Genomic DNA, 144179 nt, shown 5'->3' with positions numbered 1-144179 from the left:
TGGGGATACACTCAAGTGAAGAGGATGGTCATCATAAGCTGATGCTGAATACGTGGAAGGTACTTTGGATGTTCCATAAGGCCGTCACATTGATGGTCTTCAAATTTTACTTTTTTGTTACATCATTACCATGGACACATGTGACATCTCGTTCGGATTAGGTTGTTTAATTATCATGTCGCCTGCCCAGAAGTGGGCAGGATTAATGTCATATGGGCCATGGCCATGATGTTGTATGAACCATGGCTTCTATAGAGTACCACTGAAATGTTGTTATTTCATTGCTGCTAGTTCATGCCACTGTATTTCCTCATTTAAGCCATTCTTACAGGTGCCGAGGAAAAAATCCATTGTTGTTCTCTTCTCAACAGGAGATTAAAAAAATTGCCACCCTTACGAGGAGGGGTCAATCTTTTCCAGAATTGTCCTCTTGAATTCTTTGGCAGAGTGGCTCAGTAGTTTAAAATGGGCCACTAGCGGGACTCTCATTCTCAGAGTTCTAATGCAGGATTTGAGTTTGATCAATCTTTTTTGGATCTGTCTTGCTGTCATCCCAACATTGTGTAATCCACATTGGAAAGTAAGGAGGTAACTACCCCTTTGCTGTTGCAGTTGGTGAGCTTTCTTTGCTGCCATGGGGTTTTCCAGCCTATATCAATGCTAGTGCTCAGAGGTTTATGCACACATCACGCAGCTGCCGCATGTTGTGTGTCCTGATGGTTGGATTGGCCTCTAAATCATGTGTAGATTTTCATCATCATTAGTCTTTTTTAGTGTGTGGACGAGCCGATCCTGCAGATTTTTTCATGCGTTTGATTACGAAGGCCGGTTGTGCCAGACTGCTGGATCCGGTATTAAGTATAGGCCAAAGTTTTTTATCTCTCTTTTGAGTACATAAAACATTGGTGAGTAACTGAATACTGCTGTGATATTGTGCACTGGGCTGGCCTTAGGGTGTTGATGAAGGGTAATATCCTTAGGTATGTTTTTAGCTCACTTCCAGGTACTGTTCATGATTCTTTTGGGATATCCTCTTTGCACAAGTTGTCCCTTCAAACAGCCTGCCTACACTAGGAAGTCCCTTAGATTTGTGCATGTGTGTCTGTATCTCAAAGATTTTCCAAAGGACAAGTTGTCACACAATGCTCGTGGGTGATAAGAGTATGTGAGGAGAGAGTTACGGTCTGTACTTTTTTTGTGCACTTTAGAATTCAGTTCTCCCTCTTGCACTGTTATGTGTGTTTCTTTGTTGCACGATTCAATTATGAACTTCAAATGGATGTTGCATTTGTTAAGCCAGTGGTGGAAGGATGATAGATCTTCTGCTGACCCCTCAAAGATCATCAGGATGTCATCTATATACCTGCACCTCAACACAATCTGTTGTGCATATGGATTAGTGAGTGGGTATACATGTTCAATTTCAAACTGCTCCAAGTAAAAGTTTGCAAGGCTGGGGGCAAACATGGCTCCCATCGTAGTGCCTGAGATTTGTTGGTAGAATCTGTCCTCACATATAAAGTAATTCTGTGTTAAGGCAATCTCTGCTAGTTATGTGATAAATGATGCATGGCCTCTGGTCAGTTTTGTATCTGCCTTGAGGCACCATTGCACCATATCTAATGTTTTCCATTGGGGGAATACTTTTATTAAGTGCCTCCACGACCTTAGTGACTAGCAACTGAGTCTCAATATTAAATGGAATTGTCCCCAGCAGATAGAGAATCGCTGTGGAGTCTTTTACAAAGGATTCCATGTATGGAATCTCATCTTGGATAAAGAAATCCACATACTGCGAGAGTGGTTCCAAGATAGAGTTAATGCCTGATACTATGGTCCTTCTGGAGGTGGGTACCATGCATTTGTGTACTTTTGGAAAGGCATAGAAAGGCAGAAATCTGGAGAAAGGAGGTGTCAGGAATGCAGCTTCCCTCTTGCTGACATATCCCTCCGCCAGTGCATCTTCAATTACGGCGGCTATTGAAGATCTAATGGTTGAAGTAGGGTCTGTGGCTAACAGCCTGTAGCTGTTGACATCATGTATTAGTCGATTGACCATGTTGGTTTAGTCCATCTGATCCATTATGACCGTAGCCCCACCCTTATCTGCTGGTTTTATAACAATTGTTTTATTCTGGGATAGGTTGTTGAGTTCTGCTAATTATTCCTTTATGCAGTTGTTGTGTACCAATGGTAATGTGTCTTCCAAGGCTTCAATATTCTTGGTTAGGTCTTTTTGGAAAGTGACAGATTCCGCTGTGTTGCTATGCAAGGGTGGGAAAAACTGCGACAGAGGTTGTTGGCCTGTTACGTCAGATGCTGTTTCATCTTCTTTTTCTTGAAAGAATTGTGTTAACCTAATCTTACCATTAGTTGTGTAATTTCTATTCTCATTTGAAAAGGGTCATATCTGGCTGTGGGCACAAAAGATAAATCCTTCTGTAGTTTCTGTATTTCTGCTTCTGATAGCTCATATCTTGAAATATTAATTATCCAAGAAAGTTTGGTTGTGGGATGCCCCGGCCCCGGCTGCGTGTTATCCGTGGTGAGTAGGTCTGCCATCTTGGTCTTCCTCTGTTGCTTCTGTGCTGGCCTAAAGAATTAGTGTTGCCACTGGAGCCCAGATTGCCTGGCGGCTGTAAGGAGGTGTTGAACTGTACTTGTCGTGAGGGGCATTGATATAGGCCCGATAGGCCAGCCCTGGCATCGCCATATGAACTATTACTGGAATAGTTTTATGACCCTGATCATGTGTTGGAGAAGCCTCTATTGACTGTTTGCACATTTTGTTGGTAGGCATCCCGTCTTGCCTGTTTGGCTTCAGGGGTTAAGTAATCCTCAGTGGTATATGGGTAGATTTGGTTATGCGTTAATGCAGTCAAACCCTTTTAAAGTTTCAATATCTTTGTAGTCATCTTGCTATCTCTAAATTCCTTCATGGGTGCATCTAAAGCTGCTAGCTTGGTGTTATAAGTATCTAGAATGATCTGATCCTTAATGATCTCTAATTTTGCTTGCAATTCTCGCATTAGATTCTGTGACACAGATTTGGTGATGTTGATGATGAGAATCAGCCAATCACGTGTGCATTTGTTTGCGACGAAGGACCAGTCTTTGCGGAATTGTAGATTCTCCAAGAAGATTCTTGGTTCTATTTGTATAATGAGGCCATTAGGTGCTGCATGTGCTCTCAGATAATCACTCATGAGGGCACCATGTAGTTCAGTTCTTACTAGTTTAATCCTAAGTACCTCAATCTTATTCCAGTCATCAGTATTGGTTAGGGCTTACACTGTGGCATTTGTTCCAAGAAGAGAGGGGTTTGCCAAGATCCCTTCTACCAGTTCTTCTGTGAAGGCTAAATAGTTCTGTTCAGCCATAGTGATGCTCAAACAATGGCAAATGATGCCGGTGCCAAGAGTTAATGGTTGTCTGCAAGAGGTGAACAATCCTGAGGGGGACGGGTGCGTATTGTTAGGGAGATAGGGGCAAGGGAAACCCAACCCTTGGAGAGCATGCCATGTTGTTGGTGGAGCTAAGTTACAGTGGAAGAAGGTCTTCCACTGTCTATACAGAACCTCGATCCCAGCGGCAAATTTCAGCCGCACAAAGTACACACAAAAAACTATCAGGGAAAACTATTGTTGATTAATGACACCTTCAAAGGGTATACACCCTACTGTTAAGTATTCAGTATATTGTATCACACACAAACAGATGTAGAGCATGGATCACTTTAAGCATGACTATTTCACAAAAAAGGAATGAGTCCACTAGCACTATCCCTAGCCAGAAGCACACCCTATCCATGTAGGGTAATGCTGGGGATAGTGCTAGTGGACTCCTTTAGTGTCTTTTTTGAAATAACCATGCTTAAAGTGATGCATGCTCTATATCTGTTTGTGTGTAATACGACATGAAACCCCTAACACCCTTTCATATGCACTGTGTCAACCTGATGCCAGCTTCCGCCCACAATTTTGATTGGCAGGGAAGTATCATTTCTGGGACTTGTCACGGTGTTATTTCACGGCACATTCCAGCCAGGGACCCCTTACCCAACAATTAATGTGGCGTACAATAAAGCACTTTTCATTGTTATAAACCACAGGTTGTTTTCTGTTTGAGTATGCCTCCAACCCGTCTCACACCCAACCTCCACAAACACCCCGTGTCGCAATGGACCAGGAATCAGGCCGGTGTGCATCAAGAAGATATTTATTAATTTATTATCTAATGAAAAGGAAAATCAAACAATTTCACAGCCACCAATGTTATGGCAACACAAAATGCACTAATCCCTACAAAACAATTAGGTTAAGATATCCTATTTCAATTCTCACAAACTTTAATGGCAACACAGAAAAAGACCAGTTTTAGAAAGAGATAACATCAACAGCTTAGCACTGCCCCATGCAATACTCACCCATAAACAATAGCTAACTTGATTCCTTTGAATGGAAGGCAGTGGCAAGGAGCAGGGATAGAGAGAGAAAATCAGATTTGGATTAAAGCCCACCACCCCAAGATGGGAGGCCAGCAAAGAAAGTAAAAACCTGTTTTTGGAGCAAAACGTCAGAATTGGATTTTGATTGTTACTCACATGGGTATGGGATAGAATTAAAGGACATTTGTGTTGCTACACTTGAGGAGGTAGGGAAGCTTAAAGACTACTAATCAGCACACCAGGGAAACGTAGAAATAAATTACGAACATCAGAGTTGGAAGAAAGCAAATGCAAAAAGAAAAATACACTGGCAAATGGAAATTCGTTTTACAGGATTTACAATGACAGGCAGAGCAAGGAAGAAGTGGTTTAGCTCAGAATAGGACAATTGGTTTTCACTGACAAGGACCAAGACACATAACAGATAATCTTGTAGTCAAAAAGGGATTGCTCTCAATGGGACTGGGTTTTTACTTGGACAGATGCAAATAGGAGTTTGTGGGGTGATGCACACAATACACGGACAAACTCAGTTTTCGGTTACAAGGAGACTAATTCTTTTCAAGCAACACTTTAATGACTATAATTATTAAAGAAAGACACCAGGGACAAGGTGGTTGATTTTGAATTTAACTTGTACCATGAATTTCAATGGGGGGAATTCATTGATTTACTTAAAAATATGCTAAGGATTTACACAGACACTAAGAGGTTTACCAAAGGGAATATGTGAACATACACATGCTAAATACAGTTTCTGCTATTGGGAGGTGACTGAATTGCACTAGCAATGCGGGGTTTTTAATGGTGGTTTCAATGGGAGTTTCAATGGGTGCAATGCTACAAGAAGGGAGGGCTTATACAATTTAGGGCTGGGTTATTTGCTACTTACAAAGGAAGCCTTGGTTTGGGATTCTGAAAAGCCAGCTGGACCTCAGGACCCTCTGGACAGATAGGCAAGGGACTGGTTACTTCACTCTCAAAGATGGTATGGTACAGCCGCTTCCTCTCCGTCACCCTTCTCCTGTCTCCCTGGATTTTCTTGTGTCTCCTCTAACCTAGTACAGTCCCCCGTTATATAGCCCAAATGACATCACAAACTTGACAACCTAAGGGGAGTACTCTGTAATTACCCCTACCGCTTGGATAGGACAGTTTACCATTCCTCTCTCTGCCCCGTGGCATGATTGGCTCAAGGGAGGAGAGCACCCTATTTACATTTATTACTATTCTTTGTTCTCCTGTCCACTTTTGACAAAAAACAGTTATTTCCCATAACGTCATACTTATGCTAGCACTGTCCATATGAAATAGATATGCAGTTGTAGTGGGTCAAAGGGATTTAGGTAAGCCGATCGCCAACTACGTATGAGGCAGCATGGCCATTTGGCACATTTTTGTCCTTTTCATAAAATGTATAACAATTATGACTCTACAAATGATCAAGCATGTTCCGAATTTCACCTTCCATCTTTCCATCACATCTCATAATTGTTACATGTTCCAAGCAGCCAGAAACTAGTCTTAACTGGCCATTTCAGTCCCCAAAATCCTAGGAAAATGCACTTAAGCTCTTAAAACCGCCTGGAAATTACATAAAAACATAGCATAAAATGAAATTATTTCTCATTCTAATTGCTGCAAAAATGCCTAAAAATTGAATCAGTCCTTTACTGTCAATTGAGAGGATCTGTCCCCCTCTGTGGGAGGGGCGCTTTATCCCCTCCAGCCGGTGGCCAGAGATTTTTTATGACCCCCTTTGAAGTTGTCAGTGTGTTCTTGGTAGTGGGTGCAGGAAGAAGCTCACACCTCCCAGTCAAGTTTTAGTCACACTTGCTTTCTTTGAAATCCCTGAGCCCTGCCGTTAAGTCTAGCAGAGCAGGGAATGATGACGCCCTCAGTAACATCATATGTCATTGCAGGATGATTCACTAGTAGGTGTGACTTCCTGTGGGAAGCGGGGCTTTTAATTGAGAAGATTCCTGACTTAGCACAAACAGTTTTTCTGGTATTATGAGCCTCTTCAAAGGTGATTTAATTCGTGCGGGTGGAAACATAATGTACATTGCTTAGTCAAGCCCCCCACACAGCATATTTCCTTGACATTTCAACGCGAGAAGTGCTATCTTTTCACAGTGGCTTTTCAAAGTCATTTTTCTTATTCACACGTGTGCAAGCCGTTTTTGTGTCTAATGTTTGAAATCCTGTCTTGTATGTCACAGGAATCTTTCATTTCTCCTTTTTAAGCAAGTTTGCATTTGCTGTTGGTCCATCGACAATGGGGGTAGGCCCCCTTCCACATAGTTCTCTGATTTGACATGAATAAAAGAAAAATCCAAGCCATTTTTCATTTTCAGTGATTCAAGGGCTGCTGTTCAGGTGAAATGGAAAGCAAAATCTTTATCTAGTTGTGGTGTTGACATTTTTGTCCCACTTGTGAATTAAAATTAAATCAATGCCTTTCTTTTGATGCAGTGTGTAACTTCTTGTCTGTCATTCAGATGAAATAAAAGCAACGCAGGGCTGTTGGTGGATGCAGTGCATAAATTCTCATTCAGATGAAATAAAAACAATGCAGTGCTGTTTTTAGATACAGTGCATAACTTCTTGTCATTCAGATGAAATGTAAGCTACACAGGGCCGTTTTTGGATGTGTTGCATAACTTCATGTCATTCAGGTGAAATAAAAGCAATGCAGGGCCGTTTTTGGATGCAGTGCACAACTTCATGTCATTTAGGTGAAACAGAAGCAACGCAGGGCCATTTTTGGATCACAGTGTTCAACTGCTTGCCACTCATGTGATGGGGAAAGCAAAGCACAGCTGTTTTTGGTGGCAGTGTTTAAATGCGGTTTTTCAGGTGAAGGGATTTCTGTTTAGGGCCTTTAAATGCACCCCACAGACCCCCCCTGCTCATCCATGACTTTTTGTTGGGGAAGAGTAGGGCAGATTGGGGTTTCCTTAGGTGTAATTTTCCTTCCTCAGGAAGTTGGCACTCCAGTATCCCCTTCCATCTTTGGGTTGGAGAGTGTGGCACAGCACCCCCTTTCCTCCTTTCCTTCCAGGTCTCCAGGGTTTTCCTCTTTAGGCTGGAATTTAAGGATGTTAGTTCTCTAATAGAAGATAAAAAAAACAAGTTTCAGTACTTTTAATAGACATTTTACCTGTAAGATTTACAAAGAATTAACAACGAAAACAACTTGCAATTTTCATATGACATTTTTTTAGTATCATACACCACTTTTTATTCAATAACACCAAGTAAATTACTCCCTGTTAAATAAGTACACATGCATCTAAATATCTCCATCTGGTTTTTCCTTCTTCGTTTTTAATTCTTCAGATGGTTCCTCTGCTTGACTTTCATCTGGCTCATCAATCAGTTGCAAAGCGTGTCTAGGATGACAGCTTTTCAACTGATTGATATTGACCCATTTTTCTCCTGTCTGTTCTCCTTTGGGGATGCAGATCTTTTAGGCGACAGATGAGATTTTGTCTACAATTTCAAAGGGGCCTCGCCAGGAGGGGAGGAATTTCTGTTCCTTGGTCTGGTTCCTGAAAATTGTACAAGCTGACCCTGTCTCCTACTTGACATTATTTTTAGTAGTCTTTAAATCGTAGTGGGATTTCATCCCCTCTGCCGATTTTTCCAGATTCTGATGAGCGTACGCAAAAGCATGCTGTAGGTGTTTTCTCAGATTCTCAATATATTTGTGTATCCTGGACATGTTAATTAGTGTCTCCTCTTGTGTTCTGTAGAGCAGATGCTGGGGAAGCACAATTTTTCATCCAGTCATTAGCTCAAATGGAGACATTTTGGTCGCAGAAGATTGTGTAGACCTGATGGCCATCTAGACAAGCGGTAGCCGGATGTCCCAACTAGGCCCAGTGTCCGCCACAAACTTCAGAATGCTCACAATAGTTTTATTGTACCTCTCAACTCCCCCACTGGAGGCTAGGCAGTAGGCAATATGGAGTTTTCTCTTCACCCCAAGTATTTCACACATCTTTGTCATCACCTCGCTGGTGAAGTGACTTCCTCGGTCTGACTCAATCCTTTGGGGAAGGCCAAAACGCGAGAAGATGTTGTTGATCATTAGGGTGGCTGCTGTTTCTGCCTTGAATGGATGGGGGGGTGGGGATGGGGGTGGGTGTGTGTGTGTGTGTGTGTGTGTGTGTGTGTGTGTGTGTGTGTGTGTGTGTGTGTGTGTGTGTGTGTGTGTGTGTGTGTGTGTGTGTGTGTGTGTGTGTGTGTGTGTGTGTGTGTGTGTGTGTGTGTGTGTGTGTGTGTGTGTGTGTGTGTGTGTGTGTGTGTGTGTGTGTGTGTGTGTGTGTGTGTGTGTGTGTGTGTGTGAAATTAACAAATTAGCATGTATGAATACGTGTGTGTGTGTGACAGGGACCTAGCCTGCGTCTATATGTGAACGGGCAAGGGAAGGGAAGTGCTGAGGGGGCCGGGGAAGATTAGGCCACCAATTTCATGTCTTGACATAAACCCCATCCTGAAAGTGACGGTCTGGGTTTATGCCAGGACATGACATTGCACATTTGTATGTCCATCAAAGAGTAAAGCAAACATACGTGTAATTAAGTGGTAAGACTGGCCTGCATTGGTGGGCCAGGCTGTATATGTGTTGATGGTACCTGCCCAACTCGTAGGGGCTAACTCATTGAAGCTGTTTTTGGCATATTTTCCTGCTGCATTTTTAAGGGGGGTACAGGTAAGGTGATATTTACATTGAATTTTGGGGGTTCGGAAAGTGTTTAGGGGCATAGAAAGAGTGTGTGGGGTGCTTGCCCGTACCCATTAAAATGTGGGGAAAATGCAGTAAAACAGCTGCAATGAGTTGGCTATCAATGATGTGTATCAGATCCATGTTGACACTGTGGCATGGTATATTTTAGTGTGCATGAAGAGTAAAGCAAACATGAGTCATGAAAGCCATTTTATTATTATGTGTCAAACTGTCCTACATTGGCGGGCCTGCCTGGATATATTTTCTTACAGTGGTGGCATGGCATGTTTTAATAGACATCAAGTGGAAAGCAGACATCATAACTGTTATTAGGTGGCAAGACTGGCCCACTTTGATGAGCCAGTCTGGATATGTTTTTTTACTGTGGCATGCCATGATTTAATAGGCATCAAGACGAAAGTAAGCGTGATAAGTGTTGTTACATGGCAAGATTGGCCTACATTGGTGAGCCGTCTATATATATTTTGGTGCATTTGTGGGCCAGTGTGGTGGTGTGTTTTAATGTGCCTTAAGAGGAAAGCAAACCTGATAAGTGTTATCACTACAATAGTGCACTCACACCCATAACAAAATTTAGAATCCACTGCAGCATATCGAACCCCCGGCTCAAATCGGGGCTAGGAGGAGCATAGTTTTGCCTCTGTCTATTTGTCATGTTTTTGTTTGGGCCTGCATGTTGGAATCCATGGTTTAACCATTTCCTTTCCCCTGTCTTGCAGTGATATTATTCCCATTGGTTGGTTTAATTGCTCATCTGTGTCATCGGGGGTGGGCCTTTCGTTCCTCCAGGACTCCTATCTGAAGTGTAATGGAACCCTAGATGTTTTGAGTGTACTTGCAGGTGTTAGAACCAATGCTTGTAAAGCATGTTGGCAGTTTGCGTGAGAGGAGTATGTTGGCTTGCATGTTTGTGTAGAAAACATGTGAAGGGAGTATCAACAATAGGCATGGAGGAAGGATTTTGTGACATCCCTTTGAGAGCTTTTCTGCCATTCCAGAGGCTCCAAACAAAACGTCTCTAGCTATTGATAAACACCTGTCCAGACAAAAATGGTGTAGGGTATGCCCTTTAGTTTTAACAACTCCTGGTGTTCTTCAGCTAAGTGGGAATGTGCCAGCTCTAGGACAGCTGTACAGAACCAGACTAGGGCCAGTAATTGTTGCAGCATCTGTCTTTCCCACTTGACCTTTTCCCGATTGAAATATGAAAGTCCCCTACATTTTATAAAGTAAGGTCCTGCCTATCGCCTGCCTTCCTCAGTGACTGTAGCATCAAAGGCAGAGCATGGGCGACTTATTCCATCTAAGCAAGGCTAAATCAAAAGGGATTCAGGGAGACCATATGTCTTTCTGGGACCCCCCCACCCCTGGTTCGAGTAGAAATGTATATGGGTTCACTTCAGGATGGTCTGTGCGTGGTTAGGAGGACTTTTCACACTCCCAAATGAATCACACAGCTCTCGCAGACACCACTAACTAGCACAATCTGTGACCCTCTCCCACAACAACAGGAAGGCAGAAGCAGCCCTTTTATTTAAGGACCCTTTGCTGAGAGAAGTTCATAATATGTGTATGGTGCAATGTGAAAGAAACGACATCTATTGAACTGGCTGACACAGTTTTCACTGGAAATCAGCCAATAGAATAGGAGATATATGTACTGCTGTGTAGTAGTAGCTATTAAGTTAAAGCAGGAGACCAACAAAGACAGGAAGAGACAGTTACATAAAGGGAATGTTGAAAAAAAACACTGTCACTTAATTGGAAGGAGGTGTCCGGTTTTAGAATTAGAGGGGCCATTACAAAATTCACAGATTCACCAGCGTAAGGTTTTAGCAGATGCGAATGTGCCAAGAACACATTTCTCCAGGGAAATTGAGCAGGCAAACCATCAAAGGTATAAATGATTTCAAGGAGTTCAAAAGTTGAGCATGTCTGTGGACCCTCCAAGTCGTTTTCAGGTGAAGGATGGCACTGTTAGTAGTGCAGTGTCTTTAGAACTTAGTGTTCTTCAAGGTGTGCCATGTGAACATTTTCTTGTAGTCTATTCCTGGCCCTTGCCGTACTAAGAGTCATGAGTGATGCACAGTGCTTTGAAGTGAATCCTCATTTTCATTGGGAGTCCTAAAAGTGTTTAAAGTGTTGGGGTGATGCATTTGTGTCTTTTAAATTTGAGTAGCAGTATGGCTGCTGCGTTTTTGGACTCTTTTCAGTTTATTGAATGCTTGCTGAACTACCCGGCTTCTCCGGGGATTTCAATTCTCAGATTTTTAAATCTCTGATCGGTAAGTCTCACTTCAGTTTCTTCAGCAGTTTCATTGATTCGTTTTTTAGCAGCACAAATTCTCAGATCAGTAAGTGTCACTTTAGTTTCTTCAGCAGTGTCATAGATAAAGCAAACACAACAGGTTTGAAACACAGTGCTTACACTAACCTGGATCAGAAGATGAAAAGAGCTGCACTTGAGAAGTAACCCCCTGGGCCCTGGACCCCCAATGCGCTGGATGACAGTGAAGGGTAATCCAGTCCCCACAGGGAAACCCTCCTGGGTAAGAAAACCCTGGATGTCGTCCGTCTTCTGTTCAGATGTTCAGGCTATGGCGTCGAACGACCCGCTGGAGTGTCTTCTCTATGTGGAATGCCTATTAGGTATAAATAAAGGAATTAGGATAGCCTTGGGTTCTAGTGTAAGATGGGCCGATATCATTTCCCCCTATTACCTAGACCAAGGCAGTAACTTTGGTATTGTATGTACGGCAGGATTGTGGGCTAAAAGAGAAGGACTGCATAGAGGATGAAAGAAGTTAACTCATGCTGCTCTCTATTCTGAGCGTAAGAGACAAAGAAAAGTTAGTTTCATACCTCTGGGCTACTGCTGATAAGAATTCCATGGGAAGTCTATTGAGAGGGGAGCTGTTTGTGAGGTCTGAAGACTGAAGGAACAAAAGGGAGTCAGGATAGAGTGTCCAGCCTAGGATGGTTATATGAGAGAGAGAACCTGAATACTACTATTGCTAAGCACCAGGAGGCCGTAACCACGAGGGATAGAATGATGTTTGAGGTTGTTCGCCAGGGATTGACACATAGAGTTTCCTGATAAGAACTCTGTTCTTCCTACAGAGTACAAGAATAATAATTGCGTTAGGGAGTGAGAGAGCGTCAAGGAACGGAAACCGCATGAACAGTCTGTGTACGGCTGCAAGATGAATGGCATCCGTACCATTACCTGGCAACGATCTAGCGTTCCAGGAAGTAAAGCTGTCACTGGAGCGTTGATGGGAAGGCAATGTGGATTCAACTGTAGGGACTAGTTAGAGGGAAGGAAGGACAGATTAGACAATGGCTAAGTCGATCAAAGGGTAGAAGTTGTCCTAGGAGCGAACTTACGATGCATCGGCTGTGGGGCGAAGTGACGTGAGGCCCCGCTGGAAACACTGCCTCATCACTGTTCCAGTTCAGAATAGAGGGCGGAGTCCGGTCTGTCTCAGGGACAGAGGCTGCAATTCTGCTCCTGAACCAGGGCGCCATGACGGGAGGTGTACAGAAAACCCCATTGATCCGCCTCCATCATCGCCAGAGGGACCATCAGTGTCTTCCAGCCATAACAAGCAGTTTCATTCCTTCATTGTTCAGCTGCACTAAGTCTCTTCACAGCAAGTCATGTTTCAGTTTCTTCAGCAGTTCCACTGCTCTGTTTTTTAGTAGCACAAATTCTCTTATCAGTAGTCTTGCTTCAGGTTCTTCAGCACTTTCATTGTTCCGTCTCAAAGCATGTTGAATTCTATGAGCTTTATGTTCTTGAGATCTTCCTTCTTCAGAATGTTGATCATGCTTCAGCTTCGATGTGCGATGATGAGCACTTCCTACAAATGACTTGTAGATGGTGGTGTAACACCACAAAATGTAATGCCGAAAAACGAAGTTGAAAAACCAAAAAGATTAAGTATCTTGGGAACTGGATGTCCTATTGAGCCGGAAACAGTTGCATTTATTCGGCAAAGCAATACAGAATATTTCATGCAAAATTCATGACACCAGACCTCACCGTTCATCCCCAAGAACTCCACATACAAACCCACAAACAAACACTATCCAAGGTAGATGCTGTTGGCATAATTGAGTTTTGATAATACTAGTCAGTTATCTGCCGTGATCCTGTGTGTGATGGTCAGGTACGGCATCTTGTGCCGCAGGAGGCAGGGGTGTAGGAAATAACCACATATGGTGATTCTGGCCTATGGTTTAAGTGTGAAGTTGCTGTCCATTGTGACTCATAAAGAGAAACCAGCATTGCTACCAGAAAAGAGAGAGGAAAAGATGAAGTGTGTCTGAGAGCATGATAATCATGGGTTGAAGGATCCTGGATAACATGTACTGATGCGAGTGGAGAGAAGATTTGTGGTTGGTGTAGTTGCATGACTTGGAAGAGTCAAGGGCTTAGAAGAGAATGTCGAGGGATTGCTTGGAGGAATCAATGGGAGAATGGAAATGGGTTTTGCCCAGGTGGCAGCTGTGTACCAGCTTTCAGATGGCAGCAGTGATCCAGTTTTTGTAGAGGGGCAGGTGGGAGGGAAAGAGCATGTCTGTAAGTGGTCATCAAAGGAAGAAACAAGTGTTCGGTTGACGTCTTAGTGGCCTTTCCAAAGGAGTCGGCCATCGGTGGAGAGAACATCTAGAAGGCAGAAGTGGCTTTATTCAGATTGGGAACCATGGAGTCGGGTCATAATTTTCAGTCTGTGATCAAGGTGGGTTGGGAAGGAGACTGTTACTGGACAGAGAAAGGACTTCAAAAAGGAGAGAAAGAAGAGATCCACCAAATTGCCACAAATGTTTGTTGATTGGTTGTAAGAGGGTGGGCACAGAGTGGAAGGAGCATGTGGTATGATGCTGAAAATTGTAACGCTCACCTGGCTCCCACGGAGGCGCTGGTCTGGTCTGGGTTGCTGTGGCCTCTTCAAGCGTGATGCGCAGAATTGGGACCACCGATTGAACTGGACCCCCAAATCTTGCTTGTCTGGCCCGTAGGAATATCCTTCTGCAGGTGAGAAAGGGGATTAACTGTCTGCTGAATAATGTGCTTGCTCCCCCCTTTCCCGCTTCGTTCTCCTCTGACTTCCTCCAAAACCCCAGGTTTAAGCTCACCTTATGGTTTGGAAGGATGAACTCTCCATCCTGCTTCTGGTGCAGGGGCGCGCGTTCGTCCAGTTACTTCACTGGTTTTAGAATGGCGTTGGCAAATCCACTTGACTTTACTGAGCGATACACCGTAAGTATGAAGATGCAAAAGTTTAAGTGTGAGCCTCCTTTCATGTTGTCTTTTTCTGTCCTTTATTTCAGGTGCAGAACAAAGGCGATGCGTTGAGGGGTTAAATTGCCGGGGTAAATCAGGTGAGTCAGTGATGAGGGCGACCCCTCTAAATGTCTTTATAATTCCCCAGTAATGTCTTTTGTCCTTTCCCCTTAGGGGCCGGGGTGCGGTACCTGCCAGAGATGTGGCGCCGACCCGAGATGTGGAATGGCTCACCAAGAATAGCCGGTAAGTAATATGGCTGAAAATCCGGCTTTCCTCTTGTGTTCCCTTGCTCACCTTTTGTCTCTTCTTCTCTCCCTTAGGTGCGGTGCAGGGATGTGGCGACCGGCACTGAGAGCCGCGATGGAGCCGGGCGGCGTCTCGGGAACAGGTGAGTGAAGCGCGGCGCTGCAGCGAGCAACGCAGTGCTTTTAAATGGAAGTCTTCCTTCAGGAATGCTGGTGTGAAGATTCCGGATGCAAGTAAGAAGGTTGAAATAGTTCTTGGTTTTCACCTTTCTCTTCTCTTATTTCCTTACAGGTGTTCCAGGTTCGAGGCGGGCGTGGCTGGAGTCCAGGTGCAGGAGCAGACACGGTGAGCGTTCAGCTGCTGGGATGCAGAACAACGCGAAGCACGTGTGGCTGTCCGGGTGTGGCTTAAATAGCCTTGGAAGAAGTTCCAGGTGAGTATTCTTCCACAGCCCCACCCAAGTAACAAAATAATTCCTTCAGAAAAATAGTCCCTCCTAAGCCTCATTTGGCTTGGTTCTTCATCCAGCATGATCTGCATCAGGTGAGTGTGCAGCATGGTCTGCTTCAGGTAAGTGCACAAAACACTTCCCTTTATGAGCCTGGCGCCCATGGCGCCAGGACTGATGTCCAACATGAGCCTGGCGCCAACGGCGCCAGGACAGAGTCCAAAGAGCCCCTATAAAGGGCCGCTGCGCTTTTACCCGGGGGCGTGATGCCTGCTCCCAGGGGTGCTGGGCCTGGCCTGGTGCTCCGGGGGTAAGCATCATGACAAAAATGGGCAGCCTTAATCGTGTTAGGAAGCTTGAAGTCTCCCTTGCGTATGGGCAGGATTTAGAAGGTAAAATGTGGAGTAGGAGGCCTAAACCCTAGAAAAGGTGAGTCTGAGCACCATTCGGCCAATAGATGAAGATATTGGCAAAAGGGCTTTGAGCAAGTGGATGAACACTGGTATGTTCGAAAGAAGATTGGATGAAGTTTAGGGGGGCCGAGCAATGGATGGGGTGGCTTTACTGATCAAAACTCCCACTCTGCCCCTTTCTTGGATAAGCACATAGAGTGGTAGAAGGTAACAGCATCAGTGTGAAGGGCTGCCAGTGTGGTTGTGTCTTGGAGTTGATCTGTCTTCCATGACATCCATCACTGTGAGGTGAGGTGGGTACTCTTTGCAGCATCTGAAAGTGCCACAGTCCCTTCCTGAAAGGGAAAAGCCAGCTCTCGACAGACAGGCACACTTGTGGAGGGACATAGTTTGAAGCTGAAAGCCACCACACTGGTCTTTGGGTGTTGGATGGGTTTGGGGAGCCTATTGATGAGTGAATTAAGCATATCTGTAGAGTCCTGGGAATTGAATGTGGCTCAGACTAAGACCATGCCAAAGTGCAGGATGAATTAGTGGGCTGAATGTACTTTGCCTTGGAGTTCCCATTGTTCCATTGGCATAGGCAGTTGGTGCACCAGTCAAGCGATGGGCTATTCCGGAGAAGGTCTGCTCCCAGTTGGTGGCTTCCCTTTGCCTATGGAAGTCAAGTCTGGACCAGAAGGGACATAAACCCAGACTCTGCATGGCAGCCATTCAAACTATAGGCTAGGGAGCTGACAGGTGAGGTGGGACCTAACAGCATAGGAGAGCCAAGCAAAGTTCATCATAATGTAGGTATTTGTTAGTGCTTGGGCAAATGTTATCGGTTTCCAGTGAGGGTGGATTGCGGGGCTACAAGCAGGCAAGGGGTTGGGGTAAAACAAGATGTAGTTGTGCTCCCACAAGCATTGTCTTGCCGGAGTGCCATTTCGTGTAGTCCCGAGGCCCACAAGCCCTCCCTCAAAGTTAAAGAAGCTCTTTGAACCTGAAGGTGCAAATCTCCTTAACTGTGTGCATCTAGAGTCTGCCACAAATCTCAACATTGTGTGAGTCCCAACACCACTACTTCACAAACTGCCTCTGAAAGTAGCCCTTTCCTCACCAGGACAGGCCAAGCTCAAACAGTGAACCGGTCCAAAGCTGTATCTATGTCTCATGCTTTGCACACATTTTACTGTCATGGTGACTATTCTGTCAGATGAAATGAGCACCATACCCAGTGTGCATTGCATGCTCAGAAGGAGGCCCGTGAGCCAAAGCCCCCTCCTGTCTGCCCCTCAGCCCACTATCCTCATGGGCAGGAGCCCTGCTGCATCCACCCAGAGGCAGCTCCGTGTGCCCACTCTGTAGCAGGCTGCAGGAGCAGCTGATCGCGAGGCGCATCAAGCAGCCCGCCCGCCCTACATTACTGAATCGGCATCCGCTGCATCATCCAGGAGCCATCCAGCCCCTACCACGACAGGGCCTGCTCCCATGTGCCCACACCTTGCCCACGCCACCCCGCAAGGAAACCCGACGAGCGACGCTGCGGCAAGATGGCCGCCATCGCGAACGCACCAGGAGTGTTCCCCTCGGTTTCCTAGCAACCAGATCTGCATAATCACCGGTGCAGAGGACCAGAGGCGGAAGCCGGCCCTCAGCAGCCTAAGGCCCGTGAGCCAAAGGCCCCTCCTGTCTGCCCCTGTCTGCCACTGCGCTATGGCGCGAGACGCTGCCCTGCCACCTATTGCCTCTCTCCCTCCAAACCCGGCACATATCCCCTCGTTATCACTGTGGAATCCCTGATCCCTCCTGCAGTCCTGCTCTCCTCTAACGAGGGCACTCATCTATGAACTCTGGCACTTGAGCCAATGACTATGGATTACAATGCGCACAGTCTTACTACACGGAAGGCAGAGCAATCGTAAGTCACCACCGCTTGCCTGCAAATGTTAATGCATAGCGTTTCCCTAGCCAGCATTGTGATAGCCTGCCAGCATTGTGATAGCCTGCCAGCATTGTGATAGCTTGCCAGCATTGTGATAGTTGGCCCCGTGTATCTAACTCACGCTCAGTATGTTCTCCTCGCTCCTCCACACCTGTCTATTGTGTGCGCTACTAACCCTCATGATCATACTACTCAGCAACAACAGAGAGCACCACTCTCACGACCAACACTCAAAGAGACACCCAACTATAATGGACCGTATACGTACGCCCACACCACCCCTACAACTCATGGCACCGACACCAGACACAAAACTCAGATTAGTCAGACTCAGAGCCCGCACAGCTCCCTCCCTACACCAGGCCAATACTGCACACATAACACTCAGAAACTACAGACTTAGCTCACGTACCACGAAAGTTAGTACACCACACTATCAAAGGAACACTACCTCATACCACAGTAGTATGTCTACAGTCAATATACCCAGCAGTAATCCCTGTGCCCCAATTAACGCTACCGCTACACCTAATCCTCTCACCCTAGGACCACAGAACTCCGGCCATACTCCATACAAGTGCGCTCTCCTCAATGTTAGATCCCTCAATGCCCACGCCATAGAAGTACATCACCTACTAACCTCCAATGACTTAGACATACTAGCCATTACCTAGACATGGCTTCACCAAGCGTCTGGCCCTGCCATCGCTCTAGGCCTACCTCCAGGGTATGCCATCATCAGACAAGACAGAATGACCAAAACAGGAGGGGGGGTGCCCTTATACACAAAGAAACCCTACCAATTAGAACCATACCACACCAAGAGGAGGGAAATGTTGACATTCTATCTATCAAACTAGCAACTTCGCCTAACTGTACTATTAATATTCATACTATCTACCGTCCACCTGGCCCCTCCACCAACTTCCAAGGCCAAATTAACCACCTCGTAGGAAACAACATTAAAAAATCCATGAAATCACTCCTCTTAGGAGACTTAAACCTAGGACTCAACGACATCAAGGACAAAGCTGCCTTATCTCTAGCCAAGGACCTCCACAACCTATGATTCTCTCAAAGAATCGTAGCGCCCACACACGCTAAAGGACACACCCTAGATTGGATCTCTGACCACAACTGCAACATAGCAATCACCGCCAACACCAGCCTCCCGTGGACAGACCATAACCTCATCCTATTCGATATCCCCAGCACTATGAGCAGTAGAGTGCCCACCAAAGCTGCGGCTACTATAGCTAGAAGTGCCAAAAAACTCACAGCAGCCAATATCAGCGCACTACTCGACGTGCCCTGTCTAAAGCCCTCGTTCTCATCAGACCCTAATACACGCGCTGAAATATTTAAAGACTCTATCACAAGGGCAGTCAACACTGCCGCCCCCCTAGAAAGCAAAAAAGAGAAAAAATCCTTCCACTCCAACTCCTGGTTCTCAGAGGATCTCCAATCAATGCGCACAGACAAACGCCAAGCGCTTAAGAATTGGCAACGTAATCCCTGCGACAACACAAAAGATATATTCAAAACCATAGCCAAAAAATACAAAGATGCCATCTTCCTAGCTAAATCCGAAGCCTACAACCAACGCATCACAGCGGCTAACTCTCAATCTAAAGAGCTATTCTGTATCTTTAAAGAACTAACCATACCTCCCACTTGCCCAGACGAGATCATCAAGGACGAAGCCTGGTGCACAGGCATAAAAACTCCTTATCCAAGCAAAGTTCACACGCACATATGAAACATAGTGTCAAAGCCAACAACATACCCAAGTTCACTTTCACCGAAATCTCCAAAACTGAGGTCATCAACATCCTTAAACATCTCAAACCCTCACTTTGCAAGGGTGACATATGCCCCCCAAAAATCATCAAAGAATGTGCTGAGCAGCTCGCACCTCTCCTCACTGCGTTCATTAACACATCATTTAGGGCAGGCATAGTCCCAGACACCCTCAAAGAGGCCTGGGTGCGCCCCCTCCTAATAAAACCTACATGTGACCCCGCGAACCCTAACAACTATCGTCCCATAACCACAGTTCCATTCCTCCTAAAATTACTTGACAAAGCCGCCCATATACAGATCCAACACTACCTGGAATCTAACGCAATCCTCAGTAAAAGGCAATCTGGATTCCGTAAGGGACACTGAACTGAAACCGCCCTTCTAAACCTAAAAAACGAAATCACCAGCATCCTCGACAAAGGCAAGCCCGCTCTCCTCCTCCTCCTCGACCTATCAGCAGCATTTGACCTAGTAGATCACAACACTCTCACCAACCATCTAACACATGCAGCACACTTTTCCAAGGACGCTGCCTCATGGGTAACTTCCTTCCTACAAGGCAGAGCCATGAAAGTCTTCTCCAACACAGCTCATGCAGCACCATCCATCATCCACTGTGGGGTTCCTCAAGGCTCCTGCACGGCCCCAACGCTATACAACCTCTTTACCAAGCCCCTATTCGACAAAATGGACGCTATGGGGATCACCTACCCGAATTACGCCAACGACACGCAGATACTTCTGCCCTTGTCTGGTAACTATCATCAAGACTCCACCGCCCTTCAACTAATCTACTCCACCATACAAGCCTGGATGGCCACTAACGGCCTCTGCTTGAATGGGGACAAAACTGAAATCCTCATTTTAGGCCAGAAGACCACCCTCGCTAACCTCAACCCACTTTACATTAACTTTAACATAGACAACTGCACTATCCCAGTCCTATCATCAGTCAAAACACTAGGAGTTCACATAGATGCCACCCTATCTATGGATAAACAAGTAAGCGCAATAGTCTCGGCCTCGACATTGAGCACTAAACTCATCAATGCAATAAAACCATTTCTAACAAAAGATAACTGCCTGTCCATCACAAGAGCCACCATTGGAGCTAAATTGGATTACTACAACGCGCTCCTAGCCGGCACATCCAAGAACAACCTAGCAAGGCTCCAAACCACCCAAAATAACGCTCTCAGAGCAGCGCTCAGCATACCAAAAAGAGAGCCCATTCCCCTAGCCAGGAAAGCTGTCCACTGGCTCCCAGTCAAGGATAGGATTGCTTTCAAAATCCTCACCACGACGCATAAATGCATCAACCATACAGCACCTTCCTACCTATCCGACACCCTGTCTAGATCCCAGTCCACAAGACCAACCAGATCTACATACACCAACCGTCTCACCATACCATGCATCAATAGATCCAAGGCAGGAGGTATAGGCTTCCCCTACCTGGCACCAAAGCTTTGGAACGCACTGCCCACCAACCTCAGAGCAGAAACATCCCTCCTCTCCTTCCGGAAACAACTTAAAACTGCTCTCTTCAACTAACTTGTGCATCTGACCACTCTCGTGTTCTCTATGTACACGTCCTGAAGCATAACCACTGCCCAATGTAACCAAGGGTACAACTGTCTGTAACTAAGTTTAAGAAACACTGTAACCAGCGCCACGATGCCTTCGGTCTGATGTGCGCTTAACAAATGTGAATAAATAAATAAATAAATAATGCTCGTTTGAATTACTATTAAAGGCATGCCTGATACATTGGTGGCCATTCTTATGTTCCCAAAATGCACTTTATTTTGTTTCCTATATTCAGGGCACACACATTATTCAACACCTAGCTCCGCCCCACAGTCTCGCCCACACAACTGACAATCCGTGTAAAACCGACCCCACCTACTACCTCTTCCCTGCACACGAAGGTGGGTTGGGAGGGAGCTCCACCAGCACATTTTGTCCAATTCCACCACTACTGACAAGTCAGTTATTTTCAATTATTAAATATCTGACACGAGCCTTACTGCATCAAAAGTAAACTGAATGACAGGGTTACAACTCTTTTTAAAACTTTAGAGCTGACTGGTGTATGTTGTCTACTTGATGTGCAAAAAAATGTGTTCAAGGTTTGGGTGGAACTGTTAATATTCCCAAAATGCTTCATATGTGCAGATCTTTCAGCTGATCCCACATCTCGCCAGCATTGCCCGCCCAGCCTTGTTTTATTCTTTGTTTCAGGAATCATGTCAGGTTCTCGACCAGATCACTGACTCCTCAAGGCTTGGAGCTCGTTAGAGGCCCTGCAAGATTTAACCGTGTCTGAAGCTTCTTTGCTTGTGTTCAACTCTCATAAGAAAACGCAACCCCACTTTGTAAACTACTGTCTACAAAAGCTCACTCCTTGCCCACACCTTTCACCATTTAACTGCATTCATCACTGGGGTCTCTTGGTCTACTTTTATCCCAGTGAAAAGCCTTGTTCGACTGTACCCAACTTTGTGACTCGTTATAGCTAATAATTGTGACCACATCCCCACTCATCACCAGAGTTTCTGTGCCAGTGTTGGCCAACCACCTGACTATCTTAGTGAGTTTCATTCATGAATGCAAGTATTATCTGTCAGAGACAACCAGTAAGTCAAGGCCTGCCTCGCTCTGATCCCGACCTGGAATTGCCAGACCTACTTCAAATTGAATCCCACCAAGACGGACTTTCGGCTCATCACCAACAGCAGCGAGGACCCCCACATCCAGACCTGAATGCCCTCCTTCAGGGCTTCAGTCAGCAGCTGATTCCATGCAAAATATCTGTGGGGTTGCATAGGGATCCACTTATCCTTCAAACACACACTTAGTGGAGAAAACCTAGAACGCATGGAGCCAACTATCCCGCCTGCATAAAATCAATCCCTTCCTACCACATCCAAGTATCAGGTCCTGGATCTGTCTTACCTGGTAAGTGGAAACTCCCTGCTCACTGGCCTGTCCACCACCTTCCATCTGTTAGTGAGAAGTGCCCTCCATGCTGCTGCCCATTTAATCAAATATATCCATAAATATAACCAAACAATCCCCAGCCCCATCAAACGTAGCTGGCAAGCCGTACACACATGCATCACCTTCATTGCCAGCTGCATCTGCAGTCTCTTGGGAGGATAGCTCAAGGGCAACGTGCTAGCCTTGGAAGCAAGACGACACGGTGAAACACAGGTTCGACACCCTGGTCTGTGCTTAGAAACCTCTGGGTATTAAGTGCATTATAAATAACAAATTACATCATATACAACTATTATCATCATGCATTCCCTGTCCTATCTGGCAGACAAAGCCATCATTTCTGGTGATCAGCCCATCACCAAAGGTCAGGACCTGGCCATACAGCAACAGAAATGCACAACACAAAAAAAGGCAAACAAGTATTCACAATCTTTGCCTCAAAATTGAACTTCATAGTCTTCAGCGCCATACTCCCATCTTTATACAATTAAAACACAAAATCAAGACGCTACCCCTTGAAGGAGCACCTAACTTCACCCGGATAAGATACACTTCACAAACCCCCTCATGTATCACTCCTGATAATCATCCTCTACAGCCCACTCCCTTTTCCCCAATACTCACGCCATCTCAGTACAGTTCCATGTTCCTCGCTAACTGCACATATTAACTATTCTGTGCTATCCTAACTTGCTTTCCAATAATGAATGGTATGGTTTAAGGAAATCCCCCCACACAGTGAACATCTCACGCATGCCTGTAACCCCAGCGTATGTGTAGCGCTCCCTTGCTTCCGGAAAATAGGTTAACACTGAATAAATACCCAAAATAAACTAAGTTAAACATTTCAAAAATAAGATGGCTAGTTTGATAGCTGTGGCTGCACATGTTCTGGAGAACCAAGATTGTGAAAGAAGTATAAATATAGAAGAGTTCGGGTACCATCTCCCTGCAATCGCCTTTCTTTCCTTTCTTCCTATCCTGTCCTGAAACATTTTGTAACTTCTGTTTCACTTTCCACTTCGTGAGGTGCTCCGAGACCCTCTGGAAAGAATCAGCACTGGACAAAAATTTTAATAAAATAAAATCGTATAGTGGTATATCCCCCCCACTTGGTAGATTTGGAGTGCTTTCCCTTTTAGAAAATGCAACAATTACTGAACATGGCGATTACTGGTATTCAAGGAAAATACTGTATTTAAAATCCTGCAACACCCAAAGTTTCGCATTTTGGGGCTACAAAAATCTCATATTCCAAAATACCAAATTAGGGAAGCGTTCTTTTTATCATCACAGCAGAGAAATGAGGGAATTGAGAGGGTATGGCAGAAGAAGTAACGGTGGTGGGACGTGTGAATAGGAAAGGCGTGTCAGAGGGCTTCATGTGATGTTTGCTATGCTGGCTGGATAACTTCAGTGAGCTGTCACTTCCGGGTCAGGCCCATACATTGGGGGTCAGTGAGCAGCTCAGATAAAATGACTAAAATACTGAAAAACATTCCGAGCCACTGGCATTCGCTGTGATGTAGAGAGGTTTGCTCCTTGCAGGGAAGTCTCTACTGTAGTGGTGCTGTCAGAGAGCGGGTTGTGGAAGCCCAATGACGTGGCAATTTAGGACTCTCCCTCCCCTTGCTTCACCACCCAATTTGGTGACTGCACTTTGCTCCAAAACACGGGTAGGCCCGTTCTCTTAGTTCTACCCCTACTCCTACCATGCTGGGTAACCTCAGTTAGTGAGTCACAGCATGTTGTAAGTGCTCAAGAAGTCTATAGCTAGCAGTTGCGCGCCAGGGCTTCAATGAGAAACACAGCCCTTGCAAAACGTTATTCTGCTGCTGTGGGGGATGGCGATTATATTTTTATAATCGAGAGTTGATCATGTATGGGTGTTGTCACACGGAGGGAAGGTTTCCAAGGCTACCTCTATATTTAGGGGCTGTGATAACATGAACTTCACAATTACACCAAAACTACGCTGAGAACTCTGGCCAAAGAAGTGAAACTTGAGAACTACTAAGTTTCATTGTAAGAACAAAATAGCAATTCCCTAAACGAGACAGTGGTGTATTAAGTATGTCATGGCTTCACCATTAACACGTGGTCCAAGGGCGAGGGCACATAAAGAGAGACATTCATTTTCAAGACATTCTTTCAAATTCATGATCCCACGGAACAATTGCAAATCTTGAACTTGATAAGCCACCAACCTACTTGTTACTTCTTTCCCATCCATCACAAACATCTTCTCTGTACCCTCCTTCTGCGATTCCCTCCCTGAGCTTGTCTCATTAAGGGGCATGTTTATTTGTATCTATAGCACTTGCTGTCACAGTTTCCGCTATTTTGTAGCTCTCTTTGGAACACTGCATGTATTTTACTATTGGTTGAGGCAGGCGTGCGTGACAATCCAATCTAATATCACAATTTAGACAATCGAAACCTTCCATTCCGGGCAAGAAACAGACAGTGTGGTATTCAAAAATAGAAATGTAATTAAAAAAAATAATGTAACTTCAACTAGGTGGTCTCCAGCTTTTCACCCTGGATATCCCGAGCTCCAACCCTGTTCTCCCTGTCGCTGACACCTACACCAGCGCTACCTCAAGAAAGACCCTCACCGACATCCTCTTTGTTGTTGCTTCACCAGACCTATGGACTCTTCATACGGTCTCTGTGCTCTCTCCTTTCTCCTCTTCTCCCATTAATGTCAGGATGCATTGAGAGGTCCTCCTGGCTTCCTTCCACTCCTTCATTAATGTCTACCTTAATGGCAACGTCTTGGTCCAAGGCCCTCAGGCCAACCTCCTCCTCTTTGACAGATGTTTTGCGCGACTTATGATTTTCCTTTCCTCTCCTGCTGTGACCTCTCTCCCTCCTTCGGCTTCCTTGCCTCCACACTCTGCCACCTCTCTGGCGCCCTCTTCCTCCTCCTCGGCTACCTTGCCCTCTCTTCCTACCTCCTCCGCCCCCCTCTTGGGCTCCTTCTTCACCTTCGCAGGGAGTACCTCTAATTTGTACCCCTCCCCGGAAGTCTTTCAAGGATGGCAACCTTCTCCACCTCGCCACTCTTAACTTTCGCTCAGCTGTCAAACACTCTTCTGACATCTGCTGTCTCCTGTAAGAATTGGACCTTGATGTCCTTAGTCTCACGAGACATGATTCACGTCCAGCTCTGTCACGAGCTTTGACACTCTCCTTCCTGATGGCTACAAGATCCTCTCTGTGCCCAGATCCAACCGTCCCAGTGGGGGTGTAGCCTTGAACTTTCTGGAGTGGATGCCTGCCTCTATCATTCCTATGCAGGCCTACTCCTCCTTTGAGTGCCTTGTGTGTAGGTGTTCTATCTCTCGTCTGGCAACTCGCTCACAGTTGCCACTATCTACTGGCCACCTGGTCTGATCACCTCCTTCCTTTCTGAGTAGGCAAACTGCTCTTCCTCCCTCCTAGCCTCAAACACTCAACTCCTCCTCCTTGGAGATTTCAACATCCATCTGGATGTCTCCTGCTGTCCCATCACGGGACTCTTTTACAACCTTTGCACCTCTCTCTCTCTCTCTCTCGCTCTCTCTCGCTCTCTCTCTTTCTCTCTCTCTCTCTCTCTATTCTTCCCTCTAGCCCAACTCACTCAGCAGGGTGTGATGTTCTGATCTCCTCAGATATCCCCCTCTCTAATCCTCTTGCCACTCCTCTCTCCTTGGAGTGACCACTTTCTCCTCTCCTCTCATCTCTCACTCAATACCCCCAAGGCCCATCCTACCCCCAAACTGCAACCCACCTTCTCAGTCATTCCACCTATGAAGCGTGTGTCAGTTGAAGCTATCACTGCATCTTTCTCTCTCCCTCCTGCACCTTTGGCTGACTCACACCCTGACATAGCCCATTCCATGCTCCACTCTGCTATCTCTGATACTCTTGATGTACTTGCGCCAGTTATGAGGCTCCGCATGAAGCTCAAAATCAAATGCAACTCCTGATTTGATTCCGACCTCGTAACCCTTAAACGCAAGTGTAGGGTGGCTGATAGGAAATGGTGGGCATCTTGTACATCCTCTGACAAACTGGCCTGCCGCCTGCGCTAAAGGCAATACCGACTCTCTGTCCATACCAAGAAGAGCGCTCACATCCAAGCCCGCGTTTCTGCGGCATCTAACAACTCGGACAAACTCTTTAAAATCTGCAAGGAAATAGCCAATCCTTCCACAGTCTCTACCTCCCCGTCCCTTCCCAAGCCCTCTGTATGGCCCTTGCTTCTCACTTCATGTCTAAAACCTAGGACATCCTGTCCACCCTCTCTGCTTCTCCGGCTTCTCCCTCCACTCTCTCCTCTTCCTCTGGCCCTGTTGCGGACACCCCCTCCCTTCTCTGCCTTTCTTCTCTTCTGCCCTGAGGAAGTTTCTAGACAAGTCCGATCTATGAAAACCTCATCTAAGCAGGTTCTTCCCTGCTCTTCCAAAACCATCAAGGACCACATTGACACCCTCACTCCAGCCTTGACTGACTTCTGCAAACACTACTTCACCTCTGGAACCTTCCCCTCACCCATTAAGCACTCTCTTGTGCACCCTCTGCTCATGAAACCCGCAGCTGACCCCTCCCTTCTGGCTAATCATGACCCAATCTCTATCACTCCCTTCCAGGGCAAACTCCTGGAAAATCCAGCCATCGCCCAGTTTATTCATCACACTGAATCTATTGGTTGTCTCCATGAACCATCAGTCTGGCTTCAGGGCAGCCAGAAGCACTGAAACTGCTCTCTTGAATATCCGTGAAGACCTGCACTCTGTCCTCATCCCACTGGACCTCTCTTCTGCCTTCAACATGGTCAACCATGCCATCCTGCTCAACCGGCTCCATGATAATCTGGCTATAACTGATCAGGCTCTGGCCTGGATGACTTCTTTCCTCTCTGACCAACCCTGCCAGGTCCAACTTGGGCCCTTCCTCTCCTCTATCTCTCTTTCCATCTGTGGTGTTCCCCATGGGTCTAACCTTTCACTCTGGTTGTTCAACCAATACCTGGCATTTCTCACCCACAGCATTGCTGCTCTCTGCTCCAACTTCCAGCGCTATGCAGATGATCCCCAGCTCACCTTCAGGCTGCCCTCTGCCACCTCTTCTCCTTCTCTCATCCCTGACTGTCTTCAATCCAGGAGTGGAGCGCTGCCAACTATCTCTGCCTGAATGCCAGTAAGACAGAGATCCTCCTCATCGGCACACCTGCACCCCTCTTTACCTCCAATCTCTGGCTGGCCTCCCTTGGCCCTCTTCCCCCTCCCACTTGTGAAGCTAAGAATCTCAGAGTTATCTTTGACTCCACACTCTCCTTCTCTCCTAACATTTCCGAAGTCTCTAAGAAGTAAAATTACCAACTTCACCTCCTCAGAGGTATTCTTCCTTTCCTCTCCTTCCCCCAGAAGCTCACTGCCTCCTGTGCTTTGGTTCTCTCTAGGCTTGACTACTGTAACAGTCTCTTTTTAATTCTACCCACCTCTACTCTCTGTTCTCTGCAACTCATCCAAAACAGACTGCAAGACTTGTCCTTGGCCTTAAGCCCAGGGATCGTATCTCTCCAGCACTGAAATCTTTCCATTGGCTGCCAGTGGCTGAAAGGATCAAATTCAAGACCCTTTGCATTCTCCACAAGGCCTTCTAGGGCCTGAGACCGAAATATCTCCAGCTTTCTCTTCAGAAGTATCTTCCTTCTCAAGCTCTTCGTTCCTCCACCTCCATCTCCCTGAGAGTCAGGTGTTTTTCTCAGCAATGAGCTGGGGGCAGATCTCTCTCTTCAGCGAGTACCTCCATCTGGTACAGCCTCCCACCCTCTCTGAAACTTGAGCAGAACCATCTCCAGTTCCGGAAGTACCTCAAGACCTTCCTCTTTGCTTCTGCCTTCCATCTTCCACTTCCCTGCTGATCTGCTGTTTGATACTGCACTGGTCTACCTGGCTACGCTCTGAATCATGGGCCCAGGACCCTGCCCTCCCAGTTGCACACTTGCACGGCCTCTGGCACCTCTGCACTGGGGCTGTATATGCAACCCTACAGCCCCCACTACTTGCACGTATCTAACCCTTTTTGTCTGCACTTAACCCCCTGCACAGAGACTTGTTGGCCTCACTTCTTTTTATGTCTTGATCCTATATCACACACTTCTCCTCCTCCTCTTCCCTTGGCACTTTTTGACCTTCCCTCTCCCCTGCACTTGCGCGATCTCAATGTCACTTGGCCTAGTAAGACCATTGTCTTGTTCTCCCTTATTCCCCTCCCTTGCCTTGTCACGCCTTCAAACACTTGTGTATATGCGCGCTATAAATAAAATATCAATATCAATATCCCTATAATGTTATGTACAACCAATCCAATAATCAACAAAAATGAAACCAAATGATCTGACTATATGTATCTCACTAATATTAGTCCATGCAAGCATTCACTCTTAATTCAAAAATCCCTCTATAAGAATCTAAAAGATACTATACATTGTAAACTTTTCTCTTCTACATTGACTTCTCTAAACAACTTCACTCGTGCCTCAATGATAACAATTTCACATGATGCAAATGTCTTTCAAACATTCGATTATCTACAGCATCAAGACAAGTAGGTCATCAGAGAAATGTATTTGAATCATTGCTGTTATAGTATGTATACAATCACCCAACTCCCCTATTCAGTTGTGAGATAGTGAATGTGTATAGAGTAGGTGCAAGACATTTGCATGTAGACAATGGCCAGATTGCATTTATCTCCTGCAGGTTTGAATTCAAAATAATACTCTCGGGGGTCTGATGATTCTATTCTGAAACCACATGCACACTGTCTTCTCAGAATATGTGGGTGCAGCTTTCACTAATCATGCATGTGTGACATTCACTAACTATGGGTGAGTTATTTGCACTCTGTGTGTGTGACTTGAAGTATAGCTGAGTAGACCATTTTAAATTCACGTTTGTGTGTGTGTGTACTGATTTCAAGCTACTTATGTGTACAGCTTTTCAAACTATATATTTCTGCACAAAATTAATACACCTGTGTGTGTGAGTTTCAGCCTGCATCTATTTTCAGGATGAAAATATATTTTGCCCCTGTAACATCTACAATGTTAAAAAATAATGTGTCCATCCACATCACACACCAGTCTGCATGTGCTTTGAAAGATAAGGGAATGCAGGTATTTGCACTCGGCACAATTTGTCTTCAATATAATTCATTATTTATATAAATATTTGTTTCACCAACATTTAATCTATGACAGTGTCTTTCTCTGGCTACATAACTGCATGACTGCAGCCTGAGAAATAATATTTAGCAAAATTACTCTGGACTGGCTTAGGCCATTAATTATATTTGAAATAGTACTTAATTTTACAAAGGTAGTTCCACTTTAAAGTGGCACAACAATGCATTAAGTTTACTCCCCTAGGTTTACAAAGGCTTATTGACACCTTCTCCAGGTATGCAGAAACTACATTCTTAAAGGTGAATCCCACACAAACTAGGGTGATGCACTACTCAGTTTTCCGGAAGCTTTGAAGGCACACCTGGTTTATGATCAAAGTAAAGTTGCTATACTCGCATAATTTGATCTATCTGGGATCCCTATTTTGGATTGCCCTTGTAAATCGTACCTGATAGACTTCTTAAGAACAAGTCATTAATGCTCATTAGCCATTTGTTAAAGATCAGATCAAAATATGGGAAATTCTCTGTTTAGCCCATGCTTAAGTTCTATGAGGGGAAGATTGTTTCCAAATTGTTATACGTGGTGGGCATCTTTCCGTTCTGGATTCTCGATAAACTTCCACTACTTGAGGGGCTCATTTGGGTAAAAGCACTTTGCTTGTCGAATAATTCTACTCCTATATCATTCATAAAATATGATATGGGACTGAACTCACTTAGAAAACGTGCAGATTGGAGAATTTCATCTTTGTACCGGTCCATGATAGATCACCCCTAGGATACCCTCTATGAGAACTTACAAGGGTACATGCAACATAAAACTGTGTCAAGGATCTTGAATCCTATTGTCATAATTTGCTACAGTAATTGGGTCTGCACAAGCATGAACTTATTGTCTATCCTTGTCTCATAAAAAAATTCCTTTTTAGGTCAGATTGGGTGTAAACTGTGGACGTCTTCCATGCCTATCGATCACTAAGTCACTTTGCTAGAGATCATAAGCGAATTGGCACTGTCGCACCATATCTGAATATTTATCTGTCCAAGTACTTGTGTAGCGACTTCCTTAGATTTAAATTAGACATCTGTCCCACAAGGCAAATACACACCTGTAGAGGCATTTTCCTGAAGAAAAACGCCTTCTGTAGATTTTGTCAAGATCCAGATGTGGAAGAAACAATGCAGCACTTATTACTAAAGTGTAAGTTCTTCACTGTATTCCGACAAATGTATTTTGGGAACCAGATATATAGATCTGATGTGAGCAAAGTTGAGAATTTATGGATCAGATTGTTGAGGGGTCACCCTACTTCGATAGTTATTTCTGTTGACGATTTCATAAAAAGTTAAAATTTGGATAAGGACTTAGGTAATTAATTACAGTCACCTCCATGGAAGAAGATATAATTGTTGAAACTTAATTCTATGAAGAAAGATTTGAGTCTTGTTAAATTTGCTTATTACTATGTAATATTTTATTTATCATTTGATTTACTAATTTTTTTTCTTTCATATTTGTTTATTGTGTGATTAACTGTTGTTAAAATGCCAAACTACTTTTTTAATTTTGTAAAATGTCAATTGATTTTGCAAAAGGTTGAATCTTTGATTTAGTTATACGTAAATAAAAGAAATGCATTCAGTTTTCAATTTTGGTTCTCGATACAAAGTAGATTTGGCTTAAAGAACAACATTTCAATTTGTACTCAGTTTAGATAGGAGGGTGCAGAGTAAGGAGATATCAGCATCTGTGTTCCTTTTTTTAAATAGCATTCCCAGCAGTTCCCTTAGCTTTGCCCTCCCTGATTTTACCCTGATCAATCTAAATGAACAGTAGTTAGTCAGGGTTCTGTTTGTATAGTAGGTGTTGGATCTCCTCTTTGGCTCATAGACGAGGATGGATGGCCCATTTGTACCAGAGAAACCATTTATTTCCTCCTGTTCCAGGCTGGATCTTGTTTGTCATGTCTATATACATTGTGCTACTTGTAACATGTTTGTGGACTGTGCTGTCTTTCCGGGATCCGTCTGAAAGATCAGAGAGACATAGCCAGGATGGTTTCTGCTTGGCACTGAGGCAGGGAAAGTGGCGCCAAAGCATAAAAACACCACCATGCGTTTTTGGGGATCCATAAAGAGGGACCACTCCCAACACCCTCACACTGCCTCTGGGGCAGGTCTACCTCTGGATTTCTTCCAGTCGGCTGCCTACCCCACGTTTTCACTACATTGGCTTGAGTGAGTAAACAAGTAAGCTGAGCACCTGAGGCCAGAATAGTTGAGGGCGGTGTGAGTAGTGGGGCTATCAGAAAAATGAGGCAAAAAGTTATAGAATTGTCGATTGTATGGGAACGCATGATCGTTTCACAACACAATTTCGTGCCAGCTATGGTCCACAAAAAATCACGAGGCCTACATCAACAACCTTTCATGCTTCTAGTTGCCCCAATTTCTCTGCACATTGCTTTCTCTGCCCAAGTTCTTTCCCCACATCACTCTACCTGCCACGTGTTGCTTCCTGTCACAGGCTAACCCATGTCGTTTATATTGCCCCTTTCTCACCCATCAGCTCTTCCTACCCATTCCTGCTCAATGATGGTTTCAGTGCCCTAGGTTTTCCCCTGTTTTGCTCTCAGTGGCAGGGTACTGCCCTACACGTCACTCAGAGCCTAACACTTTCTTTGTGTGGTTCTCAGTTACCACCCCTCTCCCAGCAACGGGTTTGGAAACAGCAGAATTGGAAGTATGATTGAGCTGTTCTAGAATTCTGTTCTCTTACCTTGCTGTCACCTCCAGTGGCATGCCTACCCTCTGCCTCTGCGACCAGTCTCCTTTGGTTCTTTGTCTCGGGAGGATAGCACAGGGGCAACGTGCTTGCCTTGGAAGCAAGACGACACGGAGCAACACAGGTTTGATCCCCGTGTCCCCGCTAAGAAACCTCTGGGTATTAAGCACGTTATAAATAACCTATCATGTTCATTCATCTCCAGTTTTTTTCCCAGTGAGTTTTTTGATGAACATATTTGGCTGAAAAAACGAATCGAAAATGTTTATTTTTTATATTTGGGGGGGTTTCTCCCCAAGCCTCCCCTCCCCTATTATTTATTCCCTATTCCCCACCCCCCTACCTCTTATATGCCCTTACCACCCCGACCCCCATATTTTTCAATTTTTTTTTCGGCCACCATTTTTCAGCAAAATACTCTTCAAAAATAAAACGTGGTGAATGAGCGTCGTACTGTCGTTTTTCTTTCACCCACACTTTGCCACCATACCCTAGAAGCAGAAGGGAAACGTTTCTGCGCCACACTCCTTCCCTCACAGGGAGGGTTTTTTTTAATGTAGGTCTGTGGAATGCAGGGCAGTCTGACCTCTCAAGTCACACCATTTCTTTGCCAATGCGAAGGGTACTTCCTCTTCACGTTTCTATCACTTTCTCCCAAGAATATATAATACAATTTATTTTTTCCAAAATATGTTTCAAAATGTCCCATGTTTAGACAAAGATAACACTAGTACTGCAGTTAGATCTACTATACATGGCAGTAGACTTGGGCTCAAAGCACTAAACAATTGCTCAGCCACTACTCCAAATGGATTGGCTACAGGAGGGACACTCTACAAGGTCTACTTCAGCACATGGTGAGGACGCAATTTGAGGATAAAAAGGGAATAAGACTTTGGGCCTCATTACGAGTTTGGAGGTAGCCATGTCGTTTTTACCGGCATGGCTACCCCCAAACTCTGGTTCGGGTCCTGGTAATTCCCATTCGCGGAACCCGGACCTGGTACGTCCCCATTCCCATTGAGCCCCTATAGGGCTCAATGGGAATGGGGTGGATGGTAACAACAGTCCTGTTAATAACGGGGCCGTTGCTACCATCCGGTACTGCTCGCGGGTGCCGCTCTGCACCTCTGGTCTGACCAGGCGTGCAGAGCGGCCCCCGCAAGTAGATCTCGTAAGCCCTCATTAGGACTCCGGCGCTAAACCATGGTGCTATTAGCACCATGGTCGATGCCGGAGTCCGCCATGGCGGAATGGGGAATTACCACTCCATTCCAAGGTTGGCGAGGCGGTAATTCCCCATGTCGCCATGGCCCTTCCCCATTCCCATTTTTGCCCCATAGGGCTCAATGGGAATGGGGAAGGCGACAATTACGGTACCGCAAATTGAGGTACCATAATTGCCATCAAGGTCCCTTTGCGGGTCCCTACTTTAACGGCTGGTGTAGACCAGCCGTTAAGGTCGGTTCCCGCAAAGGGACCTCGTAATTAGGCGCTAAGTGTTTAACGGCGCCGCAGCCTTTTACGGCGCTGTTAAACACTTAGCACCAGGGTCCTAATGAGGGCCGTAATGTTGCGGCGAGGTTACCGGCGCCGTTGTTGCCTTACCGCAACACTTATAATGAGGCCCATTGACGAGAATGACGATGATCAATTTTTTGTTTTTGTTTTTGTTTTTGTTTTTATAGTGCGACCATGTAGCCTTCTGGCTGCTTTTGAGTGCTTTGCGACACTGCAAGCTTCAGCCAAAAAAGGCAAGGTGGAGTAAATGGAGCGTGCACCGTATAATCGGATATTCTGTACTGAAGACCTAGGCTACTGAGAGGGCCCAAAACCTAAGAATGCCCTCTTCTATGAACGGGATAGCTAGGTGCCCGGGAAGATGTTAGCAAGTGTTAGTTGGCTGCAATTATTCAATTCCCAATGAACTGTGACTGAGTGTTCAGAGAGCTATGACTATTCTTCAGGCAGTGCACCCTCCAGTCAGATTGATTTTGGGGATTCACTGGTGTTGCTTCACAAGCATGTTCGTGCTGAATTATATTTCAAAATTCACCATACTGTAGTCGTGTTCTACTGCTTTGGCGGAATTTCCCAGCCTGCATGTTTGGTCACATATCACCCAACCGCTCTATTTCTGCTGTGGTTTCCGCCAGCATCAGAGAAGTAATGGGTGTTAGGACGGTTTTTCTTTCTGCAAATCTTCCAACTACTTGCTGTGAATCCCCACCGCTACCGTTTGACTTTTCTAGATTTTTTAATGACGTTTAGGGTGAATGAGTTTTTCAACCTCACTCTGCTGCAGCTTCATTTTTATTTTGTTGTCACTAGCTCACCTTTTTACCAGTGCTGGCAGACTTCTTTTATTTTTGAATCTGTATTTTACTATGGCAGCAGCCTGGCCTTCTGTGGAGAACATCCATGGACCCTTATGAGCACTCTTACTCCATCCGTTGAGGTGCACGGTGTAGGCCATGTACTTACCTGTTGTGGGGATATCCACTCATTTTTTTGATGACATATTGATTTTTGCCATTGAAGCACAAGCCATTTCTCATGAAGTGTTGCGGGGGCCCCTATTCTTTGTAAGAAGTACATTCCATGCTCCTCCTCTACAGGCTGCTGTCATGTTGCATGTTTCCTTTTTTAACGTGGGCCTATATCTAGATTCTTTACCAATACACAGGCTTGTGGTTCGCTGCCACGTTGCAATCAATGGGCAATGGACCTGGGGCAGTACACAACAGCCCGACCCTGATTCATGGGCAGCACAAAGTGGGGGGCCAGGGAGACCAGAGCTGAAGTTCTGGTGATGTCACAGATTGCCATGTGCCTCATGGGCATGTGAAAATGGAGTCCCATGGGACACAATGAAGGTCACAGGCTGGAGGTGGGGTCAGTGCTGACCCTGACCCTGGCCCTGGCCTGGTTCACAAGCAGGGAGCGGGAAGGATGGTCCATGGTTCTCCAGCCCTGCCCGAGAGGAAAGTAACCAAACACTAGTGTGTCTTCACCACGATAAACAAAAAAACAGAGCAGCTGCAGGTGGCTAGAGAGATAGGGAGTGACCACTAGGAATGAGAAGAAAAGGTGCTTGTAAAAAGGGGGTGGGGGGGGGGGGTGTGTGTGTGTGTGTGTGTGTGTGTGTGTGTGTGTGTGTGTGTGTGTGTGTGTGTGTGTGTGTGTGTGTGTGTGTGTGTGTGTGTGTGTGTGTGTGTGTGTGTGTGTGTGTGTGTGTGTGTGTGTGTGTGCGCGCTTTTGCGTGGGTGTGTGTGTCTGTGTGTGTGTGTGTGTGTGTGTGTGTGTGTGTGTGCGCTTTTGCGTGGGTGTGGAGAGAGGTATATTGGGTGTCTTGCAGGGGCAAAAGGCGTAGCAAGGGTGACCAGGGATAGTGGGTCACTTTTAGGAGGCATTGTGGCAACAACATGGGGCAGAACAGCAACAGCAGCAATGCTGGCATATATTGAGACATCCACTATGATTGAGACAGGCTGCATGATCATACTTAGATACATGGAGCATTGAAAGGGTGCAGTGAAGTGTGTGTGTTTCTGTATACTAGACACACACAATATGAAAAGGGGGCAGTGTGTCATATGTTTTTGGGGCAGGTTGCATGACATTCTTTGGGAACAAGCACCTGAAATGGGGCAGCACTGACCTATATTGTTGAGACTGTAACACTATTTTCTTTGGACAACACACCATTAAAATGTGTGTTAGCATGTCAGTGCTGGCACATATCATTGAACAGTGCCTTGTGATGTTATGTGGGCACAGCCGGTATGATACTGTTTTGTGGACTGCTTCTGTGCATTGGCTGCCTGACATCATACGTTCCCCTTTACAACCAATTGTATATTCTATGGAATTGGAAAAAACCCACCCAAATAATCTAGTGGGATGACCCCGAGAGCAGAAGCAGAGTCAGCTTTTGTTTCTTTACAGATGTACAGAAATGGACAAGGAAACCAGAAGAGTACCCTCTTTCCAAACAAATGGTCCCCTGGCACAGATTTATCTGGGTTTTTATACAGGTTTACAGAATGAGGATCATGCTTAAAAGAGTAAGATATATTAAGTAATTTACAATTGAATCAATATGCTTTGTTTCCACCATGGGAGGCATGGAATACCAACACTGCCTTATGCCTGTACAATTCTGCTCTGCCCTCCTATGTGACACAGTTTCTGCATGTGGCAAATAGACCCATCATATGGAACGAGTGACAATCTGGTAACCGACATTAACATAACTTTTATTCCAGTTCTCAGGCAAGTCTGCTTCACTCTCATGCGTGACGTGTCACTAAGTATACACCACTGGGTTTACCTTTGCCCTGAGCAGGGATTAACATTATAGCCACACTGCCTTCTGGCTATTTCCCAGTCTCCGTTAACCAATTATGGCTTTTTACAGTGTTGCAGCATCATATTGCTAATCATGGCTGTGGTGCTGTTCTGCAGGGCACATCTTCAGGGCCAGCACTCATGAGAGAACGTAAAATATGGATTGTGCCAACCGGATTTCACCCAATGTTACTTAACTTTATGCTTCAAATTGCCCCAGTTCAACCCATCATTCAAAAAGATTTTTCAGGAGTGCTTTGATCTCTTTATCTTGAGATAGATTCATGGTCCCCATACCAGCAATCAAGTGGATTCTTCTATGAAGAAATGCTTACGGTTTTATCAAGGTGTTTAGAATATGTATATCTGCATTTGGATCCTGAGCTAGAAAGTAACATCCCTATGTCTTTTCCTACATTTTATCTTGCAGGACGGGGTGTACCTAAATTCTCATAAGTCCTCACGGTAGTGTGACAAATCACAGGAATCTGTCACTTCTCCCCATGGGTGAGCCTTTCCCTGTGAGGCTAGGGAGGTGAGCCCGCTCCGCAATACCGTAGAGGTAGAGGCAAGTGGGACCTCACTGGGAGAGACTCCCCATTTTGGGGAAAAGGAGTCCCATTCTTCTGAAAAACTCTATCGAAGCCATACCTTTGGTGCCCTTTGTTTATAGTTGTTACCATAGCCATGGCCCTGAAATGCCGCATTGTGCTCATTGGAGCAACCTTCTTCTTGTAGCCCGATTTGCCGGCAGGTGAGAAGCCGACCCCCCCCAACGCCAGACCCAGAAGGCCATCCCTGTTCTGAACCAGTGCCGACAGAACTAAGGAGGCGCAGGAGCTCACTCCCACTGCAGGAGCAGCACCGACCACCTTCAAGGGGCCTCCCACTCTGAGGTAAGATAGTGAGCCCATTCTAGGAGGCACCCGCTGCGCTCAACCTCCTCCCGAGGCTCCCGACTCATAAATGCCAAAACCGCATGTATATTGTGATTGCATGTGAGCGACTGCAACCTTTCAAACACCAGCATTGACTACATCCTTCAGAGAAGCTGATGCCTTTTGTCCTGAATCGAGGTATTACTCATCTCAGAGCTGGTCGCCATTCTAAAATGGCCGCCTAAGATTTTCATCACCCACAGCAACTTTGTTTATAGTTGTTGCCATAGCCACGGCCCTGAAACGCTGCATAGTGCCCATTGGTCAGAGCCACCTTCTTCTTGTAGTCCGATTCGCCGGCAGGCGAGAAGCCAGACATCCCCCTAAGGCCAGACCCTCAAAGCCTTTCCTGTCCCAAGCCTGTCGGAGCTGGGCGGGACACAGGGACTCCAGGCCCTGAACTCTTGACTCATATAGAACTGTAAGTAACCTAAGCAAACTTCAAACTGCTGTCCTCAACAATGAGACTGTATCATTAAAAACTTCCCTGCGTGACAGCCCGAAATGCGCCCTTTTTGAGGTGTAGATTGGGAAATGTTCTGTATACAACCATCATCATTAGACACGTATTATGTTACCACCATTACTGTTTTCTACCTGCTCTTTTTCATTGTATGCAATAAAGAACGTAACATGCTTTATCTACTATTACCCACTCGCTGGCGTAAAGGTTGACCCTGTTGCCTGCACTGTTTCTTATGACCACCATTGATCTTGTATCAAAGAGTCCTGCTTTCAGTCCTTGCTGCTCACCTGAGTATATAATCACTGTGTAACAACATATCCCGCCCTGCCTGACTTCAACGACCATAACTACTGAGTCCCACAGGAGCTGCCGGGGTGCCTCAATTGCTGTTAAGAATGCTAACACCAGTTTTGTAACTGCGTACCAACTACCTAATTGAGCCTGAACTGTACCCTTCTTAGTGCACCTAGCCCAGCCTACATATACCCTCACTCTGCCATTATATGTTGCCTACAAGTACTGCTACATGTATGACAACACCAGGTGCTACACCTACTAGGTCTATACTATGATGTCCACTCTCAATATATCACCATTGAGTCCAAATCCCATAGCTCACATAGCCACATATGTATGATCTGTATGCATGAATTGGCACAACTATATTATTGAAATAAGATTAGATTATTGCAACTTATTGTGCTATACCTATGCTATGCCAAAAGACTCTGCCTTTTTTGCCATGTGCGGCCTTCATACTGTGTGTAACGTTAATAGCCATGTTGTCAGGATCCATTGTTAAACTGCATCAAGAGTAACTTTGTGGTGCCCAATTTAGGCACCTCCCTGCACACTGTTGAGCGTCTCCTGACACTATTCTGCCTGTTGTCCCACCTTAGACCCCTAACCTACCATAATCAATAATAAGCATCGCTCTTTATGGGATTTAACTTTTCCTTAAATCTTATATCATGTACGTTGTGCTTCCTTTACTGGTAAGCGTATGGACTGCGCTTATCCAGTTCCTCTCGTTCACATACAGTGCGTACCACCTATGCCCAACCACACATTGCGATCCTATGAAAATCAAGGCTACACCATTTTTACCCGCCTTAAAATACAATGCTCTGGATTTAACCACTAGGCCCACATACTTCCTACTGAAACTAAACTTAAACTCCAACTCTCTAAAACTAAATCCCTTGAGTAGTGAGTTTCAACCATCACGATCAGTTACTTAAACGGATCCCATATCAAGGTGATACCAGCAAGTCATCCCTACCTAACGTCTATCAGACACCACAGACTTGGCAACAGATTACAAACATTTTATCAGGATAAGGGAAATTATACCAATTCTGAAATCTCAAGCCATCCCTGTCCAACTCCAGACAGAAAGGGGAGACATGATGCCAGTCCTCTATTCTCGTCCAACACGCCCCATGCTAACCTATCACCAGTAATCTCCATAAAAGCACCTTGGCACCTAGAAAAGTGACTACAGAAAATACCACCAACTAAAATAAGCCACTAAAACAGCATAAACAAAGTACCTACCTAACTAAAGTCAGCATACAGACTATTAACGGTGGGCTAATTAATGCCAGATCGCTGGTGGCACATGCGATAGACATCGCCAATCTAATAACTGCCAACAACCTAGACTTCTTGGCCATTACATAATCCTGGTTGCATGCTGCAGCAGGACCATCAATCCTGCTCGCTTTGCCAGACAATTACACTATTGTAAGAGAGGACAGAATAGATACTAGAGGCGGCGGAATCGCCATTATAGCCAAATCAGACCTAGACCTGAGACTAGACACTTTGCATAAATTCTCATCCTGCGAACTAATGACTGCCAAAATACCAAATGACAACTCCCATACTATAACAATCCATTTAGCATACAGACCTTCTGAGCCTATAGCTACCTGAAGCTAAAACTGACGGATAATGTCAAAACATCATCCCAAATCCTAGTACTGGATGATTTTAATCTGGGACTGAATGACCCCAAGCACTAATAATTTCCAATACAATGACAGAACAAGGTTTTAACCTAAAAGTCACCCAACCTACCCACAATAAAGGCAGGGCCCCTGATTGGGTAACCGACCCTAATTGTGACACTGTAATCACTGCCATCACTCCCCAATCCTGGACAGATCATTACCTTCTGTCATTTACCCTCCCAATAAACCCTCAATAAACTAAACTGAACTTGACAGTACCTCCATGTCAGACAAGGAACAAACGCAAAATCATAGCGGAGACTATCCTGCCACTCATGATCCCCACGCTTAATGCAACAGAGGATATAACTGACTCCAACAAGCTAGTAGAGATCTTCAACTCCTCCATGACTAAAGCCCTGGATACCATTGCCCCCCTTAAATTAGTAAAGATAAACCAAGAGTGTGCCTAAACTCTTGGCTCACTCCCGAATTAAAAAACTTAAGGATGGAAAAAAGAAAGTTAGAATCTATCTGGAAGCTCATCCCCTTGACTGAGAACAAAACTAATCTAAGGAATGTATCTGTTAAATACAAGGAAGTAATATTGAGTACTAAATGGGACTCATACAACAATAGAATTAATCAGGTTAGCTCTAGTACCAAAGAGCTCTTTGTGATCCTTAAAGAGTTGGAGATGCCCATTACTCCAGTGGATAAATGCGTGAAGGACCAACACTGTTGCACAAACATTCAGAATGCTCTCACTAACAAAATAGCCACTCTGCAAACCAAAATTGTGGAAAAATGAAAAAACATACAAAATATTGATAACATCCATCACAACACTAAACCAAACACTAATCCATCTCACAACTTTAAATTCTCTAAAATATCCACCTTCGAGGTACAAAAAATCATTGCCTCCCTCAAACCGACACAATGCCAAGGCGATAGTTGCCCGGCACAAATAATTAGTGATGCTGATAGAGATCTAGAACCTTTCATATCCTAATTAATCAACGCCTCATTCACCTCTGGTATAGTATCCAGCAACTTAAAGAATCCTGGGTCTTACCCACACTTAAAAAACAATCTCTGGACCCGACCATTCCTACAAACTAAAGGCCAATTACAACAGTCCCGTTCTTACTGAAGATTCTGGACCGAATAGCTTATCTACAGATCCAAGAATATTTAGAGATTAACCATCTCCTAGGGACTCACCAATCAGGATTTAGACCACAACATGGGACCGAAACGGCGCTCATTGACCTAAAAGCTCAGATTGATGTACTAAGGGACAATACTATTCTTATTGGACCTTTCGGCCGCGTTCGATTTGGTCGACCATAAATTATTATGCAACCATCTTGCCTGAGCAGCTCATTTCACCCAGAATGCCATTACTTGGATACAATTCTTTCTAAATAGCAGGACGATGAGAGTCTTCTCCTCGTCATCAGCAGCCAACCCTATTCCCATCACATGTGGGGTCCCCCAAAGCTCCTGGGTATCACCCACCCTGTACAACATCTTCACTAAGCCTTTGCTCGATAAACTGGACCGTCTGGGTGTCACCTACACTAACTATGCAGATGACACCCAGATCCTCCATCCATTGTCGGGCACTTATGAGGATGATGTAGCTCTAGTGAATAAAATGTATCTCATCATTGAAGCATGGATGGCCACACATGGCCTCTGCCTGAATGATGACAAAACAGAATTGCTGATTGTAGGCGCTTCAGCTAATCTAAAAAAACTGAACTTAGATTACACTTCCATCAATATCGATAGAAACAAAATGCCACTGGCTAAAGAGGTAAAAACTCTAGGTTTCTATCTTGATGCCACCTTAAATCTACATAAACAAGTGAACGCCACAGCATAAACCACGGCATATACCGGGAAACTAATCAGGGCTTGCAAACCTCTGCTATCTAAGGAAAGTTGCATTACACTGGCCAGAGCACTAATACTGTCCAAGTTGAAGTATTGTAATGGGCTTTACTTGGGAACCAGTAAATATGTGCTCAATAAACTACAAACCTTGCAAAATTATGCTCTTAGATCAGCCCTGAGCATCCCAAGGAGAGCACACATATCTGCTACTAGCAGACAATATAAATGGCTGACAGTTAAGGACAAGATTCAACTTAAAACCACGTCACTCACATTTAAAGCAGTTAATCACGCAGACCCTGCATACCTAATAGAACAATGAAACTTAAAATCATCTTCCCGAGTCACCAGGTCAACCAACACACTCGGCTTGATAGTCCCCAGATATAAATTACATACATCTGGTGGGATCAACTTCCCAGTCATGGCTGTTCAGCTGTGGAACTCACTCCTGTTATCCTTAAAAACAGCTAACTCTTTTGCTAACTTCCGAAGCAGCTCCATCAAATGGCTAACTGAGCAGTATTAACTTTAATATTCCTCTACCACTCCAAGCCAGAACCTTCCAATTTGAAATTATGACCGTACAGTTCCAGTAATTTAGTATCTGTAGTATTACCTATGCCTGCAACTTTGTAATTATGATTGTTTCATCGCTGCAACTCTGCTCATTTATCCTCTGTACATCTGCAACTTCTGTAACTGTCCAATGCGCCCACATCCTCTGGGTTAAGGGGTGCTATAGAAATAAATAAAACAAACAAACAAACAAACAACCATTCAAACAAAGAGAAATATGAAGAACATAATAAGATGTATTATTATAATCAAGATATACAAAGTATCCCTTTTAGAGAAAGACTACCTTGTACTGAGACGAAGGGAAACCTATTTGGAGGAATACAAAATCAACAAACAGAAAGGAAGGATTACAACGTTGTGCCGGGGACAGTCCATTGCAGAACAATAAAGAAAAGAGGTGGAGGCTGAGAAGGAGCTGAGAAAGCCAGCGAGATTCGAGTTTGCTCACAGGCGTGTGTTGAGGACACAGTGTCCTATTCCAGAGCGGAACCTGGAAGGAGATTCTGATGTGCAGAATCAGCACAAGAAGGGAAGGAGAGAGGCTAAGACAGACGTGAGGTGTCTTTACCAGAGGCAGGAAATAGGTTTTGGCTTGAATGAGAAGAAACAGAGGTGGACCTGTAGGTCCGTAAACAACACTCAGACCACTGTGGATCCGACATAGAAAGTGCAGACAGATGAGAAGCTGTAAAACCCGTTACTGCAAGCATGGGTACTGCACAGGGGCAACCTGACACAAGAACAGGAACGTCCCAACCAAGCAAGAACCCTAGTGATGCTATCCCGGTACACCACAGGTAATGGAGAAGGCGGAAGACTCGGGAGGGGGACTGAGAGTTGTAATTGGAATGCTCCTACTCGTCCTAAATTGTTGAGATTGAATGAAGATAAAGGGAATCATAACTGGAACATTCCTACTTGTCCTAGTCCTAAATTGTTGAGATTAAATGAAGATAAAGAGAATCATTTCCTACTCATCCCAGTATTCAGATATTGACATTACATCAAGACAAAAGCCCTGAGACATTGAAAAATAGGAAACTTTGTCAGAGGGGGAAAACTGTTGTACCACTTGAGACCAAGATTAAGCATCAACCCCCAAAACAGAGTTGAAGATATAAAGATTGAAAACCCAGGAAGTCAAGAGAGTAGTGTTAAGTGTTAGATAACATTGCTCTATCAGGGGGAAAAGATAAATATAAACAACAGAGAAGAAAAGGGTCAGGAGGATCAGAAGAGTAAACCAAAGCAATAGAGGATTATACATTTGAAGAATTCCATATCAGAACTGTATGACTTAACAAGAGTAGTTGCCCAAAACTACTGAATAATACCCTATTGAGTTGAATTGGGAAGAAGACCAACCTACAGGACAAGGCAGTCATTCTCCTGATTTTGTTGCTATAGTAGTGGCAGGGTCAGAGCAGGTTAGGTTGGACAGTGGACTGATTCTGAGTTGGACTTTCACTGATGACGGACGAGCAACGTAGCTAGTTCTGTTAGGTAGGGATGCCTTAAAGTATAGGGAAAGTTAGGCATTACCCTTTTCGTCCTTCTGACTTGCCACAGTAGGTACACTGTCTGACTAACCTGTCTGATGGCCTTCATCAGGATCACCAACACCAGCTAGGTTGGGTGGCTAGCAATTTAGAAGGTGGGACCTCCATTGAAGTTGACAGCTGTGAAATGACCCAAACGATGAGTCCTTCAATGAAAAGTCCCTCTTCGCCTATTACGAAAATGGGGAAGTTTTGCTGAGGTCTGTGTATGTCTGCATCCAACACTTCAGGGTAACAATGACGCCACACTTTTGTAAAATAGGATGTACTAGTGCTAGACTAGCTTGGCTAGTTATCACTGGCTATCAATGCGCACATTGCATAACCCGACCCCACCTGGTGTTGTCATAGCCCCATTCCAAGAGGATTGGCTGCTGTACTCATTCGCTGTTTACCACTTTTGGAATGAAGCTCCTGGCAAAGAGCGGATGTGTTCTTACAGGGAGTGGGTATCGGCTACCAGGGTTGAGAGATACAGCTCCACAACACACTCCTTGGACTAGACTGCTTAGTAAATGCAAGACCCTCATGCATTCAGTTTGCATGGACAACCAAGCCATCACAATTTTGGAGAATACTTAACGAGAGGTGAGCCCACCTCTTGGTAGCCAACATTCCCATCTCTGCACTTTGGGGGAGCACACCTGTGGCCAGATTACAGTAAATTTGCCCTAGTGCAACAACCTATTCTTTCAATGCATCTTTGCACCAGGGCAAAGTTTGCTGTAGTGCTGCTACGGAATAGTATTAGCAGTAGGGCAAAGTTTGTCCTGGTGCAAAAATGCATTTACAGATATGTTGTTTGCACTAGAGAGTTTTTTGCACTGCACTGGAGCTGTAATCTGTTTCTAAGCGCTGTATGAATCACTGTTATTATTAACCAATATATTCATTGACCTCAAAAGGATAAAAACAGGCTTGTCAGAATTTGAAATGGCAACGTGCAGACCGCTCCTATGTCAGAGGTATGTTTTATCATCCATTAACCTAGTTGCGTATTAGGTGGTTTCCCAATTTATTGTTTTTTTTATAAATGCCTTAAAACGTATGTGTTTAATGGAACTTTTTAGCATCTCACCTAATTAAAGGAGTGGTTCGCCCAAAACATTTTATTGCAAAAAAAGATGGGCAATAATAAAAAAATAGATTGGCACTTTTTTTTTAAGTCCCTATGTAAAATTTTTAGCAAATGAAGTTCAAAATGTACAAAAGGAAGCACATGGGGGCATCCATTTTGTGAAATCGATGCCCGCCTGTGCTTGCTTTTGCGGCACTAATGAAGGAAAAGCCAGCCAGCTGTAGTAAACAAAAGCTACCACTGGGTGGCTTTTCCTTCGTTGGTGCTGGGACTCGGAGGACGCAGACCGGAGACTACAGGCAGAAAAGCTGCAGCTGCATCTCGGTAAGTGCTATTTATTTTTTTAAAAATAAGACCTTGCTGCGTTTCTTTTCTAGGTTTTCCGGGCTGAAGGAGCCCGGAAAACTTAGAAATAAAACCGCAGCTTTAGAAATGTTGTATTTATGTTTGCAGTAGCTTTTGAAGCTACCGCAAACATAAATACAACGTTAGTGTGTTTGAAAACGCTTCGGTTTTTCTTTCTAAGTTTCTCATGCTCCTCTGAGCCGGATGAGCATGAGAAACTTAGAAAGAATAACTGCAGCGTTTTCGAAACACAACCGCGTTGTGTTTCTGCCTTCCTTGGCTTTCACTTTGGGTCTCCGGTGCTCCCATAGGGGAGCACCGGAGTCCCAAAGTGATAGCCACGGCAGGCAGAAACACAACGCGGTTGTGTTTCAAAAACGCTGCGGTTTTTCTTTCTAAGTTTCTCAGGCTCCTCCGAGCCAGAGGAGCCTGAGAAACTTAGAAAGAAAAAACACAGCATTTTCAAACACAATAATGTTGTATTTATGTTTGCGGTAGCTTCAAAAGCTACCGCAAACATAAATACAACATTTTTAAAGCTGTGGTTTTATTTCTAAGTTTTCCAGGCTCCTCCAAACCGGAAAACCTAGAAAAAAACTGCAGCTAGTGCTTTTAAAAAAATAAATAAATAGCTCTTAGCGAGATGCAGCTTTTCTGCCTGTAGTCTCCGGTCTGCGTCCTCCGAGTCCCAGCACCAATGAAGGGAAAGCCACCCAGTGGTAGCTTTTGTTTACTACAGCTGGCTGGCTTTTCCTTCATTAGTGCCGCAAAAGCAAAAGCGAGCACAGGCGGGCATCCATTTCACAAAATGGATGCCCCAATGTGCTTGCTTTTGTAAATTTTGAGCTTGAATTGCTCAAAATTTTACATAGGGACTTAAAAAAAATGGCAATCTTTTTTTTTATTATTGCCCATCTTTTTTTGCAATAAAAATTTTTGGGCGAACCATTCCTTTGAGTGCATTTGTATTTTCTGCATTTGTTATTTTATTGAATTTTTTAGTTTTTGTGTTAATTCTAGTTTCTCTGCATTGAGATTTTGCAATGCAATTGTCTTGCCGTTTATCTTAGTGGAGAGGGAGGAGCCCCATGGAAGATTTTGAAATAAATAAACGATGGAAAGCACTTGAGGAGCAACCACACAATGAGTACCAGCTGTGCCTACTTCTGTCACTGATGGTCTCCGAAGGAGCCATACCAGGGCACCACCGCAACTCAAAAGACCTTTCGTTGAACTATGAATCTTGCGGCTGACAGTGATAGGTCCAGCTTTTAGCAACCACAAGGTCCATAAACCCTTTGCATGTTTTGGTCAAAAGAATCCTACCTGAACGAAAAAAAAGAGAGGTGTACTGCCTCCTTTTGCAATCCTTCATAGCAGATTTCAGAATGATGGCTGTAGAAGCAGTAACTTAATCCTGCAGCTCCTGTGCCCAACTTTGATTCAACTAAGGATATGTGCCTAAATAGCAAAAAGAAAATGGATTCAGAGAACCCATCCTCTAAAAAAACAAAATGGACAGAACTTGATGAATTGCCAGGAACAAAGGAGGTCATATCCTGTTATTGAAATTGCCACAGGATGTCGTTGAAGTAAAGACCATTTTATCAGACTTCTCTTCTAAGGTGAGCCATCTAGAGAGGAGGATATCAAAGGTGGAAACAGATGTGGTGCGGTTGTCGACTGAAATCGCAGGCACCTTTAGGGCGTATAATGAGATTAAAAATGACATGAGCAAGCTTTGGGCAAGGACCCTAGACCTGGAAATGAAGTGCAGAGAACATACCTTGTGTCTCATAGGTCTGGAGGAAAAGACAAAACATGCGAAAAACATTCATGCATTTTTGGTTTGTCTGCTGTCTGAGATGTATGGTCCCTTGGTAATCAGCTTGCCAGTGGACTTCGCTTACAGGGCTGGCAAGGTTATCCCAGGAAGACCTAGTCAGATATTAATGGCCCTCTCAAAAATGTATGTGAAAGAAGAGATGCTACACACAGAAAAGAAGGGTTATGTGTAAAGATAAGCCTGGCATGATTTTTCCAGATTTCCCCAAGGAGGTCATGGATAAAAGGAAGGTTTTTCATAATGCAAAAGCTTTGGCCAAGGATAGAAAAGTGAAACCGATTATAACCAAACCTGCGTACCTTAAACTGTTTCTAAGTGACGGTGTCAGGACCACAGCAGACCCACAGGAAGCTGTGAAATGGTTAAGTGCATACATGCCAACATTCTGTGACCAATAATCGGTAGGAATGTTAAAGATTCAAAAATAGAACTAGCATAATGATGATATCCCATGAACTGATGTCACATGAACTTTGGCCTTCAGTCACCACAGGAAATGACCTGAAGTGACATATGGCCTTGAAGAGATCACAGGAAAATACTTCCTGGTGTGGCCTTCTGTGGGATATTTTGACCCATTCCAATGTGTCCCACTACATCACTGTACTGAAATGGTGAAAGAAACAGCCCAGAATGGATGTGCTGACCCCTGTGCGCGCCAATATCTTCAAAACTGTGTTTGGGTCACGCAGGAGCATGCCAGTGGGGTCTGCAACATTCAACATGGAGCAAAGGAAAGAAGCAGCATTACCTTGCTGTAAACCCAAAATGCCTCTTTAAAATGTCAGCTTTTCAACCATAAAAAGTGCTGTTTTGGTTCCAGATCCATTCATTTTTACTGGATCATTGATAGTAAAGGGCCCTGCAATGCCCAGGATAATCCAGTGTGGCTCAGAGGAACTGGGCCTCATTGAACTGACAGCTCTATAAAATATATCTATGAAAAAACAACCTAGGAACCCTTTTTTTCATTTTCCATGGGAAAAACGCGACTAAACTTTGCAGCAAGTATCAGAATCAGCTGTGCAGAGAGAAACTCTAAACAAAGGCATGATACATGTATCCAGGTTGCAAACAATCCCAGCACTCAAGGGAAGAACTAATGCTGACTAAAATGTGTGTGTGCTGCAGATGAAAATCGGATTTAAAGAAATCAGTTTAATGTACTTTTTCATGGATGAAGGGCTATTTTAAAGTATATTCTGGTGCAAAGACTTAATTCTTTAAGAATGTCAAAGGTTTGCTAATGTAAAAATCCACCTATAAACTGTGTTCATTTTATATGTTTAATTGAAAGATTTAAAAGGTGAACTTAAAGATAAACCCAGTCTGAGTTAAACAACTATTTGAAAAAAGGCAGCCCTGCTCTGACAGTTCTTAGCCTGAGAAAGGTTGACACCTCCACTGCTGGCAGGAAAGGCTAATTGCTGCTGGGAGGCCCTGCATACTCATGACAAAGAACTTCATTAGACATTCGTCTGTGCCCCAGGTGAAGACAATGGCAGGCCTGGACACTCACCCTTCCAGGGGAGGGGCAGGAAGCTCCACTCTCCTGGCACAGGCCCCTCATTCAACTTCAAAGGATTTGCCATTTGCTCACACTTGAGGAGAAAGAAAAAAAAAACAGACACGTGACTTTTGGGTTTAAAATGCTTATTTTGCCACGGAACTTCAAGACATTTCACTTGGCAGCAAGAATAAGAAAAAGAGTGAAAAGTATATACATCTAAATCTGAATTTCTGCTATTCATTTGAAAACATGGTAGTATTTCTTACTTTGTAAGAAAATGGTTATAAAGAATGACAAATTGCGCAGAAACTATTAATGTTGCAAATATAATATTGTGTACCCATGTTCTAGGGGTAATTGTACCTATATGTACAGAATTGGGAAATGTTAGGCCAAACCTTTTATGGTTAAAATTGCCAAAATTCAACAGAAAGACTAAACCAGGTCCGACTGACTTGGGAGTTGGATTGGAATGTGACCCACGGAATATGTAATTTATGTATCCGATTTTATTAGAGGGCATAACCACATAAGTATGTATTTGTGGGAAAGTTCGATTTTGGTCCCAATAACTATGGGAGGTTTCCAGGTAATCTCATAAAACATGACAACACTTTCTGTCATTCAACCAGCAAAGAGCAAGTCGGGAACTGTGCTCTTGCACAATCATAGCCTTGTGGGTGTGGGTTGTAAGTCTGCCCCTACCATAAACTCGAGTGATGTCATTTGGCATGATAAGGGAACCTCACAACACACAGAAACACACTGATTCCTGGCTCCAGCCTGATTTCCGTGTGTCGCCCTGTTCATGAACTCTCCATCTTGTTCCTGATTCCAGATTTCTTTGCAAAGCCAAGGCCTCGGCATTGCTGAACTCTTTTTTCAGCTAGGCCCACATTCTGAAGCAATCCAAAACCTAAGGGAAGCAATTTTGATCCTGTTTGGATTGCTACCACTAAATGCTTGCCTGCTGAAACTCACCATCCCACTGATCTACCGGTCTCCATTAACCAGCACAGTCCAGTGCAGTCCAGTCCGAGGTACCAGACCAGTTGACCAGAACCACCCAGTTGAGCTAATTCTGCCAACTGTGACGGTCCAAAATCTTAAATTGAAGTGGACTGTAAGTATTAATAGGAATCGTAGTAAACCATAGCATATTTTGCCCTGCCTTGTCCTATCCCAATCTCTCAACCATCCTATCTTTAACTTAAGATTCTGTAATATTGTCAGAATCATTCTTGCAACCCTGTCTGTGATTCCGAGTGTTAGCACTGATATTCCCCTCATTTTTGTTTTACTAGACCATAAGCCATTAGTGATTTGGGTTAAATAAAGTAATTCCCATAAAGAAAACAGGGTATGCGCCAGGTGAAGGGTTGCAAGCGGCCGTGTAACTGTGGAGATTCACGGGTGGCATTCTCTTTTTCTTAGCCATTAATCTAGTTGTCAAAAGACAATATGATCACTCTTTCCCCCTGTTATTAGTCACTCCCCCCAGTATGCAATATGAAGAGGTGGAATGAGGGCACACAGGTTTCAGGAATATCAATCAACAATGCAGTTCAATCCCAGTTCCCCCCAACAAGCTAAGAGAAAACAGGAATGCTTTAAAAACAGGTCAAAATGCTTTTGAATGAGGTTTGCAATGAGTGGGAAAAATGCTAAAAATGACTTTAATTCACTAAATGGATTCAGCTCTAGTGAGAGTGGCTCTGGATTGGGTCAGGTCAACACTAGCAATGATTATAGAATGATTAGCAGATGGAAAACGAAATTCAGAAGTTGAAATCAAGAAATAGCTATCTTTACATGTGGTGAAATTGAGCCAAATGCGAAATCGCTGCAACTTTTCCGCGTGCGGGAAATGCGATTGCAGCAAAACTATCAGGAATTGGAATGTTAGAGAGGTTTTTGTGAAGGTAGATTTTTCAGAAACAGAGTCAAGATTCAAAATGAAAGATTGCGCTTTAAGGATTCAGAACCAATATGGACTTATACTAAGGGGCTATGAAAGTACAAGGTACCCAAAGGGACAACCACCAGAACAGGGCGCCTTCCACTCTGATTGTTGTGCGCCAGGACACTTGACTTTCTTCTGAAAATATCAGCGCACAGATGATTAGCGCTACAATTATCACAGACTATATAATTAGAAGAATTCAGGATGGACACAATATACTATAATGCAGTTCTGGATAGGTTGAAATGGATTGAATAGGATTACTTTAAACTAAGAGATGACTATGGACAGTTCTAGACTAAATACTCACTCCTATGGCTTTTGAATGGAATGGGCCCGTCAAAGCTCTGGTCAAGAGTTTGGCTGGGATTCGCTTGCCACCGGACAGGTCTCAGGCACTGGGTTCTTCTCTCAGCACGGCACTCTGGTCTGCGCGGCCTCTTGGACTGGATCTGACGGGTTCTGGATACAGCTCTGCTCTCTGGGTCTGGATCTGGGTTCTAGCACAGGGTCCTTAGCTAGAATAGCAAAACAGCTCAGCCAGGCTGTTGGATTTTGTGGTGCCCCTTGGAAGTTTAGTGGTTAAAATCAGGTTGCTTAAGATTCTGAAGGCCAGCTGAGAAGAGTTCAGTTTTTTGGGTTAGGCCTCTCTGCTTCAAAGTCTAGAGTCTTGTTCTAGAGTCTATGTCTGGATCTTTGTCTGGAGTCTGGTTCTATGTCTAGAGCCTGGATCTTCCTGCAGGGTGCTTCGCCAAGGAATCAGTTGAGGAGTGGAAAGTGTGTGTCTTGTCTGTCCTCAGCAGTCCCTATTTATCAATTTCCAAAGTGGTTGGGGCGGCTGATTATGTATGCCCAAGCCTCTAAGGATCTGATAGGTCAGAGAATTTCCTATCCCCTGATTTGAGAAAGGAGCAGTGTGTCATCATGAGTCAGAGTGATGCTGTGTTTATGGCCCAAAATAAATCCCTCCACTTTGCTTTAACATAGAAAATCTATTTTTCACAAAAAACATATTTCCAAGATACACAAGTTGTTCATAATACATAATTACATGACAGATTGCCTAAGGTACATTGCTGTTCAACTCTCATTTTCCTACGAGCTATGGTTCATAAATGACAACTTTTTTGCGCTTTTGGTGGGTTTCTCAATGTTAGTTCGGCACCAATTTTATACATGCATGCACATCCCATCCGGGCACATTTCTGTAATTTTTCATGTTCCTAACATAATCACACTGGCTAGGATATGAATAAATTCCGGAGTTCAGTCTCAGAATGTCGCACAGATTCCAGCTTAGTCTTAAACTGTGAGTGAATTTTCCATTTTAACAATCTCTGAGTTTCAGATTTCGTCAGTTCAGCACACTTTGCTATAAGCATTTTTATAAAACATATATTTACTTCGACTTCAATCCACATTTTCAGTCTGGCCCGCCTCCAGAGCTGGGCTGAGTCAGAAGGTCACATGGCTTGCCTTCATGCCAGAGCAGTTGTCCGATTTTAGCATTTTCTATTCAGTTCAAGGAACCCATTGTTTCTAGCTCAGGGCAGAAGAGGAAATCTCCTCCCCTTCTGGTTAACATGTCAATGCAAAATGCTCTCCTTTTGGTGGGAAGGAACAAGGTGTGAGTTTCTCAGGGGAAAAACGCCTGTTGGAAGTTTTAACTGAATCAGGTTACCTTCTGGTTAATTGTAACATAGTTCCTTGTGAAAAAAATACATTTATAAATTTACAATAAGCAAACATATTCTTTAATTCCAGTCTTTTTCAACATGGAATCAATGTGTGGCACTCTTATATGGCATTCTGATAGAATTCTCTTCTTTGGCATATTTAACTTTGAAACACCAGTTCTCCTGTCAGAATTAGAGATTTCCAGCACCTGACCGAGGCTAGTAACGGTACTACACCCATTTTTGACAGCTTTCTTTCCATCAAATCTCTTTAAAAGTGGATTTTGTTCTGATAACCTATGATTATTGCTGACATTGTAGTTATGTGGATTCTTGCAGTAGAATAATGTGGAACACCCAACAAGGAGGTTGGATCTTTTAGGTGGTTTGTGAGCCATGATTTTTGCAAATTTTTGACAATCAAAAAAACGGATTTCCACACAGCTCTGTGTTTCTTTTTGGCAATCAGCATTGCTTTTTCAAGTGATTTCAGGCTACCTTGTGGGTAGCCCAATGGGGGGTTTTGGCAGTGATCTCCTGTGTTCACTAAGATAACAAAAGTGGACGGCGGCCTATTTTTCAGATTTTTACTGTGTAATTTTGGATGATATTAGCAAGCAGATTGCTTCCCAGTGGCCATTTCTGGTGTTTCTGCTACCAGCAATGCACGGTAATGTTGCAGGGCCCGACCAGTGGGTTGAAACATCCCACAATCACTCAGAATATTGAACCTATAGACACAATAAAATAAGTATTTCATTTGCGCACTGCATACTCAGCTGAGACCAGGGTGTATTGCCTGATTGAAAACCTTAACACTATGCAAAAATCCTCTGACCCATCAATAGAAAGAAATGTACCAAATAAGTGAGCTGTGAGCAGTGTGAGCAGCTTTTTCCTCATTAACACATATTTTCCTCTTTAAACATACCTTCTGAAAATCACGAGATGGCCAACCAGCATGGAGCTAAAACACAAAATACCCACTGAAAAGCTATAAATCCTTCTATTTGGACAAGTGCCTACTGTGGAGGATCCGGTGTGAAAAGACATCAAGGTGATAACACTTCTGTATACCCCAAGGGAAGTGACGGCGGCAAAGACTCCCGCAAATACAGTTTGTAAGACATGCCCCAGAATAAAAGAAATCTGCAAGATATGGTAAGTAAGGTAAGAATGAAAGGTCCCAAAAGAAAGGTTCCAAAAGGGTAGATGCGAAGTCTTAGGGCCAGGTAACTTACCTAAGGCTGCTTGGAGAGATGTTCCATTGAAAAATGTAGCCAGTGTCGAGGCGCTACGACCAAGGGGGCAGAGTCAGCCTGACAGTTGGCGCAGCCATGTTTATATACGGCCAAATGTAGTGACGTCAGTGCGTGCATGCGCATTTGACGTCATAATGATGTTTACGGCTAAAATTCAGTGATGCCTATACTGCCTGTAGAACCAAAATGAGTTTGAAAAACATTGCTTGCAAAAGTGCTTCGGGATGTAGAATATGTACAAAAAAGAATGATGTTAGTGAACCAAGTGTGACGTCACTATGCGCATGCGCAAGTGACGTCACTGGTTGAGGGTTAAAATAATGGGTAACTGAAAAATAAGCTAGCTGAATGTAGATGAAGAAAAAAGGGTTAAAAAAGGCATAAGAACGGTCAATGGATGACGTAACTACATGCGTGGCGTGATTATGTCATGTGTATAGCTATAGAAGAATAGGTCAACATAAAATCAAAGTTAAATTGGCAGAAAAACTGACTGCAGTTATGAATTCGTTATGGTCTGTGAGGAGACGGAACATGTGTATATAGCCGAAAATGACGTCACATTGCGCATGCATGAGTGCCGTCATTGGATAATAAACCAGGTCGGGTGTCTGGGAAGATTAAGGCTTGCAGAATAAGTCATGGTGTGAATATTGGACGGGAAAGGTACAAAGATTATGTACCAGTCCAAAGGTGACATCACTCTTGCGATAAGCACGTTTGTGTCATGGTTCTATATAAACTGTGTGCTATAATCATCAATTGTGATTAATGAATGGCTGATGAAACTGCAGGAAAGGCCCAGAAGAAGGGACTGGAAATCTTATGTTTAGACAAGTAAGGTCAGTAAAAACTCTCGATCTGGTAGGGATAACTGCTGCAACAACGTTAACCCAGTGTTTATTCTGGTATCCATTTATGGGCTATATCACTGTTATGCTGTTGACAAATGAGACAAGTGTATTCATCAAGTTTAATCTAACACATGCCTTAGTGTGTACAATCTTAGAATACACAAAGTTCGGCATATGCATCATCCAAATTGGTCAAGCTCTACATAAATGTGGACCAGGTATAGTTGAACAATCTACACAATGTGTATTGTAATCTAGAGCATAGGTACATTTTTTCAATTCTCTTTTCAATTGCTATAAAAAGATTGTGTCAAAATATTGTGGACATCCACGTAATGTTTGTGTGTTGTTCAACCGTGTCTACAGGAAAGGTCCTAGGTAGAAGTCCTCATTGATCCCTAGAGGGGTTATGCAATCCACTTTATGGATCCAGAATAACTCCCTTTGGGATAACATCTTTGGAAGGTTACCACCTGTCAGGTGTATTCACCCACGTTTGAGTCATTAAGCTGCAACATTTGGTGCTGTGTGCTTAGAAAATCCAAGATGGCCAAAAAGCCCACATGTGCGCCAGAATCCAGGAGAACCGCGCAGTTTGAGCGCACACCAAAATGGTCGCCTAACCTTCCACCCACCAGTGCGAGCGTGATGGGCCAGGGGTGCCATGAGTGGAATGTGTGCCAAAGGAAAAACAGCAGTGCCTGTTAGCTTAAAAAGCCCTTTGAAATCACCTTGGTTTCTCTGAATGCAAGCTAAAAATGCCTATTTCAAACATTGCAGGATATTCAAAAATCTCACTGAACACTAGCAGACATTTGTCAGAATCAAGTTTTGTGTGCATACAAAATCTGGAAAGAAAAAGAGCCCAAAACCATGTTCATAACAAAACTGGCTGAGCTGTGGAGGTCAGCAGCTTAAGTTAAACTGACCTGAAAACCACTAAAATCAAAATGTTTAAATTAAATGAGGGACCTACTTTTGAGTGTCACATAGTTTGTAACTGTTGAAATGTCATAGTTTTGAACTTAGAATCAGCATTCTAGCTGCATGTGTAAAAATTGTCAGTTTGATTTGAATGTAGAAAACTGGGAACAAAAACTGACATTTAGCTGAAACCTGGCTTAATGAAACTGGATTCTGCCTGACAACTACCCCCGACAGGAGTTGAAACTGGATCAACAGCTGTGTTCCCAGGCCTGGCTGCATTCTGCTGCCCCACAAAAATGAGGTCACATGGCCCTGTTGATTAAAAGGGGAGTGGCAGCTGGGGACTGCAGGAAATTGAACAATGGGCCTTCTTTGGCTCAGGCAAAAGTTATATTGGGGGGGCCGTAAAGTGGCTTCGTCTTGGGGGAAACTGGGAGAGGCAGTGCCTCTGCTAGCAGCTGAGCTTGGGGGAAGTGGATAAACCAGCTATTCCACCCTGTGATGTGGGAAGCCACACCCTTTTTTGACCAGAGCATAATTTTAAAAAGATAGATAACGCATAGTGCGGACTGATCAAAATTATATAATTAATATCACTGTGATTTTTCTGTGCATGTTTTAAGAGGCGGTAGGACCCTGTGGTGTATTCTGGGGGGTTGCTAGAGGAAAATAGGGTCTCACTCTAAATGTATGCATGTTAAAAATCTGACACTTTATCATCTGAAACCCATATCCCTGCTGCACATTTGTGTAAAATCTGGAAAGGTTTAGAGGTCGTTATCTGGATGAAAAGGGGAGAATTCTGTCATCAGTGGACACGTCATTGTACAAAGACAGGGATCGGATGGTTTGGTGCTACAGAAAATATGTAAACTGGACATATAATATGAGAAAAATGGTACATAGATAAATATGTATTTGGATCAGAAATAGATTTGTGTGCAATTTGACAAGGGGAGGTTCCTCTGACCATAAAACCTACAGCATCACTCTGACACTCCATTTCTTTCCCCCAATCAAAGGAGAGAGGAGGAACTGGCCAATGACAAGTAGAGAGAGGCAGGCTCAGTTATGCCACGCACACACCCATTTTCAAAACACATAAAAAGAGACTGCTGGGACAGGTAGAGAGATTCAATTCCATTTTCTGCGGGACGCTCTGCCGGGAGACTCCAGACTTCACATCCATCAATCTCCAAAGACCAGAACTTTCCTTCAGAACTTAAAGCAAGGGCCTAAACCCACAAACTGAGAACTCTTCTCAGCAGGTCTCAGCATCCTTAAAATCATTTGCAAACTATTCCACAGCCGGGAGAGCTGTTTGGATTCTTTGCCAAGAACAATTGCCAGAGACCAGACCAGAGATCCAGAGAGACCCAGACCGCTGTGAGCAGAACCGGTGCCTGATTGACCAGCCGAGTAGAGAGAACCGAAGTCCAGTCCAGTTGACCAGATCCATGACGAGGCCCATTCATTTCAAAATTAGGAGTGAGTATCCTCCAGAACTGTGCAGAACCCAATCTCTTAGTTAAAATAATCTAATTCAAGCTATTTTAACCTAATTAGAACAGCCTCCTACAAATCGTGTCATCTGTCATTTTTAAAGCTGCACAACTGTCACCTGTCAATTCTGCAGCTGCAAGCTGTCAGCTGTCATTTTGAGTTTTACTTTAAATCCAAAAATCTACCTTTATTAAATCATCCGTATCTCGGTTTTGTGCTAGGAACGAGATTTAACTTTCTTCTGAAAGCTTAGAAACTAGGCTTTCCAACGAACCTAGAACCGACTTCCTACTCCCTATACTTTTTCCGTAATCGTGAGACACGCACTCGTGAAATTTACTGCGATTTGCCATTTGGCCCGATTTCTTCATCTGTGGAAATCAGCAACTTTTTGCTTCTCTTTGCTAAAATTCGTTTGCAATCTGCTAATCATTCATAGAGTATTGTTAAAGTGAGCCTGAACTAATATAAAGTAGCCATCACCTACCCTGAACCTCTAGAGGGAATTAAAAGCAATGTTAGCACCTTTTCACTTCCTTGCAAACCACATTAAAGTAATTCGCCTGTGTTTAAAACTCATCCCTGTTTTCTCTAAGCTTGCTGGGGGAACTGGAACTGTGTATTGCATTATAAAGTGTGATTTGTTGGGATTCTTGTTCTCCTTCCATTTCTTGTATTGCATAGGGGGGAGTGAATTGTCAAAAGAAAAAGTGATCATATTACCTTTTGCTAAAATCATTACAAGTTATTTCTGTACTGCATTTTATTCCACCTTGCATTTCCTTGAACCATATAAAGCATTCTTTCCCACCTTATTCTTCTGTTCCTATTCATAAGTTACCTCTTGCTGACTACTGCTCATATTCACAAGTGTAATATCCATTAACAATTTATTTATAGAAGTGTGACATATATATATATATATATTGTTTAAATTTTCAAATAAACCTTTTAATTTGCAAAACAAACCTACTTCTTGGCTCAGTGGGGTCAGGGGGATTCTAAGAGGGGGGTGTTATACAAGGGTTGTCATCCAGAGTACTGAACTGGATATAAAAATACATCAATAAGGGATTTCCTCAGCATCCCAGACTAGGCATTGACTTAGCTATAGTGTTGATTGAATATCGCTTACAAAAGTGGGGGCTCTCAGCCGGGATATTCTGGGTTAGATTTACCACTTTTGCAGAGTAATACAGTGTGCCAACTGACCAGATACACATATCCGGTTAGATCACCACGCTGTTTTACACTGTGAAAGCATCCCTCAAAGGAACGCTCTAAGAAAACGGTCTGTTTTGCAAAATAAAATACAAACTTCTGTAAGTCAGGAAGGAACTCAAATTCCAGAATGACGACCTTGGTAGATATGAAAATAGCCAGAGAGCACTTCTTACATAAGCTATTTGTGAGAGGTGAGTGGACTCATCAGGACCAAACGGTCTGTTTGCAGGCAATCGCGCAACAGGTCACTGAAACAGGGTCAGATCTATGGAGAGATCAGGGTCCATTACATGTGGCCCTCAGCGAATTATATATGGCTTCTAAGGCCAAAGATGAACACAATAAGATTGCCAGGATAGCGGCATATTTGTATCTATATATGGGAGCCATGCAGGACAAATGTGCTGAAGGCCAAGATCTGGCAAATAGGCATCAGATGGCATTAGAAAAGGCCCAATCTGACCTGGTCTCTTCTGAGCAGAGGCTGCAGAGGAGCCAGGAGTCAGAAAATGATAGTAGGCAGTATATCATTAAAATAAAAGAGGACATGGATATACTGCAACAGGAAAAGACAGACCAGGATACCAGAATTCTGGCTTTGCAGAAGGAGCACCAAGACAGTTTGGACTACTTACTGCAGAGCCAGAAAAAGCTGGAGCAACAGATCAATTTCAACAGGGCATGCACAGAGCAGGTAGCCACCCTGCAAATCCAACTAGAAAGAGAGAAAGAGGAAAGCAACAAATTGATTTTGAAAGACCTGGATACCCAGACAGAGTTTGATGAAGAACGCCATAAAGCTGGTGCCTTTCAAAGGCAGAGGGACGACCTGGCTTCACAAATGCAGGCTCTTGGTCAGGAAAGGGATACCTTAGGCCAGGAAGTCTGCCATTTAAAAAGAAAAATTGAAGAAAATCACTTGGCCCTCCAGGGGCTGGGTGACCTCCAAAAAGAGCATCAGGGCTTGCTAGATCACACCAGGAGGGTGGAGGAGGCTCTGGCAAGAAAGGAGCAGGCCAGTAGGGATGGGACTGAGGAGGTAACCCTCCTGCAGCAGAGACTGGCCCAGTACTCCAGGACCAATCAGGAGGCACAGAGAGAAAATTAGGCTCTCTGTCAGCACAATGATAGGCTCCAGCAACAGGTAGCCATGCAGGAGAGATGGATAGAGTCTAGTAAGGCCTTAACTGAGGAACTGAAAACACAGGCTCTTGCATTGCAACAGGAAGCAGGGGCGGATAGAGATGAGGTTCGCTGGGAAAGAGAAACTCCTGAGCATAACCTCAGGACCTCTAGTACCAAAGGCCTTCATTTCTCCCAGTCCCTGGACTCTGCCACCCCCATGTCCCCTTGCGCACATGAGCCCAGGGCCACGGGGATGGCAGATTACTATCCAGCTAGAAGTATGGGGCTCATAGGCCAGTACCTCCCAGGAATGGATGGGCGGGTATCCGGGTATGGGCACCCAAGCACAGTGCAATTTAGTGGGGAACCCCAGGAGAGTAGGACGATTAAGGGCACCTGAAAACCTCTGCCCAGTTAGGTCAGTGGGGGGGGTACCCATCAAATCCTGGCAGCAAGGAGGGATCTGAAGACTCCTCTGAGCATTACAGGACACAAGAGACCAGGTCCCCACATTCTGCCAGCCAATCCCAGGCTCGCAGAATCCGGGAAAACCTGGAAGATCAGACGGGCACCTCTGGGAGCAGTGCTTCTGAGTCAGAGGATGAATGGACCAGGGTTACCCGAACCAAAAAGGCCAATAAGGCAAAAAGGGCCTTGCTTAAGGACCCATTGAAACAAATAAAGGCAATAAGGAGTGTCATCACGCCTTATCATAAGAACGCCAAGTATTCTGTTTGGGATCACTTGGAGCTCTATGAACAAATGATGGAGACTTTCCATTTGAAGGACAGCCAAAGCTGTATTCAATATGTAAAGTGGACCTTCTCACCAGAATACTCCAGTTTCTTTGCGGGGCTGGAGGATCAAAACCATTCAAGGTGGTCCACATACAGGGCGGCCATCTTGAAACATTTTTCTGTGCACAGAAATCCTCAAGAGGCTCACAAGGCAGCCTAAAATTTGCAATGTGGGGAGGATCAGGCCCCACAAGAGTTTGTGCAAGAATTAAAGCGTGCTTTTGCGCAGACCACCAGAAGGGTGCGCACGGATAGCAGAGAATTTATCAATACGTTTTTCCATGCCTTACCCAAATACATAATGACCCAGCTCGTGAGAGATTTTCATGAGAAAAGATCTTTAGACTGGGTCATTGAACAGGCTACCCGGATCTATGAGGTGCAGAAGCCCATCGAAAATAAAAATAACACGCCGAAAAACCCCAAAACCAACAGCACCCCTGCTGCTGCCAAGGTGGCAGAGGTAAAGGTTGCCCCCGTTTTAGATTTGGAGATGGGGTGGCCTAAAAACCTGCCTGCACCAAATAATTCACATCCCAGAAGGCCCTCGGGCCAGTCACAGACAGGGAGTCGAGGAGGTAGTCCCACAAATGGGGTCCCTCGCTCCCCTGATTATGTAAGTCCCCGCTACAAGGGAAACTGACCCATCCTGGGTTATGTGTGGACTCCTCCAGCCGTAGGGGGGGGGATCCAGCCAAGCACCTAACCCAGGGAACTTCCCTCCCAACTTCCCACAGGAGGGCCGAAATTCTCCAAATCCTGGGCAGAACTTTTTCCCCAGGTATCCGCCCAATTTCCAGCCCCAAAATCATCCATCCTTCTTTCCCCAATTCCCTGATCCCAGACCACCTAATCCGGGAGAGGGGAGGCCAAGGGTGGAGGGGTACCCAAATCTTCCCAATCCGGGGTATTACCAGAGAAGGGATAGCTACCCTTCCCGGGATCAGCCCAGGGGAGAAAATAGAGCCCCGTATCAGCCTGAGCGGGTTTCACAACTTGAGCGCCAGGTCCAAAATATGGCACGAGATCTGGGTCACATGCTGAGGGCTCAACAGAACCCTCAGATGAACATACCACCGCAGAATGCCCCAGACTCTGGACCTGGTGCTCCAGAACAATGACGGGGGCAGCACCCCGATAACCCACTGGTTCCCAGGGAGGAGGCACAAGGGGAAGGGGGGTGTAAAGCCTTGGAGGAAGCTTCCTTCCCAACTTGTAAACAGCCCCTGGAAAACCAGGAACCGGAAACAAAATCTCCTGCCCCTGAAAGCCTGCCTCCCAAGGAGCAGAGGGGGGGTAGGAGAAACAAAGGACCCAAACAGACCCACTTTGTGGAGGAGGTACAGGTCTTCCAATTTGAGGGAGAGGGATCCTCAGAAGATCCTGGGGAAAGGATCTTCTCCTTCAGAGATGGGGGAACTCCTCCCAAGGAAAAATGGGTCCCAAGGGATGCCAATTCAGACTGGGGAGATGTGGAGACTGAGCAACCGCCCATCATCTCATCCCAGAACCGACAATACCAAAATCCCATGGGTCAAACCCATCCTGGTGACTGCCTCCCAAAAGGCAAGGGCGGCCCAGAACCGGAACCAGGGGAACCTAAAACCGAATCAACAGACTGGGGAGATGTGGAGACTGAGCTACCGCCGCCCACCATCTCATCCCAGAACCAACAATACCAAAATCCCATGGGTCAAACCCATCCTGGTGGCTACCTCCAAAAAGGGGGGGGGGGCGGCCCAGAACCTGAAACCATCTGCAGTTGCCAACTTTTTCTTTCAGATTCCCCAGGCTCTTCACAGAATTCTGCCCAAATCTCTTCACTAGCAATGTCCAAAACCAGAAAGTTAGCCCACCAGTTGTCCAAAAATGTGCATTATCTGTACCCCCTTGAGGAGAAGGAGGGAAGATATTATGCCCCGGTACAAGTACAGGGGCAGGGTACAATTTCGGCACTGGTGGACACTGGATCCCAAGCTACCCTTCTGTCCAAAAGGGCCTTTGATAAACTGAATTTAGGAAGGGGAGAGAATTATCGTATTCCTCTCACCTCTCTTCCTGGACAACTCCAGAACTTTGACGGGAAAGAAATTCCCGTTAAGGGGACGGCAGATTTGGACATCAAAATTGGGCGACACAAGGTGAAACACCCGGTCATAGTAGTGACTCCAGAGGGCACCCCTTATTTACTAGGGAACGACCTCCTGAGAAGGTTGTCACCCCTAATAGATTGTGTAAACAAGGTCCTCTGGACCCAGACTAGCCGACCAATCAAATTAAAACAGAGTGTCAACCATGTTAGTTTAAACGGCACCTGCCACATGGTTGAACAAAAATCTGACCAAGTAGAATTTCACTTCCAGAACAACCAAATTCCAGACGTGACAGTAATAGCAGTAGGACAACAGACTGGTGGTGGGGGGTCCTCTCTATTTCTGAAAATCAACCTTCCTTCCAGTTTAAGGTGGTATTCCACACTGGAAGCAAACACTCTGAAATTCTTTACCAATCCACAATCAGACACTCCCACTCCTATAGTCCAGAAAGATGTGAAATCATCTCAGAGCCTAGCCGATATTCAGCAAATTGGAGAGCAGTTGTTCATCCCTGTTCAGTTAAATGATGGGAAGGACTCTGTTCTTGCTCGAGTGTGTGTGAACAACGGTAAGAGCTTCATTAGCGAGGCCATGTTCCGCCAACTCCCAAAAGATCCAGCCATTCCCACATTCAAACTGATAGACAAATGGGAAATGGATCTGGAAACACCCAATTCCAAACATCTCCTGCCAAGCAGGTGTATGCTCAAAATCTCTATTGGCAACAAGAGCATAGTCCATAATTGTTGGGTCGTGCGAGACATCACTGCCGCCTTTTACTTAGGCAGTGACATTCTCAATCGCTTTGCCATTAGTTTGGACCTAATAAACTTCAAAGCTTGGTCTCGATTAGCGGATAATCCCATGGGCTTTGATGATTCAGAAAAAGCATTTAGGTCAGCTCAATTGCTACGTTATGCAGTTGAAATTCAGATTAAAGAGGAAGTCACCATCCCAGAAAGGACCCGACAATTCTCCCTGGAAGGACAAAAATTGAAAAACCCTGATGCTTATATTCATCTAAATGCTTCTCTCCAACAGCAAGGGTTGGGGGTAAACCCAACTCCATTAGTCAACATAGAACATGACACCATTCCAATAGAGGTGGATAACAGCGACTTAAAGAGTATTACTCTAGCCGCAGGCACCATTATTGGAATGGCAGTTGATGACCGACATTTCTCCATTGGTTTAGGAAATTAACTGTTAGGACTGATCCCCAAGAACTGTTTTGACAGTGACAGTGAGGACAATACAACACCAGACAGGATTTTCACCCGGCATGGGGGGAACTTCCTGGTGTACACTTCTTGCCCTTATGGTGAGGAAGATGTGACTTGTGACTTCAGGAGGGATGAGGTGATTTTCCAGGTCCATGAGGGCTGCCTTTCCCACCTGAAGCCTCCAGTCCAAATCAGCACTCTGACCAGGGACTTCTCCACCCAGCTGGAGGAGGCCGCTGAGATAGCCAAACCAGAAGTCTTTCCAGGCTTCAGGCAGATGGTGGAAGAGAGAGTCAACCTAGCTGATGCCTGTGTGACTCTGGAACAGAAGCAAAAGTTGAAACAAGTTTTCTTGGATTTCCAAGATCTCTTTGCGGTAGACTCATATGACTGTGGTCGCACCGACATCCACACCACAACAATTCCCACGGACCCTGGAATGACTCCAGTGTTTGTGAAGCAATATCGTTTGCCTCTCGCATCCATGGAGTCCCTTACTGAAATAATTAAGAACCTTGAGTCCCGGGGAATAATTCGTCCAGTACACAGCACCTTCAATAATCCGGTGCTGGGAATATTGAAGCCAAACGGCCAGTGGAGACTCTGCGCCGACCTTAGGGAGCTCAACAAACGGGTCCATACTTCCCGATGGCCTCTGCCCTACATTGACCAAGGGCTGGCCCAGATTCAGGGCTCACAGGTATTCACAGCAATAGACCTGACCAATGGATACTGGACCGTGCCTGTCAGTAGGGAGGACCAATACAAACTGGCCTTTACCTTTGGGGGCCAGCAGTACACATGGACCCGGACTCCCTTCGGATACCTCAACTCCGTCAATGAATTCAACATTTTCCTACATAAGGCCATGCCCGACCTGGGTGCGAGGGGTAACCTGGCTTATGTAGATGATGTCCTCATCAAAAGTTCATCTGTGGAAGAACACATAGCGGAGATCCGTTATGTTCTGACACAGTTGAGGGCCGCTGGAGCAAAACTTTCCTTTCAGAAAGCACAGTGGTGTAGAACCCGTGTTAATTTCTTGGGGCACGAGATTACTCCTCAGGGTCTCTGTCCCCAAGAAAAGAAAGTGGAAGCACTTCAGAAACTGAAAGACCCCACCATTCTGTGGGAACTAAGGAGCCTCCTTGGACTGACTAATTACAGCAAAAAGTTCATTGAGGGCTATGCAGAGATCACCAGACCCCTAATTCATCTCCTGAAGGGGGGGGTCAAGTGGCAATGGGGTCCAGAACAGCCGAGGCAGTAAGACAACTCAAAAGAAGCCTCTCACAAGCGCCTTGCCTAGCTTACCCTGTCAGAAACAAGGAGTTCTTCCTGGAGACAGGGTTCTCTAATACGTACTTGACGGCAGTATTGTACCAAAAGCATGACAAGGTCAATAAAGTAATCTCCTATGAGAGCAAAACTTTATCCTCTGTGGAGGAAACATTCAACGATTGTGAGAAGGCACTCCTGGCAACGGTGTGGGCATTGAAGAATTACCGCCCGTTTATCCAGGGGGAACACATCATAGTGGAGACTCCACACCAGCCTCTGCAATATCTCCAAAGTGACAGAATCCGGGCCGGAAATGTGAGTAATTCCCGAATTACTTCCTGGATTCTGTCAATGCAAGGCTTTCCTGTAGAGGTCAGATATGGCCAAAACAAGAAGAGTCCCCTCGCGCAAGGTCTGGGTGACTTGCATGATTGTGCCAGAGAAAACTGTCTCAAGGACGAAAGTCTAAAAATCAAGGACAACATGGAGGCATACCTCAATTCCCCACACAAAGTCTTTGAAGAAGACAAGTGTGAGGGAATGCCCACTCTCTATGTGGATGGATGCTCTTACCATGTTGACAACAACGGGGAGAAAGAACTGGTGGCCGAAGTAGGGAATGCATGGGTGAAGGAGTTTCCAGAACCCTCCGCTGGATACAAAATTGGTCCCCAAAGTAGTCAGGTGGCAGAATTGATGGCTGTGCATCAGGCCATCCTCACTGCTGTCCAACATCAACTCCACGAACTGGTCATAATTACAGATTTGGATTATGTACGGAACGGGTTTGTGGAGCACCTGGTTAATTGGAAAACCAGAGGCATGTTATGTGCTAATAACAAACCCCTGAAACATGGGAAGCTAATCTAAAATATTGATGATCTGATCACATTGAATGGGATGACCATCTACTGGAAAAAGATCAAGGGTCATTCCAAAGTAGAGGGACCAGACAAAACTGGAAATGACTTAGCTGATCAGCTGGCCAAAACCGGGGCCATCCAAGGGGATCTAATCGAAATAGAGTCCCTGTTGGGGGAAATCCAGGTCACTGCTATCACCAGGTCCCAGACAAATGCTCACAATGATCTTTCAACTGCACAATGGAGTAAGGAGACCCCTGATGCTGATTTAATTACAGCTCAGAAGGGGGATCCAATTATTGGTAAGTTTTACCAACACCTTGAGGACCCTGAGAACTTTCCCCTGACGGATACTGATTACATTGGGAAAGAGGACCTAAGAGTGTTGATGAAATGTCCAAAAAGGTTCCAAATCCAAGACGGTTTGTTGGTAAGGAAATTCCAAGATGGCCATGATCAGTGGGTGGTCCCTACCTCATTCCAAAGCCTGATGTTAAGTCACGCCCATGATGCGGCCACCGCCGGTCATAGGGGGTTTCACACAACACTGGAAATCTTAAGAGAGATTGCATACTGGCCACACATGGGGCAGGACCTCCACCAATACTTGAAGGGGTGTCTTGTGTGTGCACAATTTCAGCCATCATCCCTCACACACCGTGCGCCTCTCCAAAAGAGGGGGATGACACTGCCATGGTCAGATTTGCAAATCGACTTTGTAGGCCCTGTAATCCGCTCGTCTAGAGGAAACAAGTACATGTTGACCATTACATGCTTGTTTACCAAGTGGGTGGAATGTCTCCCAGCCCCAAATTGCAAGACAGAAACAGCAGCTGCCCTGATGATTAATCACATCTTTTCCCGTTTTGGTCTACCTCAAAGGATTGAGTCAGAGAGAGGTAGCCACTTCACCAGTGAAGTAATGACAAAGATGTGGGAGATACTGGTGGTTAAAAGGAAGCTACACATTGCTTACATGCCAGCTTCTTCTGGAGCGGTGGAGAGATACAACCGAACGATTGTGAGCATATTAAAAAAGTTTGTGGCAGATTCTGGGCCAAGTTGGGATATCCGACTACCTCTGGTCCTAATGGCCAGCGGATCTACCCCTTCATCTGCAACCAAAATGTCACCATTTGAGTTGATGACTGGACGCAAGATGGTGCTTCCTCAACATTTGCTCTACAGGACCCAAGAGCAGACATTGATAAATGCCTCCACAACTCATGAGTATGTGGAGAATTTGAGGAAACACCTTCAACATGCTTTTGCCTATGCCCAACGGAATCTAGAAAGATCAGCCGAGAGCATGAAGACCCACTATGATTTGAAAACTACCCGAAAGGAATATAAGGTGGGTGATCGGGTCTATCTATACAATTTCCAAAGGAACCAGGCCAAACAGCGAAAATGTTTGCCTACATGGAAGGGACCCTTTGAAATTATAGACAAGATCTCCCCTGTTGCCTACAAAATCCGCATCCCCAAAGGTAATTTGGTGGAAGGGGAAGATAAGTGGGTCCGTATTAATCAGCTGAAGTGTTGCCATCCCAGGCACACTCTGCAGCAACTGGAGGAGTCCTCTGCAATACCAGAGGGGGCCGCTCCAGAGTAATTCAGTTCCAACCCTAAAATATCCCATATATAGTCTCTAAAATATTATGACGCTTGTAAGCCACTGTCTCTGAATTATATCTTGTTTTTAAAAATTGGAATGCTATGTCTATTAAAGTATAAAATGTATATGTCGCCCCACTATATCAATAGTGGGGGAGAAATGTCTATGAATAGGTATTGCCGCTTTCCTTTGTCGTCCTAGGAGAAAGAAAACATGGAGAATGACCACGGAAGGCGACCTGGGGACCGGGAGCGAAGATCCGAGGGGCCCGGGGTACCGCCCAATCCTCCCATCAGGGCCAACAAGGAGAACTGATTGATCGACTGGAGGGAGGAAAAGATGCTGAACTGTGCCATTTGCGGAATTGGAAGAAGATGATGCGGACATACCAGTGCGTGGGTCAAAACATTCTTCGCACCCGACTCCCCCTCGACTCAAATTCAAAGTGCAGTCAGGTGGGGGGGCTTTGTCAGGTGTATTGACCCACGTTTGAGTCATTAAGCTGCAACATTTGGTGCTGTGGGCTTAGAAAATCCAAGATGGCCAAAAAGCCCACATGTGTGCCAGAATCCAGGAGAACCGCGCAGTTTGTGTGCACACCAAAATGGTTGCCTAACCTTCCACCCACCAGTGTCAGCGTGATGAGCCAGGGGTGCCATGAGTGGAATGTGTGCCAAAGGAAAAAACAGCAGTGCCTGTTAGCTTAAAAAGCCCTTTGAAATCACCTTGGTTTCTCTGAATGCAAGCTAAAAATGCCTATGTCAAACATTGCAGGATATTCAAAAATCTCACTGAACACCGGCAGACATTTGTCAGAATGAAGTTTTGTGTGCATACAAAATCTGGAAAGAAAAGGAGCCCAAAACCATGTTCATAACAAAACTGGCTGAGCTGTGGAGGTCAGCAGCTTAAGTTAAACTGACCTGAAAACCACTGAAATCGAAATGTTTAAATTAAATGAGGGACCTACCTTTGAGTGTCACATAGTTTGTAACTGTTGAAATGTCATAGTTTTGAACTTAGAATCAGCATTCTAGCTGCATGTGTAAAAATTGTCAGTTTGATTTGAATGTAGAAAACTGGGAACAAAAACTGACATTTAGCTGAAACCTGGCTTAATGAAACTGGATTCTGCCTGACAACTACCCCCGACAGGAGTTGAAACTGGATCAACAGCTGTGTTCCCAGGCCTGGCTGCATTCTGCTGCCCCACAAAAAGGAGGTCACATGGCCATGTTGATTGAAAGGGGAGTGGCAGCTGGAGACTGCAGGAAATTGAACAATGGGCCTTCTTTGGCTCAGGCAAATGTTATATTGGGGGGGCCTTAAAGTGGCTTCCTCTTGGGGGAAACTGGGAGGGGCAGTGCCTCTGCTAGCAGCTGAGCTTGGGGGAAGTGGATAAACCAGTTATTCCACCCTGTGATGGGGGAAGCCACACCCCTTTTTGACCAGAGCATAATTTTAAAAAGATAGATAATGCATAGTGCGGACTGGTCAAAATTATATAATTAATATCATTGTTCTTGTGATTTTTCTGTGCACGTTTTAAGAGGCGTTAGGACCCTCTGGTGTATTCCGGGGGGTTGCTAGCGGAAAATAGGGTCTTACTCCAAATGTATGCATGTTATAAATCTGACACTTTATCATCTGAAACCCATATCCCTGCTGCACATTTGTGTAAAATCTGGAAAGGTTTAGAGGTCGTTATCTGGATGAAAAGGGGAGAATTCTGTCATCGGTGGACACGACATCGTACAAAGACAGGGATCGGATGGTTTGGTGCTACAGAAAATATGTAAACTGGACCTATAATATGAGAAAAATGGTACATAGATAAATATGTATTTGGATCAGAAATAGATTTGTGTGCAATTTGACAAGGGGAGGTTCCTCTGACCATAAAACCTACAGCATCACTCTGACACTCCATGTCTTTCCCCCAATCAAAGGAGAGAGGAGGAACTGGCCAATGACAAGTAGAGAGGGGCAGGCTCAGTTATGCCACGCACACACCCATTTTCAAAACACATAAAAAGAGACTGCTGGGACAGGTAGAGAGATTCAATTCCGTTTTCTGCGGGACGCTCTGCCGGGAGACTCCAGACTTCACATCCATCAATCTCCAAAGACCAGAACTTTCCTTCAGAACTTAAAGCAAGGGCCTAAACCCACAAACTGAGAACTCTTTTCAGCAGGCCTCAGCATCCTTAAAATCATTTGCAAACTATTCCACAGCCGGGCGAGCTGTTTGAATTCTTTGGCAAGAACAATTGCCAGAGACCAGACCAGAGATCCAGAGAGACCCAGACCGCTGTGAGCAGAACCGGTGCCTGATTGACCCACCGAGTAGAGAGAACCGAAGTCCAGTCCAGTTGACCAGATCCGTGACGAGGCCCATTCATTTCAAAATTAGGAGTGAGTATCCGCCATAACTGTGCAGAACCCAATCTCTTAGTTAAAATAATCTAATTCAAGCTATTTTAACCTAATTAGAATAGCCTCCTAGAAATCGTGTCATCTGCCATTTTTAAAGCTGCACAACTGTCACCTGTCAATTCTGCAGCTGCAAGCTGTCACCTGTCATTTTGAGTTTTACTTTAAATTCGAAAATCTACCTTTATTAAATCATCTGTATCTCCGGAACCGTTTGTGCTAGAAATGAGATTTAACTTTCTCTTGAAAACTTAGAAACTAGGCTTTCCAACGAACCTAGAACCGACTTCCTACTCCCTATACTTTTTCTTTTCCGCAATCGTGAGACACGCACTCGCGAAATTTACCGCGATTTGCGATTTGGCCTGATTTCTTCATCTGTGGAAATCAGCAGCTTTTTGCTTCTCTTTGCTAAAATTCGTTTGCAATCTGCTAATCATTCATAGAGTATTGTTAAAGTGAGCCTGAACTAATATAAAGTAGCCATCACCTACCCTGAACCTCTAGAGGGAATTAAAAGCAATTTTAGCACCTTTTCACTTCCTTGCAAACAACATTAAAGTAATTCACCTGTGTTTAAAACTCATCCCTGTTTTCTCTAAGCTTGCTGGGGGAACTGGAACTGTGTATTGCATTATAAAGTGTGATTTGTTGGGATTCTTGAAGACTGTGTGCTCTCCTTCCATTTCTTGTATTGCATAGGGGGGGAGTGAATTGCCAAAAGAAAAAGTGATCATATTACCTTTTGCTAAAATCATAACAAGTTATTTCTGTACTGCATTTTATTTCACCTTGCGTTTCCTTGAACCATATAAAGCATTCTTTCCCACCGTATTCTTCTGTTCCTATTCATAAGTTACCACTTGCTGACTACTGCTCATATTCACAAGTGTAATATCCATTATCAATTTATTTATAGAAGTGTGATATATATATTGTTTACATTTTCAAATAAACCTTTTAATTTGCAAAATAAACCTACTTCTTGGCTCAGTGTGGTCAGGGGGATTCTAAGAGGGGGGTGTTATACAAGGGTTGTCATCCAGAGTACTGAACTGGATATAAAAATACATCAATAAGGGTTTTCCTCAGCATCCCAGACTAGGCATTGACTTAGCTGTAGTGTTGATTGAATATCGCTTAAACATGCCTTGAAGGGGGATGTATGACTTCCAGGATGACCACTCTCATCTGTGCAATGGTGTTTTTATTATCTCTGAAATGCCTAAAGACAAGTGATTTGATGTTTTTAGTTCTTATGCAAGACTTATGTTCCGTCCACCTCTCTTTTTTTCCATTTTCTGGCAGTCTTCCCTACGTAGTATTTGCCGCATGGGCAGCAGAGGACGTAAATTACTTTTTTTGTGTCGCAAGTGGCATAGCTTATTAACATGATTGTGTTACCCCTATTAGGGTGTTGGATGTGATCACCTTTAATTATGTCCGAGCAGTGCTGGCAGTTCAGACAAGGGTAGGTGTCATGTTTTTGTTTACTCAGTGTACCTTGACTTGGATGTTTACGTCTTTCAGCCTTAATCAATTTATCCCGAGGGTTTCTACCTCTCTTGTATGCCATCATTGGTGGATCTGGGAAGAGCTGATTAAGAGTGCTGTCCTTATCAGTCCCGGTTCTTGTGGACAATCCTCTTAAATTGAAAGCTTTGGCTTGAGTATTTTAGTGTGTGAATCAGATTATTTTTTTCCTTCTTGGTGTTACCTTTTAGAAATTCACTCTGCTCTTGTGTGTTGGATCCTACTATGGTTTAAGTAAGTGTTTCCTCCGGGAATCCTCTCTCAAAAAACAAGGATTTCATTGTTTCGTATTCATCTTGAAGTTTGTCAGCATCTGACGTGATTCTTTTGAGTCTGAGTAGCTGACCAAATGGCAAATTCTCATTGATGAGTTTAGGGTGAAAACTATTATGATGCAGACTACTGTTCACATCAGTTGGTTTTCTGTAGATTTTCCAGTCCTTCACCTTTTCTTTCTATTGTGACATCAAGAAATCTCACTGAAGGTTTACTAATTTCAATGGTGAAGCTGATCCTTTTGTTGTATCTATTTAGGAAATGCCAAAAGTGTGTGAGTTCTTCCTCTGTGCCGATCCAGATCCCAAAAACATTGTTTATGTACCTGAGCAAGCATTTGATCTTGTCTTTCCACTGTTGATTCTCCAGTACGTGTATGCTTTCAAATTGGTGCCTGAATATGTTGGCATAGGAAGAGGCTACTGAAGAGCCCATGGATGTGCCGGCTATTTGTAGGTAGTATTGTCCATTATGTCGAAAGTAATTATTGTATAATATGATGTTGATGAGTTTCAACGTGAAGACTTTATGGATGCAGACATCATTGTGTTTGAGTAAGAACCATTTCAAGGAATCTATGCCCTCTTTGAGCGGAATCAAGGTGTAGAGGCTATTAACATCCATTGCCAAAAAGATAAGATTTTCTTCCGTGAGTGTCAGAGAATTGATTATTTGCAGGAAATGTGTCGTATCTTTATGGTAAAATGAGGTTTTTTGTACTAAGGGTTGAAGAGCTGTGTCCAGATAGATGGCTAGTGGCTGGAAAATACTGTCTGTTCCTGCGACTATTGGTCTGAAGGGTGGATCCTTGATGTGTTTGTGGATTTTTGGAAGTCTGCAAAAACTGGTGTAACTGGAAATTTCGGGATTAAATAGTCCATTGTTCTGTCTGAAATCCATTCCATTGCTGAAGATTTTCAACTTTTTGTTTGATAATTTCTCTGATTTCCAGTGAGGGATCATTCTGCAATGGCATATAAGTCCTGGTGTCGGCCAAAAGTTTCAGACAACCTTTGTTGTAGAGTGTTGTATACATCAGTACCAATGCTCCTCCTTTATCAGCTTGTTTCAAAGTTAGACTGCTGTCCTCAGCCAGTTGCTTGATTATATTTAGTTGTTGTTTCCGATTGTTGCAAGTTTTGGGAAGGTCATATTTGAGCTGCCTCAAATCTTTGGTGGGTTTTATTTAAACAGATTGATAAGACGGTGGTTGATCTGAGGATGGAAACTACTTTTATTTTTCAATTCAAAATGTTTGGATTTTGTTTCTAGATGTGTGGCATTTTCAACGTTGTTGAAGAAAACTTTGAGTTCCATTTTCCATATCAGTTTGAATAAGTTAACTTCCTCTTCGAACAGGGAAGTGCTATTCGTGGGTATAAAGGATACCCCCAGATTCAACGTTTCCAATTGGGGTCTTGAGAGAGGTTTAGAGGAGATGTTAATGACCAAATACTTGTTTACTTGTTTTTCTGTCTGGGTTTTCCTTTTACCTTGCCTTCCTTGGTTTATAATCTCTTGTTAAGGACCAGGAAGGGGTATTGAGCACTAATAGAGAGCTTTTCCCATAATCTTACCACTTGAATGGATGAAGCATGATGGGAGTGGAATTGCAGCAACATCCAACTCATAGCCTTACATGGACAGAAGCGTGGGAGGCAAATTAAACTCTTAAACAGGGTTTTCTGGACACCTGTGTAAATGTTTGAATTGGGTGTGCATGAATCGAAGTTGTGTTGGGGTTCGAACATATGATTTGGGACTGTGCAAGGTTAAGGTCATTCTTGGGGGAGGTATGCATGATACTGAATCAGGTACTGAGGCCGGACTGGATGTTTGATTTTGAAACACTGATACTAGGGAATGATACTCTAGTGGATGAATTCTTAAACCTGGAGAGGCAATTGCTATTCAGAGCTGCAATGGTTGCAAAAAGATTAATTCTAAGGGGTTGGAAAACTATACAGCCACCAATGTTACATGTCTGGATTCATGAGCTTGGCAGGCTATCTCATATTGAAAAGGTCTTGTATTCTCAGCAAAATAAGTTTCATGTGTTTGAGAAGATTTGGAGTAGATTTTTGGAATCAGATTTATATTAGACTTGTAATTGGTATGTTTATTATGTATACTGTAAACGGTGTGTTTTTTTCCCCAAGATATTATTTGGGTTGTTTATTGTTATTATTGTTATTATTGTAAATTTGTAAATACATTAAAAAAAAAAAATCCTATATAAATTGGGCCCTGTGCTTGCAAACCTATGTTGGCCCGCGGAACACTTAACACACATCACCAGAGCAACCTCACTGCAATGTGGTGCCCGGGGCTCCCAGAAACCCTAAACGGAGACCTGAGCCTCATTACAAGTTTGATTGTATATGGGGATAAATCCGTTACTGCCACTTCCTTCAGCAGTATTACCGCCCGATTTTAAATGGCGATGGCAGTGTATATCCCCATTTTATTTAGTCCTTTGGACTCAATGGGGCATTTTCCTGAAATTTGGCAGAAAGCTGGTGGATTTACCTCCAGCTCATGACTGGAGTTGACTGGAGTTGAATCTTCCAACTTTCCCCAAACTATATTGGGGTGGTGCGGTAATGCAACAGTATACTGTGATACCACTGCATTTAACCCGCGCCACCCAACTTATAATGAATCTACTGTGATGAGTCTGGCAGACCCTTGGTGCTCTGTACTCTAGAGAGCTGCTTTAATCTATCCACTGCTCTTTTAGATGACAAGGCCCGACTTGGCCACACCACTTTCCAGTGGGCCTGTGATCTCTGCACCATGTCCGTCCCTATCCTGAGAGGTCACCAAACCATGTCACACTATCCCAGAGTAGTGCCATTGAGCACTGTCAAGTGCCACTCACTAGGTTTCTTTAGGTCGAGCCATCATCCTCCTCATTCACTTTACATCCTTTTAGCAGACGTCGATTGTGCCCGCTGATCTCTGCAATAGTTAGCATCATTTACATGTTGCCTAACACACCACTCTCTGGACAGGCCTCAGCGCAGTTAGATCACCACGATGGTGAATAGTGCATTATAAAAAACTACTAACATAATATATCATGCAACTTCAGCATGACACCTCACCCTTCATATGACAAGCAGGAGGAAGCCCTTTAATGGCCCCATTTGTAATGCTTCTGTTTGCACAGTCTAGCCTTTCATGTCTGATTACCCACAATGGCCCTCATTACAACCTTTCCGGTATCCTGGTGGTAATTCTGCCAGGATACTGGCAAATGGTAATATTGTTACTGCCACTCAGTCCAGCAGTATTATCGCCAGATTATGAGTGCTGGTGACGGTGGTAAATAGCCATTTCATGGAGTACCTTTGGATTCCATGAGGGGGATTTGCTGGTATTACCGGCACTGATAATACCGGTGCTGGTAATACTCGTTATATTTTGCCAGTAAGGTATCTGCATTACCTCCAGCTTGTAATTCAGGCACCTCAGCTGAAAACTTGTAGTTGGCCAGTGCAGAAACCTGCTGGTATATGGTAATACCGGCACGTTAATTCCACACCGTCCAACTCATAATGAGGGGAAATCTGTTCAGGATGACATCCATTGCACATAATACAATCAGATCAGGATGATACGTCCTACCCAGTCAAATATATATTTTCTGTAGTATATATTATATGGCAGCATACCATTGCACATTTTGTCATGTGGCAGGTGTCAGAATGAACTGGGTAAGCTCTTCTGTAGTCTGTAATTATGTGGTGCTCAATCTTCTTAGAGGCCATGCACCATTTGCTTGAATATTTTGCTCAACATGACAAATATTTCCGCATGGCTGAAGGGTTAAACTGGCACTTGTATCACCTACCTCAAGCTGAGGTAGGTGACACCAGTAAGATCAGTGCCGCACTTGCTTGTAGCTTCTTTTTGTGCTTTCACGTAAGGGGGGGCTGAGTCCTTAAACATCAATGTGGACAGAGAGGTGCTTCAATGGGCACTTTATAAATCAAAGAGACATACCCAGACGGTCTCATTACAAGTTTGGAAGTAACTAAAAAACACTAACTACTCTACTACTTTGGCCATTTTGTCAGTTGGCCTTCCCCCTGGTCTTTGTGACCCGGGACTTCCTTGTTTGAGTATGCAGTTGCCTGCAAAAGCCACTTCCCAGCTGTTTTGGGCCACGAGCGTGAAACATGCGTCAGATCATCACAGTTGGATACTCCTGCATCACTGTACGACAGTGACGGTCACTGAAGTCGGATTTCCCATGTTTCTTCTTGTGCCCTCAAACCAGTTGCATCAGTGTTTTCTTTGTTCTTCAACCGATACGAGAGTTACAGCTCCTTGAGTAAACTGGACCTGCATCTGCATAACCTCTGCATTTTGAAGTCATATCAAGGGTGGGAAATTGAACCTCTGGCAACCCCCTCCAGACCTGTCAAGGTAAGACCCAAACCGAGCCAAGGACAGTGAGTACTGAATCCACTTACCGGTGGCCTCTTGTTCATTAATTGTATTTTACACACTGGGGATCCATGCGGTACTCTCTTTGGCTTGGGTATCCTCTGTTTCCTGAAGTCCTCTGAAAATTTGCAATACCTTTGTTCATCGCAGCGGATCCTCCTCAGACTCACTATAGGAACCTGCTTTCAACTTTCAGAATCCTGGCTCTAACTTTGCCAGCTCCTTAGAAATTGTACGTTGTGACTTTCTGCATGACGCAGTGCTTTTACGCGTGCATCGAACATTGAGCACAAGGCTCCATTCGTTGTAGGGCTGGATTTATACATTTTGTATTATCTGTCTCTGAAAACTCTCTATGCTATAAAGTTTGCCTGCCCTTTTCCCTTTCAATGTTTTGGCAGGGTTTAGTACTTTACCGCGTTGGCATCAGTGACAGTATTTATTTTACAAAGTGTGTTTTTTGAGTTGTGTTTTTACTCTGCCTTCCATTATTCACTTGTGCTTATTCTTGGGCCTAATACATTGTATATTTTCCTATACCACTGTCTAAGGGTAATTCTTACTATGTGTGCTCATCAATGACCTCAGATCACCCCCACTTCTCCTATGAATTAGCCTTGACTGCTCTGCAAGCTTCCAAGCTTCCATGAATTGGTCTGGCTATCTTCCCAGAAGTGTTCCCTGTTTCACTAACAACGGTGGCCTCCTAAACTTCTGTTCAACAGAGCAGAGTTTAGAAATCCATTCTAACACACGTTCACCCCAGGAGGGGCATCTTTGCGCTATTGACAGATAACATATGTTTATTTTTACCCAATTTAATGGTGCTCATTTTATCAACCTTGGAAGGATGAAGGGCTGAGTGGATCTGCAGGGATTCGAACCTGTGCCCATGAGTTCAAACATCGGTCCCTGTAGTGGATGCATTAGTTCACTGTGCCACAGACCCAGCTTAATAGCACATTGAGGGGCAAACCCACACCTAGGTGCAGATGGTAAATAAACAGTGATACAACAACAAGACTGAGAGAACAGGCATTAGGTTCCTAGCAAAACAGATAGGCTTTGAAATGCCTACGAAAGGAACAGAGTTTCTGTAAAATATGTGACTGAGGAGGTAAGGCATTCCAGCAACTAAGAACAATTTCTGAAAATCTTCTATCACCCCAACATTCAAATCTGGAGGGAGGGATAACCAGAAGTTTCTCATGTGCAGAGCACAAGGATCTGAACAGGGCATATCTGTTGAATTTTTGAGGGTGCTTTATTTCTATAATTGTTTATAACTTCACCCCTCGCTAACCTGAAACCACATGCAGCTTGTTTGTCCCCATTGTGTCCATCCTATAAAATGCCCAAAATGTTCCCCAAAACATAACTAGCTTGCTACTGTCAAATATAGACTTGATAAGCCCCCTAATTGACCCTTTAATCTATTGTATTGTATTGTATTTATTGCAGAACTGGGTGTCATTTCGAACAACAAAGACTTATAAAGTAGGCAATAACACAGAGCGCAGGTAGTCCTAGAGTATGGTGCCTTTACTTGAGAGCATTATTTGATGGAGTGATGTATCCCGGGTGGTGAAGAGGTAAGCGTGGGAACAGATTTCAGGGACAGGAGCTGAAAGACATTAGAATGTTTTTTTTATTAACATTGAAAGCCGGAACCCAGTATTAGCACACTTGGGAATTACATAGAGTGGTTGTAAAGGCAGAATAGGTGGGTCGGCTGGTTATTTGCCACCTCCCACATCTGCCAACTCGCAGAACCATTTTGCACGTGGGGTTCAATGTATTTATTTGGGAGGGAGAGAGAGTGAGAGGGTTTGACAGTCACAGTGGCAATTTGAGAAAGTGAAATGAGACCTGTCTGCAAGAGGCAGTGTTAGGAGTGCATGGAGAACACAAGGTTGTTTTGCCTTGTAACGTCTACTCCCCTCTTTCCACCATCTAACTGGCTCCCCTCTAAGAGCTCATACCACCTTACACTACACACACACACATCTTCCACAGGCACCACAGGCCTAGCCATTAGTACATCAACACAAATTAAGCTATAACTAAGCTCTCCTCTTTAGCACTGTTACACTCCATCAAATCAATGACTAGCCAGGGTGAAAGCAATATAGTCTAGCAGATCTTTGACTCTCCCCTTTGCATAACATACTCCCAAGTGTCTCTGCCAAACCCAGAAAAGCAGATCCTAACTCAGGATTTCTGCTGCGCACCCATCAGCACCACAGATTTCACATTTGCCACTATGGCTATGCCGCGGAAGAACACTCCCTTTGTCTTACACAGCCATATGCAGTCAGGGCTCAAGTCGAGGATACACGTGGGTACATGGCATCAACTTGTGAGTGTGGACGTCGCCCCCCTGAGTATGTTAGAGGCTGTGTGTAAAATGAGTAATATAGATCTTATGATTTTACACCGTACGGGACTCAACCCACAGTCACGAGGTTCGCAGGCCGATCACTTCATTATTGCACCAAATAAGCGGATGAAAAGTAGCAACCAACGAAAGATGAAATGTCACATTTTGGGACTGCATGTTCCATGGAAAACATTGTTATTGATTTGTGGAGTTTACAACATCCACATCTTTTAACGTTTTCAAAACACTAGCAGAAGAAAATATCCTCGCTTGTTTTTTTTTGTGTGTTGATTTTATGAAAGGCCAATGTCATTCATCCTGTGCAATTTGTATGGTTATGCAAAGCCAATTGAATGAAATGTGCATATTTCACCTTGATATGCTAATTTCTAGTGATGTCACATCCAATTGCGTATGTTAATGAGTTCCCCCACTTTTTTCTTACGACCTGACCCTAGCAAGACCAATAAAAAATCACAGAAGGTCACTACTCAAGACCCCTTTACGTTACAGGGTGGAAGGGTGCCTTCCATCTCTTGCAACTGGAGCTTGAGACATATTTTGAAGAGTTGCACTAAAGTGATGGCTTTCATAGATGGGAGAGAGCATTCCAGTTGAGTGGGGCAAGTAAGGAAAAGGAGCACAAGAGGGAAAAGGGGAAAGGCACAGGGGGCAGGGGACTGATACATTGAGAAGAGAAGAAGTACAGAGCTTTTGAGAGGAACAGTACAATGAGATGTAGGCAGTGGGGGAGGGGGCAGTATCATGGATGGATTTATAGACAAGAAGCAGGAATTTAAAGAGAGGGCAATTTTGCATGGTGATTTATCCAGCGTGGTGATGGTATGTATAGGTATAGGAGGAGCCTGGTAGGAATGAATGGGTGAATGTTGCAAAGTTGATGACTTTGTTGAGAGAAACACAAAAGGATGGGAGTAGAGCCTGAGGTAGGCCAGCAAAGCAGCCCAGCACTATATTACAGATACATGTGCAAGTTGAGAGATGCGTGAGGCCTCGGCAGACTTTTCTAATACTAAGGTGGTTAAGTCTTGCTGCATTGGCAGTGGCCTTGATGGACTGGAAGAGTGTAAGGTCCGTATGAAAGAGAACCCACAGCTTATGTACCATAGTTGGGGAGGTGAGGAAGCCAGGAGGAAATGATAGGGGAACGGAGGGTAGGGTTGATATTGGAGGCAGGGAGAAGCATTACTTCTGCCTTGGAGGAATTGAGCACAAGGCAGCATAGAGATATCCAGTGGCAGGTGGTGGTTGGGCAGTTGGTTATGCTCTTAGTGATTGCAGGGGTGAAGAAGGTAAAAGAGAAGATGATCTGAGCATCGTCAGCAAAGAGGTGATAGTAAAGCCAAAGGAAGAAATGAATTTTCCCAGGGAGCAAGTGCATATGGTGGGTCTTGGACTGATCCTTGAGGAACACCCACTTGGATGGGTGTCAACGAGAAGTTGCTGGAGTTCCATTAGATAGAGGAGGAGTGGTCAGTGAGAGTGGAGGATACACATTAGAGTACGGTCCCCTTGTGCCACTTATCTTTCACTAAAGTTTCCTTCTTTGTCCTTGTGCATCCTGATATTGTAATATGTTTTGAAAATCGTCTTGTTTCATCAAAAATGCAATTTTGCTGCTGCAGTGTCTATTTGAAGCAGCTTTTAATTTTGTATTCTTTTGGCGTCATGACATCAATGAATGACTAAATCATGTATTAGTGGTGGGCTGACCCAATACAGATTGTGGACTTTTATATTGTCTGTCTTGTAGTATTTATTGAAATATAAGATTACACATCGTTATTTAGTTTTGATTCCTATCGAGAGGCATGATTATGTTTTCTGTTTCCATGATTACCATGAGCCAATGGATTTGATGTTATGAGTCTTCCGTGAACATTTGACTGCAAATCAGTCTAACATGCTACTTCCTAGACATTTCATACTTATATAAACCGCATGTCGCTTTAGTCAGTATGGTGACAGACAGTTTAATAAATCTTCACATTGCGTGCTTGTTGCAGGATGGGGAATGCACCACAATTAGAGCACCTGTGAGAAAGGCAGGTGAAAATAATAAAAGTGTAGAGATGGAATACCACACCACCCAGCATGTAGCTGTAAGTATCCCCCAACTCCTCCCTCCCCAATTTACCTCCACAAAATCTAGTATTTACCACAGGCAGAATTAGCTCCAGTAATACATCCTCCAAAATCCCAATGGACTCCAAAAATGGAGTGCTGCAACTCATAACCTAGCGGAATCTGACAATTTAATGGTCTGGAGTTTGGATTTCCCCTGGAAATATTGCAAAAAGACCCAACGTGTTTTATGGCAGTAAGAAATGTTTTTGGGTAACAACAGGACCCTTTTTCTCATATATGTACTTGCTGAATACACAAATGCAAGGTACATATCAATTTTTACACTAGTGATTTACTGCCATGTGGGTTACATAGGTCGTCTAAGCATTATGCATTTTGCCAGAATACAATTGAACGGGGCACAAGGAAGTAAACAGATTTACCCAGGACCACACTGTGGTAAAGCAAGAAAGGTGGGAATGGAATATGAGTGCATAGATTATGTATAACCGTGCAGTTTAATATGAATATATCCTAAAGAAACACCCCTGCCTCTCACATTGGTGCTCAATATACACAGATCCCCCACCCTACACAGGCACTGCCACATCCATCAACAACACATCACCCAGAGCCCGCTGATACATTAGCATCCCCATAATCCCCCACCCCTCTCGTGCTACACTCACAATGGCATCCCTTAACATGCAGCTCCTTGCACAGGCAAACGGCTAATGATACTGTTGGGGTGGTCCGAAAGAGTCTCCATTATTATGAGGGATTCATGTTGCGCGCACCATATTGATGATGGGTGATGCAGCGGACTGGGTGCAGTGTTGAAAATCCATATGTATTAAGTGCAGTTAATTATGGGTTGGATATGTTACTTTTGGTGTTACAGTTGTTTAGAATGTATACATATTAGATCTTCACACACGTAGAAAGAAACAATATTAAAACTGCAAATGCAACATGAACACAATCCACGCAATGGGGTGCTTTGCAAAAAACATGGTAGTTGGGACTCTCTTGCAAAATGCATGTTTGACTTTTAAACTGGCTTTCTCGGGTTGTCAGACAGCAGAAAAATTAGTAAATCAGTAATTTTACTGTCTGTGGCTAGCTGCTGCACATGAATTTTAAGTAGCAGGGACATTCTTGACAGAAAGAAGAATGAGTCACCTAGTAAAAAGGTCAGCATACCAACAGGACAAGGTTTATGATTTAACAGTCCCACAAGGGAACAGATGTTATCTAGCTCATTGTATTGAAGTTGCTAGAGGGGGTTGGTCATTTGTTTGGTGGTGATAAAAATGAGGCCCAGGGCCAGGGTACCTGGTGGTTAATTGTTTTTACAGGTCATCAGAGGCTGTATGGTCTGGAGTTGTTCTTGCATACATTTGTGGTTCTTCAGAAGCACAAGGAATCTAGGGGATTGAGATTGCAATCAGTTGTTCAAAAAAGAAGATCCTGTTGTTTATCCAGACCTTCCTCTATTTGCTCAAATATGTAAGCAGACCATGTGCAATCATACTTAAAATTAAAGGCCTTAGACCAATTATTGCTATTGTAAATGAGGGTTCCATCAACCCCCATAATGGGCGCTGGCATCTCTGGGTCAGGAAGGCACTCTGAAGCACATCAGAAAACTGAAGCAGGATTTTCAAAGACATTACGTTTATTTTCTTCCAGCAGGCAGGACAAATCATACATCAAAGACATCTCTGGAACTCCCCCTTTCTTATATACACTCTAGGAAGGTGAAGTGTTGGCCTGATCAAAAGTACAACCCCCTTCCTGCCTATGATTCGTTTGCTTATAATGGCATGATCAATGTACAACCGTTCTTCCTGCTTGTGATTCGTTGGCCTATCTGCCACTCAGACCCAGTCTAAACAGGTATTATCTGTCCTATTCCCCACCAGTGGACTCTGTGTGGACTTTTATTTTAAAAAAAGTTCTCTATTGATGTCATAATGACTTAGCAAAAAAGCCACAATATTAGAAATTACGTGACCATGCCTGACTTATTACACAATGGTGGATTACCCTATTCCTGGTCAAAATGTGATACTTGCTCTGATTCAAATCTAGTTTCTCAGTAATTTATGATAAGCAAGTACTAGTACTATACTTTCTATCGCACAAGACATTTCTAGTCATTCTGACCCCATAAAATAGATTGTCCTTTAAAGCACTTTTCTGCAAAGCACTATGATTCTGATTTTTGTAACATTTAAAGTCATTGATCAACTGAATATGTTATCAACATTTGGTTTGTGGTGGAGGAGGTCTATCACCACTAAATTCAATTTGAGGTGGGGTCTAACCAGCTCCTATACACTATCAATTAATTATGTTTTCAATACCAATGTTATAACCATGTACTGATGTCATGGCCTACTATGGATAAATCCTAAGTAGAGGTGCGTTCTTAGTATGATCTGAAAATGACAATCAAGATAAGATTGGCAAATGAAAATGGAAGAATTGGTAAAAGATGGGATTTCTTTGAAGAGGTTTTTGTCCAATCATGTTTGGGGGTGGATTGTAATAGAGTGCCTGGGAGTGTTTTCATTGTTGCAAAAAGTATATAAGATGCCAACTGATGTTGTATTGTTAAGACTTGGGTTAGTTTTGTCCTGCAACACCATCAAACCGCTCCCCGTAGCTTTGTACACCAAATGTACTTTATGTACAACTGTGTACTTACTTCTTAAGTGGTGGGCCTGTTTGGGTTAAGGTGATTAAAGGCCCATCTGCACAATACAACCATGTCCACATTGGTAAGAAGAGTCAAGATGCCCCAGTAAATACTGTCCATATACATACAACTCTTCAACTCCATAAAAACATGTTAGTAATACAATCCTCATCATATCTTACATTGGTAAGAGTAATGTCACTGAACAAACACAGTGAGCACTCCACATGCAATCAGATCACAAAGGCCTACATATGCCTACACAGTCTCTTACCCCATAATGGCAAACATACACAGACGCGCGCGCGCGCGCACACACACACACACACACACACACGCCCCCAAAGACACCCCCTACTAACAGTAACAAGCTCTTACCCCCCTTCAATAGTAAGAGGAAACAGTACCACCACAAAATATACATCAGTCTCCAACATCCAACATCTACACACATCACCCACACACAACCAAAACACAAGCAAACCAACACACACGTCAATCAAGGTCCATGTCCCTTACTATAGGGCCTGCTTGATCACCGCTTATGCCCATACAACCACTCACCAACTACATCTAGTGCCATGCTTTGATGGGTCTAGGTATTGCCATCACAATACATTGCTGCTTTAAACAGAGCTGTACTCTCCTGAGTCATTCTCTCATGATAAGCTAATAAGTAATAGCAGTTAAGAATCAGGCATGCCTACTTCCGTAATCATATCCCCGTCCAATTGCTTGTTCCCATCTGAATAAGTTATTCTCTTGTCTTATTCCTCTTTCCTATTACCTCCTCCCCCATCTACCCTCTTCATTTCGACACACTAAGGTCTGGCAAAAACCCTGGCAGGGTCACAATAGGCCACCTTTCAGACAAGGCCAGATGCCATATGGTCACTGTGATGGTGATGGGTGCAGTATCCATATCTGATAACATAACATAAGTAAAAGAAAGCCGACACAAAAAAGAACCCCCTGGCAATGCCAGTAACCATATCCCACATTGCTATGCAGAGCCTCATCAGACTTTGGCAAACTATGTTGATAGCCCCCTTTCACAGTTACACAACATGCACCAGCATCCTACACATAAACTGTCTTTACCCAACACAGGCACATTCACCTGAAAAACCTCCTCGACAATACCACATTGCCCATCTCCCACATTGGTAAGAGAAGGCTTGGACGACTGACACAACATCACCCCACACAAACCGAGCCGCTCCAAAATCCCATACCGTTTCTGCCACAAGAATAGACCCCCAACATGTCCCTTATACACAGAGCCTCCAAACAAACACACTGCCATCCTCCTTTACTCGTCCCATTACTCCTAAAATGTCAGTCCCTCCCTCTAACTGCACTAGTTATTCCCTCCCCATTCAGTGCTGAACCGCTCTGCACACTGCTTTCACCCCGTCTCTCAATTCAGCATCCTACTGCTCCAAAAGAAAAGGATGACTCATTTGTCCTGATTTTTCAAGGGGCCCCTTCCTTGTTTATAATTGTGGCTTTGCCAGTGCTGCATATTTACAATTTTTTCAGTATCTTTTACGTGTTTCAATGGAATATCACTCTAAACTTTCAAATATCGTGTTAGCCCTACTTACTACATACTTTCAAAGTCAGGGGCTGTTGTGCCCTTCATCCTCCCCCTGCTTCCTCCCACAAACCCCTGCTGCAGCATCAACCTCCCCCCAAGGCTATAGAGGCAGTGTTCCAGTGACCCACTTTCCACCACTTGCTTTCATTTCTCTTGGACCGCCTTTTGTTATCTGCCAACAGGGCTTCATTATGAGTTTGGTGGTCATTTGCCAGTAAATCCACTCAATTACCATCAAACTCTATTACAGTTACCACCACTTGGTCCTGTGGGTTTACCACAGGATTACAAGTGGTTGTATGGTGCTGTTAATTCCAAATGTTTGGAGTGTGTAGGATTCTTTTTGTGGGGAATTACCTTCAGCTGTAATTCTGCTGCGCTAATTCCACTGTGGGTTGTCCTCAAAGTGGCAGCATTAAGCTGGTGGAAAATGCTCCACTTTATGGTCAAACCTATAGTCCGGGGGTGTGGTAAACATAGCTGTAAATCTTTTACTGCCAAAAAATGGGATGATAATGGAATGACCACCTTTTCTTTTCCCACACCGCCAAACTCGTAATGAGGCCTTATTGGTCCTCACTATGAGGCTGCCGGTAAAACCCGCCGGTAGGCGGTAGACTACTGGCAAACCCGTAACACTCTTACTGCCGCCTGACATCCCTGTGTTACCTGGATATCACAGGCAGTGGCAGTACAGTTATTTCCCATTCCCATGGAGTCCCATAGCACTCCATGGGAATGGGAAACCTGAAGTACCGGCACCATTGGCAACGTTGCCCGTGCTTCAGTGAAAAGCATGCCGGTAGGGGCCTGAACTCCCCGCAGGTCAGGCCTGCTGGGCGTTCGTGACCCTACCGGCATACTTATAGTTTGGTGGTTTGGAAAGGGTGCCGATACATTGCTACTGGCACCTTTATTTCCGGATCACCAACCTTGTAATGAGGCTCATTGTCAGGCGAGGGGAGTGCAGGCCATTGTGACCTATGCTCAGTTTGCTCAGAACATGGCCTGGTTTAGGGGAATGGGAGATTTTAGTGCAGCATTTTTTCATCAAAGCAGATTTCATTGAGTCTTTTCCAACAGATTTTGCCCAAAATATGTGTTGAGTTTGGGTTAATAATAAATGCAGGGAGGATAAGGAGGGAGGATGCAGCCCCCTGCAAAGTTTGAGGACAAAACCACCCATTAAAAAAATCGATTAAATCTACTTCAGCCCAAAAAAAAATCGACAAAATCACATACAACCTAGATTCGTCATTTTAGCTCATATTCAGAGCAAGTTGTTTGACTGGGGTATCAGCCCCAGGTGCTAAATAGTGTAATAGCCCACAGCTAAGCAACATGTAGTGACTAGTACAGCATCGACAAAAAAAGATATAGGGCCTCATTCCGAGGTTGGTGTTAGTCATGGCGCTATTAGCCATGACTAGCACCAATACCGGTACCGCCACCGACTTGGTGGTATGGGGACTTACCGGTCCAGTCCGACCTTGGCGGGGCCGGTAAGACCCCATTTGTAAAGCCATTCCCCATTCCCATTTGAGCCCCCATAGGGCTCAATGGGAAGGCGTCAATAACGGTACCGCTATTGACCCCGGTATCCCTTTGCGGGTCCCATCTTAATGCCTGGTAAAACCAGGCGTTACGGGAAGGACCCGCAAAGGGACCTTGGAATAGGGCGCAAAGGGATTACCAGCACCGGTGTCTTTACCGGTGCCCAGTATCCCTTTGCGCCCACCTTGTAATGAGGGCCTCAATGTTATTAAAACCTTCCAGCCACTGGGGTAGACTACAGAGAGGGACAGGAGAGAAACATTAGATTTTTGGTGCAGACACTATAACGGCCATTAAGAAGGTAAACATGACCGTATTAAGTAAATGCATTCCTTTCTGAGTTACAGCTGCTCCATTCTTTCTGAAATCCTCTATTTGGGGGAAGGGTTGATTGTGAGGTAAGGGACTGTAATGGTGCTGTTAGGCCCTCCTCTTTTTGAGGTCATCCAGCCGCCGTGCGCACATGTATCAATCATGCTGTCTACCAAGGCGATCCGCTTAAGGGCGCAGATTTGTACTGCACACTTTATCCGCCGGTCTTTTGCATTGGAAAGCAGATAATACCTTTCGCAGGCCTATCACATGACACCGCCAGCATTGTAAGCATTTCCTTGATGTCGGTGACCATGGTGCGCAGGAATGCGCGCCTCATCCAGCAGTCTGAGCGCCCTGTCTTCCTTAAGCCCTGCTGTTAAATCATTGGGCAATCCTACTGCCGGCGCTGCGGCTTAATTGATGCGTATTGTCATTTTGACTACTGTATGAGTCTAAACAGATAGCCGGCAAGAAGCGTCTGCACGCAAGGCAAAGCTGCCTTGCTGGCCTGCCATCTCCTTTCAGCCATTTCAAACTTTTACTGAGAAGCACAGCCATATATAACAGTTATATGGTGAAGACTAAACTTCCCTCAAACCAACGTGTTAAATCTGTAGCCCGACAACGAGAGGGGATCTGCAAACATCATTTACCATAATGGCCGATGGGGTGCCGGCCCCCCTGAAGCCTCGTCCAGTATGAACGAGCTGTGCTAGCCCAGTATACACAACGAGTACTCGAGTACTCCTTCAGCTGCTTCTTGTAGCTGAGGGAGTTGTCCCAGGATGGCCTGAACTGTCAAAGGGGAGCACGGTTTCCCTTAGACAGTTCTGTTTCCTTGCAGGAGGGGGAAGGGATGATGCTGTTTTGCTTCTTGAGCCTTGCATGGCCCATTGGGGATGCAGGCTTGGGAACTGCACGATTGTATGTGCGAGGCAACACTCCTGCGCCTCCCCGTTCAAGCACTCCAGCTCCTGTTCACTTGTGCAGGAATCACTCTGTCCACTTCTTGGTTCCGGTGCATGCATCGAATGAGCTGGAGGCTTTCATGGTAGCAGTGGAACAGAGCAGAGTCCACATCAGGTTGCATGACTGCCATTTTGGAACAGACAGTGTAGCCATTGCTTACTGTGGCATGACCGTTTATTTTCTGGGCATCCTTGATAATTCAAGCATGTTAAGTGCTATTACCTGTCTGAACTGGCATTTTGGTGCAACCAGTCAAGCTATTTCTTTGGCATGGCATTTTTTTACAGCCCATCTATAATAAAGCATGCATGATAAGTGTTAATATGTGGGTACAGTGACATTTTGGTGCAGTAAGGCCAGCTGTTTCTTACTGTGATGTGGCATTTGTTTTTACTAGGCATCTATGATAAAGCAATAATTAAGTGTTATTGTGTGGCTGTCAGTTTCAACATGTCATATTGTGGCATGGCATTTTAAATGGCAAAACCAACATGTGAATGTTGCTGTGTGGGGATACTTACATATATTGGCAGAACAGCATGGACATATTTTGTTACAGTATCATTGCTGGCATTATCCACAAACATGAGTATGTTTTTATATGGGCATACTGGCAACTGGCAAACAATGGTGCAGCCAGCATGAAAATGTATGTGCACAACCAGTGTGACAATGCAGTTTTAACTGGCATATATTGTGCAAAAAGGCATAATGAAACTGTGTTGGGAAATTATGCTCTGGTGCACCATTTGTAGCATGCATCTATTTCATTTTTGGGTTGGAGTTACCCTACAAAAGCAATTAAAACATTGTTTTAGCTTTTTACCCAATGTTTCACAGAAAGTGTGCTGTTTAATGAACAATTTTAACCCATTATTCAACACATTTCCTCAGGGGGAGAAAACCCATGAATCCCCTTTGGTTGGTCTGGGCTCCCTCGCTATGCTCGGTCGCCCTGACATATTTGTGGGAAATATTTACGCTTCTCCTATTTAAAAATTCACCAGCCACCACTTCTTAGCATGACATGTAAGGGTGTCCTAGAAGGAGCCTGACAAGGCGAAGCCATGTTTGCGTTGTAGACCTTTATTTAAAAAACACAAAACTTAACTATCCCTGTCTCTATGAGGGGTTTCTATGGCTCCACCTAGGAAAATAAGGAAATGTCAGAATGTCCGTCAAATGATAATCCGTCCTTGTCCAAAACCCTGCTTCTATCTCTTATACTAAAACCTAAGAAGTTCTAATTAACATAACGTTCTTCCCTCAGGAAAATATGTCCCTTCTCCTGGTATCAGGTAAGGTAAAACTCCAAGAGAATTCCTCTCTTCATCTGGTGTCTGGTGTCACTAATGTCCAGGAGAATGCCTCCATTCTCCTGGTGTCTGGTGCCACTAAAGTCCAGGAGAATGCCTCCCTTCTCCTGGTGTCTGGTGCCACTAAATTGCATGAGAATGCCTCCCTTCACCGGATTATTCTCCCCTTATCAGAGAACTGTCTCCATAACTCTTGTAGCTCATGCCAAGCTTTCTTCACTAAGTCCCCATAGGCTTCCTTGGTCCAGCCTCCTCTCTAAATGCCTTCTTGGTAAGAGATATTATTCCCTATGAACAGTTCCCTTTGGATTGGGTAAGTGGTCTTTTGACTACCACTACGAAGGGGAGATACTCCTCTGATACGTTCTTAATTTTCCTGGTCGAGTTTTAATAAGTGTCCTTAGGACTGCCACTGTGGTGAGGAAACTCTTCTCTGTGGTGCTCTGCCTTCCAACTTGGGTGAGTGGTCTCATGCATGCTACTGTAATGAGGAAACCCTCCTCTGCTTCCCTTTTCAGCTTTTATTGGATCAGTGGGTTTATGTCTGCCACAGTTACAAGGACGTTCTCCTCAGATGCTTGTTTCAATAGTACTAGGGGCCCGACCCGTCTCTGGTGTTCAGTGACCTGATTGCAGCCTCTGCAACAAGGAAGTTCTGCTCAGATGCTTGATTCGATATTGCTAGGGTCCCCAACCCATCTCTGGTGGTCAGTGGGTTTATTTCTGCCACTGAAACAAGGTTGCTCTCTTCAGATGCTCACTCCTCTTCTCAATAGTTTGATTGTTACTAATGGGATTAGAGGGAGTCCCTCAAGTCTGCCTCTCTTCCACCTCTGTGTACCCTCCGGGTCTCTCGTACCTCCCGTTAACTTTGTTGGGACTTTGGTACGCCACTGGGGCTTCCTGGTACTGGGGCGTGTCTCTCCGGCTCTTCAGGCTTCTCCCCTCTGCTTCCACAGCACTGCAATGGCTCCATGTTCTGCTTTATTGCTCGTTTTTTTTCTCCTATTTCGAGCTCAGGTCCGCTCCAGCTGGACCGAGAGAGAACTCCCTCAGCCAATCACTGGCATCTTCCGCTCTCCTAGTCCTCCTGTCTGCCGACAGGATTTGAAACTCCTGCTCTGATTGGGTTCCACACCTGTTGCCTCTCCCGGCTCGGATTAACAACCTCTTTAGCCCATCGTTTCTTCTTATACATTTCTGCCAGTCCCTCCCTGGCAGATTGTCAAAGCCCTTTGTTTCTTTTGACACTTTGATCTTTATGCCTCCTCTGGGCCACCTTATACCAGTACTAGCACAGTTAGCAATTTTCATGTCTTTTGCCTCTTCTTTATCCTAGTTTTTTCTGTTTTGACTGTATCCTATGTACTACAGTAATACATTGGTCAACTCTCAAGGAAGTGATTTGAAATGGAGGGGGGCTAGGGGATTGTTGGGGTGTGATGTTGTTCAACGGGCAGTAGCCCGGGGTGATCCTTGTCCCCTCCCCATGAGGTCCTCCTGCATTAAACCACCCCTAGGGGGACTATTGGGTAGCGACCGCACCTCCCTACCCTCATGGGAAAGGGTTCCCTCCTGACCACCTTGGGAGAAGTGATGACACCTGTTGAATCATCAAAGATATTAAAGGTCAAGTGCAAGGGCAGGTGGACAGGCTTTTCTATCATCTTATCTTCCTCTCGCTCTTTTTCTTTCTTTCAACAGACTAAAGCCTGGTTAGCCCTGGTGGGGCACCGTGCTTCTCCGCAATAAAGATTAGGTGCTCTGATACTACTACTGTTGCGGTTTATTATGCGATCACACTCAACTCAGGGTGTTCCTTCCCCCCCCCAATCAAGGTGGCGCACAACAAAGCACTATTATTTTGTTAAGGTTCAATTTGGTAAGGCCTCTGACCCATCTCACACCCAACCCCAACAAATACCCGGTACCACAATGGACTAGAAACCAGGACGGTGTGTAGTAAGAATATATATTTATTTATTTATTTAAACCCAATTTGACAAACAGACTAACATCAGCCACCACTGTGTGGCAGCACAAGAACAAAAATGCCTTCGGTAATGGCACCAATACAGAGATAATACTAAAATATGCCGTCACAATTTCCTGCAGATTTTCTTTTCAAATCACTCCCCAATACAGAAAAAGAACAGTTCAAGGCACACAGCGATTGCTAATGTGGTTATAATACTTTTTCTCCCAGCAACCCCCACCTTCCAAACATAAATTAGACTTGGTCCCTCTGAATTGAAGTCAAGTGCCAGAGAGTGGGAACACAATGGGTAAATCATTTTGCGTTCTTATAGAAAAATGCACTCTTTGGAACAGAGATCCAAAGGGAAAAATCGTTTTGCACCTATTCTTTTGAACTAAGGACCCCCCCTTTTCTGTACCGAAGTCATGGGTTTTCTTACAAATAGTCTTTATGTCTATACCGGCTCGAAACACACTGGGAGGCGCTTGTTAGTTTTGAATGCTAACAAAACACATCCTGTGATTTCTATAGAGTTAATTGATTTACTTTAATTAAATATGCTTCGGATCTACACATACAAACAGGGTATTTCTCTATGGGGAAATAACTAGAACAATACTTGAGAAATGCAGGGCCTACACAGTCTATGGCTTTGGGATAGTTTTACTTGCAGGAGAGGCCTTGGTGTGGGCATCAGGGAACAGCAGGGCACCTCTGGGACAGCAAGGGTGTCAGTCAAGGAGAGTCCCCTCTGGCTCCTCCAAGGGGTTCCAGTCAGATTCAATGTCTCCTGGTACCTGTCTCCAATGCAAGATTTGGGGCCTCTCTGCTTGAGTGTTTAGCAGCAGGTTACCTCCCCGAAAAAAGTGAAAAAGACCAGTTCTGATGCAAACTGGTCTACTTCCCGCAGAAGGGATTGGATGGTTCTCTCCACCCACCTCCCATCTGTGTACTAATAGGACCAGGAGTTGAGGGGTGTCAGTTAGGAAAGCTGGGTGAGGAGAAAGCTTTGTCATCCCAATCTCACATGTGGGTTTGGCATGTTTAAACTCTGAAAATCTATCAACAAGGCAAGTACTCTCATTTTTCAAATCTTTAAATGTATGGATATATTTTTAAGAACTACATTATAAGGCAAATAAGATGATGCTAATGTGAAGTCGGCACGCCCTTCCTGTGTAGAGATATTGTTTTTCTTTGTTTAATCAGGAGCCGCATCAGTGAAAAATATGACACTGGATAGTTCCCATGTTAATTTTATCCTTCACCCTCACACCAACTTTCAAATCTCTCGGAATAATGGGAAGGCCCAAATCACATTTTCCTTAATAACATCTGTTATGTTTATCACGTTTGGGCATGGTTCAAAGGGGATTACTTTCACATTTAATAAAAGTCTGGAATGAGCTTTGTAGCATATACACTGCCCTTTGTATGCAATAAAATGTATTTTTCTATTATTCACCCCGCAGCCTCACATGCCTCGCTCACTCCAGCTTCTACTTTTTTTATAAGTTTCATTTACCCTTAAACATGTGACCAGCCAGATGCTGGCTCATGTTTATTTTAGCCTATGCATCCTTGGCCTCACAATGGTCGTGGCTATAGCTTTAATGCACATTTTATAGGAGTTGTGACCTCAAGGTCAGTTCTGCTGAAAAAACAGGCAGGGTTTTATCTATCTCCACTGTGGTTTCCATCAATGGCAGTGTATTCCTTTGTATTTTTAAGCAATATGCCTGATTGATTATTGACAACCAGACCTCCCTGTCCGGGACAAGCAGAGGAAAGGTCTTTGAGGTTAAAGTTTCCTTTCAGTAGAATTGCCCAGCTGCATGTACAATTCTGCAAGAAATGGCTTTTGACTCACACACAAAGCAGTTTACATGAAGCATTTTATAAGGCATCACTACCGGTATTACCTTGAAGATAATGTAAACACTCCTATCTGTCTCTTTAAGTAGAAAGTGTAGCTTTCCATGGATTTAGTAAAACAGCATTTTCAACCACCTGTCTTTCTCTTTCCTTGCTGAAATGCATTGTGCCTATCTTTGCACTTTTGAACATTTCAGCATATGTCTCCTTCATTTGAGATGTAGGCCTGTTTTTTGTTCAATAGGCCTCATGTCTGACATCACCATTTCTGTGCTGGTTTTATACTTCAATGGGACTCCACAAATCACCCTGGCCTCTTTATTTCTGGCATTCAGGGGTCATATTTTACCCCACATGACAGTAGTTATTTGGCGCATTGTATAAAAGCATATTAAATGTTAGGGAGAGTTTTCATTTGATTGTTTAATTTCTCCCACCTTAGAATCCCCCAGCTCTTTTGCTGAACTTTGAGAGTTTGTACTTTTAATTCTATGTGTTTTCTGTATTTCTTTTGACTTTGGAGTCTGACAAACTCCATAGACATCATCTTTACATTGTGACATACAGCACCTTCAGTGCAGTGGCACAGGGAAGTCTATTAGATTTCCCAAAGTTTTAAATATCCTCTCTTGGTAAAACTACTGTTTCCAAGAGCAGTGAAGTGAAATTGAATTTACTTACATTTTGTAACTTTCGAGACCCAGCACACACTATCTTTTTATGTTTAATAATTCTTATTGAGATTTTTACAATAGTACAATTGATCATAAGGCAGATCTTCATGAAGAACAGGAGATACAAAGAATAAACAAATTGAACTATTTTGCATTATATTTGGGAAAAGAGTCTTGATTTTTGGCCATGCATAGTTCTAGTTTTTGAATGTGGGAGAAGTTGTTCCATCATCCTCTGACAGAAAGGGAGCGTGAATTCTTCCAGTTTGCAGTAATGAGTTTTAAGGCAATAATAATAAATAAATCATAGGGTTTGGCAGAGGCATGTCAATCACAAGAAGTAACAGCTACACTGGCCAAAATGATGTTCAAAAAGGAGAGTGCGATGTCAACCTTGAAAATTCGTCTTCTGAGTCTCCATACATCATGCCAAAATGCGAGCACAAACGGACACTTGAAGAAAATATGTTGATAAGAGGCAGGCAAGTGATCACAAGACCAACATTTGTCATTACAGACATTTTTAGTTTTTGAAAGCTTCAAAGGAGTGATGAACGCTCTATGAATAAAAAAAGAGGAAGTGTTGCGTTATGTTGGCAGATACAGAAACACTCCTTATCTTGGACAATATCAAGGACCATGTGTAATCATCAAGGGTACACCCAAAATCAGCTTCCCACACCAAACGCACCGGTTAAGCAACAGGATATGTGGCCAAGGCCTCATACATTTTAGAGGCCCTGAGATCGGTGACCATGATAAGCTGCAGCAGTCTAAAGGCATGAAGTGAAAGAATATTGTTTGAGAAAAGGTGGAGAACGTCCAAGCAAGTATTAATCAATTCATTGGAAAAAATTGAAATCCGAATTAGGTTTGGAAAATTGCTTTAATTGTTGGAAGGAAAGAATGGAAGAACCATTTATAATTTGTTGAATAAATCTTATGCCTTTTTTTAACCAGGATCTTCGAATCAGGGTATTAATGACAATATATTTATTATGCCACAAAAGAGGAGATAGGTTTTTGTTAGGAGTTTTAGTACGATGAAAAAGAAAAGCCCTAAGGGCAGAAATAGATGCTTTAATGGGGTCGGATTGAGCAATAGAGCTATGACTGGATAAGTAGATGAGGTTTGCTAATTCAAAAGGATAACCAAACATTTCTCTATAGTAAAGCAAGAGGACTTAGCTGAAATGTGAGTGGGGGTAAAACAGCACTGTGCTTGTTTGATGAGGAATGCAAAGTGATATAATTTAAAATCAGGAAACCTGACACAACCCATATTATAAGGTGCCTTCAATTTAGCAAAAGCAATTCTCTTGGATCTACCCAAGCCCTATAGAAAATTAAGCAGGATAGAATTGATGGATTTAAACAAGGACAGAGGGAGTGAGAAAGGAACGAGCTGCAAATAATATAGAATAATAGGGGAGAGCATCATCTTGCTTGTTTCAAGCCGGCCCCACCACGAAAGATAAAGAGGGGACCATTTTGCAGTCAGGTTTTAAGTTTGTTCAACAGTGCTTGTGTGTTGAGTCAAATAGTGTCATGTATTGTAGGGGCAAAACAGATTCCAAGATATTTGATAGATTCACTAAATCTACCTTGTGTTTAAGACAGAAGGAATTTAGGGGTAGTATTTTGGATTTGTCTTTGTTGAGTTTGTAGCCAGAAACCAGGCTAAATAAGTGAAGAGTTATAAGTAAGTTCGGAAGGTGGAGCTTGGGATTTTTAATGAAGATGAGGATATCGTCAGCATATGCTGCAGTGTTGATATTAGATGTCCCACCAAGAATACCTGGAATATTTCTATCATATCTAATGAGTTCCAACAGTGGTTCTAGCGAAAGTATATATAAGATAGGGGAAAAGGGGCAGCCCCACCGTGCACCTCTAAGCAGTGGCAAAAAGGATGAGAGTTGACTATTAATGTTGTTCGACGATTTAGGGCAAGAGTATAGAAGTTTAACCAGGATATTAATTTTTCCCCACAACCGAGCCATTGGAGGGAATGAAACATATAGTCCCAGTTGAACCGGTCAAATGCTTTTTCTGCATCTAGTGCAATAGCTACGTATCCTTTTTATCGTTAGAAACAATGTGAAGAGCGTTAAGTAATAATCTAGCATTAGATGCGATGTTGCGACCTTTGACATATCCAACTTCATCTGTTTTAATCAAAGCAGGGAGAGAGGATTCTATTCTATTGGCCAAAAGTTTAGCGAATATCTTGCTTTCAGAGTTAATGAGGGATATTGGGCAATAGTTATAAGGTAGTGAAGTGTCTTTTTCAGGTTTGGGGAATAGAATGAGTAAAGCTTCTGAAAAAAAAAAACAGATGAGGATTTCTGAGAGATAAAGTATGAAAATAAAGATTGGAATTTAAGTGCAAGGGAACTGGCAAGGGTGTAAAAAAATTCAGAGGAGATTCCATCAGGACCGTGGGCTTTACCTCTACCCAAACCTTTTATGGCGAGTGTAATCTCAGAGAGTGTAATGTCGTTATCCAGGTGGGAGAGATCAGTTGGAGAATAAGACGATGTATTAGTATTATTGAGAAAAGATTTGATGTTCTCAGACGGAACATCATTGTCAGGGGTATATAGATTTTCATAGAAACGTTTGAAACACTCCAGTATATCCTTTGTGTGATAGTGTATAGAGCCAGCTGTGTCTTTATATGTGATATATAAAACTTTTCTTTCTTAGTCTTTAAATAAGAGGCGAATGACTTACTAGCCCTACTGGATGGTTGGTATATCTTCGTTTTGTATTTTAGAATGGTGCCGGCAGCTAGTTCAGTAAGTTCTTTATTTATTAGGAAGCGTATGGCCATGACCTGACGGAAATGTATTGCACTAGGGTTCTGATAATAGCACTGTTCAGCAGATGTCAGCTGAGAGTATAGATCATCCAGGTGTTTTTTCCGCAATCTTTTTTTCCTTCCAGAGTAATCCATAACATGGCCTCTAAGTGTGGCCTTAAATGCATCCCAATTATTAATTGTAGTTGTGTCACTATCAAGGATTTCTTAGTAGAATTGTTGTATGAATGATTGGACAGAATCAATGAAATGATGATCTTGTAAGAGGTGATTGTTGAATTTCCAGTGGGATGAGGGTTTACTGATATCCGCTAATTCAAAGGAGGTACTAACAGGGGCATGGTTGTGAATAATGATATTAGAAATTGTAGAATCAACAATAGTAAAGTGTGTTATGCAGAGAAGAATGAAATGTAAAATCCAATTGTGTAGGATGGGATAGTCTCCAGGAGTCAATTAGGCCGGTCTCAGTCAGGCACCAAAGGAAGGATTTTGAGATTTAGTTGTTTTGAATATAAAATTGGATTTACGATCTCGAAACGGGTCAAGGATCTTATTAACATCACCATATACGATAAGATTTGAAAAATTATTCTTGAGAATCATTTCTTTGATAATAATCCAAAAACCGTGATCGGACAGGGCGTGTCCATAGATATTCAGGATGGATAGATGCATGGAGTCAACCAAGAGTTTAACCCACACCCAACGTCCCTGAGTATCCACATCCTGATCTATCATTTTGAAACGTAGTTTTTTACTGAGTAATATGGCGACTCCATTTCTCTTGGCTTCAGCAGGACTAGCAATAACTTCTTTGACCCATAAAGATTTAAGCTTCATGGCCCCTTTGGTCTTTAGATGGGTCTCTTGTAAACAAGCAACTGACAGTTTTAGTTTGTTTAGATGAGATAGAATCTTACATCTTTTAATGGGATTGTTGCAACTCTTGATATTCCAAGTCACACATTTAAATAACATAACCCGAATTAGCTAGTGGTAAATATATAATAAAGAACTATAATGAGCAGATATCGGAGAAGTATCTTGTTGTGAGTTGTTTCATTAATATATCATGTATCAATACTTTTGGAAAACAATAACAATCCCAAAGGTCAGGACACAACAGGAGTACACAAGTGGAATCAGGGAGAGGAGAGGGGGTGTCTGATCAAGAAGAGTATGGTTTGAGGTAGAAAGAATGGCAAAAACGTTATGCATTTTGAAAGCAAGAACCTCAGCATGATAAAAAAAATAAGATCAGACCATGGGATGGGAAGAAGAAAGGGTGAAAAAATTAGCTGAGGCAGATGACACCTGCTGGGTCGTCAAAAAAAGAAAAAAGACGGCTAACAGTGGAAGAGGGACGCTGGGACAGTGCCCGTCCCACCTAGTAAATGATAACATGTAGTAATGGCATCAAGTAAAGGTTACATGAGTTGGCATCAAAATAGCAAAGACATCTTAAGATCCAGTCACGGTTGAAGGATTCAAGGAAGGCAAGGTGTCCATAGTATCTGTTTTGATAGTACGTATGAAGGATTTTAACTCAGATGAGTTGTCGAACATGACAGAGCAACCTTCATATGTGACCTTGAAGGAGCATGGATGATACAAACCATATCGGACGTTGAGCTGTTTCAGAGCTGGATGAAATGAAAGAAATTAATGTCTACGCAAAGCAGTGCTTCTGGCAACATCCTGTGAAATATAGATCTTGTTTCCATGCCAGATGAAAGATTTTTTTCCTTAGATGTAGATAGAATAAGTTGGAGCTGAGAGTATTCCAGAAGATAGAAAATGAGTGTCCTAGGAGGAGGATGCTGCAAAGAACTTGAGGTCTTGGATTGGTCAATGCGATGCACTCGCTGTATGTTTAGAGGTGTGTCCGCGGGTCAATGAGGAATAGCTGGCAGTAATTTTTGAAAGAAGGCAATAGGGTTTGTCCCTTCATGGCCCTTGGGCAGCCCAGAAATTCAAAGGTTATTGCGTCTGCTCCAATTTTCCAAGTCTTCATTATGTCTCTGAAGGTCTTTAACGGACCTCTCAAGCAATGCCACTCAAGGAGATATGTCTTGTAATATACCTACTCTTCTTTCCACCTCTTCCATTCTGCTTCCGAAGCCCAACCACCTGTCATCCAACTGCTGCAGTTTTACGTTTGTAGTCTCCATAAAAGGTTTGAGCGCTCTTTTCTCAAGTAATATGGCTTCTATGGCAGGATCAGAGATGGTAGGCAAAGGGGTGAATCACTTTTGGGTCTTTTGAGGTTAGTGGAGGAGGTATTAGAGTCTTTTTGCTGGTGGCCATTTTGTAAAAGGTTGTAGTAAGGTGAAGACTTTAATGGGTAGCACAAGTACTGATGCACTGATAGTTGAGGACCAGGAAAAATATATAAGAAAGCACACCACAGGCCAAAAGTGGGACTACTTCTTTTTCGTTTTCCAGCAAACGCGGAGCCGCTTCTTATAATTATACTTTATTCTATGCAAGTAAACTGAAAGGCTAGGATGCGAGAGGGCTCAAGACCCCACTGCAATACTGATAAAAAATAGCTTTGGCATCAGTAAAAGTTAGCATCCGCATGGAAACATCAAAATTGCACAATACCAGCCCAGTATAACAACTCAACCCTTTAACTGAAGAGCTAGGCTAATATTACAATTATCAGTTCACTTGAAAAACTTAGCCTTTGAAGTTCAGATCAAAAGGATTGGATTGAGAGGTCAGCTCGCGACCAACCCATAGGAAAGGAAAAAATAAATGACAAAGTTACAAAAAAAAAATATAAGGCACAAAATGGGCAGTATTGTAATCAAGCAATGAAGTTTTCCAAGGAAAAGAAGCTGCGCCACATGTGCCTGAAGTCGAATTATTCTCTAATCCTTTCTTTCCTTTTTCTAATATTTATAAATATTTTCTAATTCTTAATTTCCTTTCTTTCTTTTCTATTTTCCCCTTGTTTACATCCGCATTCTTACTCATAGCATTGTTTTAATCCTTACTTGCTGTTGTGCAAAGACGCCAAAGGAGGCGCTGATAGAGGAAGGAGCCGTTTAGGCCCAACGCCGGCACGTTGCGGTGGGTGTGTCTCTGCTCGTCTCCTCATGGGGGGCGGACACCGGAAGGAGCAGCAGGTGGAGGAGAGCTGCAGGACCGTGGAGCAGCACCAGAGAAGAGTGGCAGTGACAAAGCTTCACCAGGGTTTAATCAGGTAAGTCGGGAGGGGTTGAAAATTGTTACGGTTGCAGGATGTATGTATAGAAGCAATCACTTGATGCCAATAATTAGAACGGCAGGACGGAGCGGCTGAATCAGGTGGCCATCCTCCTTGGCATTTGGCCACACCCCCCACCACACACTATCTTACCATAGGGTTCTGGAGGGGTTACTTAGTATCCCCTTTGTCTAATTTTGCATGTAAAAATGTTTGTGTTACCCTTTCTACAATGAATGGCTGGTGGCAATGGTTTACTTTTTACTACCATTGTGTGTTTTTACCGCAGGCTGAGTTCGCAGCTGCAGTAAGGCAACCATGGGTGCCCATTTTGTGAAAATGGTCCCCTGTTTTGATTTTTTTTTGCCATTTCTTGTTGGAATGGTCCTTCTCGAGATTTACTCTGCATGCCAAACCAGATCTGGTCCCTTTGTTCATTTTGTCTTTGGCGGATTTCACGAGTGAAGGCTGCCTCTGGCTCCAGTATGTCTGTCAGGGGCAGGAAGTGAGGGAGGCACCCGGAACTCCCTGTGCTTAACCCCCTTGGTTACAGGAATGCATCCAAAGGTGATTGGCTGGCTGGCTGTCCTTGCAGGACAGCCACCCTGCGGTGTGATTGACAGCTAGGCTGGAATGAATGAGAGAAACTTGTATAAAAGGAGAGGCTTTTTGGCTTGGAAGGCAGAGTTGGCCATTGGACAAAGGAATCCAAAGAGGAAACTTGGAAGAGACGCCTGCTGCAACTCCTGGACCATTGGTTTGCCTGGTGAAGTCCTGCTGATGTGCTGAAGCTCCAAAGTCGTTTCGACTAGAGAAGTCCTGCAAGGACGACATCTCCCTTTGGGTTAGTGGGACCAATCAACCCCAAAGTGAACTCGTCTGGACACCCTCTCAAAACTGGCTGTATTTCCACTGCTGCTGGAACCAAAGTGCCAGGGAGAGGAACACAAGTGCATCATTTTTAAGTCGGATCCAAGTACCAGGAAGATCCTCTGGGCTTCCCTGAAGCAGGACTGACAAAGCCTGAACCACCTCAACAGAGTGCTGGACGACCTCAGATGAGAGGAAAATCTGAAGTGGTACATGAGAACCGCAGTGTTGCTATTTGCTGGAGACGCAAGGAGCTGATACGGCGAAGTGCCGCTGAATTAAAATGTGACCTTTGCTGCCACCAACCTTCCCATTGTGTTGCAGGAGACCCCAGAAGTCCTCCCTCTTGTCCCCATGACTGAGGCCCAGGAACAGCAGGATCTGCAGAGCCCCAGAGGAACAGAAGCCAGCTGGAACCATTTATTCTAACCAAAGGTACTGTAAACCTAAGAGGACTTACCTCTTGTTGTGTAGCCTTACTTGATCTCAGTTGAGACTTTTCTTGGTTGCCATTGCAAAGTTGCTTGCATCTTTGCCCCTCACAAGTCTCCCAGCTTGTGGCCCTTCAAGTGAACCTAATTTCTACAAACGTTTCTAAAATCACTGTGTAAGACCTTTACTTGCCTGCAAAGAAGATCTCCAGCTCCCCTAGACTTTGCTCAACTAACATTGACTGTCCTGGCTCCCTGAGAGACTATTCCTACCTCTGACTTGGTGCTTTTGCCTTTCCCCCAGGAAAGGGTTAACTTACTCTGCAATGGAAGGTTTAAAAAGTACTTACCTGTTTATGAATTATTTGTTAACCTTAGTTGTATTCCTCTATTTTATCTTTTGCACTCCAAACTCAGTATTGCTCTAAATGTACAAGTGATAAATCAATGTCCACAGTGTCCTAGCTATTTAAATCACCTGAAGGTGTAGGAAGTGTCTGTGTGCCACCCCCAATGGGTAATATCTGATTTAGAGAAACAGAGTGTGTTTTGAAGTGTATTATAATTGTTATATATGTTGCTCCCTTCTAAAGAAGGCTTATATAACTGACAGTTAAATAAATTAATAATAGTTTAATCAGGAAACCTTGAGTGTAAGTGTTTATTTGAATTACTGTCACTGTGAAACTCTGTGTTACAACCCTACTGCTCACATTAAGCCCTCTTGAGATAAGCCTGGCTGCTCAGCCACACTATCAACCTGTGTAGTACAGACTTTTACCAAAGATTGGGTTCCTATTGCCAGGAGGTCTAGGTTGCTGTAGTCTTCCAAAGAATACAGCACACAATTTTGCCTAACATTAACACAACTGAAAGATGTGGAGCGCAGAAGAGTGGCTACAGCAAGACACACGAAGAATAGAATGCCCAACAGAGGCATAAAAGGAATTGGATATCACGGTCCTGCTGGGATGTTGGTGGGACAGCTCCAAAAAATCTCTACTGTCAATGGTGATGGAGGCTCGAGTGTACCATCAACTATGTCCTTTTCTAATTGTAATTGTTCTTTTATAAGATTGTGTTGCTTCCAAGACAAACGTGTTGCCCCTGAGCTATCCCAAGGTGAGGGAGGACTTTGTTAAAAGCCTCCTCTGTCTGACTTCTATCCAGCCTCAATGCATCTAGATGTTGCATGTCACCCCTTCTGGGGGGACATGGTATCTACCAGCTGTTGTGTCATGGTCACATAGGGTAACCAAAAAGGGACAAGCCGTTTCCAGCTCATCAGTCGATCCCAAGCTGACTCCTGTGTCTTCTTGCACCATGCTGGTGCGGCGCTGGTGCGGGAGACAGTGCCCCTGCTGGGAAACACTGCCTATTGTGATTCATGCCGCCGTGTGACCACGGCACTCGTGTTACCCCAGCCTGGGTGCCCCCAGGACCGGGGCCGTTGGTCCTGCAGTTCCGAAGCCCCGGAGCTGCGGAGGCCGCGGGGTGCCCCTCGCGGTCTGCCTGAGGCTGAATGGCGCATCCAGTGATCCGGATGCCAGATGGTGCCCCCTCTGGTCCGCCCTGCATGGATGCAGAGCGGAGGTGGGGTCCGGTGATTTGGCCCCTATAACACTAGATGTGACAAATTAATCTGGCAGCCATTTTACGTCATGGGCTGGTGACGTAAATGAAGGCATAAGAGCATTAAAGCTTTTACGCCTGCATTTGCCACTCGGGCCCGTTTTATTTACTTTCAAGGCAGAGCAGGGGAACAAAGCTGAGTTAACATTTTCTCCGTTACACTCAGAGTGCGAAATAAAGATGGAAATGTGAGCCATAATGCATTCATACCTTCATTTCTTGCTCTGCCCCTATGTCCTTCTAACACAAGGCAGAGAGGGGCCACGGAGCAGAGATAAGATTTCTGCATTGCTCAACTCCTTCATCTTGTGTGAGCACTTCCTCTTGAACCAGGTTAATTCCCAGCGGATTCAGTGGGAATGCATTGGGAAATAGCGCCTGCAAAGCCCATTTTGCATGCAGTGTTTTTTTCCATGGGAAAGAGTGGAAAATGGAAGTGTAAAAGCATCATTGGTGGTCTCCTGCGTGACATTTCTGCTTCTTGCAAAACGAGGATGTAAATGGCACATACAAAGCATACATTGCTGGCGGCATTTACACTTTCTACAAGACGGAGCATGAAAGTAAAGAGTAAACGTGATTTTACCTGGTTTTAATCCTTAATTTTGCACTCTGCGATGCAAATGTGTAAAATTGATCCAATATCACAGTGCTAGTTTGGCGGTCCACTGCATGCAATGACGCTCATTATAAAATGACCATCTCTGAGCATCGAATTGCAAAGAGAACTGGAGTGGTCCTGGAAAAGTACCCTCAACCCACAACGCAGAACTGCAACATGGTTGTGTGTGTATCTGAAGGACCTGGGTGCTCTGCCATTATTGGCAAGTGAGGCGTTTGTTCCACCGTGAAGCTATGTTAATAAGAGAGAGACAGAAAGCAGAGGAGAAAAATGAAGGTCTTGAGCTGCTTCCGAAACTTCAGGTGCTCCAGCTCAAGTTTGAGAGGGGCAAGAAGGTCATTCCAGAGGGAGGCACTTGCAGAGAACATATTTATACCCCCCACTCTCTGTCTGAAATGTGAAATCTGCTTTGCACAGTCGCTCTCGTGTCTGAGATGTGATGTTTTTTAAACTACAGAATTTGCAGTTTGCCATAGACATTTCTTTTCAAATGGTTTGTGTAGATAATCGCGAAAGTGAAGGTTTTTGTGCAACACACTGGAGTCCTAGGAACCTATTGGTGGGCACTCTGTCTAGTGCTAAACTAGGTCACCCGCCCTATAGTTATCTTGCTGTCCAATTCCATGAGCAATGGTTTTTACTCGATTGAAACAAATGCACTATTAAATTGAGTCTCTGGGGGAGAGTGAATGCCATCAAAATGACATCAACACTGCGAATAAACTATGTGCTCAGTGTGCTTCCCCTGGACGTAAAGAAGGGCCATTGGCGGAAAATTGAGAGTTTAATCCAGTCTTTTCTCTGGGAGAACAAACAGCCACGCCTCAGCTTGTGGAAATTGCAGCTGCCCCAAGACTGTGGAGGTTTGGGGGTTCCTGACTTTGAGAATTATCATTTGGCCTTTGGAGCCAGGCATCTGGTTCCATTTATTGAAGATTCGGAGGATGTTTGGACGCTGGCGGAATCAAGTAGTTCTTCTCCGTTGCCGCCTAGGGCCATACTGTCCACGGTGGATGGATCTGGTTATCGCTCATTTCCGCCGACAAGATTCCTGAGAACTTGTTGGAGGGAACTATGGAAGAAAAGTAAGCGTAAGGTATGTGATAATGATTACATCCCTATCTGGTTGAATCCAGGTATTTTGCTGAATGGGAGGCCGCTATTGTGGTTGAACTGGCTCCTGAGTGGTGTACTATGGTTGAGTGATCTGATGGAAGACGGCAAATGGATCAGCTATAGAAGACTTTCACAAATTAAAGATCTCAGAGACTGTACAGTGGGTGAATACAGAAAATTGAGAGGTTTGCTGCGGAACCAGAGAACTGTTGATGGCGGTGGTTGGCAGTTATGGCTACCTGAATATAAGACATTAGGTGGTATGGCGTCCAAAGTATATAGAAATCTGAGCCAACAGTACACGCCAGCAGAGGGGTTGTTAACTAAGTGGTCTGAGGTCCTTGGCTCTGATATGACTGTGGAGAGATGGAGGTTTCTTTGTAAAAACGTAACTCTGACATCCATTAATCTTGGAGAACAATGCCGCCAAATCAAAATTCTTAATAGAGTGTTTTGGACTCCCCAGAGACTTTATGCGAGAGGGATGATTGACTCAGAGTCCTGTTGGAGGTGTAAGCATGATGTCGGCTCCTTTGAACATTTGATCTGGGACTGTTATGAACTGAGGACATTTTGGAGGAGTGTCACTGAAAAGATTAATGTGGTTCTATTACTGCAAGAGGATTTTTATTATAACACTATCATCTTGGGTGAGGATGATAAAGTGGAAGATCTCACATATCCGCAGAAATGCTGGTTTTTTAGGGCTACAAATTCTGTGAAAAAAATTGTTTTGAGAAAATGGAAATGTGATGAGAGACCGACCTGTTCAGAATGGGTGGAGGACTTGAGGCAAGTGGCCAGAATTGAGAAGGTTATCCTTCGCAGGAACAAAAAGTTGAAATTGTTTGATGATATGTGGGGTGGGTTTTTGGATGACATGTGATAATAAGTTGGCCTGTTTTGCTTTTTAGATTCTGTGAAGGTTGGGGATGGATATGGGGTGTGGATTCTATGCAATGAGTTCTACGATTACAATGCTGATAAGTTTGTTGCTTGTATGTTTTCTGTAAAATTCAATAAACTTAATAATAAAAAAAAAAAAAAAAGAAACAAATGCACTCACCTGAGAATCTACCTTGAATTGTAATTAAAACAATTTCACATTGAACGTTTCTGATTTTCCATAACCCATGACCTCTGTGTGGCCCCACATCTGGGCTGCCATTTTTAGCCAGTGAACCATAGCAATCTAGAATGTATAGCATTCGTTACAAGGGATTTAAGCAGGTTTCAAAACATGAAATGGATCATTGCTATATGTATGACTATTTTCCCTGGGAATTTATAGCACACCACACTGGCTTGACCATGGCAAACGTCCTCTCCCAGAATTTTCCAGGCTTTCTGTTCCCTGGTTTATGTTTCTTTGGCTCATAGCTCCATCGGGCAATACACTGGCAATGTGTCAAGTACGGAATTTGGTATGTGTTGGTATTGCAAAATAACACCCTTGTAATTGCTGCAATTCTGTTTTTTCTAGCTGCAGCCAATGACATCGTCACATGCAGTGTACAACTCTTACAGGGCGACGGCAGAACTTGGAGCATATGGATGTTGCTACAATCTGTGGATCTCAAAAGTGAGCTGCAATCAATCACACTACATTACGGGTACCCCAAATATGGTGAAGAAGCCCAATGACACGTTCCTGGACTCATGGCAGTGTCTCATTTTCAGAAATGTATTGTTTGCCTTAGTATCCCATTCATGTGTATGTATATCCCATGTGCATTGAAGAGTGGTGAGCAGGTCATGACACAGTTAGGGCATACAGAGAGGTATAGCCAGAATTGTCTACCAAGTGGGGCCTGAAGCTAATGTAGTTTGGCCCACCCCAAGGGGAGCACGCACAGTGAAGGGGGTTTGAATGCACAGGAGCGACGGAGCGTAAGGAGGGAGGCCGAACCAACCAAGGGTGGTTCGGGGGAGAGGAGTTCACCCCCCCTCGAGAATTGTGTTTAAATAATGGCTTAATTGATGCGTTTTACAGTACACTTTTTTTTGACAAACAAGGTAATAAGCCACAAAGTTAACAATCGGTTTTTTAGGTTTAGACATTAAAAAAGCATCAGATACCAAGTCATCAACAATGTACAGGAGCATTTTCAAACACATTTTCATAATTCCTTTGCCCATTATATGCCAGTACTGTGGCTGTGACAAAAACATTTTCATGCTGATGGTGTATTCATGCCAGTATTCCAACATAAGAACATCCTAATTTCTTTGCCCATAATGCTAGTAATGATACTATGCCAAAACATACTCATGCTGGCTCTGTCAATATATGCCAGACCCACACGTAAGCACTGACTCCTGTTGGCATTGCCTTAATGCCAGTAGAACATAGCCTTGCCACAGTAAGAAAGCATTGCCTTGTGGCTACACAAATGCCTCCCCATAAAAGAACGGCATAACGTCCTTTCAACAGCAGGCTTTTCTACGTCTGCCTTTTAAACGAGCAGAAAATTACATATCAGATTATCTAATTTTTGGGGGGGGGTGGGAAAGGGCAGATAAGGAGTTGGAGGGTTGGGAATAGTTAAAAATAGGTGGTGGAGGGGAGGTTTGGGGGGGAAACCCCCACAAAAAAAAATGATTAACTTTTTCAGAATTTTTTCCTCGTTTAAAAGGCAGACGGTGTAAAGGCCGATGATGAAAGAACATAGAACCGTAACAACACTTATCATGTTGGGTTTGCCCCTAATGAGAGTACAAAATTCCATGCCAAAATGTGAAAAGATCCAGGCTGCCAGCACCATTGCAGTACATTTTCCCAACCCAGCCCCTCCTCCATGTAGTAACTCTTATAAAAATTAGCTTTGCTTTGCCCAAAAATGCCAGCTACACATGCCATGCCCCTGTCAACAAAGGTTAATACTCCAATGCCCCTCTGGGCCCAGCCTCATATAAACACACACACAGACATCCACAAACACACACATTCACCCACTAGACACACTCAGACAGCTTCTATGCCTGTCATTCACAAGGGCACCTAGAAAATTCACACTGCATCCTCGTACACATACCGACTCACACCCATGCACACTAGTCACAATGCATTCAGTCATACGTGCGCACAAACAGTCCCTCGCATACACGCACATATATATTCATACATGCAATCCTAGCACACGCGCATATATGCAGACAACTGTCGTTGTTTCCCATTGCTTGTTTCCCTTGCCTCCGGGTCCCACGATTCATGCAGACAGGAACGAGGATACATGGAGAGCGTCCAGGGTGACAAGGAGAGTGACCCCCGGTGCTCAGCTGCAACACTGATATCTGAAAATGCCCACAGAGAACTGCTGAGTGGACATTTACCGATTTTGGCTGGTGGGCCTTGTCTGCTCAGGCCTTACAGTTTCTACGCCTCTGAGATCATACGCCCTTTGTAATGTGACTATCTCAGATAGATAATGGTACTTCGGCACTTTTGCATGTCATAATATGTCATGATATGCTACCAAGCTTTTAAACGGTGCTCCTCATTGATGTAGTAGTATTACAGTACCAGTGCCTGTCCAGAAAGCAGCATACTAAGGGAAACCAGACTGTGGTCTAGGAAAGAAAGGACGAGGAGAGAAAAAGGTGAGACGAAAGAAGAGGCGGGAGTAAGGCACACAGCCTAACCATTGGAAGGATCCAGGGGGTCTGAGGGAGCGGGTGCATGTGTGCTGAGGTAGGGATGCATGGGTAGTCACTGGCAGGAGATCAGATGTCTGATGGTCAGAAAGAGGGAAAATAAAGCATCTCGTCGTTGGAAGCATTTTCCAGTGATGGTATTTTCTAGTACATTGGAGGGTGGTACTTGAATTAGAGCACGGCTGTGTGATGGCCAAGTGGTGTACTCAACAGTGCTGTTTTGAAGTGTGGCGACTAGATTATCGGGTAACGTGTTTAGATGCCACCTGTCAATTCCCAGAAAATAAACTAGGATTATCAACACACAGAAATAACAAACGGTTCCACCTGTGATAAAGAAGATTGCCAAGACCAGATGTCAAAGTTCACTATCTTTTTTAGTGGATTAATTAGAATATTGGTCAACATAAATATAAAAAGGATTTTCAAAAGCAAATAACAGTATGGTTCTCTCGGCAAATGGGTTGAGTCTCTTCCTATTCCTATTCGGAAAATCTCCACTTTTCCCAATGTCACAGCCACAGAATTCTTGCATTTAGGCCTTCCTGATCTCAAAAGCCACTCTCCCAGTTTTCTCAGTCTAAAAGACATTAACTACGGTACCGGTAAGCATGCTGGTACCGTAGTTCCCGGACCGACATACTACGTGCTCTGCTCGCGGTGCCGTTTCACCCACCAGGTTTTCCCTGGCGGGTGTAACGGCACCCGCGAGCAGAGCACGTCGGATGCACCGGCACATGCAGAGTTGTGCCGGTGCATCCGACGTCCCCATCCCCATTCAGCCCTATGGGGCAGAATGGGGATCGGGAGGCCCTTGATTCCGGCACCCGAAAATGGGCAAGAATCGGGTCCGCCAAGCTCGGCATGACCCGGTTCTTGCCCATTCGCGGCTGCCAGAAAGAATGCAACTCCTGCTGCAGCCGTGCCCTTAACAAGGGCACGGCTACCGCCAGAGTTGTAATGAGGCCCATTATCTCATCTCTGCCTGGCATTGTAGGCCTTAGGCTTCCAGAGCCATTGCTTATGGTGTGAACTCGATGCATTATTTCTGGGTCCTGTACTCCATCACTCACTCTGTTATAAAGTCTTTAGAGTAAGCATGTCAGTGTATGTAGCAGCCATGGAGTGCATGAGAGGGGTCCCTCGGTTTGGCTGGGCCTGAGCCTCTTCCTCCTGGTTTCTCTTTCCCTATATCTCTAGTGTCAAAATAATGTCTTTGGGCCTCATTACGACCCAGGCGGTAAGTTACCGCCTGGGTCGTACCTTTACCACCATGGCGTAAACTACGTTTACGCCATGGTGGTTGGCGGACTTACCGCCCCATTCCGAGGTCGGCGGGGCGGTAAGTCCCCAATTCCCATTTACCCTTCCCCATTCCCATTTTTGCCCCATAGGGCATAATGGGAGTGGGGAAGGCGTTAATTACGCCACCGTAAATTACGGTGGCATAATTAACAACATGGTCCCTTAGCGCCATGGATTTTAACACCTGCTAAAAGCAGGTGTTAAATCCGCCATGGCGCTAAGGGACCTCGGAATCAGGCAGTAAGGGTCGGCGCTGTTTATGCCGCCGTAAACCCCTTACTGCCTGGGTCCTAATGAGGCCCTGGTTGTTGCTCCACCCACGGCCCAGTCATGGCTAGGGCCGACTGCCCTCCCCACCCCCAGGACCTGCCCACTCTTTCACATTATGGGTTGGCAGTCTCTCTCCTTCTTGGCCGCTTCCTCTCCACCCGGTGCTCTTATCTCATGCTTCCTCTCTCTTCATGATGTTTTATTTCCAGTCTCCTCTGTGCCGACTTGGAACCAACTTTCCTCCTACCAAGTCCTCCTTGGGTTGTTTTTTTTCTTCCACCTATGGAGTATTGATCTTTCTGCCTAGTGTCACATCCTCTGCCTCACTTCCTCTCCGTGATATTTCTACTTCCTCCTTTAACCTGGTTTTCACCAGCTCCTCTCATCTCCTACTCTCCTGATGTTACTCCTTCGCCCTGCCACCATCCTTCTTCTGGTTTTATGTCTGTCTTTCCTATTCCCTTAACTCTCGCCAACTCCTTTTGCTCTCTCTCTCATGCTTTGTTATTACTGCCTGTTCCTTGGCTACCACCGCCTCCTATTCACTCTAACCCTTCATGTCCCCACCTCCTCTTTGGGTATAACTTCCTCCTGTTCGCTATGACTTGCTGATGTCACCAACTCATCCATGACCTCTTAGCTATTACCACTTCTTTTTGCTATACACTGCTGTCACATCTCCACTCTCTTTCTTCCACCCAACCTTCTCCTAATGACCACCTCCTGCATACCACATTGCCTGTCCCGAGATGATTGTCTTCATAGTGTGTTCCCTCCCACTGGGTGGGTCTTCTCGTGAGGGTCTGCACATGTGGTTTCTGACTCGGCGATGGCTGTGATTGGATATCCTCCCGGAGTGAAGTTGTGTTGGGCTCAAAGGGCTTGGTCAAGCCAATAATTGTACTGTCCGCCATCTTGGGTTTTAGTCTTCCTACCCTGACACTCCCAGGTGCTGGCTGTCACCTCAGTATGAGTAATACCTATCTATCTGAATCAAAGAAATGTGCAAATCCTCTTTCTATGACTGGGTCTGGTTGCATGGCAGAGATTCCTAAAGCATACATTTCCTTGCATATGGCCATACATGCCATTCCAGACACAGTGTGCAAGACGCATAACATGATCGATCATTACATTTTAGGAATGAGGCAAGACCAGCAATGGCCACAGCACACAAAGGCCTACAGGCCCAACCCGATTGCTTTGAAATAGCCGGTAAGAATTGAATTGCCATGGCTGAGAAAGGAAACGCCATTACAACACAAAAGGTATGGCCACACAGACACCAAGCCTGGGCTTGCATTCATCGCAAAACATAATTTACAGACTTTTCAAAGACTGTAGAGTAAATTAATTATGGGGCACCCTCTCCTATAAATCGAAAAGGGTTATCAACTGTAACTATACTTGCAAATGTGCTATTAGCTTACAGTATCTACTCCAAAACCTCTCTCCACATCCATCCCTCCCCCTGCTCTCTGAATGCTGCCTTTGAACAATCACTTAATCCACCTTTTCATCCATCCTCAGGATAATATAACGCTAATATATGTTTAATTCCTTTCTTATTTATTAATGTTTTCATCCTGCAAACACTTACATTGAACATTGTAATCATGTATGCCCAATTCCCGATAAACCTCCGACCTAAAAACGTGATCCATGAACCAATCTGGTACCTATTATTCCAAACCCCTTCACCTCAGACCATTTGCGAGTCACCACCATTTCCAAGACCTACAAGACCACTATTTTTACAAGTAAAGCTGCCTCCTATGACAACAGAATTAGCATGTCAAGCTCCAACACCAAGGAACTCTTCGCAATCTTGCTCAAATTAAAAAAAACTCTTGTGCACAAACCTCCTTAGTTTTGCCTGACAAAGTGTGCTGCATCACTATTCAAACTGCAATAACTACCAAAATCAATTTACTCTGTAACAAAATAAAGTCAAAGAAGCCCTACTTACAACCAAACCCATGCACCGGTCCATCATAATACCGACCATGCCTAGCCCCCCCCACATCCCCTCTGAAGCCTGTCCCTAGCTTTTCCTTTCAATCTGTTTCCGAAGTAGCTGTTCTCAATACCATTCAGGCCCTCAAATGCTCCAATTGGAAAGGAGATACCTGCCCTACCAACATCATAAAGCTCTGCACCCCAACCTTACCCCAATCATTATAGACTGTGTTAACTCCTCATTCAATTCATGCAAAATAAACACTACTATTATAGCAGCCTGGGTCACCCCCCTACTAAGAAAACTCTCCCTGGACCCAACAGTACCTACCAACTACAGGCCCATTACCACAGTACCCTTCCTGCTCAAAATCCTAGACCACATCGCTCACTTACAATGTAAGCAATTCCTAAAACAACACTCTCTAATTTGGCGTCAGACAATCTAGTTTACAACGGAAACAAAGTACTAAAATGGCCCTTATCGATCTGAAAATGTAACTTGGCAACATTAGAGATGCTGGTAATGCTGCCATTCTATTCTTCCTAGACCTCTCTGCTACATTTGATCTTGTGGACTACAAGCTACCCTGGCCCACTACAACACCTACACTAAAACTCTTTTTTGACATACTTGACACACTAGGCATCACCTACACCAACTTTGTGTAAGACGTTCTCATCTCCCTCACTGGCAACTACACTAATGACTCTAACACTATTAACAAAGTCTTCTGCATCATTCAATCTTGCATGTGAGCTGAGGGCCCTTTAGGAACATTCATATGATGTGGATTGAATCATACATACATACATACCGACTCCAAATTATCGAATCAACTCAGGAAGATGGCAAAGTACTGTTTTATTAACGATTATCTAAAACAGGGAGTTACAACGAACATCAACGGATATACGCTCTATTTCTCTCTGCGATCGTCACACAAATCATAGCTTTTATATTACAAATACATCAGAGGTGATATCACGCTGTGTGGCAATAATGAAAAACATTTCAAGAGTCGGGATTGGCTAAGGGGAACATCTAAGTATACTTTCTATAGGAAGTAGGAGTGTGAATGTCCTCCCACTATCAGGTGGACAACATATGCTTACCTCTAAAACATATCACCTTCAGAAACATTAGATACACAGTTTCTCATTGGTTTTCAAACTATAAGATCTGAATGACACCTGGCCTGTAGGATCGTTGTCTGTCTTCCCCTTGTTCCCCCCCTCCCTGCCTCGTCGCGCCTTGAAACAATTGTGTATAGGTGCGTTACAAATGCCTTATCATATCATATCATTATCATATCATAAGGTCCTTTGTTATGTGGACTACTACATTTGGTTGTCATGCTTGTGCCAGGTCTGAAACAGTTGGTTCACTCAGCAGCACGTAAACCCAGACCCAGGTTCAAGGTGCTGGGGCAAGACATTAACCTAGCATCTCTCATCGCCCATGCCTACTGCCATGAAGATTGTCTTAGAACTTGGCCTTGCACAGTGTCCTTGTCTCTTGGAATACATGGCAGTGAGAGTACTCACTATCGTATTCTGGGACTCCAAGTTCAAACTCTGTTTTCATCTTTGGATCACGTGACAGGAGATCACGATTTGGTCCATTTTGCAGCTATTAAATGCTTTAAATTAATTCAACTTGGTACTCTTGGTGTTCTTTCTTTGCACCTTAATGAGGGATGATTAATCCTTCGCACATTAGCTAATTTCCAGAATAGATAGCTAACCTTAGATGCGTCAGTCTTGACTCCAGGCCAGAAAGCCTCGTCTTGCAGCTCCACGATTCTGCTTATTTGTTCTGTGACACAGCTTTCCCTTCCCACTTCATGGGTCCTGGCTTACTAAATTCATGATAACGATGTTCAGCTTCTATGCAATGGCAGCTTTGCCTGCATTCTACCCACTATGTATAGCCAGCATCTATGATGACTTAGTCTACCTTGCGTTTCAGCATCTGTACATTTATTGTATGGTTGATTTCTACAGCACTTTGTGCACGTGTAAACATCTTCCTTTATATTTGAGAATTCATTCATTTCTTTTCTTCGTCATTAGTATCTTTAGGATCCATACATTCTCTTCAGTCAGTATCCTGAGACGCTGTGCATACTTTTTGTTACATCACTGGTTTCTTTTCTCTGCTCCTTCTCATATTCCTTCAGGGAGTTCCTCCCTCAAGCTGTCATCCCTTTGGGGATAAATTCAGTAGGGTTGTCTCAATGGGTATCTTCTTTCTAACACTCGCTACAGTATTGGCACAACTGTTGGTGTCAAACATGGCACAATCTCAGGTCTCCAACATATGGGAGGAAGGGGGGCAGGGTTTCCTGCAGATGCATGCAGCTTCTCCTCTACATTACCCCCTATGGTTTAGTGCTCAACCACCTCTTCAATCATTTCCAAATCCTGGTATTTTCCCTTGAAGAAGTGTTTCTCAGGGGTCCATATCTTCATCAGCCCCCTCGGGATGCCTGCTGTTTTAACATGTTCATCTACACTCCAGGTTCTGTAGTTACATTGTCCATTCAGGGCACAATAGACCCATCGTGCCATGTACTTCTTATGATTTTTTGGGTACAGAAAAGTGGTTCCTTCAGGTGCTACAATGCTACCCTGTATGTATTGTCTAATAGCGTCATCATTCAGCTCACTGGTGTTTGATTCAGGTTTGACATCAATCATGATCTTTAACCCTACCACCTTCTTTGCTGTTTTCTTACATTGGGCAATCACTATCTTGACTACACAGAATCCAAACATTACTAGCACCAGTATTACTCCAAGAACCTTGAATATAATTGCCAAACACTGTGGAATCCATGAAAACAAAGAGGCAAACCAACTGTCATCTTCAATGGCATCTGTCTCGTCTTCCATCTTGGCATGTAGGTCTGTCAACAACGTTATGGCCTCTGTTAAAGTTCCATTCTGATCATTGTGAGAAGGTACAAATGTGCAACACAATGGCCCCATTTTGGCGCAAACTCCTCCTTCCAATGCTGTGATGATATCAAGGACATATATATGCTGCAGGGTCATCAGTCGTTTGACCCTCAGCTCTTCTTTGATGGCCTTGAATCCCTTTATGGTAGTATTGATTGTCTGCAAATGCTCTCATCTGGTAATTTTCAACCACTTGGCATTCGCCACTGTTTGGATTCCAGGCATGAATATAACTGTCATTATCATAGCAGTCTTGTTGAACAGCTTGTGCTCCCTGGGAATGGTATCATACGCTGTTATCGACTTGGCTGAGAAATAACTTTCTCTTTTCATCTGTCAGAGGAGTACAAGCAATCTTGTTTTTCGCAAATGGTCATCCACTTTTGGAAATTCACCAATGTTTAGATCACTCTGAGGAATCACTAATGCTGGAACATGGATGAGCAACAGGGAACACACTCTGCCCCAATCCTTGGGCAACTTCATATAGGCTCTGGATCCACAAGCCCAATATCGATCCATAAGGATGGCTGTCCCTTCTCTCATCCCAGGAACATCAATTGTGGCTTTGCATTCTTTGTTATATCCCACATGGTTCTTTCCATGGCGTTGGCTTTAAGCAGCCATCATTCAATTTCTGCACTTTTTGAACGTAGTCTGTCTTCAGCAGATGAGCTGCACAGGAAACCATTCCTTCTTCCCATTCCTTCTTGGTATGTACTTCTCCATAGATCAACATTTGAGTTTGTTCCCAACATCCAGGTGATCCTGCTATTTCTGTCACATCAGGACAATTCATTCTCTTCATTTCTTCAATGATCACCTCATCCTGTCCTGCAGCAGGATATACAAGCATTTTGCTTTTCCATCCAGGCTCCTTCTGCATTTTTATGGTTTTGATATAGTCATCCTGGTATGAAATGACCATTTTGATCTCCATCGCAAAGTCGCCGGACTTCCTTGAAACTGTTCTCGAGTAGTACATGCTGCAAGTTGGCTGAGACATTTCATATCATGGGCTGATTCCTCCATTCGAAATGAAAGTCCTTACTATATTCATGGCATAGGGGAGGAGAGAGCAGACATAGCAACTCTCATCAGATACTCTTTCCCCTTCCCTTTTTATGTGTTGATACCACCTGTTATTCCCCAGGTGAGCTGAATTATCTAGATAAGTATTTATCCCTTCATTATCTTCCTCTACATTTCTTTTATGCCTCCTAATATATTTATAGACATTTTCAAATCGATCACTGTGAAATACTGAGCTTCTACTGGGATACTACACAATAATGTCACAGGATTAGGAACTAAAGGAAACACAGCATCTACAATCTGGTCAAGAGGTCTAAAATGCTGGTTAAATCTCCACCACCCTCCTTTAGATTTTGTTATCAGCTACAGCGCAGTATTACATGATGATTCTGATGGCACCAGAATCCCCTAATTCCTCAGTCCTTAAATACTCTGAAATATACCTTTATCAGCTTCTCAAGACATAAGGTACTGTTTTGCTTGGGTAAAATTGCTCCTGGTATAAGCTTCATCTTAACCTCCCCTATCCCCATTAATAAACCTATGTCCATAGGGTGCTCAGCACCTTTTCAAGATCTTCCTGAAAAAATGCTGGTTGTTGCTGCTTTATCGCCATTCGTTGTGGGACTTCCCTTTTTTCTATCTTTATCTAGTATGTAATGCTCATGAAGAACACCACTTCGTCATTGCTTCGGTCCTCCCTGAACATATCATCATCGGTTATGTCAGTCAGTCTGTATCCCTCTTGAAGAGCTATCACTGTTCTCCATAGTCTCCATAGTCTAGCCTCATTGTCTATCCCTTGGAACATTGCCATTTCTCTTCATACTATAGCTGCTTCCAACTCTATAGGAATAGTCTGTCCACCTTCCTCAGCCATAGATATTTTTAGTCTAAACAAGAACTCATCAGGTATCCTTACAATCTTCCCTACCAAACCAGGTAGCCATGTCAACAAAATGCTTACTCCATAAAGAAAAAACTCTGGATCTACTGGAATGCTGGCAAAGCCACTTCAAAAATAGTATATTCCTAGAGTGGAGCACACTATTCCTTGATCAGTAAATAAAATCATCATATAAAGTTTTGTCATTAAATCTATTCCTAAAATATGAGCTGGGTCTGTCTTGAATACAATAAAGGAACGGGCATGTCACATTCTCTTATGGAGAACGGTAATTATCAATAAGATGAACTTGACTCAGTTTTGCCTTCTTAGCAAAGCATTTATCTAGCAAACATTTCTACCATTGTCTGAGCTCCTGTCGCCTTGTCCAGTTGTCTACTATTGTCTTGTCTCTCTTTGTCTCATCTACTTTTGCCCCTTACTGTGTCCTTCCCTAGTGTTCTCCCCAGCCCTGCCACCCCCTTCCTTTTCTCCCCTCTCCCTACATACTCTATGGTGCTCTCTTTCTCTCCTATCATTTCTAACTGCTTCTCTATCGACTATCCTGCTCTCCTCACTAAATCTGGTAAGATGAAGTTTAAAATGGACATCCTGGTCTCCAACCCAGGCCTCCCTATCGCTGACACCTATACCAATTCTTCCTCCAGGCAAACCCTCACCGCCATCCACTTTGTTGTTCCCTCCTCAGACCTATAGACTCTCCCTATGGTCTCTGTGCTTTCTCCTTCCTCTTCTTCTTCCATTAATGGTGGCACCCGGTGGGAGGCTCTCATGGCCTCCTTCCACTCCTCTAAGGTCATCATTAATATCTACCTGAATGGTACCGTCTTGGTCCAAGGCCCTCAGGCCGACCTTCTCCTCTTGGATAGATGCTTCCCGTGCCTCATCAATTTCCTTTCTTCTCCTGCCCTCCCCTCTTTTCCCTCCAGGGCTTCCTTGCCCCCTGCTGTCTCCTTCTTGGCTAACTTGCCCTCTCCTTCTACCTCTTCTGCCCTCCCTTGGCTTCTTCTACACCTCCACAGGGCATACCTTTGGTTTGTACCCCTTCCCAGAAGTCTTTCAAGGATGGCAACCTTCTCCATATTGCCACTCTAAACTCTCACTCAGCTGTCAACCACCCCTCTGACATCTGCCTCTAAGAACTTGACCTCGATGCCCTCGGTCTCACTGAGACATGGCTCATGACCAGCTCTGTCATGAGCTTTGACACTCTCCTCCCAGTCGGCTACAAGATCCTCTCCGTGCCCAGGACCATTCGTTCCAGAAGCGGTGTAGCCCTGACCTTCACTGAGTGGATTCCTGCCTCTGTCATTCCTATGCTGGCCTACTCTTCTTTTGAGTGCCTCGCCTGCAGGCTCTCTCTCTGTCCTAGCCTTTCCCTTACTGTGGCTACCATCTATCGGCCACCTGGTCAGATCTCCTCCTTCCTCCCTGAGTGGGCGCACCTCTCTTCTTCCCTCCTGGGCTCAACCACTCAACTCCTCCTTCTTGGAGACTTTTACATCCACCTGGATGCTTCATGTCCTTCCTCTGGACTCTTTCGCAACCTCTGCAACTCTCTCTCACTCTTTATCCTCCCCTCTGGTCCAACTCACTCTGCAGGGCACACTCTGGATGTTCTGATCTCTACAGACCTTCCCCTTTCCATCCCTCTCACCACTCCTATTTCCTGGAGTGATCACTTTCTCCTTTCCTCCCAGCCCACTCTCTCCACCCCTCAGGGCAAGTCAACTACAACTCTGCCACCTACCTTCTCAGTTATCCGACCCATGAAGCATGTGTCAGTTGAAGCTTTGGCCAACACTTTCTCACCCCCCCCACACTGCGTCGGTTTACTGACACCCTGACACAGCCCTTTCTATGATCCACTCTGCTATATCTGATACTCGTGATGTTCTTGCCCCTGTCATGAGGATCTGCTTGAAGCCCAAAGTCAAGTGCAATTCCTGGTATGACTCAGACCTTATCACCCTTAAATCCAAGTGCAGGGTTGCTGAGAGGGAATGGCGTGCTTCATGTACATCCTCTGACAAACTGGCCTGCCTCCTGCTCCAAAGGCAATACTGAGTCTCTGTCCGCACCAAGAAGAGAGCCCTCATCCAAGACCACATCTCTGTGACATCCATCATCTCAGCCAAACTCTTTAAAATCTGCAAGGAGCTGGACAATCCTACTGCAGTCTCTACCTCCCATGTCCCGTCCAAGGCCCTCTGCACGGCCCTGGCCCCTCATTTCATCTCTAAAACTCAGGATATCCTGTCCTCTCTCTCTTCCTCTACTCCACCTACCTCTACTCCCCTCTCTTCCTCTGGCCCTTATGTGGCCTCCTCTCCTCCCTCCTTCTCTTCCTTCCCCGTGTTCTCCCCATACGAGGTTTCTAGACAAGTCTGATCTATGAAAGTCTTGTCGAAACAGGTTCTCCTCTGTTCCCCTAAAACCATCAAGGACCACATTGACACCCTGGCTCCGCTTTGGCTGACTTCTGCAACCACTCCTTCACCACTGGAGTCTTCCCTTCCCCCCAAAGCACTTTGTTGTGCACCCTCTTCTTAAGAAACCCTCAGCTGACCCCTCCTGCCCTGCTAACTACCGCCCAATCTCCATCACTCCTTTCCTGGGCAAACTCCTGGAAAAGCTTGCCATCTCACAGCTTAATCTTCACACTGAATTGGTTGGTTGTCTCCATGACTATCAGTCTGGCTTCAGAGCTGCCAGATGCATGAAAACTGCTCTCCTGAACATCTGTGAAGACCTGCTTTCCAACCTTGACTCTAATACCCCGGTGTCCTCATCTTACTTGATCTCTCTTTTGCCTTTGACACGGTCAACCATGCCATCCTGCTCACCCGTCTCTGTGATAACCTGTGTATCACCGATCAGGCCCTGACTTGGCTAACCTCTTTCCTCTCCGATCGACCCTCCCAGGTCGTACTTGGGTCGTTCCTCTCCTCTATCTCTCTCTCTACTTGTGGTGTTGCCCAGGGGTCTAACCTCTCTCCCTGGTTGTTCAACCAATAACTGGCACATCTTGCCCATGGCATTGCTGTTCTCTGCCCAACTTTCAGTGCTATGCGGACGACACTGAGCTCATTTTTAGGCTCCCTTCCGCCACCTCTCTCCTTCTCTCATCTGTTTGTTTTATTATTTGTAATGCGCACCAGACCCGCGGGTATTAGGGCGCAGCAGTTACAAGAATGTGCGAAGCTTAGTTGCAATGATACATAGGGTAAAAATACAATACATTCACAGGTGGATGAGGACTAGAGGAACTAAAGGAGGATTACAAATATTACAAACAGTACAAAAATAAAGTTCTTCCCATAGGGATCACAAATAGGCAGTGCTATATTACATCATAGTGGCAAAAGGAGTAGTGTCATCCCTAGGAGGAGGTTACACCGCCTAGGTTTACTGGTCAGAGTCATGTGATAGTGTTGGATCTGAAGATCTGATAGGACTGGTCTTTTCTGAGTGAGGGAGGCAGGGAGTTCCAAAGTTGGGCTGCTTGAACGAGGAAGCTGCTGCCTCCGATCTTGGATAGTTTGAATCTGGGAATGGACAAACAGTTCAGGTTAGCTAGTCTGGATGGTCTTGAGTAGGTTTGTCTGTGGAATCTCTCAGAGAGGTAGGTTGGTCGGCACTGTTTAGTGATTTGTGGGTGAGTGATGCCGTTTTTAGTAAGATTTTGTCATTTGCCGAGAGCCAATTATTTTGTCGCCTGCTCTCAGAGATGTGATCTCTTCTGGCCATTCCAAGGGCTGCTGTTAAGGCATTGTTTTGGAGGGTTTGGATTCTCCTGTTGATAGATTTGTTTCAGCCTATATGCAGGGCACTACAATAGTCTAAGCGGGACAAAATGAGGGCTCTGGCCAGAATAATGCAACTATTGTTCGAGAGAAAGAGTTTACCAGTTCTAATAAGTTTACATGTGTACACAGTAGTGGATGCTAGTGTGCTAACTTGTTTAGAGAAGGACAAGGTAGAATCGAGATAGATTCCTAAGGTCTTTACCTCCTTGGCCACCTTGATGAGGTTACCGTCAATTATAAAGGAAGAGTATTCAAGGCCTAGTTTTTTTAGGTTGGTGGGGGTACCCAGGATGTTGAGTTCCGTTTTATCATCATTCAGGTATAGACCGTGCGTTGCCATTCATGCCTGGCTGATGAGGTACACTCTATTCACCAAGGCCAAATCCTTACCATAATCTCCTGAAAGTGGAAGGAGAATCTGAGTATCACCTGCATAGTTAGTATAGGTGATACCAAGATGGTCCAGATCATCGCAAAGGGCCTTGGTGAAAATGTACAATGGGGAGCGAGACGCAGGATCCCTGGGAAACCCCGCAGGTTATGGGTATACAGTCTGCCGCTGCTGATTGCGAGACGACCCTCATTGCTCTGTTACTTAAGAATGACCTATTCCAAGTTGTGGCCTCTTTGGAAAAGTGTGCTGCTGAATCAAGATGGCTGCATAAGACCTTGTGATCCACTAGGTCAAAAGCAGCTGAGCAGGAGAGGTAGGGCTGATTTCCCGTTATCTCTCAATTCATTTACTTGGGCCTTCAGATCGATGAGGGCAGTCTCCGTTCCATGTTGTGGATGGAAACCTGATTGTCTGCCTCCTAAGAGGTGATGTGATTCAAAGTATTTCTGAATTTGCGTGTAAGCCACTTTGTCTAATATTTTTAAGAGAACGGGAACTGTCGTGATTGGCCTTTAATTAGTTGGTATCTAGGGGTCTAAGGTAGGTATTTTTAATAAAGGAAGCACCCACGATTCTTTGAGGTTAGTGGGGACGGTGCCGGTGGCAACGGAAGTGTTGATAAGCTTGGAGATAAAGGGTGATAGTTCACGAGCTGCATCCTTGATGAGCTGTGCCGGGCAAAGATCGCCCTGGCAATTAGATGGTTTAAGAGACAAAATAATTTTTTCTACCTCGATAATGGACGTTTTAGAGAAGATAATGCGGGCAGGTTGGATTTCAGAGGTGTTGGGGAGGCATTAGGAGGGGATAGAACATTTAAGAATGCTTTTTTTTTGGCCTATTTGTTTTGAAGGGCAGATACTTTATTGACAAGTGCATGCTGGATGTCTGAGTACCAGTTTTTGTCTTTGCTGCAAGTGTCTGGTATTCGGATGGGAGTCTCTAATTTTTTGAGCATGGTAAATAGTTCTTTCATGTTATAGTTGGCTTGGGAAATACGGTTGTCATAGGATTCCCGTTTAGCAATGTAGATTTCTTTTTTGTAAATGGGTGAGATCTTAGTGAGTATTGATTTATTAGTTTCGGAGGGAAGTAGTCTCCTGACTGTCTGTTCGCTATCCAGGAGTGGTGTGCTGAAAAATGATCTCTGCCTTAAAGCCAGTAAGACTGAGATTCTCCTAATTGGCACACCTGCTCTATCCTTTCCTGTCGCTTTCTGGCCAGCCTCTCTTGGCCCTCTTCCTTCTCCCACCTTTGAGGCTAAAACCCTTGGGGTCATCTTGGACTCCACTCTCTCCTTCTCTCCTCACATCTCTGATTTCTCTAATAAGTCACACTACCAGAGGTATTCTTCTTTTCATCTCCTTCCCCCAGAGCTCTGGTTCTCTCTAGGCTGGACTACTCCAACAGCCTCTTTCTAAATCTGCGTGCTTCTACTCTCTGCCCTCTGCAACTCATCCAGAACAGGAGAGTAAAACTTGTCATTGGGCTCAAGTCCAGGGATCGTATCTCTCCAGGACTGAAATCTCTGCACTGGCTCCCAGTGGCTGCGAGGATTAAGTTCAAAACCCTCTGCATTGTCCACAAGGCCTTGCAGGGCCTGGGGCCTCAATACCTCCAACTCTCTGTTCCTAAATATCTTCCTTCTCGAGCTCTTTGCTCATCCGCCTCCAACTCCCTCCGTGTCGCTCGCTTCTCCAAGCAACGAGTTGGTGGTAGATCTCTTTCTTTGGTTGGGCCTCCCTCTTGAACAGCCTCCATGCCTCCCTGAAACTTGAGGAGAACCATCTCTGGTTCCGGAAGCATCTCAAGAACTTCCTCTTTGCTCCTACTTTCTCTCCTCTTATCCACTGCTGAATTACTGACTGAAACTGCACTGGTCACCTGGCTACAATCTGATCTCGGGCCCAGGTCCCCTGCCCGCCAGTTGCACACCTGCACTGCCTCCCGGGCAACCCCTACACTTGGGGACTGTTTCTGTATCCCTACAGTACCCACCAGCTCTTGACACTTGATGTCTGCACTTACCACTGCAATTGCCACTAGCTGGCCTCACTTTTACCTACTGTTTTTATTATTCTATTTATTTTTTACTGTTGATCCTATGTATTGTACTGCCAACTCTCCCTACCCGCACTTTCCCTTTCCCCCTCCCCTGCACTGGCGCAATCTCAATATCACCTGGCCTAGTAAGATCGTTGTCTCTGTCTTCCCTCTGTTCCCCCTCCCTTGCCTCGTCGCACTCTGAAACACTTGTGTATAGGTGCATTATAAATGCCATATCATATAATATCATAGCTCAAGAGAACCCTTGAGCATTCATGGCAATACCTGACATTGGATATTTTCCCTCTTGTATATATGAACGAGTTGCTCCGGTGTCTACAAGAAAAGAAAAGGATTTGCCTCCTATCGTCACATCAACCCTTGGTTCTTCATGGGGGTCTGGTGTCACAGATAGTACTGAACACATCAAGTCACCCTGTCAGCTTTCCTATTGTGGGTACAAGCTCTTCCCCGTCCCTGTAAAAAAAGAATTTCCACCTACCACAGTGACACCTCCTATTCTACCTGTATTTGCATACTGCTGTGTCTGCATAGGGGCTTGTTGTGTTCTTCATCTACTTCCCTCTGCTTTCTCGCATCTCTTGTAACTCTTTCTTCCTCCTGCCTTCATTCTTCCCTTCTTACTCCTTCTCTTCATTCCTCTTCTCCCTTCCTCTCTGTAATCTTTTGTCCATTAGTCTTTGTGCTTCTTCCTCTTCTCTCTTTCTTTCCTTCCTGTCCCTCTCTTATATCACTCTTTGTCTATTGTCATACTTTCTTTGTTCCTCTACCCATTTTTTGTCTTTCTCCTGTTCCTCCTGCCTGCTTTTCCTTCTTGGCTCATCTTCCTTTAATCTCTTCTCTCGTTGCTTGTCCTTCCTCTCTTGTTCATCCTTATCTTCTCCTTGCCTAACTTCCTCAATGCTTTTCCCATCTATCTTAAGTAATATCTGTCCTGCCATCCATTTGTTTTGTACGAGGGCAACCTCGTCAGCCTTATCTTTTTCTCCTTTCCATCTCTTAATTTCTCTGGCTACATCTGTTGACAATTTTGACTGTTTGTTTTTTTTCTTCCTTGTCTTGCATGAATTAAAAAAAATGTTCCTTTCTCTTATTCTCTTCTGGACTATTGTCACTACTAGAAGTGGGGGGTTCATGTATCGGATTACTATACCCCGTTGGTGCTTTCAATTCCTTTAAAGGATTTACTCCTATCTCTTCTGTAGCAACACTCTTTACTTCAGGCATAGTAAGGGGGGCTGAGGGTTCAACGCCTTTCCCCTTATGCTGATTAAGCATCAACTACTCGGGTGGCGGGCCTTCTCTTTCCTCTTGATACATCTTACAAAGTTCTAAAATTGCTAATTTCTTCTCGAATTTCTTCCCTGTGTACGTGGCGTGCAAATATGTGGTAATGTGTTGCGATACCGCTCTTGACAATGATTCGGCTTGTGGCCATGGCATGAACATTTTCGGGGTAATTCATGGAATAATTGTGCGCCAAAATGTGTGGCGCAAGCGTGAAAAAGCCAACGCACGCATGCGATTCACACACAAGCGATTCATGGAAGGCTCTGTGTGTGGCTTTCCCAGGAGCTGCGCCAAATCTGCGCTTACCCTACAGGTCACTGCGACTATCCAAACGCTGTGCATGACACACACAGCGAAAGTGCACAACTCCTAGCGCACACACCTAAAAAGGGGGCGGAACACGCGGAATGGGGAACAACGTGTAAAAATGTGGGCATGATGGGGGAAGCACCGCTGGGAAATACACGCAACGCCCACACGCTCGCGAACAACACGTATTCATGGAATCGAATAGGGAAAATCCGTGCATGCCAAAAGACACGCACACAAAAGCAGACGGAAACACCCCCGCGCAGTATAAAAGTGCGCGCAAACAACAAACAAGCATATACAGCTACGATGAATGTTCCATTTCTTGCAGCAGTGATCATGGGACACCACAGGCAGAGGAGAATAGCCAGGCCCCGCTTTTGTTTGCCCAGGACCAGCCTTTTTGGGATGCCTGATGACCAGGTCTATGGCAGGTATAGGTTTCCACCTCATATCATCTAGATCTGGTCACTGAGTGGGAGGATGACCTCACATCACCCACCTTGTGCTCCCAAGCACTGAGTCCCTTGGAAAAGGTGCTCAATGTATTGTATTTTTTTGCCACTGGGTCATTTCAGCAGACAACTGCCATAGTCCCGGGTGTCTCACAGCCCACACAGTCACGGTGCCTACACCAGATGTTGGCAATCATGACTGCACGCCCCTCAGTCCGCAGGCACATATACATGCCCAGAACACCCACAGAAAGGCAGGCCATGGTCCAGGACTTCTGCAGGCTGCCACACTTCCCCAAAGTACTTGGTGCCATAGATTGCACCCATGTGTCCCTACGTCCACCTAGGGCCACTGAGAACATCTACACCAATACGGGTCATAGTGGAGCGCACATTTGGAGTGCACATTTGGAGTGCTCGAGTCACACTTCCGCTCCATTGACCGCTCTGGCGGCCAGCTCCTATATGCACCCACAGTAGTGTCAGGATCATTGTGGCAGCATGTGTTCTGCACAACATTGCAACATGGTGGTGCCCCCACATCCCCAACCACATGCACAGCCGCTCGTGGCCACATTCTTCACCTAAACTCCCACCCCAGCGGAGTGCACACAGGCCTGGCACATACCAGGTGACAATCGATGATGACAAAGTGAAAGACAACTGTCACAAACTTACCACCCTGAGAATGTGTCCACGAAAGGGCTACATTGTGTGCATCCCTAGCTACTTAAACATTACCAATCCCGTGTGACCAAAAGTAACACATGCAAGGTGCATATCCCACCACTCCCCCCTGCAAAACAGGGCATGAAAATACTGGTATGTCACCTAAACCCTCCCAAACCCCATGACCCCTCCTGTCCGACATACCATGCCATGGCATGCAACGGCAAAACAGCAAATGACATGGAATCTGATTAAATGAATGACCAAAACCTCCCACCCATAAAAAGTGAGGCACAAATGCATGCCACCAGCGGTACTAGCAAGAAAAGTCAAAATGCCTGGTGCCATGCACATTGGGCAATAGAGATTTGCCAATAGAAACACTGTGTGCTGCGTGTGTGTCCCCTGCAACACACCGCTCACCAGACAGCACAGTGAGCCTGCTGTGCGTTGGTGAAAGCCCTTGAGCATCATGAAAAATAAATACAATCAACCAAAAGTACCCTGTGATACATGTACACGATCAAGGAATTGAAAGGGATCATGCACTGCAGGGACACAGCATGCCTGAGAAGGCAATCTGGGTGCACGTGTGTGCAAGTAGTTGTCATTGTTGGTGTGGGGGTGTTTTGTCTAAGTGTTTGTGTCAGTATGGACATGCACTGAATACATGCATGTGAAAAGAAGTGACCCCCAGTGTTCTGTACACAGCACATGTGAATTTTGCCCCCTGGACCCCTCAGTGTGTCAAACCACACCAATCCCCTGACACCTCAAAAGCAAACACAACACAGGATCATCCATTGACCAGCAGAACACATCATGTACAGAGTACCCCACACTGACAATGTCAGACAGTGACCAATCACTGTAGCCCAAGTGTCCCAATGTGACATTGTCACCACACTGACCCCTCCCATCATCAGTGTGTGTTGCACAGCCAAAGGGTGCACGGTACCACCTACAGCAGGAAGTGCATCAACAACATAGACAGGCAAGTCATAAAAAACATCACAAGCAACATGATGAAATGCATAGTCAACAAAATACTCACCAAAATGAAGTGCAGACATGCATTGGAGAAACCATCTGGAAAACCCACTAGGGGTGTATACACAAGTAGGACTGCAGACTGGCCACAGATATGACAGAAGCCCAATGCCCCTGTGTAAGATGCTGTCACACCGAGCCATCCTTGCGAGCCCATGGAAAGGGGAAGCAAGAGTGGCATATGTGTCAGGACCCCAAGCCACAAACACATAAAAGAGACAAGCCTGTATGGGCCCAGCTGGAACACACAGTGGATGCTTTCAAATGCCACAAAGCACCACACTGTCACATGAATGCACAATAGACAATCAATAGAAGAATAAAATGCCCACATACGACCCGGGGGGTTGGGGGCGGGGTTGGTTGGGCATCCAGGAGGGCGGAGGTACATGGTGTACCTCAACACCCACATGTGTGGATGTTGAGATTTACAAAAAAATCCTCCATGGGCTCAACGCCTGCACGGCCCGCCCTGTGTGAGAGATATGTTGTCGTCGTCGTCACCCTCTGGATATAAATCAGAAGTTGAACGTGGCACAGTTGCCTCACCACGCCTATCTGCAGCAAGCATGCAGGTCTGGTAAGCCCGGTCCTGCGTGGCTATGGCACGTAGGTCTGCATGCATCACATCACGTGATACACGTGCTTCCTCCTGCAAGGTCTCAAGTGTATGACGGAGGTCTGCCTGCATGGCTTCACATGACATACGGAGCATCTCCCGGGTTGCACGGAGTTCGGCCAAGATGGTGTTTTCAAGCTGCTCCATCCTCTCTTCTGACCGCGTTCTCTGGGTCATCATGAGCACACCCAGAGTAGATCGGAGGTATTGGTGTTCTTCCCTCAGGGCCTCCCTGTGTGTCTCTGCCTGAGCAGCAATTGCTTGGCAAAGAGCCACCATTTCAGCCCTGCTGCCCTGTTGGAGGCCGCCATGCCCAGCCTGAGTGAGCGGCACGTGGACTTCGTGGCCTGCTGCTGGAGCTGCACCTGCCTCGCAGGGGTGAGGATGGAACAGGCCACACTTTCCATGCCTTGAGCCATCATCTCAACTACTCCTCCCTGTTGCTGTGCGATGGCATACATGGCATGCTCCCACTCAGTGGTCCCAGGTGACGCACGGCCACTGAGTTGCTAGACTCTACATCTGCCGGGCCCAAGGAGCCGTGGTCCTTGCTGGGTTGGCACCGTCGGTGGCTGCAGGACTGCATCCCTCCGTCGACCTGATGCCCCAGGAACATGAGCAACTGGTGTGACTGTGCGCCCGTAACCACCACAGGCAGACGTTCCAACACTGCCTGGCCCCTTACTGCAGGTGTCACAGACAGAAGATCATCCACTGCAGGATCACTTACCGGCGACGACACTTCATGATGCACATCCAATTCTACATTGTGGTCAGAGAGTTCATCAGAGCTTGACTCATGGTCAGCCCTGGACACAATGGCCTGGAGCAAAAATTGGTTTTCGTGGTCTACCACCCCACCACCACTCGTGCTAGGTTGGTGACTTAAACCCACCACTGTGTCTGGAATCACATCCTCATCCTCTGCCTCCAGTGCCTCATCACCTGTAACGTAAACAAAAGAAAGATAAGCACACATGTCAACAGCACATACCACACACAAAGACATCACAACAGTGACAGCCAACACATGAAGCAGACATGTCACACACAACTCAAACTCTGACATGCATCCAGTGGCGTTGCAATGCAAGGGTATCCCAAAAGCAGAATGGATGTGTGTAAAATGTGAAGCGTGCACATGTACTGCATGTTGCAACTCACCTGCATCACACACAACCTCTGGCAGGCACAGATCCAAGCCAGAAATTAGAGATGGCAACAAAGAGATGGCACATAGCACAAGTATGGCGGAACACCCAAAAAGCCACAGCTGCAAGTGAAACCAAACACACCATGACACATGTAATATGCATGTTGACATGCAGCACTCAACAACCATCACCAAAACAGAGTACATGTGTCGCAGGATGCACCTACGCTAGTGCATTTCAATACAGTGAAGGGATGAACATGGGAACATACATGCCAGGTCACTTTGACATAGCAGCATTGCGTAGGCATGTTGAAGGCCGGAAAATGGTACAGAAGTGGGTGGGTCCAGTGCAGTACACGTGTACCACCTCAACTTCTAACATCAACACGTACGTAGTGATGTCAATCTCTAAACATGACGGCAGTGTAGGGGCAAGTGCAGCCATCATGTGCAAAGTGCATGTACTGGGTAGCATGGATACAGTGAACCACCCACCCTTTGGGAATTGCGTCAATTGTATCTCGTCAGTCAAATTACACTACAGCAGATGAGAAGTGGGCATTAATCAGGACACATGAGGAACCATAAGTAGTACACCATGCATGCAGAAGCCACGACACATGTTGAACAGAGGCGGGGGCCTGTAACAGGGTGAGGCCTGTGCACGACACAGACGAGGAGACCCTAAACATGTGAGTGATGAGGGACTGACCCAGAGTGAGCATCAAATGGATGACCAAATACCATGACACCTAAATAATCCTGGAGACGTACTACAATGATTAGCCTGTCAAGGACCCAGAGGAGCATACATGGAATGCACATGGAGCATGAATGGGCACTCATGTCCATGGGGAGCCACTGCCATCTGCACAGTCCGAGTGAGACACACTGCACCAAGGACAAAGTATGTACACCACAGTACGTGATTTGCAGGTCTGCAGTGGGAAGTGTGCATGTACACAGGAACGGGGAACAGGCAAATGGCAGTAGTCCAACATGTAACTCACCAGTGCCATGTTGAAATTGAGCTGCAGGGGGTTTGAGAGGCAAGGAAGCGTGCCTGTGAGGAGGACCACCATGCAGGCTCGCCACACATACACAGCACTCATGTGATTAGATAGGCTGAGTGCTGAGTGCAACAACACCAGAGGCCACATGCAGACATGTGAGTGAGCAGGAACATGATATGACATGAAATGATAATTAATTCATATTGCGCTTGTACACAGGTGTTTCAGAGCGCAACCAGGCAAAGGGAGGGGAACAGGGGGGAAAACAGAAAAAACGATCTTACTGAGCCCAGCGACAGTGAGAACGTGCAAGTGCATGGGGAGTGAAAGGGGGGAAAGTGCATGGGAGGGGGGACAAATTGGAGAGTGCAAAGCATAAGAGAGGAGAAGATAAATAATGAGTAAATAAACAAATACACATGGTGATCCAAAACAGTGGAAGCAGCCTGTGAGTGGCCAAGTGCAAGGTTAGTCAGTATCTGATAAGTATGTGATAAGTGCAGAAGAAGGGGGGGTGCTGTATGGGTACAGATACAGGCCCCAGTGCGAGGGTTGGCCAGGAGGCAGTGCAGGAGGGTGGCAGATTGAGAAGGTACCTGGGCCGAAGAGCATAAGGTGGTCAGGTGCAGGTGCAGCATTGCTGAAAGAGAAAGCAGATCAGCAGGGGAGAAGAGGGGCAAAGGCAGAGATGAGAGGAAGGCCTTGAGGAGCTTCGGGAACCATAGATGGTTCTCCTCAAGTTTCAAGGTGGCAGGTAGGCAGTTCCAGGTGGAGGCCACCGCAGAAGATAAGGATCTACCACCAGCTCATTCCTTTGAAAAACGGCTGATTCTGAGGGAGTTTGAGGTGGAGTAGAGAAGGGCTCTAGAGGGGAGGTACATACGGAGGGATAGTTGAAGGTAATTAGGACCCAGGCCCCAGAAAGCCTTGTGGACAATGCAAAGGGCATTAAATGTAATGCTTGCAACCCCAGGGAGACAATGAAGGGATTACAGAGGTGGAGAAATAAGATGCCAGGGCTTGAGGCCCTGGGCAAGTCTCCCAGTCCTGTTCTGGATTAGTTGTAAAGGGCGGTGAGTGGAGGAAGGTAGATTTAGAAAGAGGCTGTTAGAGCAGTCCAACCTCGAGAGAATCTGAGCTTGGGAGACGAGGAGCTTCTGTGGGAAGGACAGGAAAGGAAGAGTGCCTTTAAGGAGGTGCAGTAAGAAGTTTGACTTTTTGGTGACATCAGAGATGTGTGCGGAGAAGGAAAGTGTGGAGTCAAAGATGACCCCAAGGTCCTTAGCTTCGCCGGTAGGGGCAGGAGGAGGGCCAAGGGAGGCCGACCTGAGAGTGAGGGGAAATAATGGAAGGGCTGTACCAATGAGGGGGATCTCAGTCTTGTTGGCATTTAAACAAGGATCATTTGTGGCACACCAATTATGAATGGCGATTAGACAGTCAGAGATGAGGGAAGGAGAGGAGGTGGCTGAGGGAAGCCTGCAAATTATTTAGGTGTCATCAGCATAGCACTGGAAATGTGAGCAGAAAATGGAAATACAGTAGGCGATAGCTGCCCGGTATTGATTGAAAATCCAGGGTGAGAGGTTAGACTCCTGGGGAACACCGCAGGTAGGGGGGGAGACAGAGGATAGGAAGGACCCAAGTTGTACCTGGGAGGGTCGATCAGAGTGAAAAGAGGTCAGCCAGGCCAGAGCCTGATCAGTGATGCCCAGGTTGTCACAGAGACGATTTAGCAGGGTGGAATGGTTGACCGTGTCAAAAGCAGAGGAGAGAACAAGTAGGATGAGGACAGATGGGGTGTATGAGTCAAGGTTGGAGAGCAGAACATGTACCAGAGCTGCAGCCGAATGACTTGCATGTGAGTAGGGTGCATGTGTGGTCATGAGGACAGTCCCTGTGTGCATCACATATCCTGCATGCATCACAACAGGCACGCATAATTGAAGCATTGCATGACTCACACATGACAACCATGTATACATAGCATGTAGGGGCAGTCAAGCACAACACATCACACAAGCCAAACACACATGTTCTGGTCAAACATGCATCGACACTCACCGGAAGATGCATCTTAATCCATCCTCTCTCCCACTCCACGGATTATTTCCACCTCGATGAACTCTGCAGCGATCTCCTCGTGCTGAGTGAGTGCATACTCCTCTGGTGCTGGCCCACTGCCAGTCACCTGAGTCATGGCATAATTGGAGGCACGCTTTTGTTTTGCACGGCGTCGGAGGTCATTCCAACACTTGTAGCAGTCTTGAGCTGTGCACACCTGGAATCCCATGGCATTCACACCATCCGCAATATGCTGCCAGTGTACCCAATGCTGGGCAGGCATAGTATGGCACTGCAGGTCCACCAGTATATTGCCTTCATGTGCCAACATGTAGCCCACAAGGAAGTCCAGTTCCTGCTTGTTGAAAGGCTTCTTCCTCGGTGCACCGTAGGCCAGAGCCATGTGTGGGGCTCCCAGCCTCTTGCGCAGGAGCACGCTTTCTCCTCTTGAGTGGTGGTACAGACCTTGAGTGAACAATGTGGCCCTGATCAGTAGGGCAGTGGCGCAGGTGGACTGGACCAAGGGAGTGCTTGGTGGAACCAGGACGGAAGACCTGGCTTGAGTCAGTGGCTGCTGGGTGCTGTTGCTAGGACCCAGTGCCACATGTGCCGCAGTGCCAAAGTCTGTGACTCACAGCCGGGGTGGTGTTGGCTGCATCTGCCCATGCAGTTACCACCACCTGGCTACTTGGGGCAGCAGATGTCACCACTGTCCTAGATATGTGTGCCTCGGTCACAGCAACCCTGGACATACGTGGCTTCCTGGCCAGCTGGAATTCTGTCCTCAGGTTCCAACGCAACATAAACTGGCCGACCCTGAGCCTGGGTGGTGGTCATGTCCCCGACCATGCACGACACTGGGAGGATGCCCATCTTTGCCGCCCTGTACCTTTGGTGGCCTACCAACCATGGCACAGATGGTATATTGCCAATGGGAGGTGCACTCAACAATTGTCCAGGGCAATTGGGGTATAGGGGGCAGGGTACGTGATGTTAGACGCACCCCTGTGCTCATGCAAGGCTGTTTGTGACCCCTGGTGATAAATGATGGGTCACGCAATGCTCAGGCACCACAAAAATGATGACAAACGTGCATGCAACCCCCGGTAGCCCACATGCGTGGAGAAAACCTCCCACAGTACGCTGTGGCACCCAGGGACTCAAAAAACACATATGCGTGGAACACGCGGGCTACTACGACCTCGGAAATGGGTACGCGATACACAGGGGCACCCGCAGTGGGAAAAATAGCATGCGTGACTTACCGTCTGCCTTGCGTGGAAAAGAAAAACACATGCGCTTGTGCGCGAAGGCAACACCCCCACCAAAAGAAGAAGTACGAGCTCTATCCCCTGTGAAGTAATCACGTGTGAAACCACAAGAAGAGTAAACACATGCGTCGGTCTCCACAAAAAGCACATACAGCGAACTGTTGCCCATCGCTCACCTTTAACCCGTACTGTGGCAAACGCCCACACGCATAACGTCACTCACGCGCTTACGCACTAAGGGCCTTTCCTCGGATTTTACGCAATCGTACGCTGACGTGCTGTTTTTGCACATGCGAATTAACTCAGCACCCTCTGCCTAACTAGGCCCAAGCTCTGCTGCTAGGCTCGGATTGGTCACTGTGGGCTTTATTCCCACCAATCCGGCGCCGGCAGGCGTAAGCCGGCCAACCTCACCAAGGCCCAGGAAACAAGGCTGCTTCCTGTCCCTAGCCTGTCCCACAGTCGTACACGCCATTAGCCAGTTACTCTGCCCTGATCTGGTCAACCAGCATAGGATGGACCCGGCAACTTTCAACATTGTAAAGGTACATTTCCCAACGTTACAACTCACCCTGTCTATGTCTGACTCTGAGCTGGAATGCAGAACTTTTGTATTGTCAGACTTTTATCTTGTTTGCTCCCAACGTGCGCCACATCGGTAACCTCTAATAATATGTTTCCCCTTCTGAGCTGCCCCATAATGCAGACGATTAGCCCACTGCCGCTCTCTCCAATCGTAGTTGCCATTCACTTCCACCCGTGTAACTAAGTGGCGTTGCATACATTGCTCTGTATTATTTGTATTATTGTATTGTACTTGTATACCGTGCTTTTGATTTTACACCTGATATGCTTGCTGTCAGACTTGCCCTCTGCCCTCTTCCCTGCCCGATTTTCGCCTGATTTTCACACATGTACGTCCACATTGGATGTCATTCATTCTCGTTCCTGTGGAACAGCACTAGTGCCCTTTGACGCATCCTGATTGGACATTTGCATTAGTGCCCGTTTACTGCGCTTTAAACTCATGTGACCCAGTGCTTATTGTATACTCAATGTTTTGAACTCCAGACATAGCTCCTCTGCTTTTGTTTGACTCAGCCTACAGCTGAATTGTGTTTACTGATTTAGGCAATTGCTCTTGTGTGCCGAATGTGCAAACCCACTGCTGAAGGGTGCACACTTCTTTCAGGCCATAATTGAAGATTGCCTCTATTTAGCATGTACCTACTACCCTACATAGCTAATTGTGTTTACTGATTTAGGCAATTGCTCTTGTGTTCCCAATGTGCGAACCCACTGCTGAAGAGTGTATACAGCTTTTTAGACTACAATTGAAGTTCGCCTCCTTTTAGCATATGCCCACTACCTCACATCATAGCTCATTGTGTTTATTGATTCTGGCGACTGCTCTCAAAAGCCCAATGTTTTAGCCCACTGTTGAAAGGTACCTTCTAAGTTAGCCTACTGTCAAGTGCCCTCACTAACTAGCCCAAGGCCATTTGCTCCTATAGAACTGAACAACTGCCTACCCACTGGCCATTGTGGTATCTAATCACTAGCTTATCGCTATCCTACCCCTATCAAACATGCACACCTTCTCATACAGCCTTCACATTCTCACCACCGCATTCATTACCAGTCTTGGATACTGTAACCAGTCCCCCCCATGTTGTTATAGCCCCACCCAACTTAACTAGAATGTCATCAGATTGCCTTCCTATCTCAGGCCAATCTATCCATCCAACTACACTTAGTTCATATACAAGTATGCCCGGGATGATAAATCTAAGGAATTCCAGACTCCGATCTAGACTATCCAAACTACACAAACCTCTCACTAGATCTCTCCCCCCAATTAACAAAAGAACCAACAAGAAACTCTTCACCCATGAGAAGTGCATTAAGGCTAAGATGGCCAAACACAACCATGCTAGCCAAACTATCTCTCCCATCTTGCATGATACTATGAAACAGCAGACCATGCACAATCAAACTACCCTAATCCTTACCTCAGCCAGTACTGAGGCTCACTCAATGAAAGGAGCTCTTACAAATGCAAGGTCCTTGGTTGCCCATGCAACAGACATTGCTGACATCATACTGGCCGAAAACTTGGACTTCCTGGCCATCTCTGAATCATGGCTACATGATGCGGCAGGACCAATGATATTTCTAGCTGTCCCCGATGGCTGCATAATACATAGACAGAATAGAGACAAAATAAGAAATGGAGGAATTGCCATTATATCTAAAACAAGCCTTGCCTTGAGACCTGTTCCCCCACAAACTATACAATCTTGTGAAGTCCTCACTGTTAAACTCCCCCTAATCAACTCTCAGTCCCTTACCGTCCGCCTAATCTGACCACCTGGCCCATTGGGAAAATTTGAGGAAGATCTCTACAATTTATTAGCCAACAACCTAAAAACAACCACTCAATTACTATTACTTGGAGACATTAACTTAGAATATAACGACCCGCTAGATAAACACGCCTCAAACATAGCCAACATTTTGTCTGAACTTAGACTATCCCAAAAAATCAACATACCTACCCATAATAAAGGGCAAACTCTGGACTGGGTTGCCAACTATAACTGTACAGCTAACATCACTTCCATCGCCAAAATACTGTGGACAGACCATTTACTCGCATTATTCACTTTGTCCACTTAACTGAAATGTCATCAGATTGCCTTCCTATCTCAGGCCAATCTATCCATCCAACTACACTTAGTTTATATACAAGTATCCCCCGCTTGATAAATCTAAGGAATTCCAGACTCCAATCTAGACTATCCAAACTACACTAACCTCTCACTAGATCTATCCCCCCAATTAACAAAAGAACCAAAAAGAATCTCTTCACCCATGAGAAGTGCATTAAGGCTAAGATGGCCAACCACAACCATGCTAGCCACACTATCTCTCCCATCTTGCATGATACTATGAAACAGAAGACCATGCACAATCAAATTACCCTAATCCTTACCTCAGCCAGTACTGAGGCTCACCCAATGAAAGGAGCTCTTATAAATGCAAGGTCCTTGGTTGCCCATGCAATAGACATTGCTGACATCATACTGGCAGAAAACTCGGACTTCCTGCCCATCTCTGAATCATGGCTACATGATGCGGCAGGACCGATGATATTTCTAGCTGTCCCCGATGGCTACATAATGCATAGACAGGATAGAGAAAAAATAAAAGATGGAGGAATTGCCATTATATCTAAAACAAGCCTTGCATTGAGACCTGTTCCCCATTGGGAACATTTGAGAAAGATCTCTACAATTTATTATCCAACAACCTAAAAACAACCACTCAATTACTATTACTTGGAGACATTAACTTAGGATATAATGACCCGCTAGATAAACACATCAGACCAGTCCCACTGGTCACGCCTATTGCCCCACCTTGCTTAACAAGGAACAAAAAGAATATTACAGTGGACAATGTCATCCCAGCCATCCTGCCAACCCTTAATGCACTGGAAGACTATCTGGACCCAAGTACTTTGGTCAATGAGTATAATATAATTATGCTCTCTACACTGGACAAAATTGCCCCGCTCAAACTCAGACCTAGTAAGCCTAAACTTCACCTAAACAAGTGGCTCACCCCCAATTAAGGGACCTACGATTACTAAAGAGGAATAGTGAAACTACTTGGAGACTACTCCCTTCAGAAAATAACAAGGCCAAACTAACCAAAATATCAGCCCAATACAAAAAGGACATAGGCTTGGCTAAACACAATTCCTACAACGAACGTATATCTAAGGCCAATTCCAGCATGAAGGAATTGTTTACTATACGAAAGGAATTAGAGTCACCTATTCACACTCCTGATATCCGCATCAAAATTAAAACATGGTGCTCAGAAATCCAACAGGCACTCTCCAATAAAGTCACGACCGATCAGAATAAAATAGCCAAAAAGAAAGCCTCCCTCAACCTATCACCAGAGCTGAATAACCCAGCCCCCTGCTCAATTGAGACACCATCTAACCAATTGGCTAGATTCCACTTTACCAAAACTACTACTCTTGAGGTAGAAAAAGTTATTATGTCACTAAAGCCCTCCAACTGCCAGGGTGACCTCTGCCCAGTACAGATAATAAAAGACGCTGCTAGAGATCTCGCTCCTTTTATTTCCAAACTCGTCAATGCCTCATTTTCCTCTGGCACCATTTCCACAAACTTAAAACAATCATGGGTACTCCCATTGCTAAAGAAGCAAACGTTAGACCCTTTAATTCCCAAAAACTACCATCCCATCACGACGGTACCCTTCTTGCTTAAAATATTAGATAAAATTGCTTACATTCAGATCCAAAAATACCTGGAACTTCACAATCTCAAGACAAGCAAGACAATCAGGCTTCTGCCCCTTGCACGTTGCGGAAACCACCCTCATGGATTTGAAATCCCATATCGACGAGCTTAGAGACAAAGGCAAATCGGCGCTACTCCGATTATTAGATCTCTCAGCCGCATTCGACCTCGTGGACCACAAAGTTCTATGTGGACACTTGGACTCGCCAGCCCATTTCTCTACAGATGCTATCAAATGGATTGAATAATTCCTGAGCAATAGAACTATGAGGGTCTTGCCCCTTCAGCAGCAGCGGACCCTATTCCAATCAGGTGCAGCGTCCCCCAGGACTCCTGTGTCACACCTACACTATACAACATATTTACCAAGCCCCTCTTTGATGATTTGGACCTTCTGGGTATCACCTACACTTACTATGCAGATGATACTAAGATTCTTCTCCCACTTTCAGTGGATTATCACGAGGATTTGGCGATGGTAAATAGGGTGTATCTCATCATTCAGGCATGGATGGCTACCCACGGTCTTTGCCTGAATGATGACAAGACTAAGCTCCTTATCCTGGGCACCCACTCCAGCCTAAAGAAACTAGGCCAGGAGTACACTTTCTTCACTATTGATGGAAACCTTATCAAGGTGACTAAGGAGGTAAAGACCCTTTGCTTCTACCTTGACTCTACCATCTCCTTCGACAAACAGGTGAAATCAATGGCCTCGGCCACCGCTTACACTTGCAAACTCATTAGGACTGGCAAACCTTTTCTATCGAATGATAATTGTATGATACTAGCCAGAGCCCTGATTCTATCTAGGCTAGATTACTGTAATGCCCTTTACCTCGGCTTCAATAAATCGATCACTCGGAGAATTCAAATCCTTCGGAATAATGTCTTAAGAGCTGCATTGGGCGTCCCCAGAAGATCACATATTTCAGCAACCAAGCGCCAAAACAACTGGCTTTCGACTCAAAATAAAATTTGCCTAAAAACTGCCTCCCTCACCCATAAAGCTCACAACAATGCTGCCCCCAGTTATCTCACGGATAGATTCCATAGGAGAACCTCTAGCAGACCCTTGTGACTCAGCAACAGGAACTGCCACACCATCCCTAGATTTAGACTCACTAAAGTAGGTGGCAACAGCTTCCTTGTGAAATCTGCTAAACTTTGGAATTCTCTGCCACACCCACTTAGGGAAGTCCAACCATACTTTTAGAGAAAATTATATACACCTGCTCAAATCTACCAACCGGTAGGCCCGGCCACCCACTCCAAGGTAGATTGTATGTATAGTCAATCAAATATCTGCTGTATATAGATGTCACTCTGTTTATATTTTGATCTTTTGCTGTATCCCTGTTTATAGTGTACATTACTGCTAAACCTGTAATTATGTTGTATCCTTGCGTATGTGTTGTAACACATATTTTAAGCCTTGCATCTGTCGTAATCTGCTGTGCCCTGATACCCCTGGGTCTGGTGCGCATTAAAAGTGAATAAACAAACAAACAAACAAACTCTGCATCAAGCTGACCATGCGACAACACACGGAAGACCACGCTCCTGCCCAGAAGGCCATTTACCTGCCCCCCAGAATCCCAGAAGCCTCCTACGAGTCATTTGCTGCTGCCTGCCTGCTGCTAACGTTCCCTGCTATTTGCTGCCTGCACATCAGCCATCACCAGGGGTCAAGTTGCTGTGACCACCACTGCTGGAACAGAAGACTCCCGACTGGTGTTCTATCACTCCACAGCCCAGCCCCAGGACCCAGTTGTCCACCCACACCTGCCTCGGGGGTTGTCATGTCAGGCCAAAAACCATCTGGGGCCAGTGGCGAACCCCCGGCAGGGAGGCAGAGGGCTGCCAGCTTCACTGCAAAAAAAGTTGGCATCCTGGTGGACCAAGACCTGGGGCATTATGATGCCTCTTCAGACAAGCACGCACTGACAAGGATGGACAGGAGAGGATCTGGTCGGACATCGTGGGTGCCATCAACACGGAGGGGTTGGCACCCCGCAACTGCAAATACGTCCATAAGCGCTGGGAGGACTTCAGGTCCAGGACCCTCAGGAAGACCTGGCACCTCTTGGACGCAGTGGATGCAGTGAGGCGCCGGGTCCTGCTTACCACCGACCAGATGAGGGTCCTGGAGTGCATTCGCCCAGCGCTTCACCACCAGGTCCTCGAGAGGCAGACCCATCTGGAGTCAAGCGGTAAGTGTCCATGCGTTCGCATTCGACACAGTGCATGTTGAGGTGTGGCAGGAGTGTGCAGCTTCGACATATGTCTGACATGGCCCATGTATGGATGTGTATGTGCAGGGACATGACCGTGCTGCATGTGAGTCCAGTCATGTGTGCTGCACATCAATGTGGTATGTGTTGTGATGCATGATGCACAACTGCATGTGAAGATGCACACATGTTTGCATGCCTGTGTGTGGATCAGCCATATTTGGAGTATGACACATGGATGCTCGTCCCACCTTCATGAACGTGCACGGTGTACATGTGCGTGTGTCTGTTTGGTGTGTATGTGACTGTGATACGCCATGGATGCATGTGACACGGACATGTAGATACCCGATTGGCAGATGTGATATAGTGGACAATGATTGCACTGTGACAGGAGGTAGAGATGGCAGATGCACGTACTTCTGGTGGCTTGTGTGCATGTGAATGGCATGCTCCACAGGGGCGTTGCTAGGGGGGGCTAAGAGAGCTATAGCCCCTGATCTTTTGGTTGTAGCCCCGGATAGAATCTCAGGAGCTACAGCCAAAAGACTAGCTAGCCCCCAGTCCCAACAGTTCCGACATCAGCGTAGCCCTGGGTCTTTTCCAGACCTAGCAACTCCCCTGATGCTCATTGATACTTGTGATGTCATGCCACCCTTAGGATGTTCATGCAGTTCCATGTGAATGGATGCAGATGCCTGTTACACGTTCCCTGCTTGTTTGTGCATGTGTGTGGGTTCAATTGACCTGAGCGATGGGAGTGTGATGCTGTCTGTGATGTTTGACACTGCCACTCATGTGCTATAGTCATGTGTCTAGCAGACCATTGTACGGTGTCCTGATGATTGTGTTCTGTCTCTCCCTGTCTGCAGCGTCGACTGATGAAGAGGGTGGAGACGGCACTGTGGGGCCCAGCGGCAGGGATGCCACTGCCAGCCGGAGAGGCAGTGCCCTACCCCCCTCCCAGGTACTAATATCTTCCGGGAGTGAGGGGACTGGTGCCGCGTCCATGCAGGGACGTCATTTAGGGGTTGCCAGAGGTTGCAACTGCGACCTCTGAGGTCTCCTTTGCGACCTCTGTGTTCTCCCTTGCGACCTCTAAAAAAAACAAATTTTTTTTTTTTTTTTTTTTTTGTAATGCGAGCTCCTGGGCTGTGGCCAGCACCATGTGGCTCTTTTAGTTCTGGAGTGGCAGCTTTCTTGTGCAGGCCCCTTAAAAAAAAGAAGAACAATAAGAACAGGTGTGCCACAAGTCTAACACTTTCAGCACTGACCATAAATAAGAAAGAATAGGAATACCAAATAATGTGTCTTTCTAGAATTCTATACAATAATTGCCAGACTTATTACAGGTTTATTTCAGGCACACTTCAGGGGGTGAGTCACTGATTTAGTCTGTTCTTAAACGCCTCAACTCAGCCTTTCATCCTTCTGAGGTCCATAAATGAGTACCAACACAGGTTGGGTGATATTGGGTGTATTTTTTTTCTATTTAAAGCGCTTAAGCGTTAGTGCTATATAATAACACATCATTATCATTTGGTCATGGACGTCTGCTTGCATTCACAATAATTTGGTAAAATGGGCCTATACACACTGATCTTAACGATACATATAGCGATCCATTCTTGTATGAAATGTACATCACATTAAAATGATATCGTAACCATATTTTTCATAGTGTACAATGCTATGTGATGCCACTTCCTGTTTTGTCAACGGGTCAAGGGTTGTGTTCCATCACTTCCCACGATATTACTTCGGGGTGGGGTCAAATGACTTCACTTCCTGTGATGTCATCAGGGGGTCAAGGGTCATGTGATGTCACTTCCATTACCCCTGGCATTTTGGTGAAATGACGTCCCTGCGTCCATGGCCACAGCTGCCGAGGGGAGGTCCAAGAGGCCAAGGTTGGATGTGGATTCCTCGGCTGATGAAGGGGCAGGTGAGCCCCCACAGGGGCATGCTACGGAAGACGGCACGGAGACTCCTGGAAATCGAGTTATAACCAATCACAAGATGGGCGGCGGAGCTAAATAAGTGAGCAACAGTCATAAACCTTATCTATCTATCTATCTATCTATCTATCTATCTATCTATCTATCTATCTATCTATCTATCTATCTATCTATCTATAAAAGTGACAATGTGTTGGTTTGTGGGTGTGTGGCTTCACGTAGGTTCCCTATACAATTCCACACTTTTTCACCAAGCTGCACCAGATTTTGCACGCTCACATGTTAGGACCCTCTGGACATTACTAATAAATGAAATCTGGACACCCCACCCATTTCCCTGGATTTCAGCAAAAATGAAAATGCGGGTGTGTGTTTGTGGTTGTGGCCTGTCATATGTTCCCTATACAATTCCACACCGTTTCACCAATCTGTGCCAAATTTTGCACACCCCACTCCTTTCCCCGGATTTCAGCAAAAGTCTCTGGATTTGTGGGACTATGGCTTTGTGTATGTTCCATATACAATTCCACACTGTTTCACCAATCTGCACCAAATTTTGCATAGCCACCTGTTAGGACTCGATGGACATTACTGGCTACATGACATTTGGACACCCCACCACTTTCCGCAGATTTCAGCAAAAGTCAACAATTGTTTGTGGGTTTGTGGCCTGGCGAAGTTATGTTCCTTATACAATTCCACACCGTTTCACCAATCTGCACTAAAATTTGCAGAGTTACTTGTACCTATGAGCAATGCCGGGTATATCAGCTAGTTAGATAATAAACCCAATCAAGTTTACTAAACAAATCTTCAAGTTTACCAAACAAATTCTCAGCCTGCTGCAGGGAGGGTGCCAGACTGGGTTCCCAGCCCAGAGGCAGTAGGAGTCCCTGAAGAAGAGGTCAAACCTAGAGAAGTAGCAGGAGCTGGAACCTTGATGGGAGTTGCATCGCAGACCCTTGGAGAATCCAGGTCAAGAAGAGTAAAAAATAAACCTGCAAGTTAGCAGATGGCTATATCTCAGCCAATGCCTGAGACCAGAGCAACTTAATTGAAGTGTGCTTCAAGTCTACAGAGGGCTATATCTCAGACTATGACAGATTACAGATATCAAGGAGGAGAACAAAGAGCCTGCTAAGGGCCATAAGGTTTGAAGATGGCATATGGCTGGTGGGTGAGAATTTCACATCTTGACAAAAAAATAAAAGCAAGTGGGAAGAATTACCTGCTGGGCAGAGTGTGTACAGGATAACTCCTTAAGTACGATGGGAGGAAATGTTTGCTGCTAGGAGTAGGACCATAGTAACACCCTAAGAAAGGGGGAAAATGATTGATGGTAGGAATTGGTCATGATATCTTCTTTGTGCTATATCCCAGAGACTGAGAAGTCAGTAAGCAGGTTGGGGCGCTGTATACCTGAGCCTGTGTTTGAACTTTGGGAATCCAGACAAAGACAGAAGTTCCTTTTAGATGGGCACTTCCATCAGTCTTCAGTAAACCCCTACCTTCACACTTTAGTGCAACTATCCCTATATAATTTTTGAAACCAAACGGTAAATTTTACTGGAGTTCATTCCAATCCATTCCTATTTGTGGACTCAAGCCCAAAAGGACTGTTCAAGCACCATAGACAGAGATTAGCCTATAGCTTAGAGGACCTGAGGGGGACTAACATCCCCAAAGGATTAGCGCAACCCTGACACTTTATGGTTTACTTCAACCAAACACTATTTAAACTATTATTGGCAGACAATATCTTTTAGTGTTTCAAAATAAGCCTGTTTTTCCTTATTAGAGTATCTTCCACCCATTCAGTTGACCATCTATAAAGATATATATATATATATATATATATAAAACTTTGTTAAAAGGACGTTATGGTTAAGTTGTGCTACTAAAAACCTATGAAATTCAGTGAAAACACTTTGTTAAAGGGACGTTATGGTTCAAAGTAAAACCGAAAAACCCCAGAAAGTCGGCAGTTATGGTAAGATAAGCAACCATAACTCGCGCCACCATGCACTGTTAACACTAACACCCAGGACATCAAAGATGACATCACAAATGTTTTAGAGGGGGCAACAGGAGACAGACACTGGGCATGAGCAGGGGGTGGGGGGGAACAGCAGACAAACACGGGGCACGGAGCAGGACATTTCGGGGCGGCCGGTGCTGCGTGGGACGATTTGGCGCGGCCGGTTCGGCGCAGGAGCCGGTTCGGCGCGGCACGGCGCGGCAGCCCGCGCCGAACTGGCTGCACATAAATGTCCTGCGAGTTCTTCATGCAGGCACCACAGCCACACAGAGTACACAGCCTGGCCCGCGAAGGTGGGGGCTGTGCTGCTCGAAGCAGTCTGCTCCGAGCAGCACAGCCCCCACCCTCGTGAGCCCGGCACCCCAGTGCACATCGCCTGCTGTTTAGGGAAATGTTCAGTGCAGTGCACTGAAAGTGCGAGTTTCAACTTCATCCCACACTAGTTTAAAATGAAACTGCTCTAGAACAGTTTCATTTTAAAATAGTGTGGGGTGAAGTTGAAACTCGTATTTTCAGTGCACGGCAGTGAACGTTTCCCTAAACAGCAGAACAGTTTCATTTTAAAATAGTGTGGGGTGAAGTTGAAACTCGCATTTTCAGTGCACGGCACTGAACGTTTCCCTAAACAGCAGGCAATGTGCACTGGTGTGCGGCATGCCAAAACATCCTGTCGCCGAACCGGCGACGCCGAAACGGGGTGTACCGACGGGGCATGAGCGGGTGGGGGAACAGGAGACAGACACGGGGCATGAGCGTGGGGTTAGAGACATGGGGCATGAGCGGGGGGTGGGCGGCTGGAGGGATAGAGACACGGGGCATGAGTGGTGGGTGGGCGGCGGGAGGGATAGAGACACGGGGCATGAGCTGGGGGTGGGCGGCGGGAAGAATAGAGACACGGGGCATGAGCGGGGGGTGGGCGGCGGGAGGGATAGAGACACGGGGCATGAGCGGGGGTGGGCAGCCGGAGGGATAGAGACACGGGGCATGAGCAGGGGGTAGGCAGCGGGAGGGATAGAAACACGGGGCATGAGCGGGGGGTGGCCGGTGGGAGGAATAGAGACACGAGGCATGAGCGGGGTGGGCGGCAGGAGGGATAGAGACACGGGGCATGAGCGGAGGGTGGGCGGCGGGAGGGATAGAGACACGGGGCATGAGCGGGGGTGGGCGGCGGGAGGGATAGAGACACGGGGCAAGAACGGGGGGTAGGCAGCGGGAGGGATAGAGACACGGGGCAT

This window comes from Ambystoma mexicanum, chromosome 5q (assembly GCF_040938575.1).
Source record: "Ambystoma mexicanum isolate Mex_15411 chromosome 5q, UKY_AmexF1_1, whole genome shotgun sequence".
NCBI classification, from domain to species: domain Eukaryota; kingdom Metazoa; phylum Chordata; class Amphibia; order Caudata; family Ambystomatidae; genus Ambystoma; species Ambystoma mexicanum.
The sequence above is the reverse complement of the archived record's forward strand: the minus strand, read 5'-3'. Positions refer to the sequence as shown.